This window comes from Pezoporus wallicus, unplaced genomic scaffold, assembly GCF_028554395.1.
Source record: "Pezoporus wallicus isolate ANWC-B61680 ecotype Strahan unplaced genomic scaffold, APGP_CSIRO_Pwel_v1 contig_2871, whole genome shotgun sequence".
Lineage (NCBI taxonomy): Eukaryota > Metazoa > Chordata > Aves > Psittaciformes > Psittacidae > Pezoporus > Pezoporus wallicus.
In genome coordinates this window covers 4,676,364-4,798,259 of record NW_026640775.1, presented here as the reverse complement: position 1 = coordinate 4,798,259, position 121,896 = coordinate 4,676,364, and the positions used below count along the sequence as shown (strand labels likewise).

Here is a 121,896-nt window from a genome sequence, read left to right as displayed (position 1 = left end):
TCTTGGAAAAAATCTCCGTTGTTATTATTTGGCAGTTCCCTAAAAGCACTGCAATGAGGAAAAAGCGAACAATGAAACAAATGAGGAAAAAAGACTCCTCGTTTTTTTTGTTCACCCCCTTTGCTGCTCCTACTCTACTCTAAAAGTAGGCAAAATGGATCCAGATGGTCAAAGGATCATCTTAGTATGCAAAAGCATTCTTTTGCAAAGAGCTGTGGGGAAGTGGAATGGAGAAATCGACACTTAAGACGTTCACTGTGAACAGTTTGGATCTTACTGGGGAGGATTCCCTGTGCCCCTAAGAACTATGCCACAAGATATCAGGCAGGGAGTCAGCTGAACAGTAGAGATCATCTGTTTGAAAGCAAAAAGGATAATCATAATTCTTAGGAGAGTTATCATTTAAAATGGGCCTTACAAGTTTTTTTTGCTGTCGAATTCCTCACAGCAGGGTAATTCAAGAGTACTGGGCTTAAACCACGACATCAAGCTATCACCACTACAAGTGACATAAAGAGTAGGGTTTATTAAACAGCCAATGGCAATCACCTATAAAAAGAACTGTTCATATAAACGTAAAAAATTGCTCCCAGATCCCTTTCTTCTGGCCTGTCCCTTTCAGCACTCAGATGCATGCTCTTTTCAGTAAAAGACTGGTCCCAACTCCAGCATCCAACTACTTGGAATAATACTACAACTTCTGATTCCCCAGATCAGGACAGAAGGCGATAATGAAGCACAGAAAGGGATTTCTAGTGTGCAGGGAACAGTATATCCTCAGAGAGTAGACAGCTTTCAAGTACAAGCCCATACACTAGAACATACAAGAGATTAATAAGCAAAAAGCTTATTACCTAAATCAGAGGATACTCCTATTTACTGTTTCAATGGAGGGTAACATTTATGAAGTCTGATGCAAAAGTCAACTGTCTGCAAAGTGAATGTTTGTTCAAAATTTTCCTTTCCACCCATTTACCTGAAAATGGGAAATACACTGAATGAGAAAATAAACCACTGGTTCAAGGTCATGACACTACCTTTAAAAACTTCTTTTAAAAAGTCCAAATAAAACAGAGTGTTCCGTGCTACATCTATCCTCACCCAAAGACCTGCATTTTAATTTATAGCCATTTAAACTTTTTTTCCTCAAAATGAGTATAAGTATGTGGAGATACATTCTATGCTAAGCTTGTTTATCTCATTTTCTGTATGGCATGGGGTGTCATTTTCATTTTCTGCTTAGTTTCCCTCACAATGAACTAGCCCATGGAACTCCTTTAAAGCAATATCGTATTAACAAAGTTAGACAGTCAAACACAAGGCAGGAATAACCAGAGCTTCCTGTATTAATGCAAACTGTTTTGGAAGCACTAACAAATTTGTAATTTAGCCGTGAACATCAATCTCTGCTCACAGCTGGAGTAAAATGTTGGTGGCAGCAAAAGGGACTGCTGGAGCACTGTGGTTCTCCTCACATCTTCCGCTGAAGCATTTAGTATTGATTTTTACCAGAGCCAGAACTGCAAGACTAAGCAAGCCACAGGCCTGAGCTAATGTGGCAGTTCCTGTTCTGCCTGTAAAGTGGCTGAACGGAGATACCATCACATGGAGGATCAGGGGAATTAATGCTTTGGACACTACTGCAGGCGTTTTGCCTGCGGGCTCAGACAACAGGTTGCCAAGCTTTCTTAACAGCAAGAAAATACACATTCTCTTTTGCAGACAAATCCATTGTAACTCTGTAACCTTCTATCAGCTTTTCAGAGATAAAACTGTACAAAAGCAAGCTTAAGACCATGACGAACTTCAGTTTCTTGGTATGTAACATTATGGAAAGCAACTCAAAGTGCTGACCTTAGTGATGTTCCCTTTTTCCAAGTACAGGCGATAGTTTGTTATGACTATTTCACAGAATGTCAAACTATATGCTTACGCACTGGTGTGCATAACACACACTGGAAAGAAAAATGAGAGAGGATGAGACCCAGCTTGGAAAAAGAACCATCAATTTTCTTTTCAAATATAGCTGAACAGGAGAGTGGAGAGGGAACAGATTAACGATTAAGAATGCAAACTAGGACTTCGGTATAAAGTTATCATCATGTCCAGATGTTCGTTTTGCCTTTGACAGTTGTTGGAACTTTCACTTAAAAAATACGAGATACGCATCTAGTCTTTAGGCACCTACGTGCATTTAAAATGCCTGTGATATATTTAATAAACTGACCTTTATACATGCAGCACTCCAGTTCTCCTGCAAAATGAGGAAGATGGTGATGGGGTAATATAATATAAAAAAAAAAGTTTGCTTAAAGATCAAGTACATAATTTACTAATAGTACATAATAAGTATTAACAGATGCATCCAACAGTTATTCCAGCAACAAGCCAAGGTACTTCTTGTGACTACAGATTGTAATATTGCCCCAGACGATGATTGTAAATCCATGTGAAATTTGGGTGTATTAGATGTGTATGCCTGATATATCTTTATGTATATGGCATCTTTTAAAAGTTCATTACTATTGGAAGCTTTTTAAAAATAAAAGTCACTTAAAAATGGACTTCTTCCTCTGAAAGTATTATGTATATCTGATTACTATGCAGCCAAGTTGAAATACTCCCTCCATCTTCTATTCCAAAACAGATGGCAAATAATGAGCAAGTTGGCATATCCTCTGCTTATAGTATTTAGCTTGCGGTTAAGGACTTTCCAACTTTCTGGGTTAGCACCATCTCACTAGAAAACTGCTGTAGATCAAGGAGGACCAGCACAGCTGACGTAATTCAGTCTCAAACCAACCTTCCCATACTTAATAGCCTCTTGTGTCAGCATGCGCCCTAAACTGAAACATCTTGGATTGAATTTGGCTACAACCTAAGAGTACAAGGATCTGTTTAGCAGATGAGACTGGCAGGAACAGAGGAGCTTAATGTGGTCAGAGGTTCCGAAGGCAGTGAAAGAATTATGGCTGCTGATGTACCCAAGGTAGAAAGTGCATCAGCAGCCATACCCTGGTTCTACTACCCTAGATCCTGACAGTCCAGATGCTTGGATTCCTACTGTGCCACCACTCCAACAGGAGAGGAGACAAAGTGGCAAGGTTTTTCTTAAGGTTTCTGCAACCCTACTAAGACTGCAATAGTCCAAAGTAAACAGCTACCCTGAAAAAAACACACAAGTCTTAAGCAATTCAATTCACCACACTTCCTAATGAAATTGTATTCTATGACATATGTGATTACCAATTAATCATCCCTCATTTTAACATGTGACAGTAGGCCAGAGGCTTTTTCATTCCACATAAAAACACATCTGTAGTGGTGTAAAAGAAAATGGATTTGATGTTTTCCAGACTTGAAATTACTTTATACAAACAGCTTCTTCAAAATGCTAACCAATGGAGTCATACCTCCTTAAATGTGTATTGCTAACCTTGTTTATTTCTTAAAAAAAGAATAAAAATGACTGTGTCTCAAGTCAACTCATTAAAACACGCTACTTCCTTACATAGGTTAAGATAATTTCAAAAGTATCAAATATATGGTCCTCATTTATTCCAGTCTTCCTTAAATTTTCTTGTTAGATGAATGGCTATGGGATGATCAGCTCTCCTCCAGCCAGAGTGCCAACACGGCTTAGATTAAACTCTCTCCTTCAGCTAGCAGACTGATGCAAGTTCAGAATTACTAGTTTTGAATAAACATGAATGGCAAAGACTACAGAAGAATTTTCATTATCTTTTTTAAAACAACATACAGGAATAAAACAGAACCACAACTTTGGTTTACAAAGCATAGCTTTAATTATACAGATTGCTTCAATGAGTTTTCAAATATAATTTTAAAAAGTCACTAGTGTTTTAATACATGTGTTCTGAAATAACATTATAACACTTACTTTTGAAATACTTATTGCTAATGTTAGTATTTGTTGAGTTTTACCAAGCGTCAACTATTGAATATTTTTGTTTAATAACTAATTCATCATTAATATGCCATCTCTGGATGTTCTTTAGTGCATATACACTTTCAAAATGATGCAGGTATTACTCTGATTTACAGGTTAGGAAGACCTTAAGTATGTTTGCCAAACTCTAATGGGAGCCATGCTTAAATTACAGAAAGAAAAAGCAGCTAATCTACTGAAGTGGCATAAATAATTAGAAGATAATGACTCAGTCATGAAAGCTAACAAGTTTACATACTTTGAGCTTCAGTTTTAGTCTTGGTCTTGTAAAGAATGTGAAATACCAGAAAGCAAACAATTGCTTGGCCCACAGCATTCTGGTATAATCACAGTAATCTGGGGAATTCAAATATATCGTGAAGAATTTCATATGGAACAAATTCTGTTAAAGAAGATTCTTTAATGAAATTACATTTTTGACTCATGGAGTAGATGAAGTAATTTGGATGGAAGTCTTCAGGGCCAGTCAGGCGCCAAGTGGTTTTCTTCATATTGCTTCCCAATGCATACCTTAAGGAGTACCAAGGTAGTTTTATTGTCATACAAACTGAATTTTGGCTTTTTGCATGAATTATCAGCAAAGGCACCAACTTGGAGGTAATTTCTTACCATATGAAAACTGCTCAGTCATATAGCTGCTTTTGAGTAAGCCCATCAGCAGTCAGAAAGTGGCTTCCACTGACCCACATGACAGTGAACAAGTAGCAAGAATCTGGCATTCCATTAATAACTTCCCAGGCACTTGCTTTGTTAAGGGTCCTTTTCAAACCAGTCTTGCAATGTTTGTAGCTTTCTATACCACTGAAACCTGAGTTAGATACTCTTCTAGAGAGCAGGAATTTCTTTAGCAACTTTGTACAGACTCTAACGTGACTTCTAACGGCAGTATACACTTTGAAAATAGATTCAAATTGGTTTTCAATATATTTTTCACTTGGATTTTAGGTTTTCAGAATACGGAGTATCACTGATTTGCCATCACTATGAGATAGTTGACTTCTATGTAATTCTTGATGTGTCACTTAGCATATAGTATATTAGAAAAAAAATATGATTCATGAATGAAACAATTTCATTTTGAAAAGTTACTTTATGTGTAACTCATGGCACAGAAAGAAGGCAATTTAAATATGTCACAAAGAAAATCCAATAATGATGAGAATGCAGTCTTAGAGACCTGAAGGTTTAGAGGCATGGACTTTTTATTTACAAAGTGGTATCAGAAGAATTAGAAAGGCATCCGAAATGATGCAGCATAAAAGATGCAAGGATCTCACAATTAACTTTCATGGTGGAAAGGTCCAGGTTGAAACGCGCTGCTTGTTCAAACTTTTTGGGAGAGAACATGAAGGATCTTAGTTCTTAAAAATGCTTTCTGATAAATCATGTTTCCCATGTGACTCACCAAAACCATTGTCTGCTAAAGTTCCAAACATATCAGCATTTAACAGAGGTTTCCAAAGGCCAAAATGAGTCTCTTCAGTCACTAAATGAAGATTCGCTATCAGAACTCTCTTCTGCTTTCCCATCATCTCCCCAGGCAGGCACGGGGGCATCTGGGGTCCTGCAGGCAACAAAAATGTTCTGTGTTGTAAATCTTAGAAGAAGGCTGAGAACACATGCAACTTACCATGCAGTGCTAATGTCCTTCCATCACAACTGCACAGGCTAATAAACATTTAGCACATTAACTGTCTACAGTTTACAAACTCACACCATACTGATATTGCTTCACTTACAACTTAAACAAGGAACCATAAATCACTGGACAACAAAACTCTGTAAACATCAGTTTGAATGCACACCTTTGAAGTTATCAGAAAGAATGACAGATCACTAAGAAGTGGCAAACACGAGTAGAAAGAGCAGAAAGCAGGCAACAGTGATTAATTCTTTTTCTTTTTTTTTTCTGCCTTCAGAGATTCTAGGGCTGAAGGGAACATGCTGTACACCATTAAGCAGTGTAAATAGTACATGAAAAAAAAAGACAGGAAATGAACAATACTGTATCCAACTAAAACTGCAGGGATAATTTAGAGAAGAAAAAAAGAATTACTCAGAGTGGAATTTGGCTAGAACATTGGGTTAAATTTGACATGCAAGAGCAGCCATGGGATTTTTATTGACTATAAATGATCAGACCTCTTGTATTTACTTTTTAAGAGACTATTTAAGATAGATCTAACAACATGTCAAAACATCAGCTCAGTGAATCTACTGGGAAAGGAGGGGAGAGAAGTAAACCATCTAAAGACTAACTAACACTACTGATTGAAGATGCTAGCTCTCCCCAGAGTCTCCCTCCTAACTATATAACGAGTTTGACAATAGAAGCAAGACTGAGCCTGGTAAATTCTGAAACCAGGGTAGAAAACAAAACCACAATTATACTTGGGGAAGGGGAAGAATGATCTTCACAGAAACTAGCTTCCAGGATGACAATTAACTACTCTCTTTTTGATAAAATACTACATTCTAAACTAAGCTGACAATTGCTTATTTGTCCTATTGTTATTTATCTAGGGTCTACCCCTGTGTGTCATGCCATAGAATTCATTTTCCAGCTTTAGTTATGTTTATTATAATTTCTCTGTTGGATATCCCTCAGGTACCTCTGAAGTACTTCTAAACATTTTGGGTGCAAAATAAGAAGTTGAAAGTGTATTAAAGAACTTTAAGAGAGCCTTCTCCCTCATCCCAGCACACCTCTAAAAAAAATTAAGAAAGCATTTGCTTTCTCATGCAAATACCACTTCACAATATTATTCCTTGTTGCTGCAGTAATGACAAAACAGAGGAGCTGTGCGAAGACATGTGATCTGGAGAGACCAGTGCAAAAACCCTCCTCTTGAAGAAGAGGAAGATAGCAATGAATTCCTTTAGTTTGTGAGAGCAGGACAAACTCTCCTGGAACTGTAGACAGGCAAGAGAGGAAGGATAGAAACATAAGTTAAAAATAGGTAAATTGGGAGCTCGATAAAATAAGCAGCTATAAAACTCTAAAATGTTGAGAAAGGAGTGATAACACAAGTAGAACAGCCAAAGGAAGAGAGTATAAATGACTCCATGTTATTAGAATTAGCACCTCTGCAGTCACAAAAAATCCACACTCAGTCACTGGCAAGTAGCTGGGAGAGTCTGCAGAAAGCAACTGAGCATACAGCAATAGGTACATTTTCCTAATTTTCCGTGGGACTCAGTAAGCAGAATTAAGGAATTCAAAGACTCCAAAAATGTGGAGTGAATTGCCAATATAAAGAAGAGTCTGATATTGAGACAAGAAAGCAAGAAAATTAGAAGAATGGTCACCCACTTCTGACTCCTTAAAATAGTATGCATTATGCAACTTCCCAAATAATTAACTTTCTTTAACCAGGCTGACTTCCTACGCAGTTTTTAAACCAGTAACATTTTATAGAAAATCTGCCTAAGCATTACTGTTGCACAGAATCTTTGAAGATGGACTTTGAGACCAAATACCAAACATATTCCATGAGCCCCAACCCACAGGAATAACGTTTCTATCCTAACCCAAAATGGACAATCCAAAAGTAGGTTCTTTTTTTTAAGAAGCTTCTGAATTTTTAACTTATTTTTATCTATTATAAAAATCCATCCCATTATGAAGAAGTATCAGTGGCTACAGAAAGGTATGGACAAGAAATGCACAGTAGAAATTACAGCACATTTAACACACACATAGTAAAACTGTGTTGGACAATCCTGATTCTTATTTGTGTTCTCTTTCTTTTTTCACATCTGATTAGTTAAAATATCAAATGAAGAATAACTACTTTAGGCTTACTTAGACACAAGGAAGTAGCCTGGAGTTTAAGTGACTCGACATATGATGATACTTCAGTTTCCCTATATATTTATTTATTTTATGAAACAAGTTGCTGGTTTCAGAATAAGCCTTTCCAAAATGTAAAAAAATGTCACTAGGAACGAGAAGTGGACTTTCTAATACACTGATGATTCCTGAAGAGGATGCAGAAGTGTTCCAAACAGTTTAGTGGCTATTAATGTAATAATGAAAGTTAGTATTTTCACAGTTTAACAAACTGTGAAACAGTACAGTAAAACTAAATTATATGTCAAATGTAAAATAAGCCTAAAATTCATGCTCATGACCAGATAAGTAACTTTGAAAATGAGTATCTACTCTTAATAGTTTTCACATCAGATTAACTCAATCAGCAGTCACAGTTTCAAACTGCTGACTTCAATTTACATTGTCAATGATCAAGTCAAGTTGTACACTCCATCTGCTGAGGGATTCAGGAAACAACTGTGCTGTCCCTTATGCATCCAGCAATATAAAAGAGAGTTTGTTCTTCTTACTCTACAATGATAACATTTTCTTACTGAAGTGTTCAAAGTATCTGGGAGAAAACCTCATACTCAGCACAGTGAAAATGCTACTGATGTATTATTTGGTTCCTCATCACTAACTGCACATTGTTAAATGTTACCTTGCCACTGCCATATCCTTTTCTTGAACCTCTGTCTTGGAAAAAGTTCTATCATATCCTCGAAGTCTGAATGGTAAAGTTCTGCAACTTTCTGTTTGTGAGGGTGCAGTAGTCACCCATTTATATTCCAGTCTTTGTATTTCCTGGGCCTTGCCTCAGACGAGACAACACTGAAAAGACAGCTCATACTTGAGGTTGCATCTCTCTTCCTTTGGTACTGATGGTCCTCTTCAGACCTATAAATTGCTAAAAATGCCTTTCACAGAAGAATTAGAAACCTGTTTTAATGCTGATAATTTATATTCACAATAGTATAAACAAGCTTTTCTAAGCAGACTTTTTCCCAAGCTTTTCAAGCACATGGTTGCATTCCAGCCCTACTGGAAGTTATAAATTACTTACTCTAGAAGATCTGGATTTAGGCCTTCAGAAATCATTTTGTTTCGTATTGCCATTACAGGAACACCCTGTATAGGGAGGAGGAGTAATGATATGAAATTACTGGACACAACAGGTAAACTAAATTCCAAAGGTTCTTCCAGACTACACATTCATACAAATTTATGGATGTCACTTGCTGAAAAAAAGCGTGGAATGATAATCTCAGTTGCCATCAGTATGAGCCTAGAAGCAAGAAATGACCAAGATCAGAAGCTCTTTTAATCCATCTTATATTTATGTCAGAACATCTAGAGGAAGTTGCAGGGACATTATCAGGAATGGACAGATATATTTGCAATTCATGCAGACAAAACTGAAGGTATGTGTATGGATGAGAATGTGAGGAAAGCATAAAGTAGCACTGAGATAGCAGAGAACAATTGTGCTAGAAAGACAAAGAAGACTTGGACACGCTGAATGTAAGCCAAAAAGGGAGGGAAACCAGGACAGTGGTTACTGCTCTGGACAAGTATCTTAAGACATTGCTAAAAACTGGAGAAGTCTTTAAAAAGCATGTGGAAAAAGGCAAACAGTACACAAGAACAGAAGCATAATTTAAAAGTGATTCCTCTGAATACAACTGCTTGTACAGTCAGGCTTGAATCTTCTATGACTTGTGGACAGATTTAAGCCAACTATGTACGTGTTAAAAAAATTTCATCCTTTCATTGCAAGTCCTTCCACAGCTTCTGCACTTTATTTTATTCAGCAACACCTAAAAATCCCCTCCTCTTGGACCGCAGATGCAAGAACACTTTGACCCACGTCATCTTGCGAGATACATTCCAACAAACTGCTCCTATGTTTCCACTGCAGTTGCTCAAGGACAGCTTGTTGCTTTGCCATATCCCTGTTGCAAACCATCAGAAATACTACCTGGATAACTACATGCCAAGACAGGACGAAAGGAAAAATAACATGGGGGATACAATTTCTGATTTCAGGGGACAAAGCTACTGGTGGTCTAGGAAAGTCACAAGAGGCCTCACAGTCTAAAAGAAAAGGAGTGCAAGATTCTTTTGGCACAGGACAAATATCTTATGTCCAAAGTAAGTAAAACAGTGATAAAATAAAGGGCAGCCACAACTAATGATCCAGAGAAGCATGTGGTACTAGCGACAGCTGCAGTAGCTAACCTGGCAAAGTGAGAGTAAGCTAGCTGTCTTACTGTGCTTTTCTCATGCAGTTTCACAGTAAGAACCACAGTCAAGACTTGTGCATGAAGATTCTGGAATAGCACACAGGTACATGGTTTTAGTAATTTATAGGCATATCATCAAAAATGTGACTCAAACAGTTGCAAGGTATTAGACTGTAATAAAGAATTTCTCAGTAATTCACAACTAATTTACATTACAAAGGGGAACGCACTGCAGTATTTCATGGCAGTTTAAAATTATTCACTTATTTTAGTATAGATTTGGACACCAGAGATTGCATGTATAAACAACATCTTCTACTACCTAATGGTTTTCCCCTTACTTGACTGCTCTTAGGGGTCCTTTCCACAGCTCAGAAGTCACTGATGAAGTATTTATGCATCAATTCAAACCAAGTGAAAACAAGATTGAGTCAAATCAGGCAAAGCAGAATTGGTATTCACTTTCAATGAAAGGGAGCTTGGTATATGAACTTGTAAAAATGGACTGGAAACTGTTATATTTTCACAAATTATACCTGGGAAAGTGTTTTATTCCAAAACTGTGTGCACCAATATATGTAAAAAAGAAACCCATCTTGGTACTCTCATACAGTCACAGATTCACTAAACATATCTAGAGTTTAATCAGAATGTCCTTTAACAGTGCACTTTTTTTTCCTGAATGAAAACAAATAAGATTGTACCTGAATTTGTTTATAATACAATTAGGAGATTATAATTACTTTATCTTTCATACTTTCAGAAGTTTAAATCCAGAAAATCACAGCCTAATACTGCTGTGACCCTAAATCTTACTAAAATAAAACAGACAACTATTTTAAACCTAAACCACAACCACCCTGAGCATACAGGCCCACTGAAATGGCACAGGTGTACTTTTCTAACATAGAAGCCAGTGCTGAATTTCCATCGCATTTGTCTCTGCCCAGATAAGATCTGAAATAATCCAAATCACTACACATTCAACACAATGTATCCCAGCCCTACTCTCAACCTGGTCCTGCAGCTTAGGAGATGCAGAAGCCACAGTGCAAGCAGCAATCTTGTGGCAAAATAGGTTTTGGTTCTCCATAGTGCAGAAGGAGGTCACATATCATCACTGCAGGCAATTCCTGGCGATCATGCACTCTCCATGTTTGTTTTTTATTTCAGTCCTTTAAAGAAAGGATCAATCTATATCAGGCCAGTCTTGGAATCTGTGCAGTCATGTTTGATGTTTGGAATCAAGTAAAAGTATTTGTACTCCAAACATAAGTTCATCTGAAATCACAGATTGCTCCTATCACACTCCCAGTAGAAGTGTTCTGAACATTTGTTGTAGCAAATCTGATACTGTTTTTGTAAGGTTTGCTTGAATATTATTGTTGTGTATTTAAAAAAAATACATGAATTAAATATGCTCATCTGTACTCCATCAAAATGTGTATGTTATTATTTCACAGACAAGCTATATTTAATGTAAAAGAACTATCTCTCCATGGTGCTAATTCTTAAATACTATAAATACTGTAAGAAATAAATAAATGATCAGTTTAAACAAAGCTTCAGCTAGTAACTTAATTTGGGCAAATAAATGAATTGAAATACTTGACTGGACAAAAAGACCAATTTGGCAAATACAAAAGCCCACGTTAGTTTGTAGTATGTTAGTTTGACTTTCCTACCACACTGTTTACAACTGGCAGAGGAGTCACAAGGAACTGCCAGTACAAAGGATAAATTGGGAAGGTGAGATCTGACTCCTCTAGCAGTCACCAATAAAGAAAAGTCAGAGTAATTAGACCATCAAGCATTTTCATATCCACTTTGAAGTCTGGCATTAAATCAATATACTAACATAGTATCTACTCTCTGCTACTACCCCACTGGTAGGTTTTCCAAATGTTTTGTAATAAGCTACCCACAAAGTGCCAATTTGTGATTCAAATGAAGAATAAGGTCTGGAACATCAGCCAAAGTATCAAACACACCAATTGTAATAATTACTCTGAAGAGGGAGTGCAACTGTGAAGTTAGTTTTAACACAAGCAACATCTTACAATGAAGCAGTCATATTGTCTAGAATCTCTATATATATTTTAGAGGAAATATATATTATTTTAGAGCAAATTTTCCATTGACAGCTTGAAAATACAGATTATTTTGTTTCCAAACAAATTTTTAATTTTATGAATGTGAAAAAAAAATCACCAAGAGTCTCCCATTCACTTTTTCTCACCTTTGCTAGTTTTCACGCATGTAAATATTGGGATTAAACACATTTATTTCCTATTTACCTATAGAATAGCTCACAGATAAAGAGACAAACAAAACTTGCATCATGAATAACAGGAAAGTGAAGTGGAATGAAGTAGTGAAGCAATTCTTTTCTCTATTTTGAACCCTACAGAAATATCAAATATTTCTGCTCTGGACTATACTAGCAAACCTGCATTTTGCACCCTACAGCAAAACCAAACTGTAATCATGTCTGTGTATAGGGAATGACACTAATTCTGCCAGAATAACTACACTTTCAGTGGCAACTCCTGTGACTCCAGCTAATATCATTCTGCATTTACACATATTCACACTGTTGACAATTACACTGGCAGAATTCTGTAGAAATATCTTGCGTGAAGCTGGCTGATGGAATGTATCATATCAACTCACTTATTAAAGAAGATGTGCTAGAAATATTGTGATGTCATCATAGCTTAAAGATTACTGTTGCAATATATTTACAGACATTTCCAGACATTTAATGTTTACTTACAGCTGTATGTAAAATATACTCCACCTAAAAATAATGGGAGTACTCAAAGAATGATAAAAGAACTGACTTACCACTTGTACCATTTTAAGATATCTGGCGTATCTTGGATCCTTGGCCACAGTTCTGACATTTTCTGTTACTGCCTCCATTTTCTGTAACCTTTCTTCATGTATATTGTTCTGCTGTACGTAAAAAAGATAACACCTTAATATAGTTAGGTATGCAGACCTGAAGCATGCAGAGATCTCAATCCATGAAATTTGTAATTTAAGGATAAACTGTAACGCTTCTTCATCAAGACTATTCTCATCTACAGTCATTAGTGAAAAACATAGTTCTAGATCTTTACAGCTGACTGATCTCTTCCAATAGACCTGTTTTTTCCACCTATTTCAAATGACACTAGAAACTTGACACAGGGAGGTATATTCCTTCAGTGTTAGTTATGATTTATTACTTACTCCAGATTGAGGTGATACATCTGTCTGTTGATCTGTAGTAGCTTGTGCCATAGGACCATTTGTAACACTGTTCATATTTGCATTGGACACTTCAAATTTCACATCTTCTAGGCCAGGAATAGAGGACAACTGAATGTACAAAACATCATCAAGTAAGCAATAGCATATTGTAAGTCTACACATACAATAAAATCTGCAGTATGCTGCTGATTACATATTCCCCAGGTAGGTTTCACATTAGTAAAAAGGTAACTTTTTATCACTGGTTTTGGTATTCTAACTGGCAAAAAACAACAAAAAAAAAGATTTTTCTATTCAGGTGGCTTCTACAACAAAAAAAACCCAGAAGATGCCATTGGAGCTCTCACTGCTAACACAGAGATGCAGTGCAGGAAAGGCTTCAACCTCTTCCCAGCATTTTGCTCCTCCACTTACCAACCACACCAGAGCTGTGCCATCTTTTCTGCTACTTCATCTACAGTGAAAGACATCATGACAAGAACAGCTCTATTACTTAACAGATCGGTCACTGGTTACAGATTTTGCAATTTTCTACATCTTTCACTCTCTTTTAAGGAATCACTGAGAGTGGATATTAAATATGCCACATATCTATTTGAAGGAACTTCTAATTAGTATGATTATGAAGAATTCTGCTATAATTATTAATAGTGATAATTCCTAAATACTCTGAAATAAACTAGTTAGTAAGCACTGTTTGTACTATTACAGTATTTCATTCACAAAGATCTTAACGAATGGTTTCAAGTTGTCCTACCCCTGCTCCCAGAACAGCCAACCAAAACAAACAAATTGAAAGACAGACTGGTTAAAACTTTACGAGGGGTGTTCTTTTTTAATCTTTCTTTTTTTCTTGTAGCAAATTAAATGACAATATATGACTACAGATTATATCCTTTTCTCATTTTAGCTAAAGAAGATGCATCAGGCATATTTGTGCTAGCTTGGATCCAGTTCAGGTCACATTTCAGTATCAAAATGTTTACAAGGCGTCTCCGTAGTAACTTATACCAGCTGAAATCCTTAGAGTCCAGTAACACTTACAAAGATACTTTAGTTTTGCAAAGGGGGCAAAAATTTCTTATTAGAGTTTGCATGGCAAATGCTATTTCATAATGCAACCCTGCCACATGTTCAATATTTTAATATCAAGAAACTTCTCTCCATTTTAAGACCAAGCACTGCAATAAAATCAAGATAACTAAGCTGCTGCATAGTTCAGCTGCCCTTTCAAGATCGAAGATCTCTTTTCCTGTTCGTTATGTTCATTATACTCATATATTCATATGTACATTATTGAAAACATTTCCACTATGTGCTGCTGGTTCCTTTCTTCCGTATCAACTACATGCCTTGGGTGACATGGTTTAGCATGAGGCGTCCCTGCCCATGGCAGGGGGGCTGGAACTAGATGATCTTCAGGTCTTTCCAACCCTAACTATTCTATGATTCTATATTCGAATGTAACACAATGTAAGCAGCAAGGCACGCAAAGAGAGAGTTTGCTATGTGAGCATTTCATATTAGCACCTTCAAATCAGTATGAAAACTTATTTGCTCAATTCAGACTATGAAAAGGAAGCTAGTTCATGTAGTCTAGGAGGCTGTCACTGTTAGGAAACAAAGTCTGTGTACATACAAACCTTTGCATCCAAAATATTGAGTGTTGTTTCAATTTGTTGGATACGGAGGGAGAGTGCTGACAATTTCTAGAACAGAAAAGAAATAGTACGTGAAAGACTCCCTTAGGCACTTGTACCTATAAACCAGTTCACCTAAATAAAATCACTTGAGTCTCCCACCTGCTGAAGGCAGAGTAGAATGTAAATGAAATAACGTTACGAAATGAGTGCAGCAATGACATCCCTTTTTAGTACAGTAGCTACAGTGATTCAAATTTTAAATTATTTTACTAGGCAGTTAGTTTTGCCAGATAATGACCGACAGATATGAAGACAGACGATGTACAAAAGAAAGCCAAAGTAAATAGGGTATTACTTTGGGCAACTGGAGAATAAAAGTAGACTCTTGCAGTTACCGAAACTGCTTTCTTCCAAGCTTTTTCCAAATGTGGAAGATGAAAAGATATGAAGTGTGTGTACATTACTGAGCAAATGCAAAATAGAAACATCTGATAAAGAATACAGCAGGTGATTCAAAGTCCTATACAGTCAAAACACACAGTGAACCAGTACTAACCAGAAGCTTTAGATGCTCCAGGTGCACCTCAGTCAGATTTTGACTTCTTTTTTTTTTCTTTTTTTTATAAATACAACCTAGGTTTCTCTGAACTATTCTGTAAGAACTGTCACTCTTTTAACTAATCACTACCATACTCCAACAGACCTGTCCAAGTGAAGCTGGCTAGCGTGCTGGCTGGCAGATATATACCACTCTGACAGCTTTCTGGCAAGTTGGCAAGACTCTGCCTGGCTCTGAAGCAGAACTTTAACACCCTAAGAAAATGGCAGTTTCTGCCAACATGCTAGAAAAAGTAAAAAGAGACTGACAGGAGTTAGTCTTTTTGGATAGCACACTGACTTGTTTACAGATGGTTCTTTGTTCGTGAGAGGAGTTAGTTCCTGTTGAAAAGAACTATGTGCTCTACATGTAGCTGGGGAAAGGGGAGGAAAGATGTACAAAAGACAGTTATATAACTTTACAGGTCAGTTTGACTAGACAAGAGCCAAGAAATTTAGAGTTAAGGATGGTGTCAGCCCTAATTTTGAATTTCTTGGCTTCTGTTGATTTACACTGGGCCCTTTCACATTGAAAACACTCCTGTACTCCATAATAAAATACATTCATAGAAATACATTCATAAAAACTCATACAAAAAAAAATTTCAAGAAGTTTATAAAGCAACTAACTCTTTAGTTTTCTTGGGTAAGTACATATTTAGGTTAATTAATAACCATTCTATTAAGCAGACTTCACAGCGTCTCTGTGTGCTCAAGATGGCTTTAAATACACATGTTCTGATTTCCACAGTGCCTATGTAAGAGGTAATATTCAGATCAAGTGATGACTGAGTTTTGGACAACTGACAACAGCATCATCAGGCAGTCACACTGCCCCAGGTATCAAGTTAAAATAAGTTTAAGAATTTAGAAATTACTCTTGTTCCTCTGAAGCTCCATATTTTGATGTGGTAGCAAAATTTCATACTTGTCATCACGGGTCTGGCTCTAAACCTCACTAACAAATAAGAGAAATTCTCAGATTACAGGGTTTAGTCCAATTGCATTTGACAGCTGCCCCAGCCCTGCTGGCTAGGCTGTATAGCAGTCTTTGTGGAATAAAGTAGTGAACAGTTACAAAATAACCACTAGTGATAAAAAAGTTAAGCTTAAAGCCACATTAGAACACACCCTTCCTACAAGGGAGGAATCACTTTTGTCCCCTTCAGTGGACAATTCCAGTCCTGTCAGTCTGCTGTATTTCTATTGACTCTAAAATCACCAAAACCCCTTATTAACACTAAGTATCTTTGGTTTTCTTTTTTACAAGATACTAAAATTAAGTGCTTCATGTTCCGTATGAATCGTTTGCCAAAATTTTTTTTTCTTTTTTTTTTTACAGTCAGAGCTTAGTGTGTCACCTTTTAAAATTAAAGGTGGTAAAATCTGAAAGTGAGTTTTGATGCAATACCCAAGGACTCAGATGAGAGGGATACTGACTGTCAAAATGGATTCAGCACCATGGGAAGATGGCAACCTTCTTCCGAAACAAGATGATATCCACAGATGGAGCTGCTTCAGAACAAATTCCAGGTATCAAAAAGTTCAAAGACCATGCCAAACATAAAAGTCTAAGGAAACAACAGGATTAAGTGTGGTAGAATCAGCAGCTAATGTGGATATCTTGGGGAAAAAAAAATCTTACTTGAGAGAAACCTTGAACAGAAAGCAGACTACATTTTTTTGATTTAAGCTACCAGTATTTCTGCATCAAAAATATTTTTTATTTTTCATTGTATAAAGTGACAGCTGGGAAAATGATAAACATACCTCTTCACAAACAGTAGAAAAGCGGTTGAGAAACTGCACTGTGTGAACCACAAACTGGTTTAGAAATGCTACAGTTCTTTTCTGCTGAATAGCAGGAACCTGCATTAAATAACAAGAAAATTATATCACACACAGACGTCAGTTCTCACATATGGATTCAAAGATCTGTTAAAAATGCACTTTTTAAAAGAAATTATGCTAGAAACCTGCCTCATGTACTTCTCATGAATGATATATAAAAACAATTTTTTAGTATCTGTACGTATACATGCATACAAATGTTATAAGGGCTGTCTCATTTAAGAAAATAATTTTAAATGGAATTGTGAACATTGCTGAAAATCAGTGTTAAAACTTAAAAAAACAAAGAGGAAATCAGAATCTTTCCTTCTAAAGCTTCAAAAGGAAGAGCAAACTTGGTCATCCATACAAATACTCAACAAAGGTGGTTACACCACCACCATAATCAAAAATAAAGAGTACTGAAATTGCCATCTGTCTCTAGTTACTCCCCATACTTTTTCTTATTTACAATCCCAGACCATCCTAAAATTACACTTTATTGTCACTCCTCCAAGTCAGACCAGATGCAGATGTATTTTCAGACTAAAAGATAGAATGTTATGTCGGAAAGAAAAAAAAAGAAAAAAGTCTGGTGCTCATAGTGTAACAGATAGCTTTTTCATTTAAACCTTTATACAAAACTGTAATCAGGAACATTCACACAAATGTTTATATATAATGTTATAGTGCCTCAGGGTTAATTACCTTGGATGACTGTTTAAGTCTTAAACTTTACACAGGAAATTACCCTATGGAATCATAGTTGGTTAAAGTGAAGGACTTACAAAGAAAAATGATTTTCATCCAAGTTGCAGCTGCACTGAACAAGTCTGTGAATAGAGCAACTTTCTGGTCTTCACCTCTTCTTTAGTCTGCCATTTACCATGGGAGACATTCACTACACTTTGATAGTCTTAAGATATCCTGACCTTTTGTGAGCCTTTTGTCGCTGCTATCTCAAGTTTTCAGTCTGTACACCTGCATGGTCGGGTCTGCTAAAGTTTACTTCTGTAGTTCCAAACCTGTCAAGCAGTGCTTGCAAACTTATGACATTTATGAGACAGCACAAAGATGTAAGGATCACTGTTCTATCTTTATGTTCTGTACTTAAGAAACAAATGGTTTTACATCATTAAAGGACACGAATAGGTAGCTTTGCGCCTATTTGCCTCAAAAGAATGTGGCTCACAGTTCTGAGACTGAACAGCTTTGCCTTTGCATGCATGGCTATCGCAAACCAGCAGCAAAACGCCTTTGGAAACCATTAATACCGCGTTCCTGGGGAGACCGCTTAAACCAAGACCCCGCTGCGAGAGCTGTGCCCCTGGTGCAGTGGCAGCAGCGGGGCTGCACGGCGGGGCAGCCCCAGCACACCGTCTAAAGCAGCCCTCATTGCCCGTAACCGCTGAGCGCCCCGGCTGCCCCAGGGTGCCTGGGAGGTCTTCAAGGCCGCGGCCGGGCCGGGCCGGGCCGGGCCAGGCAGCGGAGGCCGGGGAAAGCAGACGAGGCTCGCCCAGCACCAGGGCCAGCGCAGCCGCCGCCAGGGCAGGAAGCAGGACAGCTCCGGACCCCCGGGCGACCGCAGCCCGTACCTTGGTAAGGTCAATGCCGGAGCCCACAATGGGCAGCCCGTCCTCGTCCATCCCCGCGGCCCCGCACTCGCCGACCGCCTCCCGCCGCACCCCGGAACTCCCTAGCGCTCCCAACGCGACCTCTTGAGCTTGGCCCGGAAACAAAAACTCCACTCCAAGGCGCTCCGCATGCGCAGTCTCCTCTCCCACGGCAAGGCATCGCGGGAAGTGTAGTCCGCGGGAGGGAGGCAGCTGGAGGGCGGAGACTCAACTCACCGTGCGACCCGGCCGGGCGGAGCAGGGAGCAGGGCGTTGTGGGCAGGTGCTCCCGGGGTACAAATGCACCGCTTTTACCTAAACTAGGTAAAAGGCCAGTGAATAAACTGTTTCCGTGCGCACGTGCATAATTTGAGTGGTGAATGAAGGGCAATGCTTTCAATACAGGGAATAAAAATAATGAGCATCGAATGACCATGGGATCCAATGAAGAAGAAGCATGCCTGTAATCACGTTAGAAAGGACTCCTGTACCTTATGCAAAATGGGGAAAGAGGTGTATAGCTGTGACCTGTCTAACGTTTCTGTTTTGTTCAGCAGTACCCACCACTGGTTTCACTTGTTTCTTGGTACTTCTGTTTCCAGAAAAGGAACCTCAGAGGTACCAGGCTCCAAGGAAATAAGGACTAGACCTCAGGTTTCCAGATTTTCCTCCGGAAGGATTCTGTAAAATAACCAACCTGTTGGGTGGGATTTTTTTGTATGTTTGTTGGGTTTGGGGTTATTTTTTTTCCTATCTTCAGTGGTTGCTTGTATTATCTTCTCTTTACAACAGGGTCAAAGGACTGATCAGACCATTTAGAAATGGGGCCCAATACAAAGGTTGGGTTGAACCCCTCTAACAGGTTGCATCATCAGAAAGGGTTTCCCATCTCCCTTTCTTGCTCCCCACTGATGGCTTCATGCACTCATTTTACCATGTATCAGTTAAAGCACACAATGATCCCTTCTTTAAGGCATTTCACATTGCCACTTTGGCAGAGAACTAGTGTTGGAGGAGGGTGTTTTCTGCTTGGTTCATGAGTTGAATCAGATCAGCCAAAGTGTACATTGAACACCAGAGTCTGGTGAGCAGGGTTACCTGGCTTTGGCAGGAAAAATACAGGTAACTGCTACCTCATGCAACTTTACTGTGACATTTCAGAACTGTGCCAGAAATATTCTTTTTGGACACGTATCTGTCTGGCTTTGAGCAACTTGATCTAGTCAGAGGTGTCCCTGCCCATGGCAGGGGTTGGAACTAGATGGCCTTTAAGGTCTGTGCCAATCCAAGCCATTCTCTGATTCTGTAATCTAAACACTACTACATTTAATAAAAAAATATGTCTAAAGCTGTTAGAATCTAGCATAGTCTGAGGCTATTGGTAGGAAGCTTCTCATGTGATGAGATGAATAAAGGTGCACTAATTATTTTAATACCTTGAAGATAAGCACCCAAATGTGCTATGCTAATTTTCATTTAAAAGCTAACAAAACTGTTTACTTCCAAATTATTACAGCTAAGTATTCTACACATAGACAGAATCCATGATAACAGTGCTTGAATCTTTTACTTATTTACATAGAATTCTCATTTATGTACTGAAACAGCTTTTCCTTGATTTTATATTTATTACTTTCACAATGTATTTATTACTAACCTGCTGTCATATGCACAACATTATTACTCTCTTGCTGAAATACTATAGCCAGGTCTTTTGCTTATACTGTTTGAATTACTGAACAACCTGTGTTTCATACTGTTTTGGAACAATAACATGTAGTTGGCCGTTTCTCACATCTCCCAAAAGATGGACAGGGGTTAGTCTACCCCTAGTTCAGCAGGTTTAACCTATCTTCTAGTAATTGTACAAATTTTTGTTGGGCAAAGGGGGTGTTTGTTTAAATTATCTAAGTGATTTATATTGCCACCTTAATTACCTCTAAACTTCCTTCCCTAAGTTATATCCGAGAAGAATTCATCCTATTTACCGTAAAATGTCCATAATACAAGTTTTCCAGGCAACACCACAGAAATTTAATGATGTAAAGGCTTAGTCAAATCTTATCTGAATCTAGTGGTCTGTAAAGCTGGACAAGAAATCTCACAAGAGTATGCTCGTCTGTGAACTTTCTGGTACATTCTGCTTTTAATTTGGCCAAAAATACTGCATAGAGAGATGCAACACAGCACTTTTTCTCCCAGCTGGAATTAGGAAATCCAGGGCATGACAAGTGAAAAACAGAGGAAAATGATCTAAATCTTTCCAAAACCCTTAAAAATGTTTTAATTGAACTGGTTAAACTAGAACTATTAATGACTTATACCCCAATGAAAGGATTTATAAAAAAAAATTATTGAGTGATAATATCCAGATTTAATGTGTATCATTTGAAGAAGTATTTTGTACCAGTATCCTGTATACACGTACGGTATGATAAATGTCAAAGTAAGGACATAAATACTGCAGTATGTAACTGCTGGCTGTTCAGTTGAACACTAGTATTTTGAAAATGTTAACCTTTCAGGATGCTGAGGCTAACTTGGAGTGCAAAAGCTAACTGTATTACAGAAAACTGTAAAAATCAAAGCTTTGTCTTCATCATTAGTAAGAAATATTTTGTCTTGTGATTAGTGTACACTAAAAAGTAAACCAACAGCCCAGGTTTCAAAGCACTGCAAGTGATCTACTACATATATTTTTATATTGCACAAAATCAGAGCCTCTAGTCAACTGCAAAAGAAAACTGCACAGGCCGAAATAAACCTGGCAAGTGCTACTGTAGCTTAAAATGTCTATGCATTTTGCATGCTTATATACTGTTACAGGTCCCAAGACATAGTATTCTGTTAGAATCAGTACAGAACTCAAATAGCTATACAACTGAGAGGCAAGTTAAACAGAAACAAGAAGCTGATCCAAAAAATTTCCAGACATGGTGTCACCTGATCCTCCATAGGGGCAACAGTTGTTTTTACTAAGGTGGTCCAATGAACAGCTGAAAAGGTCAGAATGTGGATTAACATTTTTTTGATTTCCCATGGAGTCTTCTAAATCCATGCTTGCAAAGGGTATTCTAGTAAAGCTTTCTATATGAAACTGATACTGCCTCAATGATTCTTCCCTCAACTGAATTAAAAAGTCTATCTCAGTAATCTAAGTATGTCAGAATATGTACAAATTTAGCAAACAGAAGGTTCAAAGAATTACAGTCCTTGACAGTTAAATAGACTGAGCAATAGAAATGTCAGGTGTTATGTGGGTTCTTTTAAAAAATAAAACTGAAATTAAATGATAAATGATTTGCAGTTCTCTGTAAATGGCTCTTCAAGTTTCAGTTTTCCAGGTGCTATGCTAAGGCAACATCAGAGGATTTTGTGCTGCATGGAAGGACATGGGGAACATGCTAAAAACATCATTTTATGTTTTCTGCATTTGTTTTGGTTTTTTTTTCCTCCTTAATACCCATTTTATATTGGAAAGAAGTAATACAAAGAACCTTGAACTTGGCAAGATCATTCCATTCTTGGTAAATAGTTTTAAGTAGTCTTTAAAAACAAGAGTATTAAAAATAAGCATTCTGGCTTCTGAATTAACTACAGAACAAATGAGTTTCTGCCCTCTGCCCCCTTGGTTTTAAGCAATTCTAAATAAAAAGTCTTAGTCGGAATGCGCCTGCATGTACATGACACGTACTGCCCTTGTCCATATGGGTGCTGAGTATACTATATGATATTTTGCATAGCTAGGGACTATGTACAGCTTTGCTCTGAGTGTGGACATTAAAAAATAAGTATGTTTCAGTTTCACTACACATTCAGAAGAATAACAGTGCTCCAGTCCAATCCTTCCTGTCGGACACACAAAGATTTTTAGCTGTGTCTGTGAGCCAATTAAACTTACCATTAAAGCTCTACTATGGTCAAAATATGGACATGAGATGAACTAAGTGCTGCATCTTGAAGCATCCTCCAGTAAGTACACACCAGTCAAGACTGCAACCTATGAGGCACTTTATTCTTCTTTAAGGTAAATTTTGTGGCAGTTGGAAAGGAAAATTTCTCTAGGATATGAAATGATGAGAAATAAAATATGACTTACTTTTTAAAAAGTGACTGTAATCTCACTTTTTGCTGTCCTAATTCTTAATTGGTCCAGCATAAATAGGGACAAACAAGAGAATATTTTGAGATCTATGTACTGCTAGCTAATATCGATGGTGACAGTGGTGTAAGGAGCTGTTACACTAGCTGAACATCTCTGTATCATTTCCCTTGCAGAAGCAAGTAAAAAGGATATTGGAGACAGAAGCTGTATGTCTTTTACTCTTTCCTCTTTTATTTCATTTCTGGGTCTTGTATAGAAGGGATAAGAAAAACATGCCTCTAGAAAGCAGAATGTCTTTGATTTTCTAGTAGAAGGCTGGAAGTAAAAGACTGTAAAGAGAAAAAAACCTACACACCGTTTGGGATACTTAAAAGTAAATCACTTTGTCATCTTAAGAAAAATGATACTTCTTAAAATTATCATTCTGATTATACCATTAGTTTCTTCACTAATGGTACCACGATTATTTAGCAAATACATTCACAGACAGTACATTATAGCATTTCTTTCTTATATGATAGTCATCGTTGGGCAGTTTGATACAGAGACAGGTGTTCTTCCTGTAGGTACTCAGGACAATTTAAAAGAGGTTGAGCTGTGTTACCTGATCAAAACTGCAGACTGAGATTGCTGGATACAAAATCTCTTGAAGCAAAATAGTTTTAAAAAAGTCATTTCACACCAAAAGCCATGTTAAAAAAGTGTACATTTTATTTTAAGGGAAATATCAGATGTATGATAACCGATTTTACAAAAGCTCTTGTATTTGCAAGCTAAAAATCAAACACAAATGTTTCATATTTTACTTGCTCCTTTCTCGTATTCTCCAGGTGGATAAATACCAGTACAAACCGTAAATTCCTTTGTTTCAGTCGAAAAGAGACATGATGCTATAAAGCTTCATACTAAAGGTAAATACTTATTTTACATTTCAGATACCCAGAACAAAATTTTGTGATCTCCTCCGACTGCACATAATGGAAGAGTTCTATGCCATGTCAAACCAGATCCTACAGCTGCAGTGCCAGTAAGAATAGGCTTTAAAAAAGAAGAAAGAGAGAAATATCAATACAGGTTACCATATAAATGATTTCTGTAGTATATAACAAGTTGCACAGACATATATAAACACCACAGATTTAGTACTCCTTAACAAATACAGTTAAAATACAGCAGAAATATAGCTGAAAAATCTGATTATTCACTAATTAGTTCCATTAGCTGTTTACTATATTTAAATAGCATGCAATAAAATATTACTTGGTAAGACATTGTTTCAATTATTTCCATTAACATTATTATTATTGTAAATGCATACTTTCAAACTTAGAAATATTTTTTAGTGAAATTGCTTACTGTTATTTAAGTGTACTCACAGCTAGTATGTTTGGAGGTAATATTTTAACTGTAAGCATTACCAATGTATACTAACACCAGCAAAACCAAACTATTTCCTATGCTTTGTGTTGATTGTCTCTGGATATATTGTTATTAATGATTTGAAGTACTATTAGTTTAAAGCTGTAAAATACACAACCAGCTGGTTTCAGCCTGTTTATAATTAGCAATACAGAAAAATTTATTAAATAACAGGTTAAATCTGGTTTCCTTCCCCTCAGCACTGATGAAGCAAAGCAAAATAGAACTTACAGATCTAGCAGCTTTTAAAATAGCAGGTTAATTGTGGTATGATCTTAAACCATCCTTGGCATGGATGATAAACCAAAATGAAATAGGTAGAGAATTTCTGGATGGTTTGGGCTAGTTTTCAATTGTAGCTTTTAACAATTTATGAGCCTGTTTTGAAGAGAACAGATGCAATTCTAGTCAAAAGCTGAACTCAGAAATTTACCTGGGGATGTCCTAAATGATGAATAAGCAGCTGAGTATTTGTCTTTCCTGGATATCCAGTGGTTGCAAAGAGATTTTCATTAACTCGGGACCACCTATGAAATGAATAGACTTTTCAGATATCCTTATGGGACTATGGAAAGTGCACACAAACTGGAGTTCTCTCCCTTGTGGTTATCTGTGCGAAGCTGTCAGAAACTCCACTGACAGCAGAGAAATTCAGAGAAATGGCTTGTAAATGGTTCAGCACCCGCAGGCCTGAATGCATGTCACTGTAAAACATATACACGTTCACAGATTTCACAAAGTTTATAAACCAGGTCAGACTAAAAGTTACTTAAATAAAACACACCCTGGTTCGTAAACTCACAACTGCTTTGCGCATACATACATTTATATAGACACAAAACAGAGAGTAGAGGCAACACTTATACCTGAATAATCTGGCTCGGTCAACATGGATGGGCCTCTTATCCTGTGGATAACTAAAACAAACATTCAGGGTAAAAAACTGTTCTACAAACAACTACAGCTCATACGGTAAGTATCAAAAGCATGTATCATTTAAACAGTGAAGGAGACATTGTCTACTCTCCCTGAAGAAGCTGAGGGAAAACCAGAACATTCCTGCAGCTTATATCTCAGTTTGAAGTAGGAAAACTGAAGTAGTTATCCAGTTCATTCTGGTTCAGTAATTATATATTTATGATTTAGATTTTAACAAACACATAAAACTTACTTTGAAAGGTAAACAGTATTGAGATGCTGTCTCAAATGGATAAAGACATACAATGGTATTTTTAACAAATAAATACTGATAGATAAAGATGAAACAAAGAAAACCAGTCAATAATCTGTACTGATTTTATAATTCCTAATGAATGCTCATTTATTTACTTAAGAGGTGATACAATACATAGTGTATTTAAGTAATGTATTAGCGAAGTAGCCACATCTCTTCATGTACTGCTTCAGAAGAAAATAAAGAAACCTCTTGTGTAGAAAAATACCTGGAGCGAGTGACATCCCAGATCAGCCAATCACTTCCAGCAACTGCTCCAATTTTAAGATTATTTTTTAAACACCAGTCTGCTGACATTAGTGGCTTTTGTTCACATTCTAGGGAGAGAATGGCCTGCTGTGTAACTAGATCATAGAATCGGATTGTTCCATTCTTCTCTGCTACCATCAGCTGTAAAGAGAAATTAGTACCACGTTGTAAACTTCGTATGTAATGAATCTTAATCTTCTACTCTATAGCAAACCTAGCATACTTTAAAGTAAGTGCTAATAATATTAAAATAGGTACAATTTTTCACTTTGTACCAGAAAACATTCTGAACAGTCTTCCACCGATAAATAAAACCCACTTTGATCTACATGACTGTCACACTGTTATACATAATGATTACACTATTTTATCTATCTTTAATTTTGGTGCTTAGAAGCACCAGGTCTTAATAACTAATGCACTGCGCTTTCAGAACTATAAAGCAAAGTTATTCTTCTAAAAATAAAAAGTTCCCAAGTACAAAGAACTGACAGACAGACAGTGCTGTAACAAGGGAACAACCGTATTTTATCAGTGGAACTGTGAAATCTGGATTCACACTGACTGATTTCACATAACATCTCTTACTTCATCCTATAACAATCTGCAACTGATTTTAGCTAAACTTTTTTTCATTAAAATAAGCAATTTTTTACTAAGTATTATAGAAAGAGCTTCCTGATTAAATGATGAAAGAGATTTTCTCTATGAGATGATGACAGTTCTCAGATAGTCATGAACAATAATTAAGGAAGGCAAAGAACCAGTAAAAACAACACTCTGGTAACATCAAAATTTGTTTGGAAAAAGAGAGCTGTCACCAAAACATGCTCTTCTGCAAGATAAAGGACATGGTGCAGCAAGCATTTTGAAGTGAAATAAGCTTTTCAGCGATCATCAAGTATGTCAAGTTTTACTAGCTTTTTGAAGTTTTTTCTCTTCAAAACATCCCCCTTCCAAACCCTAGTGCCTACTCTTTGATAAAGGCCACAGAAAAGACAAGGTAATATGTAAGATCGGTGTAATTCTGCAATATTTTGAGTCAAATCTCGTAATTCTGTTGTGCTAACAAAGTTGCCCAGTAGCAAACTGTAGCAATCACATTCAACAGTCATACCAGCCAAATCAACAGTTCTCCTAGTTTTCTTAATAAGGACCGGGTGTTAATATTGGTGAAGTGTGATGAGAATAGAGAACTTTCTTCCCTATTGCTATATAAGTATTTTGAAACCTTATTTGACCATTTTCCTCTGGTTTAAGTGTGTGTTTTTGTGGTAATCTGAACAACTATTTCTAGCTGTTTAAGGAAGTTACCGATTGGCACAACAGGAATAATCAATCCAAGACTGCAAGGACTACACTCTTAATGAGTATTTTGGCATATATCAGCTGATTAATCCTCCCCAGTAAAATAAATAGGTAAGTATAAAATCACATTTTATTGATTTGATTTTTCAGCATATACTTCATATATTCCAAGCAAGAACAACAACAAAAAAGATCCCTTGCTAACTTAAAACAGATAATTTTCAAAACTTGGCATGCTTTTTAAGATTCTATGTTACTGATGTTACCATGACTGAGAAAAGCTTGATCTTTACTCTAGTAGCTGTAAATTAATATGCAATCAGCAGAATAGTTATCTATGATTGATGTAGGCAATCAAGGAGTATTTCTGATGGGAGGAGGAGGGACTGAGGGTAAAATGACAAGAATGGGAATAAGAATTCATTTACAGTGACTTCACATAAACAGATCCAACCAATATCCAGTTACAATGTACAATAGCTCCCCAAACTTCAATCTTACTACAGCATCAGAGATTCATAGTTTAGGTAAGTCCACCCTCCTGTTATTTTAAAGGTGGTGAGGGTGAAAAGCTGGAAAACACAACCTTAAAAGGCTCCTCAGGATGCCAGCAAACACTCATTCCAGGAGAACGTAAAACAAAATGGGCCTTCTCATTTCCTTCCAAATCCCAGACCCTAAAGCAAAAAAAAATAAATTATTGCCATTTGTCTGCAAATACATTAACTTTCAGTGCCTCAATACATTCAAAAAGGAGGTGACCAAATGAAACAGTTTGTGTGTTACCACTTCAAGAATTCAGCAAAAGTAGCCAGTGCTGAAGACAATATATTGTAACACTGATGAACTAAGCAGAGCCTCTGTTTAAAAGTGCAATATCCAAATAATTTGACAAGTTTAGTTGTCTAGACATGAAATCTAGATGAGACATTCCTGCTTTATTCATAAGCCCAAACTACAGCCTTTGTATAGGAAGGTCAGTGTTGGTCTAGCTGACAAGAGACCTCAAGTGAAGTACCAAACAACTTCAGTCATCCACATTACCAGGTAAAGGCTAAGACCATGCACTAACTATTTTGCTCATCTATATACGAATTTCAGGTTGTTTTTTTTTTCCTGGCAAGACAAGATTGAGTAACAGAAATGCAAGAAACTAAAAATGAATCTAAGGCAAACAAAAGAATCTACGACAGAGGCAACACAAACTCACTAAGGGTCTTGGCAAGCTTTCAACAAATAAATCCTATGTGCCAGTTTAATATTTTCCTTTAGAAGCACCTACAGTACACATCAAGCAGTTAAGAAAAATAAAAAAAAATCAAAATATTTAGTTAATATGGATTGACAGGGAAGTGTATGTTGAAAACACCAAAACTAGGTCAGGTGATGAGTGACACTTCTTTGAATGCGTTTGATATAGAATCATAGAATGGTAAGGGTTGGAAAGGACCTTAAGGTCATGTAGTTCCAACCCCAGTGAGCCAGGAAGCTACTTCATTTACAAAATGCCACAAAACCAAAACTGAGACTATTTGACCTCACAGGCACTGCTCAACTGCCTCTTTACCTACAAAATCAGTGGCTCAGTTGTAAGACAAAGACATCACAGTTGTGAGCACCAGTCTGAACCACAAGGCTGCATACTATTTGTGTGCATTTGCACACCAAAACATACACATATATCCTTCCTCCCTGAGACACAAAACCTTAGAAACAGCCAATTTTTTAAGTAGTGTTCTGCCCAGTCTTTTGAGTTAGATGAGTAGCTACGTACTATTATTGTTTATTCTAGAGGATTTTTGCTGACTTCCTCCAGACTTTTTCAGTTTATATCTCACCAGGGTGCTTAGAGCCTTATATTTAAGAGATTTCAAAAACCTCTTAAATAATACATCATAAGTCTAGACAAAATATATGGGAATAAAGGAAATGAACGATGTTGTTTTCTTATGCTAAACCACAACAGATCAAATATTTGTTTTCCCTGTAGAAAACACAGGGTCGCTAATCTTGAAGAATCAGTGGCCTTATTAAAAAAAGTCAAAACAAAAACCTGACAACTGTTTAAAAAATGAAATATCTACTTGATTAGGTAATTTAGAAACATACAATACTTTCTTCTACTGCCAAAAAATTTGCCTTGTAGATTTGTCCAAGTCAAATCAACACTTTCCATGTGTATTTACTGTGCAGGGAGAAAATTATGATACAACACAAGTCAGTGAATCGTTCTGGCCAAAGGACCATGCCATCATGTTTCCTTCCCTGAAGTAAGTGAGGTTATTAGGTCTTGAGATAGAAATTTATGCTTTCTACCTCCCTAACTTTGTTATTTATAAAATGCCTAACTGGTATCTCTTATTTTGTAAGAATGGCAAGTTTATTAGTATCAAGCAGTATGGTGGAGTGGGGGTGGATCACAAGTCCTACTCTTATATTTTCCTTTCTCTTTATCAATAACAAAGATGGTATAATTTAGTTCTGGGGAAAAAAACAAACCCAAGCAACAAAACAGACCAGGCAATACATATCAAAATAGATCCTTGTCTGAATGCATCTAGTGCATGCTGGTATGGAAGTTTACAATTACATATGTTTTCAGTTAACTCTTTTCAATATTTGTGACTAAACCAAGTAAAAAAGATGTACAAAGACATAAAATTTAGCCAAACTGAATTTCAGTTAATTACTCCATAATCATAACCAAACCAGCTACAGATGCTGAAAGAAAACCCTCTAGTTTTGTCGACATTCCTATCATGAAAATCAATCTAAAAAGACTGAGCATTTTGTCTCCCATTCAAAGTACTTGAAACTTTACTAATATTACCATGATTTTATACCAAAGCAAACTAATATCTAGTTGTCTCCAAACATTCTTATTTTTTGTAACTCTGCAACATGTCACCATCTTACTTCTCCTCTCCTCTCCACCAACCACTGTTGCATAGACTTGTTATTTGGCTTGTGGTATTTTTCTTATATTTTTAAAAAAAGCTTCCGCAATATATTTAAAGGAGAAAAGTTTGAATAACCCCAGCTGAAACAAGGCTCAAAGTCTGAATAATGGAAAGCCTCAAAAATAATACATAATCTGCTCAGTAAATTAATTATTTTTATATAATTATTAATGAATTTAACTAATACTGCAGAGCTCTCAATTTAAACACAAAATACAGTTGCAAATGCTGCTCAAGAAAATTCTTGAGATATTAGTACATTTCTCATCACTCATATCCTGTGATTAAACAAACAAATGACAACTGTAGTTACCTGAAAGTACAAAGATATTCAAACTATGTTGAAACAACTATACTGTATGTCATATGCATAAATATGGATAATAACATGCTGCATATGTGCCGTAATTTTATCACACAATGGAATTCTATTAAAGTTGGCAAAGTATTAATCAGAACATCTGAAAACCTGTCTTGTGGTAATGGAGATTATCCTTATGTTATACCCTAACTTTATGAATAATTCTAACTAGACAGCAAAACCAAACCTTAACTGAATAAAATTGTTATTTGCAGTAGTGAAAGAACAAAACCATATTGCAGCCTTCAGGCATTTCTCAAATCCCCAGAAGACAGAAGTTAAAGGAAATTCTTTCAACATTAAGATTTCCAACAGTCTCAGTGATTGGGGTGGGGACTAGAACAAACCTTGAAATCTGATACCATTCTCAGCCACAAAGCACGAACAACTATACTTGAACGATTACTCACAAACTACTGATCTACTCTTAAAAATGCCCAACATGTTTTTTGTTTGCTTGTTAATAATATCTAGCTTAAACCCCCTTTGCTGATGGTTCTTTATACCTCCATTAGACATATTCCATGTGTGAGGAAAATCCTATCATCTCTAAAAAGCCTAAAGGACTATGGAGAATTCCTGTTATAGAGCTCAGACAACAAAGGTAAAGAGTGAAGCTGTTTCTCGCTGAGCACAAAAAGTGAAGAAAGAAAGATCTCAAGAAAGGAAAATGGAAGTGCAGAGAATAGTTAACACTGTGAAGAATACAACCACACTGGTGTTGTCTCATGTCTTCTGCCGACTGCATGTGGAAGTGGTTATGAAATATCTGAGGAGGATACTAGGCAGGACATGAAAGAACAGAAAGCTGAAATGGAACTATAGAAATCTTCTCTACCTGTTCAGAATTAAAAAAAAACATACTATTCAAGATAATTTCTAGTAATTTATTTTATTTTTCTGACAAAGAATTAAAGTTTTTATAAATCAGGCCATGCACTGCCCAACTAAAAGTTCACTGCTACGGCATCTGTAGTGGTACTAGGCAGAACTCCCTATTCAGCCACAGAAGTGGTTACATTGGGAGAAAAGAGTAAATCTATTTGTGCTGCCCAGCACCAGTCCACCAGGCACAGCCATCTTCAACTATCCCCTGACTCAGCATACAGGTTTCTAAATTTGTACCTGTACAGCATTTTCTTCAGTTATTTCGGTTCAGATGCCTCTATACAAACGCCTGTAGCATGGGGAACAACAAGAGGAATTAGAGATGTGTGCACATCTACGGGGGTATGATATAATAGGCATCACAGAAACATGGTGGGATGGCTCCTATGACTGGAGTGTTGGAATGGAAGGTTACAGGCTCTTTAGGAAGGACAGGCCTGGCAGGTGGGGAGGGGGAGTTGCCCTTTATGTTAGGGATAGGCTGGAGAGTATGGAACTCTGTCTGGGGACAGGTGAGCAGTTAACAGAGAGTTTGTGGGTCAGGGTTAAAGGGAAAACAGCTATGGGAGACATTACTGTGGGGATCTGTTACAGACCACCTGATCAAGGAGAACCTGAGGATGAAGCACTCCATAGACAGATAGGAACAGCCTCACGCTCACAGGGCCTTGTTCTCATGGGGGACTTCAACCACCCTGACATCTGTTGGAAGGACGGTACGGCCCAGCACAAGCAATCCAGCAGGTTCCTCGATTGTGTAGAAGACAACTTCCTTCTGCAAGTAATAGAGGAGCTGACAAGGAGAGGTGCCATGCTTGACCTCGTGCTCACCAACAGGGAAGGGCTCATTGGAAATGTGACTCTCCAGGGCAGCCTTGGATGCGGTGATCACAAGATGGTCGAATTCGAGACCCTCAGGACAGTGAGAAGAGCATGCAGCAAGCTCACTGCCCTGGACTTCAAAAGAGCAGACTTTGGCCTCTTCAGGAAACTGCTTAGTAAGGTTCCATGGGATATAGCCCTAGAGGGCAGGGGGGCCCCAAGGCTCTTGGTTGATACTCAAGGATCATCTGCTACAAGCTCAGGAGCGTTGTGTCCTGACCAGAAGGAAGTGCAGCAGGAGGGCCAGGAGACCTCCTTGGATGGATAAGGAGCTCCTGATGAAAATTCAAATGAAAAAAGAGGCTTATAAAAAGCGGAAGCAAGGACAGGTGGCATGGGAAGAGTACAGGGATGTTGTCCGGGAAGCTAGGGACCAGGTTAGGAAAGCTAAGGCCCAGTTAGAATTAAACTTGGCTAGGGGTATTAAGGATAACAGGAAGGGATTCTACAAGTACATAGCAAATAAAAAACAGACTAGGGAGAATGTAGGCCCCCTCATGAAGCTCTCAGGAGAACTGGCTACACAGGATTTGGAGAAGGCTGAGGTTCTGAATGACATCTTTGCCTCAGTCTTCACTGCCAAAGGCTCTGACCGCACCACCCAAGTCTTGGAAGGCAGATGCAGGGACTGTGAGAATGAAGACCTTGCACCCACTGTAGGAGAGGAACTGGTTCGAGGCCATCTTAAAAATCTGAATGTGCACAAGTCCATGGGTCCTGAAGGAGCTGGGAAATGAAGTTGCGAAGCTGCTGGCCATCATATTTGAGAAATCATGGCAGTCAGGTGAAGTTCCCAATGACTGGAAAAAGGGAAATATAACCCCCATTTTCAAGAAGGCGAAAATGGATGACCCGGGGAATTACAGACCAGTCAGTCTCACCTCTGTGCCTGGCAAAATCTTGGAGCAGATTCTCCTGGAAGGCATGCTAAGGCACATGAAAATCAACAAGGTGCTTGGTGACAGCCAGCATGGCTTCACTAAGGGGAAATCCTGCCTGACCAACCTGGTGGCCTTCTATCATGGGGCTACAGAACTGATGGACAGGGGTAGAGCAGTTGATGTCATCTACCTGGACTTGTGTAAAGTGTTCGACACTGTCCCACACAACATCCTTGTCTCTAATTGGAGAGACATCAATTTGAGGGATGGACCACTCAGTGGATAAAGAACTGGCTGGATGGCTGCACACAAAGAGTTGTGGTCAATGGCTCAATGTCCGGCTGGAGACCAGTAACGAGTGGTGTCCCTCAGGGATCGGTGTTGGGACCGGTCTTGTTCAACATCTTCGTCGCTGACATGGACAGTGGGATTGAGTGCGCCCTCAGCAAGTTTGCCGATGACACCAAGCTGTGTGGTTCGGTTGATACGCTGGAGGGAAGGAATGCCATCCAGAGGGACCTTGACACGCTTGTGAGGTGGGGTGATGCCAACCTTATGAAGTTTAACCATGACAAGTGCAAGGTTCTACACCTGGGTCGGAGCAATCCCAGGCACAGCTACAGGTTGGGCAGAGAAGAATTCAGAGCAGCCCTGCGGAGAAGGACTTGGGGGTACTGGTTGATGAGAAAATGAACACGAGCAGGCAGTGTGCGCTTGCAGCCCAGAAAGCCAACTGTATCCTGGGCTACATCAAAAGGAGTGTGACCAGCAGGTCAAAGGAGGTGATCCTGCCCCTCTACTCTGCTCTTGTGAGACCTCACCTGGAGTATTGTGTGCAGTTCTGGTGTCCTCAACATAAAAAGGACATGCAACTGTTGGAACAAGTCCAGAGGAGGGCCACGAGGATGATCAGGGGACTGGAGCACCTCCCTTATGAAGATAGGCTGAGAAAGTTGGGGCTGTTCAGCCTGGAGAAGAGAAGGCTGCGTGGAGACCTCATAGCAGCCTCCCAGTATCTGAAGGGGGCCTATAGGGATGCTGGAGAGGGACTTTTCATTAGAGACTGTAGTGATAGGACAAGGGGTAACGGGTTCAAACTCAAACAGGGGAAGTTTAGATTGGATATAAGGAGGAAGTTCTTTACTGTAGGGGTGGTGAGGCACTGGAATGGGTTGCCCAGGGAGGTTGTGAATGCTCCATCCCTGGCAGTGTTCAAGACCAGGTTGGACGAGGCCTTGGGTGATATGGTTTAGTGTGAGGTGTCCCTGCCCACGGCAGGGGGGGTTGGAACTAGAGGATCTTAAGGTCCTTTCCAACCCTAAGTATTCTATGATTCTGATCCATGAAATAGCCTTTTCATACAGGAAATGTGCAAATACTTTTTTAGAAAGTTGACCCACATTCACCATTTTATTTAGGTGGTCAAAGGAAATGCCAATGTTATTAAAAAATTAGTACTGAGAATCATTCAGATTTTGGCATTAAAATCCATTTTATCCATTGCTTCTTGTAGTATCTACTTGGATATGCAAACATTGATCTTTCACTGGTAACTGTGACATGTAATACTTATTATCTCCTGCAATGTTGGTAGAAGTCAGAGAGGCAGGGGAATTGCACATCAGCAAGCATTTCCACTGAGGTTCTTCACTAATACACATTTCAGAACATGCACACTTAGAAATAAATTGAAAAAACGCGCACTACTAGTACTACTACTACTGAAATTCCTTTAAAGTTATCTACAGCAAAGCTAGAGACTAAGCAGTACTTGGGGGGGAGGGAAGAAGGTGCTAGGGGGGAAGCTTCAGTTCTCTCCTTTCAGTCAAGGAAAAATTAGCTGTTAAAGAGTTATCAGCTTATTGTTTCCAACGTAGACATAAAAAATGCTTCTGTGGTACAACTGAGAAATTCAACTACAAATCTGCCAATGACTTTCAAAAATACAAGGTAACTGATAAACAAACCTAATGCAATGATTTCTATTTAAAACAATTTACAGGCTAGACTATATTCTAGGATTGCGTGACCCTAAATGTAACATAATGCTTCCCATGCGAAATTGTTACCATTTCATCCATGCATTTTGAAGACTTCCTAACTAAAGGCTTAGTCATCCACACTTAAGACCAGACTGATAATACTGTTCCAGCCACTTGACTCAGAAAACATTTACTTTTTGTTTATTTTAACCTGACTGGATACTCCAACAGGAGACCAGTCAGTAAACTTGCACAGTGATTGTGAAGTACAACAGAAGTTGTTGGTTAATACTTGCATAGTGGCTGTCAAGTGTTAACTGAAATTTCTTGAGACTACATTTGGGGGACACACAGGGATGCATACAAAATATGTGCAAAGTCAAAGACTAAAGTTAAAAATAATCCAAAACTCTGTGATCTTCATCAATTATAATGTATAACTAGCTTGATAATTATAACCATCATACCCCAGAAAGGATGAATATTTTGGTATGACATTTCTTATATGAAGAAACACAGGGGAATTCTATCAAACAGATTAATTTAGAACAACATGAATTAAGTTTTTTTTTTTTTACAGTTTTGGTAAAAAAACTGTAATTGCATGCACTAGGAATGGGAAGACACAAATAAAATATAATTTTGGAGGCAGGAATAATGAGAATGGCAACTTTTCAATGTAGGCGAAGACTGAAGTATTTCTTGAATTAACAAGATAAGACTCAAGTGCAACAAATGCTGGCAACACATTAAAGAATGTAAGGAAACAAACCCCAAACAGTAGTTACCATTTATTTTCCTTTGTATTGTCTAGAGAAAAACCTACACAAAATAACTAATACATAAGAGTACCATGGTAAATAAATACACTACAGACTAAAAAATCCTTAAAAACTGATTAAACAATACAATAAATTCTGAGACTCTTACAGTTAATTTAGTTTCCACTAATATCAAACCTTTCCCCTGAATGTCTATCCAGCCTTCTGATGGACAAGCATTTGTGGTCCAGAAAGAAGGCAACGGAGAAAGCTGAATTCAACAGCGACTCATAAATAAATTCAGAGCCTTTATGAAGCAACATGTGCCATAGCCTAACTGAACAGAACTTAGGGTAAAGAGCACGTACCTTCACAGATACAGTGGAAGATAAATCAACCATACATTCTTTTCTGTTACACACAGAACCAAAGGAAGATGATGTAGTTGAAGCAATAATGATAATAAAAAGAGAGAGGAAGGGAGAGAGGGATGGATAAGTTCAACTTTTTAAAATACAAGTCAATTCAGCACTTGATGACCGTAAGAAATTGCTGTGCTGCCATTAAGGGCCTGACACTGTCTGTAATTTTTCAGTTCAGTATGAGGATGGAGTATAAGGTGGTTATCTATCACACTAAATTGACCTTTTAACAGTCAGAGGTTAATTTTTAGCATGCGTATGAGACTAGTGAGTTTTACCAGGATGGTATTTTGCATGAAATAATTCAAGAAACATCAGACAGTCTCACCAACTACCAACAGCAGAGGAGTGTCTATTAAGCTCATGCTGTTTTCCAAACATTTCCTGTGTTCTTTCTGCAGTCTTCATTAACTATCCGAACAAACCGATCTGTACATCTCTCATACTGTCTTTGCAATTAATTAAGAAAAAGCCAGCAATAAATTTTGTTGCTTAGCTTTTGTTGTTGGGGTATTTTTGTCTGTTTGGTTGTTTTTAGTTTTTTTTGTTGCTGCTGTTGTTTATTTTAGAGAGTGGTGCCCAGGGAGTTGCATGCATACAGTTCTTGTTTAAAGAATTAAATGAAATCTTCCTTAAAGATGTCATAAAACATTTTTTTTTATTCATTAAGCATGCTCTTAGGATACCATGAAATGGCAAGGAGATTACTTTAATTACATGTAAATATCATATAGAATTTTGAAACTGACATATGAAAGGTAGATCATGAAGGAAAGAAAAACCCTAGATTTGAAGGAAAACAAATTAAATCCAAGAGGTAATTTACTTTTCTGCCATGACAAAGTTTTGCTTTCAGCAGAAATGTATAAAAATCCTAAATTTGATTTTTTAAATGTATATACAAAATACTTTTATTTATTTTTACTTCAATTGGACTCAATGTTAACACATATGACCTAAAAATAAAACTGAGTCTTTATTTAATATAACAGTAGTTATTTTAGCTATTTCCTCTGCCAGTCTTTTACAACTCTTTAGCTTTTTCAAATTTTAAAAATAATGTTATTTTTCTAAAATTGAAAAAAAAATTTAAACCAATTATGAAATATGAAAAAAGTGAAATACAGCAAAATTTTAAAATTACAATATTCTGTGAAAGATATAAATTAACTATATGCCTCTGAACAGCTTCATCCATCTTGGAATATAGCCATCTTTGGGACAGAATGAAGCAAACAGTACACCATATTTAGGACCCAGGATTTGAATTTTTCCATCAACTTTGCACATGTAATTTTCAGCTACAGGAATTTTGATCTTTAATATACATAATGCAAGTAACTACAACACAGTGGGCTTTAAGAGTCTTCCAAGGTGTCTTTCAGAAAAGCAATTCTTTTTAAGGCTATATTAGTTTTGAAATTCTCAGTAGAGGGAAATGTGAGATTATTATTTACATACTTTTTTTTACACATAACACAGATGGCTACTGGGATTATTTTTATAAATAATTCAGTTCTGCTTCACAGCTGGAAAAAAAGTCTTGTGTTGTGAGACCAACAAAGAGTACGTGCAAGAAGTAAGAATTCCTGAATTACATAACAGCCATTTAAATGTAGGAACTTCAAATATATCCAGTATCTGAGGTTTTTTTTGCTGTTTTGTATTCCAACCAAAATGACTGAACCAGCTCTGTCACTGCTGCAGCAGCTTGTGGCTAGATTGTTTAGTGCATGAAAACTGAAAATCTGAGTTCATTAGAGATCTCTACTGAGTGAAAAGCAGGGATGATCTTAACATGTTTGTATATATTCTTACATACCAAGACACTGCATTAAAACTATTAAGACTTAAAAGTGGAGCTCTGACGGAACAATACTCAAACACTCAAAAACTCATGTTCTTGTACTAATTGTTCTAGAACTTTATTCTGAAAGTATTAACAGATGATGTATCCTGAGAACAATTTCAGGATAGAAACTCAGCACAGACAGAAGAATTATCCCTCTTCTGACATTACTGCTGAAGCAAATTACACAGTAAGTAAGGAATGATTTTGGTAAGTCCCAAGGAATGCATTTTCCATTAGTTTTTAAAGTGTAACCTTTAAATTCAATAAAAAAAGTCTTCATGCTCCACATGCATGAATGGAAAAAATAAGAAGTCAAGTAGCCAAAAAAAATCTTACTTATTTCCCATGGCTTTTAACCAAAGACTTTATGGTTTACTGCAAAATGTCTTTCAGAAGTACCAAGTTGAAATCTTGATAGTGTACATTAATTACATAATTTTGATTTCCTTTTATTTTCAATCAGTATCAATTAGACTACTGGTTTTAAAACAGCTCTCTTTCATCTCAGGAACACTGAACATTTCATAATTTAAAAAAAGGCCACACATACAGACAGCTCTTTAAGCCCAATATTAGTTTAGATTTAATGAAGAAATCAAGAATAGGAAATAAATCAGAACAAGCTACAAATAAGTCATACATTTTTACTGTTCATTCCTAATGATTTTGTTGGGAATATGGACAGGGCGACAGGGTGTCTATGGAAAATCTGCTTGCTGGTCAAAATAGCACTTCCGAGTTCCCTAGGGGTGTTAAAACCACAGACTTTTTAGATTTTCTATTTATGTAGCAGAGTAGCTCAACTGAAGCTACTAAACCATGATTTGTACTAGCGGATGATATAAACTTCACAAAATCTTATACACAGAATAATAATTTTAAGAGCTATTCTCTTTCTTAGCATGTAGAAGATGGCTTATGTCAAAAATTACTTCCCCACCCCAAGTACTACCTGGTAATTTATATAGGAATTGATATGGTGGTAACTTTCAAAGAGCAAATATATAGTTTGTAGAATCAAAGAAAAAAATAAAACAGTTGCTTAATCAAGTTTTGAGTTATCACAGCTATTACAAGTAAAAGATGACACTTTCTCAAGTTTCTTGCTGCTACTGCAATGCTACTGCACTGACTTGCAAAGCCTGCACAGCTGCCCTCCTGATCTCTCCAACAGTGAGCTACACTGGAGGGATTAAGAGTAACAGCTTTAAAGATTCATGTGCACTACTAGAAAAGATGAGCGATCTGACAAGGAAAAATGCCTGTACTACAAAACCTTAAGCAGCATTTTTCAAAGTATTTAACCATGTTTTCTTTTACTTCCAGTTACAAATAACTAACACATGGGTTTGAAGCAGCTATAATCATGGCACCATGAGCTGCCAGTACAACTGTATTAATATGGCACTGTCCTTAGGCTATAAAATACTACCTCCTAGCAAGGTTAAGAAATCAACAAGTTCACAAACATATGCTGTTTTTAAACTTGACTCATCTGATGACAGAATGGATAGACAGGGTCTGTAGAGTTCAGTGCTAAGCTGCGCATGTCTTCTCTCTTCTATTCTCATGCCTTTTATTCCTGTCCCAGCAGAGGAAATTATAACATGCATAATTTCAAGACAGAACAGTTTTCTTCACATTGTGTCTAGTTACTTCAAAATATTGCTTTGAAAAAAACCCACCAAAACCCCCAACAACCCACAAGTCACAATGAAAAGCCAGCCCGCAACCTTGTTAGTGAGCTATGAAGCTCCACTAAAAATAAACAAATAAATGCTTATTTATTTAAGCAAGCATATAAAGAATACACGGAGAAAAAGCCGAACACAACTATTCCAATAATGCTTTGAAAATTGCATACCTGCAGGTGTGATCATCACTTACACTTGCAACTTCTTGACCATCTTTAGGAGCAAACACCAGATCATTTATGTAATCTGAGTGGCCATCAAATGTCTGTCAACCAGGAAAAATAAATGTATTTAAGAAACCCACTAAAGGAAAGATGTATAAGTGTTAAGATAAAGCTACCATTTTACATAGAAGGTAAAAAAAAGTACTTATCAGTAACCAGAGATCTTTAAAATACTTAATTCATGTGTAGATTCACAATGTAGGTGAAAAGAACCTCCACTATTCCTTGTAGTTACCACAGAGGTCAGCTTGGTGCTCTTGCTTGACTAAGATCAGTGAATTGCATAAGAACTTTTTATTCTCCATCACTGAATTTTGCAGGTAGAAGACAATAAATCTCAGACAGAAAAAAGAGAAAGAATGGGAAGTAAATGTATGCATGATCTACACAGAATGGTTAGGGCTGGAAAGGACCTTAAGATCACCTAGTTCCTATGCCCCTGCCATGGGCAGGGATGCCTCACACTAGACCACGTCCAACCTGTCATTGAACACTGCCAGGGATGGAGCATCTACCACTTCTTTGGGCAACATGTTCCAGTGCCTCACAACCTTCACAGTAAAGCATTTTTTCCTTATGTCTAACCTTAATCTCCTCTGTTTCAGTTTAAACCCATTACCCCCTGTCCTATCACTACAGTCCCTTATGAAGAGTCCCTCTCTGGCAACCCTGTAGGCCCCCTTCAGATACTGGAAGGCTGCTATGAGGTCTCCACGCAGCCTTCTTTTCCCCAGGCTGAACAGCCCCAACTTTCTCAGCCTGTCTTCATAAGGGAGGTGCTCCAGCCCCCTGATCATCCTTGTGGCCCTCCTCTGGACTTGCTCCAACAGCTCCCTGACCTTCTTATGTTGAGGGCACTAGAACTGCACACAGTACTCCAAGTGATGTCTCACGACAGCAGAGGGGCAAGATCACCTCCCTTAACCTGCTGGTCACACTCATTTTGATGCAGCCCATCACAGAACTGGTTTTCTGGGCTGTGAGTGCACACTGCCGGCTCATGTTCAGTTTCTCATCAACCACATATCTTAAAAGAACTCTGATTACTGGTAAGTAACTCTCATCTCCTGAAGGAGCAATAAAGCAGCCACTTGTCCAAGCAGTCAGCACAAAATTGCATAAGAGGATAATTTCTACCTTTAGAAAAAAAAAAAACAAAACAACCCAAAAAAGCAGTGAAAAAACTCTCAGAGAAAAAGATGAAACAGAAGACAATGCACACTTTGAAGAACAAAAAATGAGGAAAAATGTAAGAGCGAAACGAAGCAAGCCATACAACACCTTAGCAATTAAACATCATTTTTATTCAGCATTTGACAAGAACAGATACAGTGCCTTGTGCTCTTTGCATTATATGCTGTTGTCCTGAAGAGGAAAGAAAATGGGGTATAGTGCATATTCTTACTGTGAATTAACAGATCATCCATTTTCCAACAGCATATGAGCACTTACAGTGTGAATGTACATGTGAACTGTCACTCTAAGGGAAGCATGCACAGTTCTATCAGAGGGTCATTCCAAATGGAACCTTGTAACTGTGTAACTGTTCTCACCTAGAGCTACTTATTCATGACATTTTTATTTCAAAGAACTGATAATAATGTGTAAGAAAAAACAACTTTGCAGCATAGCTTTTCTGAATAAAAGCAAAATCCCCGTTTTAGCAGAAATTAGAAGCTGGATAATTTCTAAGTTTTTCAAAGGCTTTTCAGTTATCTTGGCCATAATAAAGACACCTTTCCTTCCCCTCTCCCCTCACACATTTAGCTTTAAGCAAGCACGCAAAACTTTACATTTAGGGTGCAGTCAAAGTCTGAAGTACTGTCAAAGTCATTCACATAGGAGCTAGGTATGAGTAAGTCACCTCTGGTCTCATTAGAAAATCTGTAGCTAGTTAAAATCTCATTTTGCTCCATCTGAGGATTTACATGTATTTTCTGTCATTAACCACAGCTACTGTCTTTTTACAGAAATCTCACTTAAAATTTTAAGTCAGGCAAACGTCTACGTGTAGATATTGCATCTGTTACTGTTCCATCCTCTTCAGTCCCACTGATTAAGTCTTAAGACATAGCCGCTCTTGTTTTGCTCAGCAAGGTATAAAAAGGAGACAGAAGTATCCTCTGGATAACAGCATGACATAGAGAGATTGCAAAGGAAAACAAGGTCGAATGGAAACAACCAGTTCCACACTCTTCTGAAAGGAAAACACACTCTCTCTTCTCTAAGTGTAGCTATTCTGAGGAACAAATGCAGAACTAATTAAAAAAAAAACTCTCAAGCACACTCAATAACTAAATCCCCCTCTCTAAAAATTTCATGAATGCCTCATCAGTTCAATACAGAGACATTTTCAGCAGCCAACTTAGTTTTTTCCAATAGCTCATAATTTTATTAAAACCTAGTGGATTATACTAGAACTAATACATCCTAAGATGATGCTAAACTATTCAGACAGAAATGCCAAGTCTTTTGAAAATTTTCAGCATTCTGAATTCAAATATCCTGCCTCATTTTACTTCCACAGTCCTGATGAAATATGTTTTTTATTAAATAAAACTTGAAGGAGGAGAAGGAAGCCATGATTCATATCCAAATGAAAACCTCAAAAGAAGAAAATGATTTCACGAAGATCCATCAGTCATATTTTACCTTTTGTTTGTTGTTCTGGGCTTGATCCAAGCCATAAATTTTGGATTAGTCGTGTTGACAAAGTAATGGAAAACTCAGTATGCTTAAAGTTCCTTGTTGGTAATTAGATCAAGACAGTTTTTCCACTGGGAAAACAGAGTATGATTACTCTGTCTATCCCTCCAGAAGCAACACATACTAATTGTTTACTATAAAATATGAAGTGTTCAGCGATTACATTTTGACTGTGATCACATACTTCCTTCAGCTTTGTCTGCACATTCTGTACCCCTCCTGAAAATCCCATGTGTAAAGCATGAATCGTACAATGGATCAGAAGCTTTCATGTGTTCACAGTGATCTCAAACCCAGGTTTATGAAATAGGTTTTCTGAGGTATGAAATAACCGTTAGAAAGAAATCACTGTATCAGATTTTCTTGAAAGCCAGTTCAGCATAGCTCAACATCACAGATTTTGCAAATACTTTAAATCAGATTTAGGTGTTACTTTTTTCTTGACAAGTAGTATATAGAACTGTTTGTCCGGGTATAAGAAATTATGATTACCCAGAGAAAACATTTTCCACACTTTTTGTCAAAAAACCCCCGAAACAACCAAAACTCAGAATATAGTCTCAAACACAACATTTTTACCAATATGAACACACTATTCCACATTCTTCCTTTTTACTGTTGAGTTCCCTACTATTAGGTAAAAATACGTATTTCTAGCTGTTTTCTGCTTATTTTTAACATAAACAAACCGAAAACTTTACTACTGAATTCAAACCAACACTTCTCAGTTGTATTGCATAAGCATTAAAGCATCTTCAGTCTTCAGTGGTGTCAAAAATGAAGAAGCACCCATGATATCTTCAGCTGAAAAAATAAAATCTTATGATCCTTCTATCTGCATTTGACACTGGAGAAGCTTATTCATGTCAACTGGAGCTGAATAAATAAGATTGAAATTACTTGTTCCTTTTGGGGCAAAATAACTTGTATACTTCTCATACTTACAGCTGTGGCTGTTCAGCCTAAATAGCACATTCTGATGTCCAACACCTGTTGTATTAATGCTCTGTCGTCTCTATAATCACTACCTATCACAAGTAATTACTCTGATGTGTTATGCAATGAACATACTTCTGCAGTAGAAGTTTATAACTGCAAGTCAGGACATTTTGTGTAGAAAGAAGTCCTAAGGGTAGATGAATCACTTCTCCAATGAACCTTTTTGTATGAAAAATAATTTCTATGTTAATGGAAATGTAAATGTGGCATTTCAAAATTATTTCTAGGCATCCAGTCAAAGCTACTGTGTAATAAATTCCCCTAAATTAGAAGTGCATGTTTTTAAGTGCAATTTGTGTTGGTCAGATACCAGAAAAAAAAAAATCTTGTCAGAACTGGGAAAACAATAACCCATCACAGAAATTCTATTCTGAAAAAAACAGCACTTAGCAGACTGCTACCGAGTTGCCCCCTTTGTTTCCCTGCTTGTAATGTAGATGATAAATTGATAATAAGTTAGGAAAGAATGATCTCATTTTGTATATTCAAAATTGCTGTTATTTTGAAAGTGTGTTGTTTGTAATCTCATTCTAATCCAGTAATATACAGATTACTAGATTTTTTCATTAGAATAAACTTACTTGAACTTGTATGTTAAAAATTTAAGGTCAAAAAAAGTATCAAAGGTGTGTTTGTGTGAAGTTATACCCATTATTTCTCTGGAACCAATTAGTTTCTAATGAGCAAAATAGCAGATTCCAATGGTAATTCCTAGTGTTAAGTCTGGGAGGTATATTAATGGTATGAATTCCACTTAAATCAAGGGACTTCTAACTGATTTTAGCAGAGAGGCCATCAGGTCCTTTTTTAATCCAAAATGAGTTAAAAGCCTAGAATTTAGATGCTGAATTTAGCTGAACAGAGCCTGTAGTACCAGACTCATCTATATGTTTGATTATTTGCAATTGTTAACCATTCATCTACACTGTCATTAATGATGTCACCAATTCTCTTTCTTCTGTGTGCTCATGAAGTTCTGTAAAAATCTCAAACTGCAATAGACACACACAATTAGTAACTTTACATTCTGTTAAAAAGTTAAAAGATTTAATTTACAACTTAACATTAAAGCCTACTGTCTGTAATATCTGGCAGATATTATGCAGATAACTTTAATTAGTGACAGACATGAACTCACAAGCAACCAGAAATAAGAACTTGTATAAATATTTTATCAGAAGTGCCACCCAAGTTGATTGTAACTATGTTAGTTATCCCCCTCTGCCTGGATGACAAAGCCATGTAAGATGACAAAACATGAAAGAAGGAAATTAATCATAGAATCATAGTCAGTTAGGTTGAAAAAGGCATTAAGATCATTAAATCCAATGGCTACACCAGGACTGCCACTAAAGCATGTCACTAAGGGCCTCATCAACAAATTTTCTGAACACTTCCAGGGACGGTGATTCCACCACTTCCCTGGGCAGCCTGTTCCAATGCCTGACTACACTTTCAGTGAAGAATTTTTCTCCTAATATCCCATCTAAACCTCCCCTAGCACATCTTGAAGCTATCTTGTCCTATCACTTGTTACTTGGGAGAAGAGATCAGCTAGCCTCCGTGCTCCATGCTCTTTTCAGGTAGCTGTACAGAGCGGTAAGGTCCCCCTGAGCCTTCTCTTCTCCAGGCTAAACACCCCCAGGTCCCTCAGCTGCTCCTCATAAGATGTGTGCTCCAGACATTTCACCAGCTTCACTGCCTTTCTCTGGACCCGGCTCCAGCAACTCAAGATCACTGTTGTAACAAGGGGCCCAGAACTGAACACAGTATTCGAGCTGCAGCCTCCCCAGTTACATGCACATATGAAGTAACATAAAAAGTACTTTCTTTAAAGAAAAGATGTTGTGTTTTATAGTAACATCCATCTTTACATCTTATGCTATGCCTTTATCCATTGCATTATCAGTATGGGCATGTTAAGTAACAGTCACTTAGTTTTTGTATGACAAATATTGTCTTACTAATACAAATTACCAAACCACAAATGAAAGTCTGTTATTTTCTCCTTTATACTCAATACACAAGTCTCACCAAAAGTGGCATTATCATATTTCATAGAATCATAGAATAGTTAGGGTTGGAAAGGACCTTAAGATCATCTAGTTCCAACCTGACATGGGCAGGGACACCTCACACTAAACCATCTCACCCAAGGCTTCATCCAACCTGGCCTTGAATACTGCCAGGGACAGAGCATTCACAACCTCCCTGGGCAACCCATTCCAGTGCCTCACCACCCTCACAGGAGAGAATTTCTTCCTTATATCCAATCTAAACTTCCCCTGTTCAAGTTTTAACCCATTACCCCTTGTCCTATCACTACAGTCCCTAACGAAGAGTCCCTCTCCAGCATCCCTATAGGCCCCCTTCAGATACTGGAAGGCTGCTATGAGGTCTCCACGCAGCCTTCTCTTCTCCAGGCTGATCAGCCCCAATTTTCTCAGCCTATCTTCATAAGGGAGGTGCTCCAGTCCCCTGATCATCCTTGTGGTCCTCCTCTGGGCTTGTTCCAACAGTTGCATGTCCTTTTTATGTTGAGGACACCAGAACTGCACACAATACTCCAGGTGTGGTCTCACGAGAGCAGAGTAGAGGGGCAGGATCACCTCCTTCGACCTGCTGGTCATGCTCCTTTTGATGCAGCCCAGGATACAGTTGGCTTTCTGGGCTTTTTTTCCAAAGCACTAAAAAAGAAGGAACCCTCTCCCCTCAACTTTTTAGTATTAATTAACCTTGCTTATTCTTGGATGAGACCTCAACAAAACAAACTCAAACCGGCTAGCACAAACATCTAATACTTGGACTGGGACATTGTTTTAAAGGTAGAATTTTGAAGAGTATGTACACGTTCAAGTAACATAGGAGTTGACACGTCTTGCAATCAAAAGAAGTCTCCAGAAAACCAATCTTCAAATTATAAAATGAGTCAGTATTTAGGCCTGGCTTCTTTTATATTACTAGTTTGTGAACACTACCTTCTACGCTCAAATAAGGGGAAGTGAAATTGTATCTGAAGTAGACATTTCCTTTGTTTCTACCTCAGAAATAAACAAGTGACACCTTATGGGCATGCTTAATGTACTTGTCTGCAGTAATGTACTAAATTCAGTATTCCTTCTTTAAATTTTCTGCTGTTTGAAAGACTTCAATTGAAACTTCCAGCTCCCCATGAAAGATAAATTACTAAATTTGCTTTTCTTATAGATAAGTCCAATAACTAATGCCATGTAAAATTTTATGGGTCTTTATATAAGGGAACCTTATCAAACACGGGACTTGCAATTCATGTGTAGAACGTTCTGTTTATGAGTGTATTTTAGATGATCCATAAGCCTCTACTTGCTTTGCTTTAATGTGGTTACATTGTTACATAAATACTTTTAGATCAAGAGATCATACAGCTGTTCATCAGTTATTTCCACTTTAAAGACAGAAAAGTATATTATACAATGATTTTTCAGACGAAGGATACAGGATCTGTCACAGTTTCATGCTCTATCTCATACAGTACATTAAGCAAAATGGGACAGAAGGGCAGGTAAAAGACTAGACTTCACTAAAGACTAAATATATTAAAAAAAAAAATCAATTTAGCTGCCCTTACCTTAAATTCATTCTTCTCCTGCAGATCTGAAGTATATAGCCTTAACTTCCTATCAGAAGCCGCAGTACAAAACCTACACTCAACAGACAAAGAAAACCCCTTCGGTCAATTAATACTGCAATAATAGACTTTTAATCAGTTTCCCTTCAGTTTCCTTTGGCAACAAATAAGAGTTATAATTGCAACTTATCTATAAAAAATGTGTACAAAATGCCAGGAATACTTAAAACTTTCTACAATGTTAAAGACGTAAAACATTCTACAAAGCTAAATCTGAACCAACTATCAATTACCTGAAATATTTCTCAGGACTCCCATTGAAGCTTCCCTTGGAAGATGTTAAGTGGCAGAGCACAAAAAGTACCCTCATTATCAGTGTTTTAAAATAGCAAAACATAAATTCATAAGCCCATTTCTAACATTTTAAACAAAAGACTGTATGAAAACCTAGCAGTAATAAACCATCAATTTTGCAGAGGCTTACAAGCTATTGAGAACATTTTAAGTGCATATTTAATAGTCAACTACCTTTCTAGATTTTCACCTCAATGGGTCTCACAATAGCATCTGACCCATTCCTAAACACAGCCCTTATTATGCAGACCATTACAAACACCTTTGTAAAGCAGGCCATTACAACAGTCTCATGCTTAGAATTCCTTCTTGACAGATGTACATAGAAAGAGCTACCTACATTTTAGATCCATTAAAATTACAAAGGAAGAAATTACTGCTAGCTTACTGGGGAGAGGGGCAAGGAACACAAGACTACCACCCTCCCACCCCCTCCATTAGTCAGAATTAAAATGTTGTTCTGATGAAGTAAGCATTCAGAGACTTCATCAGTGATTTCTATGGAGTTAGATTTCACCCATAAGCTTTAAACACACTCCAATACTAAGGAATTAGGGAAAACAGATTAGAGACCTGGATTCATTGTACTCATTTATTATAAATACCTTATCCGGGGAGGTAAAGCATCAAGTCTGGTTTCTGGACTCCATGCTATGGCATCAACTCGGATTCCATGATGAAACGTTCTTAGCGTTTTATATTGCATACCTTCCACTTCTGCATCCTCCTCCTATAGAAATACTGTAATTAGCTAATCTGGAACAATACCTTGATGACTTCTAAAAATTCTGATTAATATGGAATTAAAACACTTTAAAAAGTACATGTATCTGGGATCATTTTAGATTGCAACACTATCAAAGTGAAAACCTGGAACACAAAGTATTAACTTACGTAAGTACTAAGCAATACATTAAATGATTGCAGTCTCAAGCCACAGGCCAACACAGAACAGAAAAATCAGAACTGAGCTATAAAGATGCTGAGCATACTTTTTGTGGAAGTAGTATCTTCACAGATGCAACTAATGCCACCTATAACAGCATGGTAAGAACTTTGAAATACTCAGTGACTCTACATGTGGAAAGGAAGGGAGGATATGAAAACTACAGCAAAATGATCTTGTACCACTGGCTATCAAAATGTTAGTTTCTTTTCAAGGCCTACACCAGAAACAAGACAGAAGGCAATATCAGATGACAACAGGTTTTTGTGTTTAGCACTAAATGTTTTTCAGAAAATTTCCAACAGTAAGACTTTGGGGAATAATAATAAGAGCAGTTATACTGTTATTCATATTAGAAGTAGAAAACCAGTACTGTATAATTGAACAGTGAGTTGAAGAAAAAAAAACTTAAAAAATCCTAAACAGCATATACAGTGCACAGCATTTTACATTTTAAAATCTTTCAAATACGATTACTCTAAGTAACTAAAAGGTCACAAAACGTATTTGACTGTTTCTGACACTCTGTGAGGGAGATCCAATGAAAATCATTCAGAAATGAAAAAATGTATTTCTAGAGTCCTTTAAAAGCAGCATCTACCAAATTAACAGACACTAGTTGTAAAGGTGAAAGTAGTTGCAATATTCACTATTTCACAGGCTAGCTGAAAGCTTTAGAAGATAATTTAAATAGCAAATGCACATATAAGAAAATATAACTCTGCAAAGGAGCCAATTACCCTGTGATAATAAAGAAAATACCTATAGCAAATATTAAGTCAGTTATTTCCAAAGGTGCATGCTTAAGTTTTCAGACAGCAGTCACCGATATGGGGCTTGGAGCAACCTGGTCTAGTGGAAGGTGGAACCAGATGGTCTTTAGGGCCCAACATCCCTTCCAAACCAACCCATTCTATTCAAAAGCAACTTTATACCAGCAGTATGGTAATTTACACCAGTGGGTATTTTATATATATATACTTATTTTTTTTTTCAAGAACAAATATCCCAGACTTGTAATAAACAAGTAAAACCCTGCCCTGATTACGTATGAAATGGAGGAAATAGGAAACTGACCAGTGCTTTTGTGCAGTAAGAAGTGCTGGCAAAATAAGTTTCAGGAAGCAACTAAGAAAACCAACAATAACACAAACTAACCTGAAATTTGCAAGTCCCAACAACTACATAATTATTGCCACCATATGCAATGAGGGAACATGCATCTCCACTCTCAAATGGACTGAATTTTACCACATGCACATAATCTTCACAATCCACAGTGTAAGCACTGTTTCTAGTAGAATCTTGCTTCATTTTCAGTGGACTAAGTCAAGGTATCATGGAACTGATGGCTTGTCCAGGATGAAAATCCACATTCCTACAAAGTTTTTAAAAGGATGCATTACTTATTTACATAAAGAAAACTTTAAGAAGTATTTGTGGCACAACAAATCAAAATATCCTGCTTAGGAAATCATATTTATAAACACTAAGTCTGCACTTAAGCTCATTATTTTTAGATGTAGCATGTAGTTTCATCAATCCAAAGATTAGCTATAGTAACATATATTCAAAACTGTCTCTATAGACTTTAGCAATAACTGAAGATTTTGTGCTACTGTTGGCAACCCAACACCAAGCCAAGAAATAACTGTGCATACCAGAAAAATCACATACAGAATTTTTAAAGTTTCAACCAAATGACAAGTGATAAATTACTACCTTCAAATTCTCTTTACTCTTGTTACCTCTTTAAAGACTCTAGTTGAAAGCAGAGTAAATCAAGGCTGCACAATTATAAATGAGAATAGTAATATATAATATTTAAACATGGCTTCATGACTTCAGCCACCCCAACTACTGACAGCGCACCTATACCTCTGGGTACCAAAGAACTTGTACTCTATTTAACCAGCTTTCAAAGATAATCAGGTTCCTACACTAGAACACAAAAGCCCGTGATACACAACTGATTTCAGAATCACTCCTTTTAGTCCCAGTACAGATTTGACACTAGCTTAAGCTTTTTGGGGAGATTCAACCTTTAATTACACACCACGTGGAAAAAAAAAGAGCTTTAAATCTCAAGACCTTTGACAGATTTTGCTGTGTTTAACAATCTGAAACTCTGAACATCCAAGACTTCATATTTTTCTTGTGAGCTACCCAGGTCTTATACAGGCGTCACCAAGATGCAGAGACACTCCATAGCTGCAGTGTTTATTTTTAAACTAACGTGATAGACCACGGCATTAACATAAATACAAATTCAAATTTCAACCCTATCCTTTAACGCTTTCCATCAACACAGGCCACCAGGCTAACTTTAAGTGAAAATACCAAGAATGCTACTAGCTTCAACTATTTAGGAAACGAAATTCAGGCAACTGAGCCGTGTGGGTGCCCCAGCCCCTTCCTCCTTTAACCTCCCAATCCCTCCTTCTCCTTCAGGGCTCAGTTCCCACTCCCAAGCGAGACCGCCAGACACTGTGCCAGTCCCCAGGCATGGCCGAGGGCGCGGACACTTCCGCACAGCGGCTGGGCCGGGCCAGCCCAGCTTCTAAATACAAGCAGCCGAAGCTCCGAGTTCCCCCTCACCCCGGGACGGACGAGACCTCGCTACCCCACCTCACACGCACCTCTGCGGCCCCAAGCTAAACACTGGCGGCGACGCTACCGATCCCGCCTCTCCAGCCAACGACCGGCAGCACCTCCCACCCCATGCGCATCAACACTGTGCTTCCGGGTCAACGGCTCCCAAACTCTAATTGGGCAGCTGGGGAGGGTTTAAATTTAAACCGCCAGGAGAGCGGCTCTGCTCTCTAGACGCGCAGGTAGCAGCGGCAGTAAAGCAGGAGTGTGTTGGTCGGTATTGCGGGACTCTCGTAAGGGCTGTGTTCGTTATCTTCCTTCTCCTGGAGGGAGGGGTTGTGCTCCTGCTTCCCGTGGTACTTTCAGTGGGGGAGCCGTGCAAGGCGAGACTGTGGTGAGGGAGGCACCCTGAGGCGGCCCCAGCCGGAGGAGAGGGACGGCGGTGGGGGTAATGGTGATGTTGGCTCCTCATGTTTAGGGTTTACGGGCTTGTTTCGTAGGGGTTTTGTCTTATTCGTGCTGTTTTTCTGTGAGTGACAGGTCGTGTTGTGTGGAAATCTCAGAGTAGAGGCAGAGGGCGAAACGCCTCAGGAGAGATTTTTACATTTCTGCCCATCTGTTTCATCCCCTTTGGCCTGCATGTTTCATTCATGTCAATGTAGAATACTAAAGTAGATTGTGCCCTTCAAACATTTTGGAGAATAATTGCAGGTGCTGTTATGATCTTGCTTCATGTCTCCTGTTGTTCCTGCCTCTGTCACTTCATCATTTTTCTGGTTATACCAATCACCAAAATACCCTGGCTGTCGACTGTGCCTTAGCAAGGTGAAACGAGGAAAGGCAGGTTTTGTGTTCTGAAAGTAAAAGGTGTAGGTATTGTTCCTCTACTGTCGCTGCAGTGTTTGGGAACTGTGTTTCAGGAAAGAACAAGTTTTAGAACTTTGCTTTCTTTAATAAGCCTTGTGTGCGTGTGTCTTGACAAATGATAGGAAGTGAAAAAGACTAAAGCATGAAGAAGTCAAATTCAGAACTAATACGGAAACTCATTGCTAAAGGAAATGTCGGTGATAATGACTTACGGAATGAGAAAATAAAATAGACTATATAGGCAACAAAAGCATTTAGAAATGTCATTGTTAGTGGCTCTTAAAAATATTAAATGTCCTGCTTCTAGTTTTAAAGCTTACTGATAGATGCTACTTTTGATATATAGTGAATAGGGAAAGTACAGCAGACATTTTACGGCATTCAGACTGGCTGCTTTCAGAGACAAGCTGCCATATTTGTGATAGTGTTTATTCGTTTATATTGGCATGATATTACAAGGAAAGTAAGGAGTCTTCATGAAGAAATGTCACAGATAAGTACTTTTAACCTCTTTTCGTCATAGCTGCCCTGGCATAGTGGCGCTAGTCCCATTAGTCTTCTGGCGTGGTGGGTAGATTTTGTCCTGAGACTTTGATCTGCAAAAAGATGAAACAGGATTTGCACAGCTTATTGAAAGGTGAAGATACACACAGGCCTCTTGCATAGTTATATTTGGTTTTACTTCTCTTAATTATTTCTATCTTCTACTCTAGGCAATGATTACTTTCCAGCAAAAAATTTTAAACTTGATCAAGTGTTTCAGAAGACAATGGCATTTATTTTCAAACTCTGAAAGGACTACTGTATGTGGAGCAGACTGCATGATAATGGCACTACAACTGTCAATGGCTGAAGTCAATAAGCAGGTTAGTGTTCTTTCAGTATCTTCTTGGTACTTAGTACATCTTGAGCTTGGTTCACTTACTGGACTTTTTGCTTAGGTGCCTACTTGAAATGGCCATTTTGGTCACTTTGCTGTTGTTTTAACTAAGGGTTACATGGAGGAAGGCACTAAAAACTAAAATATAGTTATAGTTCACTGTTGAATCAGGGCTTACAAAAAGAGCTGCAACACAGATGTGAGGATGGAAGTGTTTTAAGTGTACATTTAAGTCGTAAATTTTAATGTTAAATATTAGCATGTCAAATGTTTCTTCTGTGCTGTAGATCAGGGTGGGATAACTGGGGCATTTGGAATGCATCTTTTCACTGAGTATTCTGAAAATGCTTGGGAGTTACATGAGAAGAATATAAAACTGATTTGGTATAAGCTACATGAGCTGTACTTACAGCAGTCCATTTTTGGCTGATGTTTTCCTGAGGCTCATCAGATTAAGACCTATCATGTAAATTGTGGGTGTGCACCCACTACAGGTAGGAAATGTATGCCCTTCATTGCATGTGTACAAGAATAGTTTGTCAAATGATAAGTAAGAGATGTGACTCTTAATTGCTTATTTAATAGGCACTGTGGCTGTCACAGCTGGTTGGCTGAGCATTAGCAATGACCTGGAACATACCAAAACCATATTTCAACTGTATCTGTTGCAATATATAGTCAGGTCTTTGCGTGTCTCTCATTGAATAAGAACAATTCCAATAGTCATTTGGATAATCTAAAGGTATCTTTCTTTTTTCACTTTTTTTTTTTAAGTCAGTAAGCCTGATTGATGAAAACAAATGGCTGTTGTTGGAAGACTTACCCAAATGTTGCATAGTAAATTAAACACATAGTATAAAGCTTCAGTTAAAAAAGCCCAAAATGCAAATAAACCAAAACCAAACACCCATAAGCAACAACAAAAACCAAATAAACAGAAAACCTGTTTCCATTCCTACTCTCCCAGTCACAATGTGTTATTAAAATATTGCCATTTGTACTGGAAGAAGCTTATTTATTTGTTGTGGTTTAAGCCCAGCCTGTCACTCAGAAACCACGCAGCTGTTTGCTCATTTCCCCCCCTTCCTCCCCCGGCTCCCGGAGGGATGGGGAGGAGAATCAAAAGAATGTAACTCCCATGGGTTGAGATAAGAACAGTCCAGTAACTAAGGTATAACACAAATCACTACTGCTACCATCAATAATAATAATGGTAAGGGAAATAACAAGGGAAGAGAATACAGCCGCTCACCACTTGCCTACTGATAGCCAACCCGAGCAGTGATTTAGCCCTCCCAGGTAACTGCGCCCAGTTTATATAGTGGGCATGATATGCTGTGGTATGGAATAACTCTTTGGTTAGTTTGAGTCAGGTGTTCTGTCTCTGCTTTTTCCTGGCTTCCCCTCCTTCCTGGCAGAGCGCGAGACTCAGTCCTTGGTTGAACTAAACATTGCTAAGCAGTGACTAAAAACGTTGGTGTTATCAGTGCTGTTCCCAGGCAGAAAGTCGTAAATATAGCACTGCACCAGCTACTAAGAAGGAGAAAAAAAATGACTGCTGCTGCAGTCATAGCATACAAGTCATAGTACTGAATTATCATAACCTATGCACAAATTAGAAAGCAAAAAGTACTCTGAAAGTAACATGTGTGGGCACTGTTTCAGTTTCATATTCACTCCTAGTTCTTAGTCCAGGCAATATCAAAATAATTGATATTTTGATATTGGAATCATATATTCTAACCAGGTCTACTGGGAAAGTTGTGCTATGTATGCTACAACCTGAAGGAGGGATCTCTTGGGCTGGAACAACTCAATTGTTAGAACTGCTCCTGATCTGTTTTTGTATTTAGTTTTGTATTCAGTTGCTGATGGTGTTTGTAGGTAATTTTATCGAGATTAAAGTTGTTTAATGTGAAAATGTAGTGAAATAAACCCTTTAAACTAGACAGGAGTTATCTGCCCTTACTGACATAGAAAAGCAAGGCCTGCTTACTCAGTTGCAGGGCATTTATATCATGTTACATAATGAACTGCATGACTGTAAAAGATGGGGGGGGGGGTTGCTGCCATGTTACTGCGGAAAGCTTTAGATACTGGTAGTATCAACTCTGTTTCTTTGGTGAAAACTGGAAAACTCACTACAATTGCAAAATTACTTGTTGCATGTATTCTGATGTCTAACTCAGAAGGACCTCAGCTGAAAAAGTTTAACAGCTTGAAGTGGGGACTAGATACTGATCAAAGAGCAGGGTGTGGACAAAAATGAGAAGCCTAGTTGTTAAAGAGGAAGTCGCATCTTTCACATGAAAGAGGAAGTGATGAGGGGAAGTTGGATTGGGAGGATGCAGAGTAAAGTAATATGGAGAGATCTGCAATAAACATGGCTATGAGAAAACACACTGTGATGGACACTGGCTAAGAATGTCCGAAAATTTGGGAGCAAGGTGAAAATAGGCAGAGAACATGATAAGGTATGGGTGTGTAGGGAGATCAGCAACTTCTAGCTGGAATTTTGGAAAGCCAGAGAACAGTACAGAAGTCCAGGGTCAGTGGTCAAGAGATGATGAAAAACAGGTTAACAATTAGTGAATAAAGAACCAAATTGTGAATTAGAGGCTAGAAATATGTATGTGAATCTGCAACTCAAACCCTGTGTTTTGTCTCTGTTACCATTAGTTCAGCCTAATTAGTAGCAGAATTCTCTATATTTTCATTTCTATAAGTAGCATTTTAATGCAATTCCTTACTTGTATGCATAGCTTGGTTTACAGGGATTGAAACTGATTTTCTGGCTTTCTCTGTGTTGAGGTCTTTAACCATTGTCAATACATTCATTTCCTTTATTGGCAACCACAAGAAACAGGCTCAGATTTCTTGCAGTTCCTTATACCCCCACACTGAACTGGAAGCTGAACTGGAAAACTTACTTAAAATGTCTGATGCTCAGTGAGCTAATCCACCCCCTGCTACCCCAGCTGTGAATTGCTTGGTTTAAAAAGCAATATTTTACTGAATATAAAAAAGACAATGTGAAGGATTAAACAAGTAGGGTTATGTATTGTACTTAATTTTTTATTTCTTAGAGTGCAGCAATAACTGCTTTCTCCTGTAGCTTCTTATTGACACAACTGGATAGTACCTACCTTGTGATCCTACTTCCTTCAGTAGCACATCACTTGGTTTGTAACTCAAATAATAAGGCTTTGTCAGTTATATGGCTTGTTTTTGAATTTCTGCAGATTTCAGCTCAGCTCTCTGTTCCTATCTGCTGTTACACTTTCACCTTTTTGCCTGTCATTTGTGCCCTGCTGCTTGCATGTATGACCGACTATACTAGGTTTGCTGTTTTGTTTCTTTAGTTAATTCTGCTTCATAAATGAAATTACATGCAACATTATGGATTACATAGAGTATCTGTCATTTTTAGTTTCCCATGTAGAGATAACCTTTAAAGAAAAGTTTATTTTTTTTTTCTTTTAGTTTAGAACTGCACAACAAAACTACAGGCTTACTGTTTTACGATTAATTGTTTACATTTATAAGTGCGTAAGCATGATGACTTAATACACCCCTACATATGAATTTAGTAATAGCAGATGCCCCCATATTGATGTAAGTCCTTTGGAAAAAATATGTGAAACTAATATATAAATCAAACATGGTTTTAGTCATTCTTGTTGATGCATTTTCTGCTTCTGTCCACCAAAGGTCAACAGAGTGCTCCTCTCAAGGGTTAAGGAAGAAAGGGACTTCATAGAATCATATAATATTTAGGGTTGGAAAGGAACTTAAGATCATCTAGTTCCAGCCCCCCTGACATGGGCAGGGGCACCTCACATTAAACCATGCCATCCAAGGCTCTGTCCAGCCTGGCCTTGAAGACTGCCAGGGATGGAGCGTTCATAGCCACCCTGGGCAACCCATTCCAGTGCCTCACCACCCTCACAGTAAGAACTTCCTCCTTATATCCAGTCTAAACTTCCCCCTTTTAAGTTTTAACCTGTTACCCGTTGGCCTGTCACTACAGTCTCTAAGGAGTAGTTCATCCCCAGCATCCCTATAGCCCCCCCTTCAGATACTGGAAGGCTGCTATGAGGTCTCCACGCAGCCTTCTCTTCTCCAGGCTGAACGACCCCAACTTTCTCAGCCCATCATCATACAGGAGGTGCTCCAGTTCCCTGATCATCCTCGTTGTCCTCCTCTGGGCTTGTTTCAACAGTTCCATTGTTTTTAAAACTACATTGAATACAAAACATAATGTTTGCTTTTTTTTCTATTAGCACCACGGAGATTTCACAGTCTCGCTTAGTGATTTATTGGAAACTTGGAAATACTTGTTATATGACAAACTGGGATTATCATATGAAAACATGAAAGAACCTGAAAATTATGCTGACATGAAAAAAGCTTATCATGCCTTCTTAGCAAGAAGCAGTATGCTAGATCTAATAGATATATATCAGAAGTGCTGTGGTCTTGGACTTGTATCTGAAGATGAAAACATAGCTCCTGTAAGTATTTTTGTTTATCTTATTTTTTGGCTGGTGTTTTTTGTTTGTTTTTGATCTATTTTGATTCAAGTTATGGATTTATGACACTTCTAAATATACATAGGATCCCTGAATTATTCACAAGTTACTTTGCTCTTCTACTGCAGAAACAGATGAGTTTAAATTATCAACTCCTTTAAGGAGATCTTAAATTCACTCAAGCTATTTTTCTGTTGTCCTGCTGGATAGGTGAGTCTCACAGCTCTTCTATGAGTGTATCTGCTCTTTGCCAGAAATGGAACTGAAACATGAACTGTAGAGATTTGATAAGGCTGGACCAAAGCTTAGTGATTAACACACGTCATGGAATTTTGATTGTATGTTGATAACCAATAAAAATATTTTTAACGGTTATCTTAAAATACCATGCTCTTTAAAAGCAAAAACTTCCTTATAGTACAAGTAGTTTCATGATGTATTTTTCCAGAAAACACTTCAGCCACTCAGTCAGCAGCTCTCTTGCATGTCAGATGTTCTTATGACACTGTATGTGAGGCCATGCTCTAAGCTAGAGAAGTTCTTGTGTGTGTTCCACTTTTATACTGTAAAAGTAGGAAAAAATAATATGATTAATCTTTTTTTTTTGCTTCAAAATATATATAAGTAGCAATTAATCTTGAAACGCAACCATTCCACATGATTTTATTTGATTTTGTGCTCTCTAGACTTTGGAAAGGCCAAAAGACAATGAATGTTGGATTTAGATTCAGGTATTTCTAGCTTCTAATGCTAGAGAGGAGTTTCTTGTCTGCTTTTACTGTCCACTTGCAGTATTACAGACTTAACAAATTACTGTTTATTTAATCTTCTGAATTTGATGTATGTTTAATTAGATCATCATTTTTATATGAGGGAAGCTATAGCTATCAGTAAATGAATGTTAATTAAACTGAAGTACGCTATGGACATAACATACTACAGAATATGTAATAATATACCATGAATTACTACCTACAGTGTGATTAAAACTGTTCACTTTCTAGCCCTAGTGAGAATGAAAAGATTTCTCCATGTGGTCAAATATTGCAACAGGTTGCTCAGGGAGGATGTAGAATCTCACCTTTGGAGATATGAAAGTCTGGAGTTAGTATTTCACTGAGCAACTTGATAAAACTGATCCTGCTTCAAGCATGGTTTGTGCAAGATGATCTCTATAGGACCCTTTTAACCTAAATTATTGTATGATTCTATGACAAGTATGCTTGTAACCAGCTTGTCTAACTCCTTAAAGGTTCAAAGAACCTATACTCAAACACTGATGTGATCATCAGACACAAAAGGGATTATAAGCAGAACTTCAGTAAAGTCATGGAAACTGATCTTCTTTGTTTTCGGGTTTTGCTTGTTTGTTTGTTTGGTGGTGGTGGTGGTGGTGAGGGGTTTTTTGTTTTTTTTTTTATTGTTACTCCTATTTTCATGGGGAAATTGGAGAACTTTCATGGGTTAATGAGCTCTTCCTGAACAGGAAAAAATATAAGGAAAATAAATGCAAAACATAAGCAGTTGCTTTTAGGGCAAATTTATTGCATAACTTAGAAAATATCTTAAACAGTTATTTTGAATCTTACATCTTTATTAAGTGAATCTTATTTCTCTACTAAAGCAGTTGTACTTTTTAAGACTAAACACAGAAGTACATTCTAAGGGCTGTGTTAACTTCAAAATGATAGCAAATTGGTGGAAACATAGTTTTGCAAGGTTTTAATACTACTTTTACTTTTTAGTTATTTTCATATTTGTTCTAATTTCTTTATTAAAGGTACAACTGTTAGAATTCATTTCTGGCCTAGTGAATGTACAAGAAAACAGTGGTTCTGTTACTTTTACTCCTTCCACACCAGTCAACAGACATGGCCATGAGAATGTAAAGGTAAAAATTATTTGTGTCTCTTGTACTGTTCTGTATATATTAAAAAGATTGAAATATAACATAGTTTTCTTTCTGGCATTAACATGTATTCAAATTATGTATTAATCGAGGATATTGTAGGTGTGTGCATGAGGCTAAGAGTGGAAATCTGTAGTCTGGAAGACAGGGGTTTTTTATGGCAGGCATTTGATGTAATCTACCTTGAAACACAAAGGAATGAGTTCTTCTACAAGTACACCATCACTCAAACATTGTCTTGACTGAGTTAGATAATCATTGTCTTGACTGAGTTAGATAATTTGCCCAATATTACAAGTTGAAGTGGAAGGTAAAGTAAACTTTTTCAATTTCATTTTATTAGTACCTACTCCCTTACATACAGAATAATTCTGAAGAGCAACTGCAGTGGTAACTATAGGAAAGCAAACATTTGTCTGTCCCAGTAGAAGACTTGAGGACTTTCTGGGAATGCCAGATGCTTTGATTTTACCCTTTCAACCCCCAAAACTGCAATCTTTGAATACTGTTACATTGCTTTATTTACAGAAGCTTTAGTCATTTCCAAACATGCTTTCCTTGTGATGACAATTTCAATTCAATAATTAGGTACAACCCAAAATATTGCTGAACAAGAAAACATTTTCTGAACTAGGGTTCTCCCTTAGGTAGCACTTCTGCCATTTACATAAAGGCTTTTTTGCTGCTCCCACTTGTATAGTAAAAATAGTCTTTTCAGACTATCACACACATTTGGTACTTTTAGTGCCTATGATTGTTGTACACATCCCATTGAATAAGAGGAAATTCCACAGTAAATATAGTTTTTTCTCATTATCTTTCCTTTTGTTAATGGCCTTTATTTGGTCTTGTCTTTGCTTCAAAAAAAAACCAAAATTCTTCAGTTCTGGGACTATTGTTCTTACAGGGTCCAGAATAGTGCTGCAATATAAGCAATTACAATCGTTATGTTTTGGTTGTGTGGGTGGACCTGGGTCACAGTTTATGTCCAAATTCAATCAGTGGAATTTCTCTGATTGAAATCCACTGGGAGCCAAGGGAAAAATTACTGAATTTGGTGCAGAGCTGGTAAGTTGTTTAAAATCTTAGTCTGTTGGAAGTTAATGACAAATCCTAATGTGGTTTAATAGTGCTAGTCTTTTGCCTTGGGATAGAGAAGGATTGTATCTGAACAGGTTTCTAAGTAGAAATTGATAGCCAATTTTAATAGCTATAGATTCAACCCTCAAATATTTCGTGAATATTCAAGTACAGTATAAATGATTTTAACATGTTAATCATGCTTGCTTTTCAGTACTTCCAGAATCCCCATACATATCTAATTAACAAATATATATATTTATATATATGTACAAAAGGAATATAACTTAGAGACTAGTTTGTGTGTTGCTTTCTTATGCAGATGACAATCCTGGCAAAGAAGTGTGTTTGCTCATATTTAAGCCTGTTGGTGAATTCTAAGGATGATCTGGCATTGGCTCATATTCTGAATGTTCCTGACAGAGGACTTGATAGAGAAGCTTTCACTAACCTAAAACATGCCTCACAGGAGAAAAAAATGTCGATTTTCCTGGTATGTGTCATGAAACTTGCTGTAGATCAGAAGAAATTGAAAACATCTATGAATATAAATTCTTGCTTTAATCTCATGCAAGACTGATATTGGCAAGGCAAGTCAAATGCCACCATAAACATGATTTCTAGGTTCAAAAGATGCAGCAGAGATTCTATGTGAATAAATTGGGTGGTGCTTGCTTGGTCATAAGATGTAAAGATGCACAGAAGAATAATTGTGTGCATGTGTACCTCAAGCTCTAAAATCTGATATTGTGAAAATGGGCATCAAGACTTCATCCCAAGCAGTGACTGAAATCCTGAAATGTTTCCTGTCTTAAACATAAGGAATGCTTTATTATTGCTTTTAAATTTTTGAAATCTTGGTAAATAGTGTGAAGTGAGATCATGGCTATGCATAACAAAGACAAAGAAAAGATGGCATTAGCCTAGATGTTGCTGCTTACCAACTAGCTATGAAAGCAATTGTGGTGTACTAATGCTCCTCAGGTACATGTCAAAGCTGTACTATCACTCCCCTCCTCAGCTGACAGGGGAAATTAAATAGAATGAAAGGCTTTTGGGTCAAGATAAGGACAGAAAGAGATCATTCAGCAATTAGTTGTGAGTAAAATGGTCTACTTGTGGAAAAGTTGATTTACCAATCAAATCAGAACAGGGTAATAAGAAATAAGCCTCATTCTTAAACCACTATCCTCCTACCCCTCCCTTCTTGCCAGGCTTAACTTCACTCCAGATTTTTCTCTACCTCTTCCCTCCACAGCAGTGCAGGGTCATAGGGAAATAGGGGTTGTGGTCCGTACATCACATGTTGTCACTTCCCCTCCTTGACTTCTCACACTTCCCCTGTTTCAGCATAGAGTCCCTTCCATGGGAAACAGTTCTCCTCAGACTTGAGTTGTATCCTCCCACAGGCTTCAGTTCTTCACAGGCTGCTCCAGTGTAGGTCCCTTCAGTGGGGTGCAGTCCTTCAGGAGCACACTGCTCCAGCGTGGGTCCCCTGTGGAATCACAAATCCTGCTAGCAAACTTGCTGCTCCAGTGTGGGCACCACTCTCCATGGGGCCACAGGTCCTGCCAGGAGCCTGCTCCAGTACAGACTTCCCATGGGGTCACAGCCTCCTTTACCCATCTGCCTGCTCTGGTGTGGGAACCTTCATGGGCTGCAGGTGGATATCTGCTCCATCTGGACCTCCATGGGCTGCAGGAGGACAGTCTGCCTCACTGTGGCTTGCACCACTGCCTGCAGGTAGCTGCTCCAGCACCTGGAGCATCTCTTTCCCTCTTTCACTGACCTTGATGTCTGCAGAGCTGTTTCTCTTACATATTTTCCCTCCCCCTCCAGCTGCCACTGTACAGTTGTTTGGGTTTTTGTTGTTTTGTTGTTGTTGTTGTGTTTTGTTTTTGTTTGTTTTTTCTTTTTTGTCCTCTTCTCAAATATGTTATTTCATAGGTGCTGCCACTGTCACTGATCAGCTTTGGCCAAGTGGCAGGTCCACCTTGGAGCCAGCTCATATTGGCCCTATCAGACACAGGGAAAGCTTCTACAGCTCCTTACGGAAGTCACAGCTACCAAAAGCTTTCCATGCAAACACAATACAGCAATGAGGTTTACTAATTATTGCGAAGCAGTATTAACATTAACAAAACCAATCCACGTATTACAATGCATTTCAGTTTTAAATTTCTGTAAGTATTTTGGTTATACTAGCACAGCATTTTCTGTGCATATGTTAAACTTGAGACATCTGGAGCCTAAAGTATTTCTGTGTGCAAACTGCTTTTCTTAGAGCAACCTTGTCCAGGTCAAAGTCAGGGTTTTATGACACTAGAACAGAGGGCAAAATCTGAAAGGGCAGTGCAGTTTTTTCACCTTTGACTCAGAATTTGGAGAGGCTAATGCTTTCCAGTCATTGGTAAGTCTTGAAATACTCTTCAAGACACGATTGATATGGTACACTCGTGATCTCAAAGGCACAGAATTGGAAAAAACCCCTCAAGACAGTGGTATACTCTTTCCTCAGTGCTCTTGTATAAGAATATAAAAAGCTACAGAATTAAAGTGCAATGGTTACAGAGGCTTGTGAGGTGCATTTATATTTACATTTATAGTCTTCACAGAGCCCTCTCATAAATAGTTGGAATAAGATGAGTAAGAATTCTTTCTCCAAAGAACCACCATAGGCTCTCGTATTAAAAGGAATCAGATTTTGCATGCACAGTGGCCTCAGTGCACACAACAGCAGACCAACGAAAAATGGTATGGGTATGTAGCAGTCACTGAAGCAGCTGCGTTCTCTGATTTTTGTGGTTGAATAAATATGGAATATTTGTGAATTCCAAGTTCCAAAATTCATTATTTTAGCTCTTAATGCTCTGTTAACATTGCATTAAAAAAAAACAAAAAACAACTATGTCTTTGGACTGGATTTATTACCTCTTCCTCACGGTTGCCAGAGGGGAAACTTCTCTACCGTGTAAAGAAATCGTCTTTTCTGGCATCTGTGTATTGTAGAAATCTTGCAAAGCCAGAATATTTTCCATTGGGAAGGCAAGGTCCTATGAACTGTACTTGATCCACAGGAAATCTTTAACACAAAGGCAAGACTATTGGCAGGTTTACTTTCTTTGCTAGAGTAATTCCAGTTGTATTCTTTCCAGTCCAAAGAGCTTTATGATTTAGCTGTATAGTCTGAAATTAAAATTTATATGTAGAATTAATATTACTGCATCTGTGTCAAGCGTATTGGATTGTTATCTTTGCTTTCACCTTCCTGGAGAACTGTGAGACTTTTTATGCTGACTGTTGCCTTAAACTTTGAAGGATTATCATCTAAAGCATACTGTTTTTGGGACATTTCTTGTTTTACTGTCTTTCTAGCATATAAAAATATATAGAAAATTTCAGAACTGTGTACCTGTGATAACTCATAATTTTTCAGAAGCTTTGATTATATATTATTTCTATTTGCACCTTTGAAAATAGATGCACTACTGTGGTCACCTTTTGCGTGCATGTGTTAAAATTGTTCTTGGGTCATAGAGAGCTTTCTGAATAGGAGAATAGTTTATGTGGGATCAGCATGAGCATTTCAACAGCAGCAGCAACAACAAAAAATATCTATACCATGTGTTAATAAAGTTTTTCCTAAGCTGTCAAGAAACCAATGTAAATATCAGTTTAACTGGGTCATTTTTGCTTTGGCTTGTGCTTGTTTTTTTTAATACTGCTGCACTCTAAGTATTGATCTTGCAACTATTCATGGTGAGATATACAAAGCTTGCCAATAAGACATGTTCTATTAAATTCAGTTAAAATTCTTCTATCAACCAGCTGTTGTACACTATTTAAAAATCTGTAGAAGAGGCTTACTTCATCACACATACATTTTGCATATATCTACAGTTTCACATTTCTGAATATTTTTCCTAATAGATGGCAACATCTTTTATCCGAACTGTAGAAATTGGAGGAAGAGGCTATGCATCTTCGTTGTTTGATCCTTTAGAAGTCCATGTAAAGGGACTTTCTAACTTCATTAATTTTATTGATAAACTACAAGAAATTCTTGGTGAAATCTTAAATCCAAGGTAATAGAATTTTCTGTTATATTTTTGTCTTGTCAAGCACCCTTTTTTCTTGTGCACGTGTCTTGAGGAATGAAAGAAAATCTAATTGTTTACTTATTTAATAATTTAGAATAAATGTTTACAACTAGAACCTTAATAGCAAATAGAAATATTTGAAAAACAATTGTTAAGCTTATATATTTTGGAGGTTATTTGTATTACAATTTTATCAAATCAGTGTACATATGGCTATTTGGTTAGTTGCATAGTTGTTGATGAACTTCCAATGATTTCAATCTAGTGGCTCTGGTAAGTACATAGACTGACATGTGCTTTATTTCTTGCTAGTTACCGACTTCCTTTTTGTCATTTCATTGTATATACTGTTATATGAAGGAGTCTTTATTGCTGCTGACAAATGACTCCATTAGTTATTTATATTTAGCCATTTTTTTTTTTTAGTTACGTAAATGAAGTGCAACAATTATTTGTTAGGAAGGTTTTTGTGAAGTCACTGTTTTTAAGACCTGAAGTTAATCTTTTGGGCAGGCTTATAGCTGTGAGATTAATTAGAGAGAAGTGTAATTGTAGCACAGGAATTTGAATTGGTAAGTGCTGGCATTAGTACTTACTAGAGGGAAGAGCAATTTTCTTAAGTAATTTTTTTCATTTATCATCAGTAATTTTTCTATACAAAACTTTAGCAAATAAACTGCTCTTGATACTTCATGATCTTAGTTTGAATCGAGTCTAATCCACACAGTTGAAAACAAACTGCTATAAGTGAGCCATAAACATTTTAATTACTGTTCAGATCGTATTGAAGCTGGAAGTGGGAAGTGTTTCTGAAGCTGTTTTGCAGGTTTTGTTTTATTTTTTGGTTCTACTTCTTTGTTCTTTTATTTCAACATCCTGGATTCCAGAGATGCGCCGTCTGTGCTGTTGATTAAAGGAAAGTTTTGACTCGGCATCTAATGTATGCTTTTTTTTCGTAATTTAAATCTTACCTAGCACTGTACATTGATAAAAATGAGAAATAAAATAACATTTATTTGCATTAACTTTTTAGAGTGGAAAGACTGCTTTTCCAGGTATATACAGGTCAGGAAATTGTAAATAAACATAATGTTACATCTTCTGCTTAAGGCATGTGAGACAGTGGGATAGTTGCTGGAAATTCAGTTTATAATTGGGGTAGTTCTCTGGAGCTTGGAAATTGTTTTCAGTATTCAGGTATGTATTCTGCTGCTTTCTCTGCTGTGCCTCCTGTCCCATTTATTCTGGGATATAAATGTTGTTAATGTGAGATTCTAGCATGTTTATTAGGTTGTATACATACGTGTAGGTGGTGTCAGTTGTATCACTGACCAAGAACAGAAGCTAGCTGTATTGTGGCATTTCTAGTATCTCTTGTACTCCATATGGGCTTTATAACCTCTCAATGTAGAGTACTAGTATTGTTTTTACATATGTATCTATATAGTAGCTCAGTGCTTACAGAAATATACCAGTTAGTTAGCTATCTTTGGAAGAATCTTCATGAGTATGCTGAAGTTCACAAATGTTATAGGACTAGTATACAGCTTAGAAACTGTAAGGGTCACAACCCTGATTAACATGAAAGATATTAGCGTTCTTTAGGGTTGGGAAAGCTATATGAACGAGGACTGTCTATATGCCCTGCCTGTGATATGACAGTTACTATGAATTCCAGAAAATACAGTTCTACATTAGAAGGAGTTCTAAACTAGTTCTGCCACTACTGCAATCTGAAGTTTCAGTTGCTTAGTCTTTAGAAACCTGCTGAGAAATCTAAGAGCAAACTGCACAACCAGTCTGTGGTATTGCCGTTTCTCTGATGTAGAGATTAGCTGAACTGTAAAACCCAGGTCTCAGTATTTGCTATGCCACAAATGGCCAGTATTCTTGGGTTTTTACTTAATGATCAGAAGTCTTTTTTATTTAAGTTTCATTTTGTTACAGTGGGTATCTTATAAAAAATTCAGATAAGAATGTGATCAGTAGATGAGATGAGGGATGGGAAGGTTGTCAGTGGGAAGTCAATTGAACTGTCATGATTTGGTTTAAATATGGCACAGCGTAAGCAGATGTGGTAACAGGAGAAATGGAAAGATATGATGAACTTTGGTTTCAGTGTACTTACCAAGCAGAATAAACATTCTAATGAATCTCTGAAGTTTTGAAATAGTGCAGCTTTTCCTCTCCTCATTCTCTAAATGTCTAAGATTAGTTAAGAATCGGTAGCATGAACATTCCTTAAAGTTCGTGGTCTGTGAAACTTGTAACCCTAAAGCTATTTACACATTCTGTACGAGTAAGACTTGGACAATGTTTATGCAGTAAATAGCTTGAATATTCTACTTTTTGTGTCTTGTTTCTTTGACAAGAAACTTATCAATGTTGTATTTGTCAGTGAAGTGAATGATTATTATATACCTAAGGGTCTAGAAACTGTTTTCTGTTGGTATAAATGAAAAAGTGTAGCACTAATCAATCATCCTGGAAATCCTTCAATTTTAGGACAAACTATAAAACTTCCTGCATCTGGAAAAATCTTGCTTATTTCTAAAATTATTTTTTTTCAAGTACGTAAAAGATGTGTGACTTAAAACTGAATGTTGGAAAAGCAGTTTGCTTACTGCCTGCTGCACTTGTTAGTCCATATAGATGTGTTTGTGTGTATACATATGTATACTTTAAAAGTCCTCACTGATTTTGTATAGAAGAAACGGTAGATGTGTAGTAAATTCAGTTGGGCACTGACTTCGCTGTAATCACTGACCACTAGGTGACACTATTGCACAGCTCACATTAGTAGCTGTTTAAAATTAACTATTATTTCATTCAACACATTTGAGCATCCATGATGCTTTGGAGTGGGTCTACATTTCAGGTCAGTGAGTAGTTTTCTACAGTCAGTTGTTGAAATTATACAGCTTGACTTGATTGTGTACTTGCATTAGTGCACTGAACTTTACCTTGACAGGGAAAATGCTATTTCTTAGGTGTTGCTGTGATTGCATCTGGAGGTGCAATAGTATTTTGGGAGAGAAAGCATATGCAACTTCATCTGGTTTTGTGCCAGATGTTTGAGTTAATTGAATAGTGTCCATGCAGCCCTGGAGTTGTGTTCTAGAGTTGCTGGAAAGTTGTGCAAACATGTGCAAAACATTGCCTTATATGGCTCCTTAAACATAGTTTCCTGGGTTCAGATACATCAGTTACTTTTATCCTTCCAAGTAGCTGGTGGAGTGCTGTGTTTTGACTTTAGTCTAAGAACAGTGCAGATAACGTACCAATGTTTTTAGTTGCAGCTAAGCAATGCTTACCCCAGTCAAGGACTTTTCAGTCTCATCCCCTGCCAGTGAGGAGGGGCACAGGAAGCCTGGAGGAAGCAGAGACAGGACTAGCCAAAGGGGTATTCCATACCACAGCATGTCATGTCCAGGATATAAACTCGGGGGTGTCACCTGGAAGGGACAAATTGCTGCTCGGGTCAGACTGGGTATCAGTTGGTGGGTGGTGAGCAATTGTGCGTCACTGCTGGTTATTGGTTTTGGTTTTGGGTGGGTTTTTTTTCCCCTTTTTAGTTTTATATTCTCTCCCCTTGTTATTTCCCTTATTATTAGTAGTAGTAGTTTTATATTATATTCCAGTTATTGGACTGTTATCTCTACCTGTGGAATTTGCATACTTTAGATTCTTTTCCCTATCCTGCCTGGAGGGAGGAGATAAGGGGTTGGGGCTGGGGGAATGTGAGTGAATGGCTGCGTGATTCTGAGTTATCGGCTGGGCTTAAACCACGATGCTTAGGAGCGCAGAGTAATTCAGGTTGGAAGGAACATAAGGATGTTTTTGGTCCAATATCCTGCTGAGAGCAGGCCCAGTTGCTGGGTCAGCTGAGGTTAATCAGGGCTTTATCCAGTCAAGCTTTGTGCAGTCTTCATCTTTGAGGTTTTCAGTCTCCCTCTTGGCAACCTGTTACACTGCTTGAGTGTCCTCATGATTAAAAGTTTTGGTGACCACGTCCATTGCTTTTGTCCCCTACCCTCTTCCCACATATTGAGTGGGACCTCTCTTGTTTCAGTTTATGCCAGTTGTCTCTTTTCCTTTCATTAACTGCTAATGTGAGAAGCCTGGCTCCATCTTCTTGGTTACCTTTTCATAGATATTAGAAAGCTGTAAGTAGATCCCTCTGAAGTCTTCTCATCTCTAGGCTGAACAAGCTGTTCCCTTAGCTGTTTCTCACAGGGCATGACTCCCAGACCATCTTGGCAGCCTCTGCTGAGCTTGTTCCACTTTATCAGCGTCTTTTCTGGTCTGGGGGGCCCAAAACTGGATGAAGTATTTTAAGTTTGGTCCAAGAAGTGCTGATTAGAGAGGGATAATCACATTCCTCAGACTACTGGCTACGCTACTGCTGAAACGGCCAAGGATACTGTTGGCTGCCTTTATTGCCAAGGCACGCTCCTGGCTCATGGTTAGGTTGCTGAACATGCACCAGGACTCCCAGGTTCTTTTACATGGAGCTGGTCCCCAGCCTGTATCACTGCAGGGGGCTATCCTTTTCCAAGTCTTCATGTACCCTGCTGAATTTCATAGGGTTCCTGTCAGCCGATTACTCCTATCTCTTTAGGTAACTGTATGACAGCTCTGCCCTCAAGTATATTGACTGTTCCATCCAATTTGGTGTCATCTGCAAACTTGATGAGCATGTATTTTTATCACCACATCACTGCCAAAGATATTTAAAGAAAAAAAATCAGGTTTTAGGCTAGGTCCTGGTGGTACTCCCTTTGTTACTGGCCTCCAGATACAGTATAACATATTTATTATCTTCTGAGCTTGATCATCCAACCTGTTTCTACTCAGCTGTCCGTCCATCCATCCAGACTGTAATATCTAAACTTATACGTTGACAGTATTATCTGGCAGTGTTGAAAGCCTTGCTACAATCAAGGTAAATTTTTCCCTGGTCTGCAAAACCAGACTTTTTTTTTATAGGAGGTAAACAGATTAGTTAGGCATAATTTACACTTAATAAATTTATGCTTACACTTACCAGATGCTACCTAATCCTTCACATGCGCAGAAATGTTTTCTTACAGTGTTTTCTCAGGGAACAAAGTGAGGCAGCTGAACCTGTAGTTCCCCAAACTGTTATTTTGCGTTTTGTTGTTTTGTTTTTTTCTTTTTTTGCAAACAGTTGCTTTTCTCCATTTGTTTGGGAGCTCCCCTGATCACTGTGACTTTTCAAAGATGGCATAGAGTGGCCTTATGAGGACATCAGCCAATTCTGTTAGTGCTCTTGTGTGCAGGCAATTTGGTCCTATGGACTTACACTGGATCAGTTCTGTTGAGTAAACTCTGACTTGATCCTTATTCACTGCTGGCATGTCTCTGAAAACTTTCTCTAATCAGAGGCATGGATGAAGACTGAATCAAAAAAGGCATTGAGTTCCCTCAGTTTCATTTGTTCCACTGCTGCAAAATCTCCTAGCTTGCAGCAAAGGTCCCTCTTTGTTCAGCCTCTTAATACAAAAGCAGCAGGTGAAGCTTCAACATTCTCTGCAAGTTTCAACTCCAGCTGAGCTTTGGCTTTCCTGACAGCATCCCTAAATGCCCAGGAAATGTTTCTAGGTTATTCTTTTGTAACCTGTCCCTTCTCCATCCTGTGTAAAGGCTTTTTGCATTGAAGCTCACTGTTTAGTTTACTGCTTAGCAAAGCCAGTCTGCTGATATTTCTAAACGTTTTCCTGAGTATTGTGGTGGACTATTCCTCCTGTGCTTGTAATATGCTGTCTTTAACACATCAGCTTTCTTGAGCTCCTTTGCCTTTTAGGCCTTTCTCACAAGGGATTCCATGGACCTATTCACTGAACAAGGTGAAATGTGCTCTCTTAAAGTCACAGTCTATAATCTGCTACTTGATTTCCTCACTGTCCTGGGATCTTGAACTCCATGATTGCTACAGCCAAGGCTGCTGTTGATGTTTTTTGCTTCTTTCACATCCCTGAGTAATTCTTCTTTAATGATAGCAGACCTGGCTGTGTGTTGCCCATCCAGTATCTCTGTTACCCTCTAGAAATCTTGACTGTTTGTATCCCATTTTGATGCTCTTCCAGCAGACATTAGGGTGGTAGAATTCCCTTTAAGACCTAGAGTCTGTGATACAAGGCCTGCTGAGAGTCACTTTAAGAGTACTTTGCCTATTTCCTCATGTGTGTTGGGCTGTCTAACAAATATTGATCCTGATTCACAAGCTCTCAACAAGCCTTTTGTCTGCTCAAAAGAAGAGCTCCTCCATACCTCTGAGCTGCTTTTGCATACAGAGGGTACCCCCTGACATTGTGCCTCTTGCATTTGATTGTATTAATCCTTTGCAGTACTCCAGCTCCCAGGTTGTCCCACCATGTCTTGGTTATTCCTTCTAATTGTTTTATTGTTTTTTACTGGCTAAATCTCTTTACACTTTTTTAGAATATTTGCAGTGTGCTGTTTCTCAGTAAAATACTGAGAACATAGACACACTAATCTTAGTTTCTCAAGTCATCATCACTGAAATGAATATTGAACATCATTGAAGAATGTCTTGGTGCTAAATATTTACATAAATATACTGATTATGTAGAGTGAGTCAAATTAAGACTATATTACTGTTTTACCATGTTAAATATTGTGCTTGTGTTTTAATTATAAATGTTCTTGCATTTTGAAGAAAATTAAAAGTATTGTAAAGGCTTATATAAGAAAATAATTATAAGCGGAAAAAATGGGCTTAAACCAGACTCTTATATTTCCCTTGAAATGGCTTGCCATTTCAAGGACTAACATGCTTTAACAAAGTTTTGAAGTAAATGATCTGCTTTCCCCACACATTCAACTTTATAATGGAAATACTGATATACCTTAATTTGATTGTCTTCATTTAAACTTCACGTTGAGACTGTTTAAAAGATATATTTAGAAATAGATAATTTTTAAAATAATTGTGGCTTAAATTGGATTTTCAAGAAAGTAATCTGGTAGAAAAAGCTGATCTTTTGAGGGTAAGTCTGACTTAAATCATCACCGTTGAAGTGTGGTATCTCAAGTGCTCCAATTGTGCAATACTGCATTTAATTAAATTGTGATTTTTGTAAGTTGCTGTCCCTTTCCTTAAGTTTCTAATTTAGGTTTGTGCTGGAGAGCAGACTAACTATTGTGTCCTAAATATTCAAGTGTAGTCCCTTAATTAAAATGACGATACGGAGGCTGGGGTTGTGTGACACTTATATCAGTGCTGGATTGAAAAATTTTACTCTTATGTGATCGTAACAGATATTGTTAGTTCTTCTGTTTCTAAGGACTCCCTCTAATCTAGATTTGAGAAGCAGTCTGGCAGCTCCCTGTCAATAATTCAAATCCTGACAATTTTCAGTAAATTGCAGGGAAGTGATTATGCCCAGAGGGAACTGTTAAATTGGAAATGTTATGGAGGAACAATGGAACTGTAGGATGGGAATGCACATGGCTGCTCATCAAGAATCTTATTATGAGAAGTTTATTTAGTTTTATAGTAGCTACGTCACTGGACCTGAGGAGTTATTACTTGGCATGGAGAAAATCCAAAAGTAATCTTTGTGGGAGCAGACACTGACAGAAAGCCAAATTTGTTTTTTTTTTTGCAGTAATTTCTTGGGAAGATACCAGACCTTTTAGATGGTTGCACTTCCTGAGGAAGAGTCATTCTGTTTTCTTCCACCAAGGAAAAAATATAGACATTTTTTGGCAATAGAGCAAAAGCAGCAGCAGCAACATGGAAAAATAGCAACAGGATTCTTTTTTTGCTGTGCTTATTGTTGATTTAATAGACTGCAAAACTGTGAAGGGCCTAAAGTAGGGTCTTCACCTAATATTTAGTTCTGTATGGTTTAAAAAATTAGAGTAATAATGCATATGTCCATTGTTTGAGGTGGAATTTTTGAGTAATAAGTGCTTTGATGTAGTTACTTTTTTATATTCAAAATTTAGATAACTTCACTGATACAATTTTGTTATAGAAAATCTGAAATTAATTAAATATGAACTATTTATTTATAAATTAAATTGTAATTCTCTTCATGTAGCTCTAAATTAAAATTATAAAGGGCAACTTTTTATCAACTTCTAAAACAACTTCCTAAGTACGTGACAAAGAAAAAGGCTGTGATCCCCTCTCACCCCATAACCACTAGGTGTGAGCAATCTGTGTCAAGACATTTGTTCCTGGTACCTAAGTAGCTAGCTATACATTTGTCATCTATTATTTTACCTCTGTTGGAAAAGTTGAAATAAGTAAAAATATTTACCTTATTATAATAGAATTTTCATATATTTTTTCTCTTCTTGGAATAGGCTTCATGAGTCTGTTCTGCTTTTTATCAGGTTTTGAATGTTGTCCATATCCTTAGCTTTTTTTTTTCTTCTGTGTGTTACTTTAGTGTTTTCTACAGAAGATGTATTTCCAGAAAATACATAAAAGTACTTCTGCATCATATTAACTTTGCACACTAAGGGGCCCCAGTTCTGTAAGAAATGCTCTTGCCAATGTCATGTAGATTTTAGGTAGGCAGAGGAACTCGTTTATGTGATAATCTGAATAAGAACAAAATAGGTGAGGAATTCAATCAGTTTATTATAAAGTAGTTGCCTCGACATAAGAAAAGAGGTTTGATAAGGAAAATGTGATAGAAATAGATGGGATTAGGACACAGATGATTTAAGGCAAAAAAGTTCAAATGGGCACAAGATCAGAGAATATTTTTAGTAGAAGCAGCTAGTGACAGAAGATAAGATTTATACAATGCCTTGTTAACAGGTAGTTTTACACTGTGCTACTTTTTTTTTTTTCTTAACTCCCTTTAGAAGCACTGAAGCAAATAAGGAATTTTTAGCATATGATTCATTTTATCTTCATGTAGACATCTGTTTTTCTCTGGCTACGAGACAGGTGAGATAAATCCCACCTGAACTATCTACTCCTCTTGGTGCTGGTTCATACTGAAGATGGTAAGGCATTCCTTCTGTCAGTTGATGTAAAATGTTTGGGAACTTGTTAATTTAAAAAAAGAAAAAAATAAAATTAAATGTTAACTGAACATTGTCTGTAAAACTAAACACTTGGAGGATGCCAGTGAAGTCTTAGTTCGGTTGCCTGAGATGCATGTGTTAATGTAGTCTTTAATTGTGCCATCACATGCTTTCCCATCACCCACCCACTCTCCAGTCCTGGCTTTTGTGTATAGGAAATAAGAGTGTAAATTGAGACTGTGTAATGGTAGATGGTAATGTTTATTGGGCCCTTTCCAACTGCTGAAGCAAATGAATACTGCAGGCCATGAAAGAGAAAGGATACTTGGTTCTAGGTCTCTTCTGCTGTGGACTTACTATGGAATATTGGGCAGATAAGCTGATGGTCACATTTAGACTTTGCAGAGTCCACTCAGTGGAGGATGGCCACTGTACTGTTACATCCAAGTTTTCATGTCTGAACATTCCCTGCTGGATAGTTTCTATAAGCTTGGTTTTTTTCAGTATTTATAATTACACTGTTTTTCCCTGGTTATTTCTGTCACAGATGAAGATAGAAGTGAGTTTTCTAGCTGAGGTTTCTTTCAGTTCATGCCTTTTAAACAAAGAAATATTGTTGCACATGACTATGAGTAGAAGACCTTATTGGCAGTTATTTAAAAAAAAAAAAGCTATTTTACGACATCTGTCACAGTGGTAACTGCTAGATGTTTATTGCTAACTAGAGTTGATGAGTGCTCCTTCAGTATAGTTTAAAAGATCATAGGTGCAAGACTGAAGCACTTCATCCTAGAATGTTTCATATCAGTACCAGCCTATGATAATGAATGACACTCAGAGAAACCTTGCTAGCAGACACCCTGACTGGAAACTGAAGGACAAGGTCTCTTCAGTTCTCTATTGGGTTAGACAAATGGTATTGCTTTGTTTAATGTATCAAGTTCATGCTTGAATTCAGTTAGGTTTCTTGCTCCTTTTTCAGGGTTAAGAACTAAAACTCTTAACTTTTGCTGCTGTAAGAATTATCCAAAGACAGATAATTTTGTCCATGTAATTCCATATTTAAAACAAACCTTTGCTGCCCTTCTAGCTATTAGTAACTCCAAAGTAGGTAATAGTTTTCAACCTTACTCTGTTCATATAAATGCGTTTTTCTAGTACAATGGCAGATACTTCAAAGTTCATTTAAGTTCAACTGATCTTCTACATAATATAAACCTATAAAAAAGTAATATCAGAGCAATCTGGCACAGGGTTTCCTTTTTGTAAAACAACAAACAACAAAAAATCACAAACAAGCAAAACAAAAACAAACAGACCCCCCCCCCAAAAAAACAAAAGGAAACACCACCCCAACCCACCCCCCAAAAAAAAAACAAAACCAGACAAGCCCCCAAAACTCCAAGTTTCATTTTTACCACACTTTTATCTTCATGCTTTTAATTAATCTTTTTAAATTTAACTTGATATGGAATGAAGTCCTACTAGTGGATCTGAAGTAAGTCAGGTAACTAATTTGATTGCTTAAAATAGCATTATTATATGTATTGTTGAATTAATGTATAGTGTCATCTTCAAATTAGTTATTTCTGAAGTTGTTGTGTTTTGGGTTTTTTTGAACCAGTGAATTATCCTTTCTGGGAAAAGGATGATACTCTTTACCACAGAAATGGTTCTATAAACATGGACAGAGCCCTAGCCATCTTCATTTGTGCTTTTGATGGCACAAAGAGATGAAAAGAATGCCTCCCCTACTGAGATGGGCTTGACAGTACTTTTGAAACTTTTAGACGTGGTTAGTTAAGACTTTCTGTAGTAAGCTTTGGAATATTCATGTGATAGCACAAATTACATGGATTCAACATTTTATAAATGTATTCAAGACTAATAAAACAAACCTTACAGTGTAACTTATTTTGTTATATCATATCCTCATGTAAAATGGCATAAGCTGTGGCACAATATTTGAGTACTAATGCACACACATTAGAGCGGCATTTTATGTCTTGTCCTGTTTATATGAATTCTAGTTGAAGAATGAATAAACTTTTCCTTTTCTTTGCTCCAGTTAGTACTGTGTGTATCTGATGGGGGACTGGAACTCTTTCCTGGAAAAGAAAGAGTACGGGGAGAAAAAGAGATTAAATGAGCTCTGCTTCTAATAGCAAATATCCTTAGTTGGCATTGGGTAGTAGAGGCAAAAAAATAAACATAGAAAAAGTTAATATCACAGTTTGGTTTTCTCAGTGGAAAGCTACAAGGTAATAGTCACAGAGCATAGCATTTAAATTAAGCATGTGATTATCTTAATTAATGCCCAATGGTATATGTATAATAATACTTTTTCTTCCTGTAGACATATATGTATACATATGTAAAATGTGTGGAAATTATAGTGATGTAGGTAAGTTCAAGGCATCTATAGACAGAAAGGACTGAACCTGGCTTTCAAAGACCACTCAATCCCTTCATCTGCTGGTTTGCCTTGGAGTTCTAGGCTCAGCACAGTATTTATGGAACAGATACCACTCATTTAATGCAGTGCTGTTCTTGTTTGAGGGTATTATTTCGGAAAGTGTCAGTTTAGGGCTCAGGGAACTAGAGAAGTTTGGCAAGAAGCATCAGAAGGCTTGGCTACGCTTCCTATGTGAATCTCTGAGACAAAACTTTTCTTCAACTGTGTTCTCTTCTTACCTCTTGATAACTTGTACTGGATAATATCCCCCTCCCAGACTTTTCATTCTCTTGTGGTTAGACTAAATTGAGGGGTTTGGAGCAGAGGTACACCAGAATGTTTTATTTATTTATTTATTTATTTATTTTAAGAGCTGGGTGGTTCTTGACCTCTGTGCAGAGAGATTTCACATAGTGACTTTTCTTTTGGCTAAGTGGATACATTGTGCTTAAATTTCTGCAAAGCAGAAGTTTTTCTGTTTAATCAAGCCTGCAAATCTAATGTGAATTGAATAATATTTAATTTGTAAAAGTTAAAGCTGAGAATTGTGTGGAAATATTAGGCTTTGACCTGGAAAAAAAAACAGAGGAAAAAGAAAAGTTTTAAGTTAACTTCAGGTTTTCCGAGTTATTTACAAGACTCTTATTCAGACAGAATAAGCCAAAACAGCAAGGTCTCTGGCCCAGTTACCTCTATGTATTTTGACAAGAAACAATATTAACAAACTAGTTTTCCTGTGACTCAATTCCTATTATTAGCTAGCTTTGCCCACCTATTTTATATTTTGTGTTAATGTAGACATGCAAAGCTTCATTTGATAGATGTTCCCCCAATTAAAATTCTAAAATTCATCTTCAGAATTTAATGTCTATAAAATATACTTTTCTTTCAATTTGTAAGGTTTCCTTTTAGGATAAGTAGGCAGGAGCATGGAGGAAGCTAGTAAGCATTTAGAAAGTTGAAAAATTAGTCATCATCTCACTCTTGGCTATGTCACTTGCAGTAATAATGCCATTGCTATTGCTTTGGGGTTTTGGCAGAGGGATTTACAGCATTATAGATGTACCTAGATATTCTACCACAGGTGCCAATAGCAGCTCAAGAGTTCAGGGTGTGTGAATGAATGTAGAGTTGTTTTATACAGTCCATGTTATAGATAAAGCTACTGGTGTCTGAGCTAAATAGACTGATGTTAGGTTACCCTCAACATGCTATGTTTCTGCTTTGATTTGTACTATAAACGTAACTCTTAGAAAAAAGAAAAAGTGAAACTTCAGTAGCTGTGCTGTTGAAGGCAAGATTTAACAGGCTACATTTTTTCTTCTTTTTTTTTTTTTTGAGTTGTCCATCCTACTCACTTTTTAGATGTTGCAGGAAAGTGGCTAGTGTTTCTTAAAGTTTGGATAAAGAAACTGTAGGTTAATTGGAAAGAGAAGATGAATTATTGCAATAGATTGCAGCCAATCTGCTTCACAAATAAAAAAATTCTTAGAGGAGGAGCTGAGAATGAATGGAATTGCTTTTGCCTGACGTTAACTTTGGCTTTATAAAACTTAAATTAAAAAAAAAGGGGGGGGGGGGAATATCTCCAAACAAACCAACACAAACACCAAAGCTGTCAGGAAGGCATTCTCATAACTGAACTTAGCATCACAGCCATATCTAGCTTCATTGGAATTTTTTGTCAAAAACATTGGGACTAGAAGGCTGGGGGTTTTCTTGCTTGTTTTAATTTTTCGAGTCACTATTGTCACTGCAGAGAATCTACGTACTTTAAGTGGATGAAACCTGATTGTTCAGAAGAAGGGTCCATGAACCCAGGAGATTGCCTCTGACACTGGCAATAAATACATGCCTTGTAAAAATAGAGAATCTTTATGATACTTTTCCTGAGTGCTGTCTTAATCTCCAATTTCAGTTCAGGGTATTTTTGGGACAGAGTTTTAACTGTCATTCCTGGAATTGAGGGGTTTTTAACAGAATGGGTCTTTTGTGCCTCTTGTTATGATTTTATTTCTTCTTTACTCTTACATTGTTGTTACATGTTGTTACCCTAACTATTCTATGATTAGTTGGTATTCAAAGGTGAAAAAACCTCTGTACATAAAAAAGTAAAAGGGGAGGGTATAAGTTATAAAAATTATAAATTATAACCAATTTATAATTTTTTCTAATTGTGAGCAGTGTTGTTCAGGGGAGCACTTTCAACTCCTCCTGAGTGGAAAGATGCATTTATAAATGGCCAGTGAAATGCATTCTTGGAGTTGTAACTGCTTCTTCTCACTTACCAGGTCTGGGTAGATCAAGGTGCACTTTCACAAGAACTTCGTTTTCGGTGGCTAATTTTATTTTTTCTTTTTTGACACAAAATCCTTGGGTTTTCCTGTGAATCTGCAAGAATGAATTTTCTTTTTTTTCCTTTTTTTTTTACATATTCAGAATAATGTAGTCTGCCTGGCAGCCTGCTCTATTTTGATTTTTATATAATATGTGTGGCTTGCAATTCTGAGGGAGCAAGACATGATGTAGTTTTCTCAGTACTGCCTGTTGGAGCTTTATCTGTACTATAAATGTACTGTAAATAATACTGTAAATGCTAATCACTCAAGAGTTCAAATCCAAAAGTGATCCCAAATGGAGTCTATAATACATGCAGTGTGGATGGTTCAAAGTACAGGACCATGAAATGAACAGTCTAAATGTAGTTTAGGTGCCCTCACAGATTCCTTCTTATCCTTCTGTAAGTGTTGAAATAAAGCCACTATATCAATCAGATTCAATCACATTTTTTATGTCAAACTGCATGGACACTTCATAATTAAATTACTAAGTTTTTTCTGTAGCTATTTTTTTTGTAGTTGATGAAAACAGTGTGTGATTTATGGCAAACAGTGATGTTCATCATGTATAATTACTATCTATTTAAATAAACTTGAAAGCAGATTGATATTTTGAAGTACTTTCATGTAGCACAAAAGACTCAAAAATGTGATAGGCTGTTAAATTGGGAGTCATGTTCTAGTGAAACATTTTTTTTTTCCCCACTTAAGAGCTTATGAGCAAAACAGTAACTGGAGGTTTAAAGTACTTGTATGTGAACTTTTATGGAGAAGTTAGTTTTGTGTTGCGGCTCAGAGTATTACTAGATGCTGAATTCATTACCTTTCCTTGTAATATTTTTAAGCAAACTATTATGTTGGACAGTATTTCTACACTGCTGTTTGATTTAAAAGATCAAAGCTGTTCTCTGAAGCATTTTGATTAACTGTGAAGACTGGCTATGTTCAACACTAATAGGTATACTAAAGTGCTGCCAAGATTAATGTGGAGATGACCCTGTGCCTATTTTCAGAATCGCAGGGGGGAGAATTCTGTCAACAGTGAAGATGCATTTGATAAAAGGCCGAAGCAGTGGGGATCCTTTCTGTCAAGCAGTAGAGGAAGTTGTACAAGATTTGGATTTGAAGATTAAAAATATTATAGATTCACAACATGAAGCCTTGACTGCCAGCACTACTGGACTTAGTCCAGCACGGGTAATGGGACTTCTTTTGTTCTTTTTACTATCTAGCTTTAGAAGAAAGCAAATGTCTTTTGCCTGCTTATTTTTATATTTTAAAAGACTTTCTATAGAGTATTAACTTTTGCTAACAGTACAGAGCAGTGTCATTTCCTCTACATTGTGGTTTTAAACTTGTTGAAAGACTTATACTTGAGGATTACAGTGTGGATTTCAAAAAGCTGATTAACTTAAACTAAACTTCTTACCTCAAAATTGTAAATAAAATATTCTTCAAAACTCAATTTGTTGTACAGATGTTATAGATGTAGATACTTATAACCATGATGTTTGCCACTAATTGCAAGCCAACAGAGTTATAGATTTCCAAATAAAAATCCTCATGAAAGGGGAATTTAGATTTCAGAACGTGTATCAGTAATTTTGATTAGAATACACAGGTTTTAATTAGCTCAGCATCAATATTTCCAAGGGTAAGGCATTCAAAACATGGTTAAATAAGAATTCCAAAACATGGGAAAATGTGGAGATGGAGGGGAGTGAAAGTAGACCCCCAACCAACCAATGTCTTTTTCCTCTATTAGTGTTTGAAGACAGCAATGAAACTATTAATGACTTTAGTCTCATAGAAAGAATTAGGATACTCACAGTTCTTTGTCAAGTGTGGAGAACAGAATACAGACTTTCTATTTGTGGGTTTTTTTTTTTGTACTTGAATCTACTCAGGTTTATGTTATGATCTCTTTTGTGATGAAAACATCAACTAGCTTTAATTATTTTATTTTACATTTTTGGTATATAAACTATCCAATTCCATGTATTTTTAGCTAGGAAACTTTTTTAAAACTACAAACACGTTGAATGTACATTATTAGAATGCTTTGTTTTGAGAAATCACTGGAATTACCTCATGGTAACATGAAATTTAAACAAATTTTAATCAGGTTTCCAGTGTGCTTTTTCTTCTGAGTCTTTCATCACTGTATTTCCCTTTTTCCTTATCATATCCTTCTATTTCTTTCTCTTTCCCATCTGAAATATTGATCTCCATCATTAGTTGTGTGTATTTAGCTACTTGTATTACCAATAAAATTTAAGAAAGTTTAGATAGATATAAGTAATGTAAAACTATTTTACTAAAACTTTGCTCTTCAGAGAAATTAATCACAAAATTACTTTTCCAAACTGTTTCATGTTTTTTGTTTTCCGTAGTTCATGTTCGTAGTCTAATGACCGTAGAAACGTTTACCACTATCCTTGTTGAGGCAGAATACAGAAAAGCTGGTTGTATCCTGATGTTGTTAGGAAATGTGGTTAAATACTTAATTCCATTGAAAGCAATGTAAAGTTAATGTTTTTTTCAAAATGGGCACCTGAAGGCAGCTTATGAACTTAATTGTATTACTGAAAGCCTGTGGTTCTATGTTGAAGTTTTTGCCAATTCTTGAGTTTAAGTTGATTGCTGGAACATCCCATCAACTTGTGGAAGAGCAAATTCTACTGGAACATTTCTCAGTGAGGAAATTTGAGTACACAGCAGAGGATGACAGGCTTTAAGCTAATCCTTTTCACCATACCCAGTACAACACATCCATACTTGCCAAAGTATGGATGTAACTGAGAGCCATCAGAGGTAACTGTGGTCTGGATCTGACTGATGTGCTGCTTAGTTTGACAAATCTAGTGCTGTATTGGGTTTACATGGCAAGATTTTGGTACTGGGGGGAGAGCTGTAAGGTCTTGTGTGCAGAAATACCAGAAGCTGGCCCCATGTCAGAGAGAGCAAGCCAGCTCCAGGATGGGACCTGCTGCTCGCCAGGCCAAAACTGAGCCAGTCAGTGCTGGTTGTAGTGCCTCTGTGATAACATATAAGAAAGGGCAAAAAATGCTGCACAACAGCAGCTGGGAGAGAGGAATGAGAATACATAAGAGAAAAAACTGTAGTCACCAACCTCAGTGAAGGAGTGGGAAGAGGTGCTTCAGGCACTGGAGTAGAGATTCCTCTGCAGCCCATGCTGAAGACTGCAGATGCAGGTTGCCTCCCTACAGACCATGGAGATCCATGGTGGAGCAGATAGCCACCCTGCAGCCTATGGAGGACCCAGGTTGGAGTAGGTGGATGTACACTGAAGGAAGTTGTGATCCTGTTGAGAACCCATTCTGGAGCAGGTTTGTAGCGGAAACTATAGCCCGTGCAGAGGAGCCCATGCAGCAGATTTTGTGGCAGGACCTGTGACTTCATAGGGGACCTGTGCTTGGAGCAGTCTGTTCCACCCTGTGGAAAGGACTAACTGTGTAATAGTTCTTGAAGAACTGTAGCCAGTGTGAAGGACCCATGCTGCAGAAGTTTGTGAAGGACTGTATCCTATGAGAGGCACCCCATACAGGAGAAGAGGAAGAAGCAGCAGCAGACATGAAGTGTTAGGAACTGACTGCAACCCTTGTTCTCTGTCCCCCATGCCACTTGAGGGAAGGAAGTAGAAGAGCTGGGAGTGAAGTTGAGTCTGGAAAGAAGGGAAGGGTCCTATTCTGATTCATTGGCAATTAATTACATTAATTACATCAATTTCCTTAAGTCTGTTTTGCCCTTGATGGTAATTGGTAAGTGAACTCCCTGTCCTCATCTTGACCCCCTGAGCTTTTCATCATATTTTCTCTCCCTGTCCTCTTCATGAGGTGGGATAGAGCAGCTTGGTGGGCACCTGACAGCTAGCCACGATCAACCCACCACAGTCCTTTGTTGTACCCAATATGGTGCCTCTTGAATTAGAGATAAAGACATTAACTGGGAGAGGTACTGGGTAAAATGTAAACTGAACACTGTTAGAGAGCAGAGTAAATGTGGGGAATTTTTGTTTCTGTAATTGGTGAAAGGACAAGAGGTTGAGTGTGTGTAAATTGTCCACCTTTGTCAGTGTTGTGAAGCTATTTTGATTTTGGTGTGGAGAATAATTTTTTGTTCATGTAAATGAAGCTTGTGAAGGTTGTGTGCTGAATGATATTGTAATGATAATCTTAAATATGTGATTCACAGAGATGAGGGGTGGAAAAGGAAGCTTAGGCAAATGTTAAGAGACGGATATCAAATCGCATATTTTAGTGGAGCTTGGTTGGAAGAACATTTTACTAATCATATAGAGGGGTAGGTTACTAATTAAAAAATAAAGCAAACAGAACAAAGCAAAACAGATTAAAAAAAACAACAAAAAACAACCTGTAAGTTTTCCAAATGAATTTGAGCTGTATAAAAGAAAATTGGAGCATCTGTATTGTTCCATTAAGATCTTATGACAGCAAAGATGGATGCTCTGTGCTGAATTTCACATACAGTTTGGGTTTTTTTTTGTTTTGTTTTGTTTTTTATTTTATAAGGAAACCTCTAAACCCTGAAGCTATAATTTTTCAGGAAAGAAGTTCTGGTTTTGTTAGGATGTTATGTTTTTTTTTTTTTCATACATAAGAGACTGAATTGAGCTCTTTGAGTGCAAATTTAAAATATGATCCTAACTACAGCACTGAATATTATGCCTCCACTATCTCCTGGGAAGGCTGCTCCCTCATAAAATGTACCTGAAAAGAGTCACTTTGTTAGAAAAATATTTGCTTTTCTCCTGGCAGTGGCACTTTTCTTCCATCATTGCTCAGTTTTCCTGCAAATACCTGTTTTATAAGAAGCCAGAACTCCAGGAAAATATATGACTTTATGCAGCAGGAAGCACTACTTTGTGTTGTAGCCCGCAAGAGTGACTAATAGGAATTATGATTAATTTCTTCCTGAGAAAATTACTACTGTAAATGGAAACTGGCTGGTGTTTCTGGAACTAACCAGAATAGTCTGAAGTAGCTAATGGTCACTACCCTTGAAAGACTGATCAACTATTTCATTGAAAAAGTAATTTAAATAATGAATACAAGCTTCCTAATAAACAAGACTTTTTATGGCAGGGATTGTTGCCTTGCCTGAAGTTCTTATTGTGCCTGGGACAATAGGATTTTGTTCTATGGCTAGTACACCAAGTCACTGTTGTTATAGTACAAGAGATTTCTGAAGGACATCTTCTGGCAGTTAGGAGGTTATATTATACTCTAAAGATTATTTTTTTCCCTTTTGTGTATCATCAGTCAAGATGATGCCAGATTTGTACTTTTCTCATTAAGACAATTTTACCATGACACATATGACATTTTATAAAAATCTGTGATGTGGTGATGGAATGACTGAAGAGGTTCAGAATAAACTTTGAGGAAATTAAATAGTACTGAAATAGGCCAATTCTGTAAAGCCAAGTAACAACCATTTCTGTAATTGCTATTTCTAGCTATTGATTATAACTTATACTAACTGACTGACATGTGTTGCTATGGTTTCTTGAAATCTACATACACTAATTGATGTAATCAAATAGAGAGAGAAATAGAATTTGATCTTTTAAAGTCTGTATTTAAAAGCAGTTAGCTGATTAGATAAATGCAGTTCATTGCTTATCCTGTCCTTCTGAACCAAGTTAGGCTATCCGATGTTTCCATGTATTAGTAAGAACGCCTGTAGTTTTTAAAATCTACTACTGTGTGTTAAGCCCTAAATTTCTTTATGGAACTCTTAATACTTTTAAGGAAAAATACAGCAAACTTGCAATTCTTGCAGTCCCATAGTGGCTATGGAGTTCTACATCTGTACTGCTGACTGTAGCATTGAGCACTTCCAGATGTGGATTGTTATTTTCTTTAAGGAATTCTTTATTCTTGAGGAAAATCGTGAGGAATCTATCCTGTTCTGAACAACAGGAGATTGTGCCAAGTACCTCTGTTGTCAAATCTTGATGAAAATCTCACTTCTAACCAACTGCTTTAGCAGATTCAGTTAGTCAGAGGAGTTGGACTTCACCGGAATGTGTTTGTGTACCCCATAGCACTCAAATTGGTTGTGAGAAAATAATCATGGTTTCATCACAGGTTTGTATATTTATCTGTGTGACTTGCTCATCAGTGTATACCTCCAGCTGGCAGTGATCTAGACTTTACTAATTACTTGGGATGAGCAAGAAACTTTCCCATGGGCAGTTTCCCCATAAATGCTTACTGTGAAAGGGAAGGAGAGTATTCTCACCCCTTGTGCTGATATGGGTTGCTTTTGGAGGTGAGCTATTAGTCTGGCTTGTTGACCTTTCCTGTTGTGTGTTCGTTTTAATTTTTTGCTTTCAGCCAAAATTGCATTCTGTAAATCATGGCACTGCATATTGTGGCAGAGATACTGTAAAGGTCTTACTAGTTCTTCTGGATGAAGAAGCTGTCAATCCTCCCACCCAGAACAAAGCAGAACTATTATATGACAATGAAAACTTAAATTTGTTTGGAATCACCTCTGTTTTGACACTCTTCAGGTGAGTACTAGAAGATTTCTTTTTGTGTTGGCTTTGTTTCTTTATTTTTAAAATCTTCTACTAAGTGGCTAACAAAGCATTGGTATTACTTCTACATAGCAAATGACCAAAATGCAGGCTATTGTGAGGTTAGGTTTCCCTATTTAGGTGTAAAGGGAAAGCATTCTTAGAACAGTCTGAAGTTCTCAAAACTATTCTACTTCCCCATTGCATTTTCTGTATCTTCAGGGTACTTTTGTAATATGGACTTTTTGAGCTAGTAGATTTCTGAGCTGCACAAAACCCACTGCAACAAATTTCCAAGTACTCATCTCTTGATTTTGGACTCTTAAGTTCAAATACTGTCTGTTCAATACCTAATTAGATTACTAGTCAATTTGAAGATGCCTCCTTTGTCTAGCTATGACACCAGGGATTTATTTTTTTTATTATTATATCCTTTGTTTTATCTACATAGTAATTATTTTGTAGAGACAGTGTTAAATAGTTTTTTCTTATCTACCACTCAGGATAGTATTGCACAAAGGATGATGAAACAAAATTACATGCATGAAGATTTATTAATCATGTCTGTAGCTGATGTCATAAATTTGCTTTAATGGTGAAAGATACTTTTGGACAACAATAAAAAGAAGAGGGAGAATAGAGGAAGAAAAAAACCTCTTCCTGATGCCTTGCTGAGTGAGAAGTAAAGCAGCCAGGGTTCAAAGATAAGCATCCTTTGTAGTACAGTGGTTAGTTACCCAAAAGTCCTTTTCTCAAGGTAAATATATTGTCTTCATGAGGACCTGCTGTAGCCCTTTATTGGTTGTCCCTGCTTTTGGTACTTTTAGGAGTGATTGGAGCATCTGTTCATCAGGGCAGGGGCTGTGTGGCCAGTTGCTCATCAAGCTCTGTGCTTGCACAGTTTTGGGGCTCACCAAGATAAAAGATGATTTACACTGGAAAGGGTAGGAACATTGGGGAAGATGAGGGTGTTTCTTACGCTCATGGCAGGTTTTTCCCATGACTGAGCATAACAACACTATTGGGGTGTGGAGATGTAGGGCTGTGAGGATGACAGCAAGGAAAGAGAAAAACAGTGACAGGTCCTAAAACAGAAGATGGAGGATTCTAAAAGTCAAAGAATTCAAAGGTTTCATTAGATTTATCATTCAACATATTTTATGAAACAAAAGGAAGCACATTCTAATAGAACTTAAAATTGGCTTCCCTAGTAAGAATTCCAAATAAACCTGTAGCTTTTAATATAAATGGCTGCTTGTAACAACATGTTGTAGAATATTTCTTTCACTTCTCAAATATCTGTGGATAGCTGTAGTTATACATTTCTGTTTCATTATCTAACAAGCATAAAATAACACTGATTTTAGTCTCTTATTTTTCTATTACTTCAGATTCAGGAAAATTGCTTCATTAATTTAATAAACCTCTCCATGGCTGTATTTTTATCAGAATAAGGAGCTTGATCAGATTTAGGTTAATGCTCTATGTGAATGTAATCGAGGCCCACCTGAATTCTTATGAATTAAACAGTGCTATTATTCAGAGCTAGAAAACTTGATTATTTTTTTTAAGAAATTCTAATTTAAAATGGGTTTAAAACCACTTATTTCTGAATAAGAGTGCCTACTGAGTGCTCTGATTTCATTTACCTAATTTGATTTTTTTAGCTGAATTAATTTTCTTGAATTGAATATTCTTGAAAGGATAAACATTTGGTTTTCAGTGTAGGTGTAAGCAGCTACTGCTGCTTGGGACTCTATATTGTAATCTAGACAATTCTTGTGATTTTTCTTAGTTATTCTTAGTGGTTGATTTGATTTAGATTTTATTTTCCTGTGTGTGTGTGTGTGTGTGTATATATATGTATATTTAATATTAAATGTATGCTTCCATTTAAAAAATTGATTTTGAAGTAATTTAGTCAAAGTATTGAATTTATGATCCTAAATGTTTTGGGAATAAAAAAAGAAACTTGAAAACAACACCTGTTCTCAAATCTGTGTTTTTGCATTTCTCTAACAGCTTTACTGTAAGGTTCTAATTGCTTTATGAATGCTGAACACCTTAATACTACACAAGATATTAGCTAAGGTGTCACTCTGATTTGCAGCAATGTACAGGCATCTCTATGATACAGCACTTTTTTGTTAATGCTTATGTCTCAAATATTTGTCTAGAGTGTTTGCAGACCTTTTGCCAATCTATAGTTAACAGTAAATCTGGAACAGTTTACAGGATAAATGGCACTACTTTTGGCAATAAGCATCACTGCAGTTTTCAGTCTCTTAGTTAATCTGATTCTGTGTATTAGATTGTTGGTCACCTCATATGGTAGTTATTCTTTTATGGGGTTTTATCACATGGTAGTTATTCTTTTGAGGTTTTTTCACAATGCTTTTTGTTATTTCTAGAGATTTCATTCCAGGAGTATCCCAAAATATGTTTACACTTTGTGGGTAGCTTTGTCTGGGTTCTGGTCAGTTGGAGAGACCATTGTCTTCTGGTGAAATCTGAGATTAAATGAGAGCTTCTCTTTCACAAAACTTCAGCATTTCAGGAATTCACCTTGCTTTCTAGATCAGTTGGGTGTGTTTATTTCTCTGCACTGAAATCCTGCAAAAAGCTACTGCTGAGAAGTATCTATTGTGTTGTTCAACTTTTTGTTGGCTTTCTTTAATTAAAAATATTTTCGTTGTAATTTGTGGAATTCATGTGTATTCAGGAACTGAAAACGTGAACCCTGACTATACATCCTTAGTAAACATCCTAACCAAAATGAAGCTTTTCTTATTTAATGCGTCCTTTAGTATATCCATCAAATATTTTCCTTTTGTAAGCAGCTCATTTCAGTTTTCTGGAAAATATTTTTATATAATTAGTGATATTATTTATTTGTAGAGTTAAATTTTGCATGACTATGGAATGAATTGTTTTCATAACCTTTTTCCATAAAGGTTATCTTCCTATCCTATTAAAGCTAAATCCAGTTAATTTCTTTTCTTGCTTTTTAAGTTTCCTTCTTTTTAAGGAATGCCTGTGTTGATCTGGTATGCAGACCAAAGGATCTCTCAAACCCATTTCTGTGGGCACTGAAAAGGAAACTAACCTATCCATGTGCTGGAGAAGCAGTGAAAATTAAATCAGTTGCTTATTCTGAGGAGTCATCAGTTGATAGAAAAATGGGATGCTGAGAATTTAGTCATTACAGGTTACAAAGGCGCATGAACCAGAATACCAGTGTAGACATGGTGAAGCTACATGTTTTTGCAATTTAAATAACAAAAACACTGCAAGGTCCTGTAGAAATTTTGCACCACAGACAAATAGAAATAAACAAAATAGAGTGGGCTAAATTTTTTTTATAATTGAGTAGTATGAACTAAAATGAAATGAGTTATTTTTGAAAAGAAAAAAAATAATGCCCTCATATGCACACTGTCTTGCCATAAGCATAAACAGAGGAAGTAATTATTTACAGATGCACAGATTTGTTCTTATTTCAACCCCAAAACTCCTTTTTACATGCATTGATAATTTTGTTGTGTTATATATATCAAAAAAATTTCATTAATGTATGTAACTATTCACATACTGAAATATAGGAGGATTGAAGCATTTTGTTTGTTTGAGCATTTCTATTGAAAAGTCTGTAAATATGAGGAAAGTTATTCTGGATGTGAACCAGATGCTGTTCAAGGGGATTTAAGTAGGATGGTGACCTGGTAACACAACACCAGCATTGCCAATGATAATGTGGTTGCGGCTCTGTAATATTGTAAACATGCTGCAAAATACCAGAAATTGTAACTGTAAGTTTGATTTCATTTTGCTGTCTTTACTTGTCACAGTACATGTGGTTACCTAAGAAAACAGAAAACAAAGTAAGGCTTGGAGAGCAAAGACACTTCCAGTTCCTGAGGGACTTGGTACGGTAACTGGTTTTCTTAATAATTGCATTTATACATTCTAAATACTTCTTATCTCTTTCTAATATAGGTCTCCAGCACAATCCAATGTATCTTCTCCAAAACCCCTTAGACAGCGTATTCAGGAATCTATGGATGAAAAAAAAATGAAGGTACTGTGTAGAAATTGCTATGTGACTATAGGTGTACTGAAACAATAAGACTAAACTGAAAACAACTACATTTTAGCGTTACATTTTAGTTGAGTATTTGAGAATTTTAACCCATAGATAAAGAAATGTGATTAAACTGTGGTAATTAACCCAACTGCTGTATTGTGAATGGAAATATCTAAAATGTAAGAAGAGAGAGGCTTTAAACTTAAAAGTACTTCCTAATGAAAATCTTGTACTGGAGATATACTGAATTAATCTCTAGCTCTTCATTTAACCATCTATGTGTTTCAGGACTATAGCAATAAGACTGAAGCCGTGTGAAAATAGAGAGAAAATACAGCACAGGCACCTGATTTCAGTTCTGATCATATAGGCATTCCAAAAGCATAATGGTGTCTTTTACATTGCTTGGGGGGGGGGGGGGGAGATTATTTTTATTGGAAACATTCTGATTCCCATAATTCCTGATTCCCATAATTCCCATAAAGATTTTCCTATGGCTTTGAGAACAATAAAATAAAGTTGCCAATGTTTGCTATTTTGTAGATGGAATAAAACGTTGAGAGGGCTGGTGTTGTGAGTGGCGCTAATCAAAAGAACAACTTCAATGTTCCTGAAAATTAAAGTCTTCCAGTGTACTGCATTTTACATAGTCTTTTTTCCTCAAAATTGTCAGACTTGAGCATTGGGACTATGGAAAGAAGCAGAGCTTGTATCTTCTACAGCATTTCAACAGAGAGCTAAATAAAAGTGACCTAATATTTTTTACAACTTTAGTTAGTCCTGACAAGAGGTAAACACAAATGTAGTTAGTATATAAGGAGGAAAACAGGTGTTTTAAGCCATTAGAATCAGTTCCAGAACAACACAATGGAAAATTTCTTTCTGCCATTGGACATGAGAATTTTAGTGTATTACATGCTTGAGAAGTAGAAAGTTATTAAAGGGAGTAAAATGACAAGTGCAGTCAGTATTTTCAGCAGTGTTTTAAATATACTCTAACTTGTTTCTGAATGCTTTTTTTTGGAATGGGGGTGGGGTGGATGATGGTATTTTGGATACATACACTAATTATAATGAAACTTAGCTTAAAACTCATAGGCAAATTAGGAAAGGTTGAAGCTCATAACGATCTTCATTATATTAATTTTATGATGAACAGCATATTTAAATGGCAGCTTTAAGTCATCAAATAGCAAAAATATGATTTGCTGTTTGCATAATACATTGAAATAGTTTTCTTATCTAAATAGAGGTTTTATAATTGGATTCATGAACAGCTGCGTTCAGTACCAAATTGCAAAATTATTATTTAAAAGTAATTACCTGTCACATTTGAGACCTTCACTGCAAATCTTACAAGGTTTTTGGCAGAAACTGTCAAAAGTAGGAGTCTTGAGACTGATTAATGTTATGAAACTATTTTAACTTTTTTGGGGAAGTGCTTCTATGCTAATCAAGAATACCAGATTAGCTACTGTAATTTCTGTGCAAATAGTAGTTCTTTCAGAGGTCTCTGAATAATTGAATGAGTCCTACTTCAGGAGCAGGATATGTATGCCAAAGGCTCATCTTGACACTCTTCTGTGCTGTTTTTGTTGTGCCTGACTCTAGTAAGGGCTCTGTGACTCCTATGATCCTTGGTAATACAAGAATCTGACTTTTCCTGTAGGATTCTTGTCCTAGTCTTGCTTCACCATGATTGACAAAGTAACATAAACCTGCAGCAAAATAGAATGAAACTTCCAATGTTTTTAACCAATATTTTTTGATAACTTTCAGTCAAATTCTAGAACTGATTTTGATGCTCATCAGGTATCTAAGCTAATTGAAAATTTAAATGACTTTTTTTTCTTTTGAAAACCAAAATTCAGAGAGAACAAGCAGCAGGTTTTAAGTCTGTACTTCACACTTGGAAACTTTCTTTGGCATCTTGGAAGACTGCAAACTTGCTTATAGTTTTAGCTTTTTGTATACCAAATCTGTGATGGTGGACTCTCTTTCCCCACTTTAGCAATGTGGATGGTAATGTGTGATTAACTTGGTAAAATGAATGGCTGTTTGGGGCTATACAACTTCTATCTTAGAGCAGCAGTATGGCTGTTGAACTGCCTCTAGTAATCACAGTCAGTCTTCTTTGCGGCTTTCTTTCAGTGCGTCCTATTGTACCAGAAAATCAAAGTACAGGATGAAACTGAGGCCAAATATCTCAAGATGTTTTTCCATTAAAAAAAAACCTTAAAATAAAAATCATGCAGTTCACGGTGTAATTTTTCATCAATTACATATCGGCATAGTCTTCTTATTCAAGATATTTGAGTATTTCACATGATGTTTATAATTCTCTTTTTCTGTGTATCAGCCAAACAATACCATCTAAAATACACTATATTCATGTGAAATCTGGAATTATTCTTCTGGCATTCCTGTGTTCACTTTAGGCTTGTTTCTCCTTCCTTCCAGTCAACTAAAGTTGCTGGTCCCAAACAACTAATGACTTGCAACTAAAACTCGGTTAGTTCTCTGTCATTTATCCTTGATCTCCATCTTCTTACATAAAACCCTGCTTTCTTTCTTGAGTCATCTCTAATTTTGTCTTTTTTTGTTTTTCTTTCTACCTATCAATTTCTACAGATGTTCTTTTGCATGTTTCTACTCCTTCCTTTTCTTCCTTTTTCTATGAAGATTTTATAGGGAGGGCCGTGTCTTTCAGTACATTATTTGTGGATTAATACATTTGCAAATAGAATTTAAGCTATCATCTTTGCATGAACAATTCACAGATCTACACCTGACCTAAGCATTTGCTCTGTAAACACTGACCTCTTTTGTGACTTCTGTACCATTCTGCCAATATGCAGCTGTTGATCTTGAGGTGGTAGGTCTATTTTTCCCGATATATTTAACATTGAGTATGGTATCCTACCTGTTACTTTTTTCAGTACATAGTATCTCCAGAATATATTTTTCTCTATCTGTATGTCCACTCAGCTACAACTTATGAAATGTTCATTTTATGTGTGTTGTTCTTGGACTTGATAGCTGCAACTTTGTCCTGTCTCTCTTCATTTGAGATTGCTGTAAAAATAGTTGTCAAAGTGATTAGATACTAGATGCCATTCTTCTATTTGCATCTTAATCTGTCCCTTTACAGTGTAGTGCATATAAACTACTTGTTTTAACCTATGCTAACCCATTGTTTTTTATTGATTTGCAGTTTAGAGATATCTGTCCTTGCTTACAATCAGCCTGCAGTATCAATCTTCATTGTTCATGTCTTAATTTTCAGACTAGCTATTTCAGCTGCCTGTTTTATACTGTTTCTTCTTGCTTGAAGAGATTTGCTATAGGCATTTGCAAAACTCATTATCCTCCTTTGAAACCTTTTTCAGTACCTCTAAATCAACCTCTCTCCAAAACCTAGCAGTAATGTCTCTTGGTAGAAATAAATCTTCTTCTGTCTTTAGTATGCAGCACATGCCACAATAAATTCCTTGTCCATGACTGTAGCTCTCAAGTGCTGGATTAATATTTATCACCTTCTTATACTAAGTATTAGTCTTCATAATTATTAATACAACCATCTTACAGGTTACTTGTAAAATTCGCAGTTGTAAATTTTGTTACGCATAATGCCCTCATTTAAACAATTGACTCAGAATGGGTACTGTTGGTTTTGTTTTTTTTTTTTAATAAAACAAAAACAAAATTATGTTTCTTCTCAATGTCCCTGATTATTCTGAGAAGTTTCTTATGCAGTGTGTGTGGTGATAGCATTAGTCCTATGAAATTGTCCTAACAACCTTTTTAGCATGCTGCCTCTGACAGGTGGTTAGAGGTTAGGATATAGTGCAGATTTGTGATGTCTCATTAGAACCTGTCCCATAAAAGTCTCATTTTCCATGACATTTGGCAGGGGAAGAAAAACATGGTAGTGATGATTAGTTTGTATGCTTAGTCCCATCAGATGTATGTATTAAATAAAGAAGTTTAGGAAAATCTAGAAAACAAAAGGAGAAACACTTCCCCCCCAGAAAAAGGGAGGGAGGAGAGGGGAGAAAAAATCATTATGCCTTCTCCTTCGTTAAGAGGAACTGATCTCTTAACTCCTGAAGAATTATGTGGAGGAGTGCAGATTGATAATATTTAGACCTAGGGCGCAACATCATGTGTATGTGTTTAGTATCTAAAAATATGGAGACTGGATAAAGTAAATGAGTAGCTATGAAATGAAATTGGTGCTTAAAAATAAAATTAATCTGTGGGTATTTCCATTGTGCCGAAAAAAAAAAATCCTGGCAACAGTGAAAGACAAAAATATTTTTGTCTTTCAATCCTCATTAAATACTGGAAGAGATGCAGAAAGATCACCTAACTATAATGGCATTTGTTAGGCGGAGAAGCTGTAGCTCTTATCCCTTGAGAAGAAAGAAGTCTGGGGAGCTAGCATGTTGCATTTTTTTAATTCCCTCTAGCAGAAGCAGGTAAGAGTAATAATAAGAAAGTCAATCTTCTGTTGAGAGACAGTTTCAAGTTTGTTATCTACGGTTTAAGTGAAGTGTCTTCTGGTGAATGTTGTTTTGTGGAAGGAGTCTTTAACTCAGAAAGGTCTATAGGAAGTCTATTGAATTGTGTCTCTTGTCAGTTGCCCTTATCACTCCTTTCCGCTTTATAAAAATATAAATTTTATATATATTTATAAATACAGGAGAGGTATTTAATGAAGGTTTGTCTAAACTTATGTCTGGTTCTTCAAAGCATACTTGAATTTATATGAAATTGGTAGATACCCTATTGTTTGACACCTTATGTTGTTTATTTCAGCTGGGTTATGCAAGTCCTTTGGGGGGGGGGGGGGGGCGGGGAAGAAGGGCTGGTACAATCACTTGTAATCTTGTTTAGGCTAAAGAGCAACTTAAAACAAAAATGTTGCATAAGATTTTTGTCTGTCTTCTGCATCAGAAAAGATTAATTATAATTTTAAGTTGTATGTACTGTTCCTGAACTAATGGAATTGGATGAAACTGAACTTTAGGAGTTAAGAAGGAAGCAACAAAAACTATTAGGATATGAGCATGCAATATATGAGAGAGTAACAGATATATATATTTTTTTTTTTTAATTTAGGATTATTTTGGCCTTTTGATACATTGTTTTAGAAATCATGCTGCTTTGTTAACACATTTACCCTGAAACAGCTGCAAGGACTTTCAGTAGTTTGGCGTGTGTTTTTCTTCATGTAACTGGAGACAACCTTTCCTATATGAGGCACTATTTCCCTCCAATTGGGAACATAACTGTAGTTTTAGTTTTAAAAAGAATTTATGCCTTAAGAACTCTAACAAATCTTGGCATGCTTGAAGTTCATTGTAATTTTACTGTGTATAGAAATCCTTCCAAGAAAAAAGCTTCACAAAGCAAAAAATCCCTTTCTGCCTTTCCCATGTGACTTGTTCATGCCTATATGAAATGACTTAATATCTAGCTTCATGCACTGCTGTTATTTTTCATTGCTTAGTTCTCCAAATGCTGTTACTTGAGAGAATTGTTTTGCCTATTTGTGAGTCCAATACAAATAAACTGTGACTTGGAAAGCTAATAACAGGAAGTTATCAAGAGGTTTCTGTATGCCCACTGTAATTGTGAACAGAAAACTCATGGTATTAGAGAAAACAATCTTTCTCAGGTGGCAGTCTCATCTATTGTAGCAAAAAATATTTATTTATAAATGGAATATGATTATGGGGAACCCTAAGCTGACTTACAGCTTCAATATGTATGGAGTATGCTAAAAATGAGTGTATGGAGGAAGGTGTAGGAGAGGAAAAAAAGGTTATGTCAGCATAAAATCTGAGGTAAGACTTTTTGTTTCAGTTGATAAACAACACTTGTCTAGAAAATACCGTTTTGTTCCTGCAAGATCCCTAAAATACTTTTCTAGTATCCATAGCTGTGAGTTCTGAATACTTCTGAAACACAATAATGATGTGATTTGAGGCTAAATGTTTTCAAAACAGTTGCAGGTTAATTTGGGATAGCAAAACGCTGGTACAATGTCATGCTAAAAGAAACTGATAGTTTCAGTACAATAAAATCTTCCTATTACCTGAGCTATTCAGGACATTTTTCATGCTTGAATAACATGATGCTTTGGTTTGGCAATGATACTTACCTTTTATTCTTTCTTTTGCATTCCCTTCTTTTTTTTTTTCTTAATTTTCTTTCAAGTTGCCTTTTTTTTTTTTCATCTAAAAGGACAAGGGTAAAGAGAAGATATTTTTTCTTTTTATCTCTTTTCCCCATCCAAATAGCACTCTAATTGTTTGGCTAGAAAATAAAAAACATGTGTTTGTTGTTACTGATGTAGGTTTTCAAATTCTATTATGCCATTCCAGTGTATAAAAACCAAATCTCGACATTCTTGACTAAATATTGGCAGTACTGTCTGTATGCAGATGCTGAAAGGAGATCTGGAACAGATTATCAACTAAATTTTAGAAATAAATAGAGCATGCACCATTAATATTTCACGTAAAAGTGAATGCTTATATCTTGAAAAACAGAAAAGCTTCTCTAGATATAGAAATCAAAGTGAGAGAATGTCCTGCTTCCTTTACTCATTAGGATTACTAATTGACTGCGTGCACTAAAACAGTCTTAAATTCTGCCATACTTTCTTCCTGAATAGCAGCAGTAACAGTGAACCCCTTTTTCTGAAGTGCAGCAGGATTTCTTCTTTTGTACAGGGATAAAAGCAATATCCCGTTTGCTTGTGAAGAAGAGAGGGGATACTAAGTTTATTGCATGCCATTTGTGTGCAACTACTTGATTAGCAAACTGAGCTCCCAATGTATTTTTGCTCTCCCCAAGCTGTAGGTCATTAGGCTGGTGCCCTCAAAGCAGTGGATTTCAGGGAATTTAATGTAAAAGAACTCTGATGTCTAAGAGCTATTTTAGGTTATTTATAGGCTTCGTTATGTGTGCTTCAATAATGTTTTAAGCTGCTTTTTTTTTTCCTTAAAAACATTCCAGTGAAGCACTACTTTTTGATTTAGCACTGGACTTTTGCGCTCTTTTGTTCTGCCTTCAGTCCATTAAAAGTTACTTATTGCTGCCTCATTCGATGTAATGCAGTTGTTTTTACTGGAGAATATCCATTCCTAGACTAGTTGGGTAGTTTGACTGCTTTAACAAATTTAATTTTGCACTCTTGATTTATATATATCCTGTAGATTAGTATTAGCATCAGCTAAAACAGTCATATTGGTAAAGCTTTGTCTACTGTTTTGCGAATGATTAAATGGTATGTGATGCAATATGGAGTGAAGTTTGGAGGCCTATTTCAAGCGTCAGTGAAGTTGAAACAGATGGGTTTGTGCAGCGTTTCAGTGTTTGAGCTTGACTTCTGTCCTTTTACTCTTTTTTTTTTTTTTTTTTTTTTAATCCGTGCAAAATGAATTAGTGAAGCACTAGATGGGTGATGAAAAGAAACCCTAATGTCCCAAAAACTAACTGGATTTATTGCCGGTTATAGAAAGGTAACTGCCAGGCTTTCTTGCACAAGTTTCATGGGTTTTGTGCTGTTTGTTATAGCTTCATCAACTCAACACAAATTTTAGCCTATTTTTGTCTTGCAATATGAATGTGTTAGAACTCTGTGCAAATTATTGCGTATTTTTTGGTGTGTCACATTTGCTGAACAATAAATAAAAATTGAGGGAATTTTAAAGATTGACGTGAAGCGTTTGAGAAACATAGCAAATACAGACAAATATTTTGCATTAATGTTACAGTAACTTTAAGCTTAAAGAATATGTAAACCCTTTATATTCTGAATATTGTAATTACACAATTAAATCCACCGTTCTTTCTCAGTCTGTTATCTGGCATTGATAAATTGTAGTTTGGGAGTGATGAACAACTGGGAAAATTTGGTCTCTAACTCTTGAAGGAAATGCTGAGTTTTAAAGTAAAAATATATATGTACAGTCTTATTAAGTCAGAAAGAACTGTTTCTGTCAACTTACAGGATTCCCCCCCCCCAAAGTCTAGGTGTGTTCATCTGAACAGCTGTGGTTATCACAAAGAGGTACTTGAATTGGATCTCAGTGATAAAAACCTAGAGTCTGTTAGTTTAGCTTATATGCATGAAAACAGTATTGATGAAAGTGGCATAAATTATGGCTGAATTTTGTGGATGAAGGCCGTTGTGAAAGTGTGTTTCTGGGAAAATATTTTTTCTTTCTGTCTAAAACAGATTTTGTGTTGGAGGAAAAATATTTCTATAAGGGTCAAACCCAAACACTAGGATTTTAACATGCTTTTGCTAAGAAGAAAAGTAGACTTGTATAATACAAACTTTTTAATCAGAAGTGGCTTTAAGCCTCTTAATTGACAAATCATTCCAGTTATTTGTGTATGTAATATTTCTTTTGTGAAAGTGTTTCTTGCTACTTCTTTTTCCTGATGTTTGTATTGTACCACCTGTTAAACTAAAATTAATTTTAATTCACCTGTGCTGTTGTAATAGAATTATTAGCCAAAAATCCTAATATAGTGTAATTATCTCCTCTGTGCTGTACTTTTCAACAGATCTTACATAATCCAGTTGACTTTCAAATGGAAGTGAGGGCAGGATTTCCTTGCAGTCTATAGGATTTGTGACAAATTGGCTAGAAATACAAAGCTTGATTGTGAAGTTTTAAGCTGATATGAAGCTGTAGCAAGTGACAACTGAGGAAGTTTGACCTGTAACAGTAAATTCCATTAAATATGGATATATTGAATATAATGAAAAATTTTATTTCATTTTTTTGTAGTTGAGCCAAATATGTTGATTTGCCTGTGCTATGAGACTAGATTTCCTGCTTCCAAAACTAGGAGGTGGAGATGAGCATGAAGAATCAGATGTGACAGTGTTCTTTAATACTGTAGGTGTATGGGAACTTATATTAGATGGTATGTTTTAACAGATGTGGAGTTAGACATTGGTATTCAACAAAGAAATGTCTTTGTTTTGTGAGTAAATGAGAAATCCATAATTTGCCAAAGAAAGATCAGAAATAATACTTTATATTCCAGTTTTTAGGTATAAGTATATTGAAGTTTAGTTTCTATTATCTGTCATTTTCAGTATTTCTGTTATGCTTTCCCCTGTTTGAATTGGTGGTGAAACTCATCCTATACTTGACATTTCTGAACTCAAAGATGATGACCTGTAGAATTATGATAATTGACTGTAGCTGTGCCAGCTGTTCAAAATGGTAGTCTGCAGTCCATCAAAAGAGGGAGCTAACTAATTTTTAAAGATTCAACCTAGCTTTTTTTGTCAATGTGTAACTTTGTATAAGAGATTAAAGAAGTTTTAAAAATTATTTTAGGACTTTAATAGAATAATTTACTATTAGTATTGAAACCCTTTGCGCTTTGTAAGCTAATACTTCACAAATATATTTGATGTGAGCATACTCATTTTTCTGGTTTTTTTTTCCTTTTTTTTTTTTTTACAATCTAAGAGCTTTCATGACAGAAGTATGTGGAAACATTATATTACTGTTCTTGCAGTGCTGTCTTTTACTTTCATAAATAATTAAAGCTAGTACCAAATTGCTATTTGCAGATGAAGCAATCTTCAATAAAATCTCAGTTTGCATCTACATATAAAAATGAGTTCAGTGAAATAAATGGTCAACATTTCCTCAGCATTAGCCAAATTCCAACCTGCACAAATCCTGCACCAAAGCAACAATTAAAAGCTGGATATGTCACAGGTAAGCTGTAGCAGGACTGTATAAGTAAATATGATAGCTAATATTTTAAGTGTTATCAAACAAGGCTTTAGTACAGATCAAGCATAAAAGTTTTCAAGAAAAAAGACTGGCATTACTCTGTGTATGCTATGATCCGTTAAATGTCTTTGTATTAAAATTGTAATGCTAACGCTTTGAAAATATAAATCTGCTTGAAAAATATGTATTCCTATCTTGAGGTAAAAATTGACACATTTTACATACATTGTGTAATGATTTGTCTTATTTTACAAAAGTAATATAAGTGAAATTTGTATTTCTGCCATTAAAAAGTGAAAATTTACTTTTATTCCACTATGAATCAAATCATATATATGATTTATTTCTGGGGCCTTTAAGCATCGTTTTCAGTATCTTAAAGTTATAAATCTATTTTCCTAAGTTAGTTGCTGCTGCACGTTTTTGAGTAGTGTAATTTTAAATGGGCAATGCGCTCACGAACACATAGCAAATGTAACTGCAATAAGCAACATAGTTTTGTTTTACTGATAATGCACTAGTTTTGATTTAAAAAGTATGTGACAGCCCTCTAGAAAAAGGATGAATAATCCCAGGTAACTTTTTATTTCTTCACATATGTTTTTGATATTCTTACATGACAGAAGGTATGAATTCATGTCTTGATGTACCAGTGCTTGGAACTATTTCTGAAAATGTTCACCAGACTAGAAGTTATACAGAAATGGGAAAGCTCAGTTGTCAGCCAAGAAACAAGAACTCCAAGAATGAACAGATGGATTTGAATAATGACAAAGTAATCTGTGATAAGGAAAGTGAACCATCTTTGCAAAAAAATACTAAAAGATCTAAGACTTCAAACAGTCCTCAGAAGGAATTGGACAGCAAAATCCCTGGCAAAAGAAAACACAGCAAAACTGCAACCAAGAATAAACTGATTGCTGGTCAGGCAAAATTAACTCACTTTTTTCGACTGTAAGTTTTTGCTTTCGCATACATGGTGCATTGACTGGCTCAGAAGATGTAAAATTTTGTGAAAATTTGGTGAAATTCACTATTGCTTCCTTTCATACTCAAATAAGTGGGAAGTACCTTGTGTGCAAAATTAAACAAATACTGGTCTAGATTATGCAGAATTTTTTTATTTTTTGATAACAATACATCATTAGTAATTACAACTATGTTCTTTTTTGGTAATGAATTGTTTCCCACTACAATGTGATGGTAATGTATTTTTGGATGCATACATATAGCCACACTGAAACACAGTAACTTCAAATTACATTAAATTCATAATAAAACATTTGATCTTCAAAGGAGGTGCTGTAGATCAGTAGTTTTCAGACTTGCCAACAAGGTCGATAGACTCTTCCCAGCATACACCTGAGCACTATAAGGGTGAAAAAAAAATAGCTGGCAGATTGACTCATGAAAGAACTAGAAATCTTTATGTCCCATGGAAATACTAATTCAATAAATTTAACAAATGCTTCCTCCCTTGTGTGGCAAATCAGAATAGACATGGAGTTTCTAAATGAACCTTTATCAAATTGCTATATAGACGTTGCATTATACTTTACCAGAATGAAATAATTGTTGTGTAAAAATGGAAATATACTTACTGTCAAAATCTCTTCTTCCTATAGGGAATTTAGCTGAATTTTCTTCATCTGCAGTCTCTCTTTCCTGTATCGATTCAATATTTTGAATTTCAGTGTCAGCTGGAAAAGCCATGGTTCTCTTCAGTGCAAGATAAGGTAGTTGTTTTCTACCCAAGTTGATTGACAAAACATGATTTAAGAAATCATGCCTGGAACCTGTGTCCTGTTTTAAGGGAAAACAAGAGTAGCAGTTTATCTTTAAATTGGTTGTGTCCACTTCTTATATTCCAGTTTTTATACTTAGCAGTGCAAGTATTTTATCTTTCAAGTTGATATTTTAAAAGTGATGACCTGCATTGCATCTCTGGCTGAAATGGTTTTATGGTAAAGATCATGATATAATAATGAGTCTTATATTTGGTGAAGTTAAAAACTTGTTGCTGCACATAGAGTCACGCTGAATCGCATAAGTATAGGCTTTTTTCTCCCCATATTTTGGCTACATATAGTTCTTGTAAATACAGGTTTTTTTTCTATTCAGCTGTCCAAGTTACACATTTAAAAATCTTGGAATTAGATACTTACACTTAAAAGTTCATTCTTGATTATAGTATGCTAAACTGATATTTTTGTATATTCATCAGATTATTGCTTTAAATTATTTTTTTAAAGGGCTATAAAGAGAATTTCAATTTTACAATTAACCCAAAACATAAAACTGAAAACTCACCAAAAACTTCATCTTTTTGTCATCCTCTTCATCTAAAACACCTCTGTCTTCAGTCTTATAATGCTTCAGCAACGGTATAGTGCCTCTGCTCACAGTTCTATCTCCATTTCTAAGAGTTTTTTCTAGATTTAATGTGGTTAGCAACATATCTTCATCTGCTTTTTGCAGCGATTTTGAAGCTGAGAGTTGAAAACCTTGAGAAAAAAGAGAAAGACAGAGAATTAGCATGTATGATGAGATACACATTCTTAGTTACTTAACTCTTGCATAGAAGTTAAGCAGTTTCCAAATTTCAAGAAAGCTTTTCCAGTTGTAAATTTATGCTCTCCATCTATGTCCACTTTATATATTGTACAGATTGAATGGAAACTACTTCAATGGATGATGACTTCATTCTTTTAAAAAGACTCTTACTAAGGAATAACCTTTTCTATAATCCTTCTAATCCCATTTGTTGTTTAGAACTACTTAAACATTTCTTTAGCATGGATAATTTGTTTATTTGTATGTTGGAACAGCACAGATTAGTTCCTTTTGATGAATCAGTATAACAAAGTTCACTAAGTGATGTCCGTTTGTATTCTTTATAAAGCCTTACCTCCAGTTAAGGCAATTTAAGAAAAGGAACTAATCTATATAAATCAGCATGGTTGTTGTAAAGGTGTGATCTATCATAGTTTTTGATCAAAACTGATTCACTGAAGAGTTGAAAAGCTTAACATTTAACATCAGCTTAGACTGCTATTATGTTAGAGCTGAAATCATTAACTTGTATTTTGATATCCATTACCTCAGGTTGCATTATTCAGAGCTTATGTCTTGAAATCCTTGTTAATACATAAGTGATTGTATTTGTCTGCATTTTCTTTCTGAAAATGGACCTTTCCCAGATACAAATATAATATAGTCAGATAAGAATGCTTGCTAAGAATGTAGAAAGAAAAGTGAACTTTCTCATTTAAGAAGTCTTTGAAGTCTACCTGTTGCCGTGAGGAAGAAAATGGATGAGTTTCTGCATAATGTTTTTTGGTTGGTGGGTTTAGTGTTTGGTTGATTGTTGTTTGTTGTTTTTTTTCTCACCTTATCTGGAAAGTAAGTAGGGCCAGCTCAAATTTAACTAATTTTTTTATCAGTGGTGCAAAACACCTATTTAGTTGCTGTGTGACTCTTAGCTGGTACCCGTCTCTTAAATTTCTGACAGCAGGAAGAGTACAGGTTCCCCCTTGGTTTTCTTCCTCACACTTTGTTTTACTTTTTCTGCTTTTTGTCTATAGTGCCATACACTAGCAACAAGATTGAAATTTTAATTAGCAAAAGTGATTTTTTACAGTAGCTTTTTTTTTTTGTAATGATTGTCTAATGGTTTCCACTAGTGCATACCACTGATGTGGTGTGAAGGAGAAAGTAAGATTGATATTTAATAGTCTAATCAGGTTAATAACACATCAGTGGCAGTTACAGATAGCAAGTAGACACTTTGATTTTACACCTGTTACAAGAAGTCCAAGGAAGAAATGTGAGTGCTGCTGAAAGGTGTTGCGCAGTCTTAGGGAAATAGGGAAAGAACAATGGCTCCTGCTGAAAACAGGCAATGATACAACACTAATACACAAAGCGAGGATGTTATGTAGAACAACTGACCAGCATTGTTGGAACAGTTGTATTTCTAATCGCTGATGACTGTTAAACTTCCTGGAAAAGCAGACTGCCTTGCCGAAGCAACCCTTCATGGGAAAACATGCCCTGGTGTATGAAGCAGATTTTGACTAAGAGACATTTTGGGTATACCCACTTTTGCCCAAATGAGGAAAATGCATTTAATCCTTTCTGGGCAGACCATCTCTGACAAATAGAGCTATTGCTTCTCATTCCTTTCGTTTCCTTGCTGTAGAGCCTGTACTTGCCTCTGGGCAATTGGAGTGGTTTCTTTTCTTTTACTTTAATTGCTTCACTACAAGGGAGACAAGTCTAAAGTCAATTGTATATGGGTTTATACTTCTCATTCAACCTTCCTTTGTAATTTGTATTCTTCCCTCACATTCAGTATTTGTACAGTCTTGTTAATTAATAAAGCAAAAACCAAATATGCTCTGTAATGGCAGTTTTCATTTAGCTCAGTTGAGGCAAAAAAGGAGCACGTTGGAGCTACCTTTCTTTTTATATGTTGGCATTTGAATTAAGAGTTGGGAAGTAAGTTATCCACTCTGTAATTGTGTATGTGGCAATAGCTTCTGCTTATCAAGCTATAGTACCCACAAGTATTCAGCATGTATTGCATATGGCTTACTTCCAAACGCTTCTCTTTCATTTATTAGAAAGCACAGTTAGAATAAGAATTGACCCGGGTCAATTAGAAAGTCCATCTAAAGTGTCTACTTAGTTGTCTACTGTGTCTATAAGCTGATGTCTACAGAGGGATATAAGATCAGGGCAAACTTATAGTACTTCCCCCAGTATACTCTAAAGCTTCTTGAACTGGCTGTTAATTTTTAAGGATTGTTGAAGGTCTGAGGTAGTTCTAATAATAATTAGTAGAAACTCCTAACTGCTAAGAAATCAATAGCATATGAATGCATAGAATATGAATAGCATTAAATTCAGTGACTTTTCTGCCTGTTTAGAGCAGCAGATAACATCTAGTACACCTGCAGGTTTGTAATGCACTGTGTATGTCTCTTCATAATGCCTTTGTGAATCCCAACAGTCTGTGTGCATCCTTTCCATTTAGTTTTGAAACTTTCAGTGCAAAATTAAGAAGTTTTAATATATCAGTTTCTGTTTTATCATGGTTTATCAAATTGGCTTGTTATCATAAATAATAACACTGCTTACAGAGCAGTAATAATTATTTTGAGAAATTCTTCTTCCACATTGTGTCTTGATACGATAAAATATAAATGTTTAACATCTGAAATCTGATGTGGTATATGTATGAGTAAATAAAATCTAGGTGATAATGTGCCTACAACGTGTCTCATACTCTATTTGAATCCTTCTAGGAATGGGATACAAAACAATTGTAATAATTTTATTTGGTCTTGTAACTACTCCAAGTTGCCATGTACAAGTGTTTGAGCCTAATGCCTAGTATTGACTGAACAATTAAACCCCAATATTTTATTATGTATCTTACATAAAGCCAATTTTTCTTTTTTTACTATTAGCAGAATTGAAAGCTTTGCAGTGCAAGAAAGCATTTAAGCAACTTTAACAAGTAATTGCAATGAATCTTAAAACAGCACAAAAATATGTGGTCAATGTTAATATGCCCAGTAGCATGCTACTTCTGACTTTAAAAGGTGGTGGTTTGTTTTTTGTTTGCTTGTTTTGGTTGTGTTTGTTTCTTTGTTTTATTGGATCTTGTAAATTTCATACAAACAGCTACTTCAGTCTTTATTTCAGTTGGAAGATATTTGTCATTTGAACCAAGAACCACGTGTACTGAGACTTTGGAAGACTGATTTAAACCAAACCCAAGCTCTTTGCAATATTGTTCATTTGTGTGATCCTCTAGTAGCAGAGAATGAAATATAGGCTGTCTGTCTTAAACCTACACATGTCTTTATGTGCATGAGACATGTATTTCCAGGGCACTTAAAACTTTTGGGTAGTTTTGAGTAACAACATAACATTTTCTTATTTTAATAAATTTTAATAAATGACTGTATTAGACTCTTGTATTAGAAAAAAGAATTTTGTGGCATTGAGATCTATTTTGGCAACAGTTAACAGTGTACATTGTACATTGTGTCTGAGACTTGTATGGATCTATTTTAATTTCTGAGGCATAAATATTTTTTTCCTTGATACTTTTTCTTGTAATCTTGCACGGAGTCAAAAAAAAAAAAAAAAAAAAAAACAACAGAGTGATGGTACTGATTTGTGCATTTTTATTTTTAGCAATGATACAAATGGAAGTAAAAAAAAAAAATCCCGAAAGCATTTATTTGCAGAACTGCAGTTCCTTCTTAAGCCTTGAATAGGAAACCTAGATTTTCTATGCTGGCTTTAGGCTAGCCAGTTTTGCTCGAAACTAAAACGTAAACAATATCTAGCAAGCACATTTGACAAGAAGCTGGCTGTAGTCAGTCATTAGGAAGTGATGAGGCTATGAGTTGTATCTGAAATCCCACTCCCTTCTTGGGTATTAGCTGTATCGTTTATCCATACATTTGCTCATTTTGGACCCAGAGCCTCAAACTTTCCTTGAATGTGGACGCTTTCTTTCCGTGACCTTAGCACCTCATTATAGAGACTGTCTATCTGAAAAGCCTGATTGGGTTAGTTCCAAACTAATCCCACAGTCAGGTAGAGATTCACTGTGCTGTTAATGGAAGGAACTTCTGATCAGCAGTTCACAGGACATAACAAAGGTAATTAGTGCACTTCATTATTGACTGTTTGAAATGAAATTAAATGTAATTGATATTCTTGCCTATCATTGATTCACTGTTCCTCCCTGCTGAATTGGTAGTCACCTAGAATAAAGAAGTTGAAGTACTCGCAAGGCTGCTCATAACAGGACAGCTCTGGAGTTGTTCAGGAGCACAACTTTGATTTTGAGAACTTAAAGTAATCTTTTGTTTATGTGGCAGGAGAATGTACAAGTGGGGATGAATCCCTGCAAATAAGGTGACTTTCACTGAATTTCTATGCAAGATCCAGGATAGCCATTTCAGTCCTCTGTTGAAATGTGTATGTATTTATAAAACGAAAAGTTGCATTTGTTTGTTGCAAATAAATTTCACAGTTGGAAAAACTTTAAAATATTTTCTGCAGTTTGTTATTTTGAAATGAATTTCAGAATTTCATTTGGCAAAGCTGCATAGAAATACATATTTCTCATGGAATTCTACAGCAGGACACCTGCATGTATAGTTCCTCCTAACAAAAGATAATGATAGGCATCCGTTCTTTCTTAGGATTCTTCCTGCTGAATAAAATGGTCCGTTCTTGTGGGAGTAACTTGCCAATACAATATGCTTTGAATTAATGGAACTGTTCTTTTCATTGTCTGAAAGCAAAAAAAACCCTGACTGTCTCTCCCCTCCCAATATCTAAGATTCTTATTCCAAGATACCTTTCGCAAAACCATCTACATGAACCTCTGTTAATGGATTTCCAATTAATCAGTAAAGTAGAAAGAGGAAGGAAGATTCCGTAAGCGATATTAGCTTCTTAAGAAAAAAGCAGTGGTGATGGTGAACATGTTGTATAAAAGCTAGGCAAAAAAAAAATAACAATTATAAATATTAATGTATTGCTTACAGCAGATTCAAATAAAACATAGATTAAAGATAAATCTGTAAGCACAGAAGCTTATTAGTATCATAACCCAAGCAATAGCTTTGGACTTCAGAGTACAGATGAAATCCTTATGTCATTTTTTGAGATTCATTAACCTCAGTCTGCCTTTAGAAGGCTTTACTATGTCTCCAAAAATGCCTAGCCTTTGTCTATGTCATCTTAGACAATGTGGTTTCTCTTCAGTCAATTATACCTCATCTAACAAGCTGTATTTTTGTGGTGGGTTGACCCCCGCTGGACATCAGCTGCTTGCCAGAGCTGCTCTCTCACCCCCTTCCTTCTCAGCTAGTAGAAAAGGGAGAGGAAATACAATGAAAAGCTCATGGGTTAAGATAAGGAAAGGAGCGATCATTCAGCAATTACCATAAAGGGCAAAACATTCAAATGGGGAGAAAAATAATTTCATTTATTACCAGTAAGAGTAATGACAAATAAAACCAATTCTTAAAACACCTTCAACCTACCCTTCCCTTCTTGCTGGGCTTAACTTCACTTCTCATTTTCCCTACCTCTTTTCATGCAGTGGCACAGTGTGATGAGGAATGGGGGTTGTGGTCAGTTCATCATGTCTCTGCTCTTTCCTCTTCAGGGGAGGACTCCTCACTCTCTTCCCCTGCTCCAGTGTGGGGCTTCTCCCACAGATGACAGTCACACAGTATCACAGTATGTTAGAGATTGGAAGGGACCTCGAAAGATCATCTAGTCCAATCCCCCTGCCGGAGCAGGAACACCTAGATAATGTTGCACAGGAATGCGTCCAGGCGGGTTTTGAATGTCTCCAGGGAAGGAGACTCCACAACCTCCCTGGGCAGCCTGTTCCAGTGTTCCGTCACCCTCACTGAGAAGAAGTTTCTTCTCAAGTTTAAGTGGAACCTCTTGTGTTCCAGTTTGTACCCATTACCCCTTGTCCTATCATTGTTTGCCACTGAGTAGAGCCTGGCTCCATCCTCGTGACACTCCCCCTTTATATATTTATAGACACTTATAAGGTCACCCCTCAGTCTCCTCTTCTCCAAACTATAGAGACCCAGCTCCCTCAGTCTTTCCTCATAAGGGAGATGCTCCACTCCCCTAATCATCTTCGTTGCCCTGTGCTGGACTCTCTCCAGCAGCTCCCTGTCCTTCTTGAACTGAGGGGCCCAGAACTGGACACAATATTCCAGATGCGGTCTCACCAGGGCAGAGTAGAGGGGAAGGAGGACCTCTCTCGACCTACTAACCACCCCCCTTCTAATACACCCCAGGATGCTATTGGCCTTCTTAGCCACAAGGGCACAGTGTTGGCTCATGGTCATCCTGTTGTCCACTAGGACCCCCAGGTCCCTCTCCCCTACACTGCTCTCTAACAGGTCATTCCCCAACCTATACTGGAACCTGGGGTTGTTCCTGCCCAGATGCAGGACTCTACACTTTCCCTTGTTATATTTCATCAAGTTACTCCCTGCCCAACTCTCCAGCCTGTCCAGGTCTCGCTGGATGGCAGCACAGCCTTCTGGCGTGTCAGCCACTCCTCCCAGCTTAATGTCATCAGCAAACTTGCTGATAGTACACTCAATTCCCTCATCTAAATCATTGATGAATATATTAAATAATACGGGTCCCAGTACTGACCCTTGAGGCACTCCACTAGTTACAGGCCTCCAACTAGACTCAGCCCCATGGACTACAACTCTCTGGCTTCTCTCCTTCAGCCAGTTCGCAGTCCACCTCACTACCTGATCATCCAGTCCACACTTCCTCATTTTAGCCGTGAGGATGCTGTGGGAGACTGTGTCAAATGCTTTGCTGAGGTCAAGGTAGACCACGTCCACCGCTCTGCCATAGACTTCTCAAACATGGGCTGCAGTCCAGAAGACTGCTCCAGCATAGGTTTCCTGACAGCAAACCTGCTCCAGCATGGGCTTCCCATGAGGTCACAGCCTCCTTTGGGCATTCCCCTGCTCTGACAGGGATCCACAGGCTGCTCTGCCATGAACCTTCCTAGGCTGCAGGGGCACAGCCTGTCTCACCATGGTCTGCATCATGGACTGCAGGGGAATTTCTGCTCTGGCGCCTGGTCTCCTTCCTTCCTCACTGACCCTTGTGTCTGCAGGGCTGTCTCTCTTCTATGTTCTCATTCCTTTCGCTGTCTGCAGTTGCTGTTGCACAGGGGATTTTGTCCCCTTCTTAAATACATTATCCCAGAGGTGTTATCACCATTATTCATGATCTCAGCCTTGGCCAGCAGTGGATCCATCTGGGAGCTGGCTGGCACTGAATCCAGACATAGGGGAAGCTTCTAGCAGCTTCTCACAGAAGCCACCCCTGTAGCCCTCTGCTAATAAAACCTTGCCACACTAATCCCATCCAGTTTTATACGTCCATCTTTGCACTTACATTTGTATTTCAGGAAAAAAAAAAGTTTTAATTAGTCTGCTTTTATGTAAAAATTTGCATTTCTGAGAGAAGTTCCTAGAGCACAAAATTATTGTGGATGAGCCACAATTTTTCTGAAACCAACCAACAGCAAGGACTTCTTTATAAGAATAACAAAGAGACTAGGGAAGACCCAGTCCCCTTTCTTTGCAGGCACCTGGGACAATTTCAGCCAATAAAAAATACAGGAAAAAGCAGGAGGTGCAATTGCAATTATTAACTTTATTTGGGCACTTGATATCTGGGAGAGACCATGAGCCTGGCTATCGAGTGCAAGTCTGCTAGAACTCCTGTGATTTCTACTCTTCACAGGTGCTGAGGTGAGTAGTTTGTTTTGCATAGCTAATACTGAGGCAAGAGAATTTCTTTAGAAGCATTGTCTCTTGAAAGTGCTGGGTCAGTGCTACTGGAGCCATTAGTGGATCAAGACCTCTAAGGGCAGTGAATACTACTGCTGGTACACTGTGATGGTAAGACTGACTATGGCTTGCATTTCAGAGGAACAGCAGTTATATTTCCAACTTTAAATGAAAGAAGTCTGGATGAGGTAAAGGAATGTTATTACCAATATTGTCACAGGTATTATCTGTAAATTCTATTGAAGGTATATTTGTCTTCCACATATATGAGTACAGATTCTTTTAGTGAACTAAATCCTCAGAATCTGTTTGCATGATGAGAACTGACTTACAGCTCACATGGGGCTAAATGGTGAATGAATCCAACTCTACCACAATTCTTTTTCACAGACCACGTGTACAGTAAAATGTCACTTTCTAAAAATCTAACCAACTGATTGATTGTTACCTGTTGCTTTTTTTTTTAATCAGTGGTGCTACATTTTGTTTAGTTCTTTTTTATTTTTAATTCCCTTTTAAAAGAATTGCGTTTTCATCTGAGTTTTATCTATTGATGTTTTATGTTCTTATGGTAGAGTATAAACCTCAGATTTTAAGAATCTTATTTCCTGTGAAGCAATAACATCGCACGATGAGTTCAAAAAGTATTTTAAACTGCTTTGGGTGTGAGATACCATCTTGGGACACACTGTACTGTAAGTAATTCTCAAAATGATCACAAAGGTCAGAGGTGTTTCCAGGAAGCCATGATGCCTAAAGAGAACACAGAAATGCTCTAGTATAATTTTTACATGGTAAGCTGAGTCGCATACCTAAAGTGTTGGTCTGGGTTTCTCCTCCTGGGTCCTAGCACAAGGAATCAGGTATCTTTTCATTCTGTATTATGAAGTGAAATTCAAAACCTACAGAGGACCCACCTGGTATTCTCTCTTTCGTCTGCCATTAGGAGTCCCTGATACTGACTGTTCTGTTTGTTTCAGCACCACTGTTTACACTAGCAACCTGCTCTAGTGGAAGGTGTCCCTGCCCATGCCAGGGGGGGTTGGAACCGGATGATCTTTAAGGTCCCTTGCCAGCCAAACCATTCTGTGATTCTACTCCTCCCGTTCGTATTGTATTATCACTATGGTGTACAGAAGCTTGCAATATATGGAATCTCCTAATTACAGTAGTAGGTCATTATTGCAATGCTTATATTTGTTATCCGAGATCTAGGAGTGACATTATGATTTAGTGGCCATTGTATCTTTGCAAAGCTTTTTCTTGACTATCTGTGCCAGAAATCTGGCCAAACTGTACCTGCTTCTGTTACATCAATTACAGTCAGGTCTTTTTCATCCCAAGTATGTGAACTTTGTGCATGAGTGAAACATCTGTCTGACTCTGAGGGAGAGAAGTTGTAGGCTGTTAATCATACAGTTTCTATACTGAATTACCTTTGTCTGCAGATGAGACTGTGCTACCACTGATACTCAAAAGTACAGCCAATACTTATAAATGTTTTCAAGGCTTACTGCAGAGAGTGGCAGTCACACTGGAGATTCCAAAGGAAGCTGTCCAGGAGAAATCACATAAGATTCTGGACATATTATGTACCTCTATGCCAGCATGCCTTGTAATTCTCATAAATGAGGGCCTGTTGGAGTCAGCCAAATTACTCTGGCAGATATCTGCTTCTTAAGCGTTGATAATCCAGATGAGTGGATTGTTGTTACCCAGCGTTTTCGGCAAGTTTTGAACAAGTTTATAAACACTAGCCCTGTGATTGTTAACTGTGGCAGCAGTCCACTGAACAGATAAGCATCAAGGTCTACAAAGATCAATGACACAGGGAATTACAGAAAACTGTAGTTAATTAGAAGCAACACCAACCTGCTTTTAAATGATCTCATTCTAGTTATGAACTATTTTAATCTGCGGTATCTTTCATAGAGCATAGCACTGTTACTGAAATATCAATGATTATTTGCCTTGACATAGAATTATAAAAGTTTTGCCTTAGCCAGAGTTATATTTTGTCGAACTCAGTTAATTTCGCAGAAAAGATATTAAAATGGTTAGCCTGGTATATCCTTGTGCTTAACACTTGTTTGACGTACCTCATATTTTGAGTGTGAAAGGGTCATTTTGCCCAAAGAAAAGCAACATCAGCTATCTTCTTTGAGAAATGTACTGCTGCAGTGACTTATGTCAAACATTATGACTTCAACCTAGTCATTCATTTAGATGCCAATTTTTGGAAGAAAATACTGTTTGCAGCTGAAATTGCTTTGTCTCACCTCTTTAGAGAGTGCTGTCTGCCATTCATAGTTGTATCCACATTGATTCACAATGAAAGAATATTTGTAATATTATTTTTATTATTGAAAATATCAATTTGCTGACATTACATCTGATTCTCTAAGATATTATCAACTCTGCTTTCATTTTTTGGCCCTGTCTGCTATGGATGTTGACTTGTGACTTTTATGGAAGCAAGCGATCCCTACCCTTTATGCTATACATGTGCCTATGAGGCAGCTGAGTACATAGGATATTTATAAGGGAGATCTTCGTTTTTTAAATGGAAGTGGTACGTACACACAAAGAATAGAACCAATTTAGATTACAGCTTCAGCTGGATGACTCACTGCTACTTTGCATGGATTCTTTTTGGATATATAGTGATATGCCAATGCTGTTCTGTTTAGGATCTGAACAATCAGGTTTTAAGATCAGATTTTGTCATAAAATCTATAAATTCCTGCTTGGTTGAAGGACAACACAGCAGGTCACAAGCAGTCCAGGAGATATCTGTAGTGTACTGATGATGATTTCTTGACACAAGTTGACTGATGAGGTTAAGCACTCTGATGGCGCTGGTACCAATAATTAGGAGCTGGATGTGAAGATTTGTGCTGTCTTGGCTGCAGTGACCATGAAATGGTGGAGTTCAGGATCCTGGGATAAGGGCTAAATTAGAAATAGTCAAACTCTAAATTTGGTAAGTATGGTCATTAACTTTACATATTTTTCTGAGAGCTGTAGTGCTTAATGAAAAATTGGTTTTATTATCAAGAGAAGCTTTATAACATTTACTTTCAGTTTTACATAGCATTTCCTTTCAATTTTACACAATAACTTGTTACCTCTTGTAATCATTTAGAGATGAAGCTTGTCAAATCATTAAGGATTTTATCAACCAAACGAGATCACTGAAGTTAAACTTACAATTAGACTTAGACATATACCTGTTTTAGGAAATTGCTGAATTTGACCATTAGGTAATGAAGGAGAATAGTGGAGATGTAGTGAAATAGAGAGCAGGTTGTTTTATATATTAAAAAAAAATTTGTTAGTTATAGTTTTAAATATAAATATAAGAATTTCATGTTGATGATGTATTCTATTTTTCATTAGGGAAAGTATGATATACGTTGAATTAAGCCTGCCTGAGAAAATGCTGTCTTCTGTTACTTGGGTGTACGTGGCTAGATTTACAATCATTTGAAAACACACAGAAATTTTGTGTGTGGGAGGCTGAGGCTTTTTGCTCTCACGAATGTCAAATCCATGACATCTTTAGGTAGTGTCATAGAATACTTTCTGTATATACCATCTGCTATAGAACAATTGTTTAAAGAAATAAAAAGTCTCAGTGCAACTTTCTTGCACTCCTTGATCAAAACAAGCCAGAATATTTAGTTGCCCTTATTCCAAAAGAGCACATAGGTAGAGTAGAATGAATATAAATGCAAAATATTTCTGGTATTGACCAGCAATAGCTTTTCATTAAGGTAAAACTATCTGTGTAAATGTATACATAGATGAAAACATAGAAAAGTTAGTTATCTTTGAGTATTCTGGGACTCAGAAACAGGTCTCATTGTGATTTTTGCCTTGACTTGACATTCCTAGCTTAGCCAGGCAATGAAATATCTGATCTTGCATGTTAAAATGTCATACGTGTAAAAAAACCCTATGTTGTTGACATATGACTGAAAAGAACTCGGCCTACAGCCAGAGTATTTGGTATTTGTTGCAAAATTCACATGGAGAAGTGTAAATGTTTCTCTGACAAGTTATTATTAATACTAATAACAGCAGTTACTAGTATTAGTCATTAGCTTATTGGAATGCCCAAGTGCTAGGCATGTTAGTCTTGGCAAAGGGTGACAAAAGGCAGGTAATGCAGTCAAAGGTCAGTAATAAATTTTGTAATATTACATCACCTTTAAGTGTCTAGCACACTGGATCTTGGAGACAGCTGGCTTTTATAAAAGAAGAGTAAGAAATTAGATATGTATGCAAATATTAATTCTAAGTGTGATCCTAGTTTGCAGAAAACAAAAGCTCGCTACTCTGGGTAGAAGAACATGTGTCCTTGGAGGCTTCCAAAGTGAAAGCCTAGAAGATCACTACTGCCAGCTGGTGAAGATGGAAAGCATTAAGTCAATAGACTGTAAGACTGGTTTGTGATTTAGAGATGCATATAAGTCTTGCTGGTAAAGACAGGTTATGCTGTGAACTAAATGTAACATTTTTTCTTTTCAAACTGATCATATGCTATGTCCTGTTTGTTTGGAGAACAGTGATAATATGTTTTACTTGCTTGAGTAAGAGTAGTTCCTTTAATTACTAAATTTTAATGTTGACTGGTGGCTCTGAATCCTTTTTCGATGTGACCCCCGCATACTGAACAAATGTAAGCTCTCTCTGCTTATTGATAGTACCTTTTACCTGCATGCCTAACGTCATTTTTGCAGCTTAAAATGAAACCATGACTCCTTCCAAAAGTTACCATCCTCCTTCATTTTAGCGTAATATTTTCTCAATAAACATAGCTTGGTTTTAAATTGTGTGTTCTTTCCTAAGATTCATAGTTAGTCTGTAAATTAAAATGAAGTATGTTTATTAGCTCTAGTTTCAATGGAAATGTATCTTGTTTGATGATATTCTGTTTGCAGAACCTATGAAAAGGAATGCACTTTTTGAACCAACACTGAGTCAAAAATGCAAGAAACTGGAAGTTCTTGGACGATGTCTCCATGCTGTTGGAAACTGGTGAGAAATCGGTTCTTTCTTTGATAGATATGTCTCAGTTATATAGATACCTATGAACTTTATGTCCCTTTAAGTTTTTTGATCAGGGTAAGCACTGCTTAGTTACAACTAAAACATCAGCATTGTTCTCAGAATGAACCCAAAACACAGCACTGTTGGGAAGAAAATTAACTCTATCCCAGCTGAAACCAGGACAGTATGTACACTGCATCTGTTTTTAAGTTAGAAGAAACAAAGTTTAATGACATTAATATAATTTTAAAAGAATAAATTATGATAAGATAAAAAGGGAGGATAATTTTGACCAAAAAAAACTAGGAAATTGCAAACACATTTTATTAGTCATTAATTTTTGTTTACCACATAACTTTTTTGCAGTCTTTGAAAATATTCTGTGTTTGTAACAAGATGGAGAATTTGTCCTCCTAAAATAATAAGGAAATGAGTAGTAATCTAACTGTAGGATTTTACCCTATAAATGGAAAAGGTTAAAAGAACTGTTGAAGATGTAGTTAGCTAAGACAATCTTTTAGCTAAATGCTATTACTCCATCGTTTTAATAATACACATAATATGTATGGTGACTTGGGATCTGGGTGAGATAAATAACATAGTTAGGTTTTGTGTGCTTTATTCATAGGGTTCATTTGCTACTTCCATAAGTGAAATGTGTTAGTTAAGCACTTAATAAGACAGTCAAAATTGGGCCTGTCTGAAACATTCACAGATATACAATTATCGCAGTTTAACTAGAACACTTGTTATAGTGTGACCTTTCATGTAAAATACATATACACAGCCATAAAAATACTTTTTTGTTAAGAATTTATTCTGCAGAAGTATATTTGTACAAAGTGCCTATGAAAGTGAGAAACTACTGTAGCAGGAATACTATTTGTGGAAGGGTGACAAAGAACTGCTTCAAATAAGATGGTAAATAATCGCATTTGCTTCATCATGTTTACAGAATAAAAAGAAAAGTGGATTTATATCAACAAAGTACATAACCCCACTTTTAACTTATGCATGTCAATAGTATAATCAGCTGTTAACTTGGGCAACTCTTGCACTTTGCAGCACTGGTCTTGTGTTACTGCCCTGTCTATTGCTATCAAAATTCCTAAAATGGTTTTTAATGTCATTGTATATCTGTTCAACTGCTGTTGCTTAACTGGGATAGCTATGTATATGTGTGTGTGTGTATATATATATATATATGTAACATAACAACTCTTTCCCAGTTCCAGTTTGGTGACTCCATGTTAAATTAGGAAAATTTGGTACAATGATGGTGAATATTAGTTCTTGTCACTGGCATTTAATTTTACTCTCAAATGATAAAAACTACATTATTGTAATTCAACTATAATATAACCCTACACTGAATTTGAAAAAAATATTCCTTAGCATAACGCTGGGGAACAAATACTTCTCTCTGACATACACCATCCCACTGAGATCTTAGTTTTGTATCTGTCTGGTTCCAGAAACTGAAATAAGATCATTTGCACTGCATAATTCACATAGATCTAGGTAATTTATTCACCTGTAGATTATTCACTGAGAAATGTACTTGTGGTTTAACATTGTATCTGATTAGAAGCTGAATTTATCAACTAACGTTTCCTGATCTGAAAATAGGAGGAAAATTTAACAAAATTATCATGATGCTATTCTCCTTCTACCCATTGCCCGGTGGTCAGGCAATTTGTACACTGTTTTCGATGGAATATCTTTTACTTTTCACTGAGTGAAAACAGTACAGCTGATTATGGCTTCTGTGAGCATTCTTTCCTATTCTCCCCTTAAGATCATCATTCAACGCTGAGATTAACAAAGAAACCCCAATAAACTTGGGGTTGATTGAGCACAAGAAGTTCAATGTTCTATAACAGAAGAAGGAATGTTAAAAATTCTGACATATACCAGGTGATTTTTAGCCTGACTCCTTAAAGAAATGAGATTTAGGCCATCACACTGTGTGTAGATTTTGGATTATATTGTCAGATTTTATCTCTGCCAATTTCAATCAAATTTATTTGGAGGGTGCAGGAAAGGCATTTATCTTGAAGATAAATAACTTCTGATCAGTTTAATGAAAATAAGTGGATAGAAGAAGAGAAACCCATTAAGTTTCCCAACTGAAAGGCAAACTTCTGTCTGGGTCCATGTTTTCTTAGACTCTGAGGAATGAATGTAGATGAGAGTTACAACTGCAGCAAAAGGGTCAATTGAAACTCATAATAATGAGTTTGAAGCAAGCTAAGCTTCATTAGTTTCAGTACCCATAGAAGTGTTTGTTTAGGTTGAAACTGAGTACCCCTAGGTCCTTTGCTGCCAAGCTGCTTTCCAGACACTTGAACCACAGTGAGGAGTGTGTTGCTTCCCAGATATAGGACTTTGCACTTTACTTTGTTGAGCTCCATTAGATTCTGTTTGGCTCATTTCTGCAGCCTACTGAGGTCCCTTTTAATGGCAGCACAACCTTCTGGTTATGTTAGACATTCCTATCACGAGCAGACTTGCTGAGGATATACTCTGCCCCATCATCCAGGTCATTAACGAAGATGTTAACAGGATTTTACCTAGTACTGAACCTGGTTTACACCCTGGAGTGCATGGTTGTTGCTAGCCTTTAACTCAACTTTGTACCACTGATTACCACTCTCTGGGCCTTCCCATTCATCCAGTTTTCAATCCACCTTACTGTCTGCTCATCTAGCCCATATTTAACCATCTTCTCTATGAGGATCTTACAGGAGACAGTAATGAAGGCCTTACTAAAGTCTAAGTACACATTATGCCCTCATCTACTAAGCCAGTTGTTTCATCATAGAATGTTATCAGGTTGGTCAAATGTGTGTTCCCTTTTGTGAATCCATAGTGAATATTCCCGATGACTTATCCTTCATGTGCCTGGAAATGATTTCCAGGATTAGTTTCATCGCCTTCCCAGGGACAGAGGCAAGGTTGACAAGCCGGTAGCTCCCTGGGTCCTACTTCTTGCCATTTTTGAAGACAGGAATGACATTTGATTTCCTACAGTCCTCAGCCACTTCCCCCATTTGCCATGATAATTCAAAAAATATTGAGTGGCTTCAAAATGTTGTGAGGCCACTCCCTCAGCACTATGGTACATACCCATGAGGGCTCAGGGGCTTTCATATGTAGCACTTACATAAGTATTACCTAAAGCTACTGTAGTTCATACATAACCTCACGGATAGAACTTCACTTACTGATTTATATGCCAGACACGTCTGTAAACAACCTTGTGAAAGTCCTTAAATATCACCTGTGTCCTTGTTGGAAGATTTAAATTAAAGGAGAAGCCATACTCTGGCTCCTTACTTCTCATATGTATGTATTTAATTTCTGATCATTAGTTTCAATGTCTTTCTTGAGTAGCTAGCCAGGAAAAAAGTCCTACTATTAAAACCTTTATCTTGCTATACCAGAAAATAACTAAGTCACCTATTAAGTTTTGTTAGACTGTATGGCTTGGGTTTCTACAGTTCAGTGTCTAATGTAACATCTTGATTTAACTGTGAAACAGCAGTTGAACTTCTTTGCTCTAAGTAGTGAAGTTTAAACTTCAAAACCTCACACAAAAATACATATTGAAATTATGAACTCCAAGAATTCTTATAATGGTATAATTCATTGTTATTCTGTTATTATGATTTAATAGCATGCATAGGCTTAATATACCTGATATTTTGAACCTGAAAAGTGAAATATTGTTCTTGCTGTTGCTCTCAATAAGGCAAATATTTTAGAACAGTAGAGCCATGAAAATAGAAAATGTATTAAAAAGAGGGAAAGCATTGGTTTTGTTTGTTTATACCCGTTAAAATATATAAAAGGTATGTTAACTCTGTGAAGCAGTGTACTTTATGCAAGAATGCCACTGTTTTCCAAATATTACATCATATCTATTCAGTATGACAGTGGATTTAAGTATGAAATAAAACTTTGATTGCCATTATTTCGAACTTATTTGGAAAGATGTTTATGGTACTGCTGGAAATACTGCATTGAACTGTTCTTATTTCCTAGATTTATATTGGGCTGAAAGAAGTCATTAGCAACTTGCATTTTGAGAGCATTGTTGGTACAATATGGTGGTGTGAGTCACCAAAAGCTTAGTGACATAAAGAATTACAGCCTGAAGGAAAAAAAGAAACAGTTTGCTCAAAGTGCAGCATCTGCTTTAGTATATTATGATCAGAGATTTGAATTGCCTTTTTATATCTTGTTTTTCAAAATATGAATTTAGTATTGGTAACAGGTACTGACTCAGATTCCTCTGTGTCCTTGAACAGACATAGCATAGGCAGCAGAATTGTGATTTTTTTTGTTTTTTCCCCACACAATTCAACTATATGCCTTGAATATGACTTTAGAGCAGTGATGGCAAGCTTCTGGGTTGCATGTCAAAATTGCCATGTGTTTCCATTGTCAACAGAACACAGAGGTGCCTTTACTCCTTCTGTGCCAGAGTTCACTTTTCCGTTGTCTGTTGCTTTAATGAACTAGGAAGTGCATGAAATGGACTGGCATGATGACAATGGCAATATTAGGAGGTGATTAAAAACCAGTCAGTCATCATTTAACCCTTAGTTTCTGTAAGACGCAAGGTAACCCTTTAGGGAGACTGGGCATATCTCCGTTTCTGCCTTACTGTTTTCTCCTTAGGGGGCCTTAACTGGGAATATAAGAAGTGTAACCTCCAATGCTTTCTGAAATACACTGTTCTTTCTTCAGAATTCACTATGTATATTGAATATTTGAAAGGAAAAAAGTAAGCACTTTTAAAGTAGACCATCATAAGCAAAAATCTGTCTTTGATAGTTTTTGGTTTAGGGTTACTGTGTAGAACTTTGTCAGGATCCGAAGTAGTTCTTTTCTTTATTGCTGTTGAGTATCACCTAGGTTCCGCCCTGTGATCTGGTTGTGACTGGCAGCACGGCGACTAGGGTTTGCAGGTGGAGGATGAGTTCTGCACTCATACTATATTTGAGAAAGAATCCCATGGAAAAGTTAATTAATATCAGAAAGCAGGTAAAGGGTTTAAAAACCAGGGTTCATTTTTTAATCAGCTATTTTACTTTTAGAATTTAGGAAATAGCCCACCTGTGAAGAAGGGAAGTCAGCAAGATGGAGCTTGTGCTTTGAAATCCTTCAGCTGGTGATTCAGCTGGAATTTTCCTGGGTCACTGAAGTTTTATTGCATCTCTTAAATTATCAGCAGATGGAAGAAAGACTGTCAGGAAAAGAGGAACATAAGGTCAAGTGAGCCGTATCAAAGACCATCTAGGGCAATATGATGGCCAAGGTTAGTCTTTACAATTCAGAGGTAGAATGAAGTTGTAAGACCTTAAAGCAAGGCTCAGCTTCTGCTTGCACCTGTATATGTAAGGCTTTGTATAAAGTCTGGCAGTACTTTTGGCCTCAGTAACAGTTGAAAGAGACCTTCAGCCTCACTAAAACAGATCTTATTTTGGGAGGCTCATATATAATATAACCAGGCACAGATAACGCAGAGAGGTGATAGATGTCTCTGTAGTTGCCTCTCATTTCAGCACAGAGGGTCTCTGACACCTTTACCTGTTGTGAATTAAGTGTTAAAAGATTGAAACTGCAGGAGCAGTGAGGTAATCCAGTGACAACAAAGTTGAAAGAGTTTTTTCTTGATCTGGCATTCAACTACTAATGAGAACTGTATCTCAGACTCTAACAAGCTTTAAAGGCTATCTGTTTTCGGGTTTGTCAGTAATCTCAAAACTGGTTTTTGGCAGAAACTGTTGCTCTTCCTTTTTTACCTGCTTGTTTCTCCTTAAAAAGTTTAGAATCAGTGATGATATTGCTCAGCTGTGCAGTTCATCCCATGAGTTTTGAGTAATATAAACTTGGTTAAACATACATTCAGGAATTCTAATCATAGTTTATATCAGAATTCTAAGAGCCTAGGTGATAAGCAGATATTTACATGCTTTTTGGTGACATGATTTTGTTCTTGATGATTCAACTTTGTCTTAACTATATGTTCATTTATTTCTACTTTTTACCCTCCCTTATTGTTATTAAATGTGTTTCTCTCCAGTTTAGCCAGTAGTCCTTGACGATTCAAATAGAGGTGGTCCAAACTCTCTCACCGAGGAATGTGAACTTCTTTTCTCTAACACTATTTACAAAACTATGTACCTACCCAGTGATTTGCTTCTGAAACTTTTTCTTTCTATAGAATATAAGATCTATGGTGGGAAACATTTCATCATTCCCAGTTTATAAGTTATAGATTTATTCAGAGAACTGTCACATAAAGCAGCAGTTGTAATAACTGCACATCTACATTCCTTGTATGAATGTGATAAATTTTGAGAGACTCCACAAAGGATTTTAGTTCGGTATAACGGATGTTTTTCTTAAAAGAAGGTGTTACTATCAATGTCAGTATTTGCATATGCATAAAATTTGTCAATGAGATTCAATTACTTCTTTCTTCTAAGATGTCTCAGCATCCTATATTTCCTCCAAGGTAAGTATGATTTCATTCTGTACCATGTCAAATTATGTTTCTAATCTAGGCCAACAAACTGTGTAAGAATACCTTTTTTCTGCTAATGGAGAAATGAAATCTTTACTAATTCTTGACTAGAAATTATTTTGCTTTTACTTGAATTTTTTAGTTGGTTGTTTTTTTGTTTGTTTTTAGTGTTGACATTTTCTGTGCAGCAGGAAATCTCCAGTTCTCAATCAAACATACTTGCATGCTCTAACAGCAATTGGTAGCTCTTTCAGAACTAAGGAAGTTAGCTTTGTTTAAAAGCAAGATCTGTAGCTGTCAGTGGAAATTATTCTCCAGCAGCAGAAGTTAAGGAAAATGAAATAACTGTAGTAAATTAACTCAAATTTAAGAAATCTGTACTTGGATGTTGTCTGATTGCAATTCCTTTTTCCTACGAGCTAACTGAAATCTTTATGTAATTGCCACTAACACAGGAGTCTCAACTCATATTGTTTGGCTCTTAGCTGCATGTCTTCTAATTTCTTTTCAATTCTAGTCAGAAACCCTGTTGGCATTTTAAGAGATTTGCAGCCTCTAGCAGTCATATTATACAGAACAAGAGGAAGAGTCTGTGCTTGGTCTTCTGTTTAGCAGGAAGGCTGTCTTCAACAGAAGTGCTCCACTGCTATTGCTTTGGCAACATATCATTACAATCAGTATCATTTGTTCCATGCTTTTTCAGCATCTGTGAAGCAGCAGCTGGTTACTGCTTTCTTCATCATCAAAGTGCTTTCAAGGACATTGGACTAGAAACTTCTAGGAGAATTTTATTAGTTTACAAACACAAGAATATCAGTATTTTAATGTTGGTTTCAAGTGTAGGTCAAGTAAAATGTTAAGAAATATCGGGAAAGGCTCATCC

The 121,896-nt window shown here is 36.9% G+C and overlaps 4 protein-coding genes across 10 annotated transcripts; 1 reads left to right on the top strand and 3 right to left on the bottom strand.

Moving 5' to 3' along the window:
- Positions 1-4,185: 4,185 nt before the first annotated feature.
- On the bottom strand, positions 4,186-19,080 carry WASHC3 (WASH complex subunit 3). Of its 2 annotated transcripts, XM_057420542.1 has the most exons (7): positions 18,951-19,080; positions 17,296-17,394; positions 14,929-14,994; positions 13,265-13,393; positions 12,875-12,985; positions 8,848-8,912; positions 4,186-5,534 (listed from the first exon to the last, which is right to left on the bottom strand). In XM_057420542.1, exons 1-7 carry the CDS (start codon positions 18,999-19,001, stop codon positions 5,450-5,452), a joined length of 606 nt encoding a protein of 201 aa, XP_057276525.1. In that variant the 5' UTR covers positions 19,002-19,080; the 3' UTR covers positions 4,186-5,449. The 2 variants fall into 2 exon arrangements, with proteins under 2 accessions (XP_057276525.1, XP_057276526.1); XM_057420543.1 differs by lacking the exon at positions 8,848-8,912 and having other exon boundaries at positions 18,951-19,062.
- Positions 19,081-23,761: 4,681 nt separating this feature from the next.
- NUP37 (nucleoporin 37) lies at positions 23,762-51,559 on the bottom strand. Of its 3 annotated transcripts, none has more exons than XM_057420533.1 (10): positions 51,442-51,559; positions 49,961-50,180; positions 48,462-48,586; positions 47,503-47,575; positions 40,137-40,231; positions 27,870-27,960; positions 25,935-26,116; positions 25,359-25,409; positions 24,926-25,019; positions 23,762-24,111 (listed from the first exon to the last, which is right to left on the bottom strand). In XM_057420533.1, the coding sequence occupies exons 2-10, from the start codon at positions 50,114-50,116 to the stop codon at positions 23,998-24,000; spliced, it is 981 nt and encodes a 326-aa protein (XP_057276516.1). In that variant the 5' UTR covers positions 50,117-50,180; positions 51,442-51,559; the 3' UTR covers positions 23,762-23,997. The 3 variants fall into 3 exon arrangements, with proteins under 3 accessions (XP_057276516.1, XP_057276517.1, XP_057276518.1); XM_057420534.1 differs by having other exon boundaries at positions 51,401-51,488; XM_057420535.1 differs by having other exon boundaries at positions 50,054-50,180; positions 51,401-51,488.
- Positions 51,545-100,087, top strand: PARPBP (PARP1 binding protein). 4 transcript variants are annotated; one of them, XM_057420530.1, is made up of 11 exons: positions 51,545-51,636; positions 52,975-53,127; positions 57,425-57,655; positions 59,454-59,564; positions 60,985-61,155; positions 64,593-64,747; positions 79,606-79,789; positions 84,976-85,154; positions 89,157-89,233; positions 98,859-99,011; positions 99,683-100,087. In XM_057420530.1, exons 2-11 carry the CDS (start codon positions 52,978-52,980, stop codon positions 99,985-99,987), a joined length of 1,716 nt encoding a protein of 571 aa, XP_057276513.1. In that variant the 5' UTR covers positions 51,545-51,636; positions 52,975-52,977; the 3' UTR covers positions 99,988-100,087. The 4 variants fall into 4 exon arrangements, with proteins under 4 accessions (XP_057276513.1, XP_057276512.1, XP_057276511.1 ...); XM_057420529.1 differs by having other exon boundaries at positions 99,656-100,087; XM_057420528.1 differs by having other exon boundaries at positions 99,653-100,087.
- A 490-nt stretch (positions 100,088-100,577) lies between these two features.
- PMCH (pro-melanin concentrating hormone) lies at positions 100,578-101,602 on the bottom strand. The gene is made up of 2 exons (XM_057420482.1): positions 101,340-101,602; positions 100,578-100,832 (listed from the first exon to the last, which is right to left on the bottom strand). The coding sequence occupies exons 1-2, from the start codon at positions 101,583-101,585 to the stop codon at positions 100,578-100,580; spliced, it is 501 nt and encodes a 166-aa protein (XP_057276465.1). The 5' UTR covers positions 101,586-101,602.
- Positions 101,603-121,896: the final 20,294 nt, after the last annotated feature.

What these genes read in the sequence shown, in the direction of transcription:
- WASHC3 (XM_057420542.1), bottom strand. Translation starts at nt 19,001, where the DNA reads ATGGACGAGGACGGGCTGCCCATTGTGGGCTCCGGCATTGACCTTACC. An exon ending in ATCTTAAAATGGTACAAGTG is followed by an intron (nt 8,913 to 12,874) that starts GTAAGTCAGTTC and finishes CTCCCTATACAG; the next exon opens with GGTGTTCCTGTAATGGCAAT. An exon ending in CTAAATCCAGATCTTCTAGA is followed by an intron (nt 5,535 to 8,847) that starts GTAAGTAATTTA and finishes TGTTGCCTGCAG; the next exon opens with GACCCCAGATGCCCCCGTGC.
- NUP37 (XM_057420533.1), bottom strand. Translation starts at nt 50,116, where the DNA reads ATGAAGCAAGATTCTACTAGAAACAGTGCTTACACTGTGGATTGTGAA. An exon ending in GCTTTACCTCCCCGGATAAG is followed by an intron (nt 47,576 to 48,461) that starts GTATTTATAATA and finishes TGTTGAGTGTAG; the next exon opens with GTTTTGTACTGCGGCTTCTG. An exon ending in AGGAGAAGAATGAATTTAAG is followed by an intron (nt 40,232 to 47,502) that starts GTAAGGGCAGCT and finishes CCTGGTTGACAG; the next exon opens with ACATTTGATGGCCACTCAGA.
- PARPBP (XM_057420528.1), top strand. Translation starts at nt 52,978, where the DNA reads ATGATTACTTTCCAGCAAAAAATTTTAAACTTGATCAAGTGTTTCAGA. An exon ending in AAAAAATGTCGATTTTCCTG is followed by an intron (nt 61,156 to 64,592) that starts GTATGTGTCATG and finishes TTTTCCTAATAG; the next exon opens with ATGGCAACATCTTTTATCCG. An exon ending in AAAAGCTGGATATGTCACAG is followed by an intron (nt 99,012 to 99,652) that starts GTAAGCTGTAGC and finishes CTTACATGACAG; the next exon opens with AAGGTATGAATTCATGTCTT.
- PMCH (XM_057420482.1), bottom strand. Translation starts at nt 101,585, where the DNA reads ATGTGTATCTCATCATACATGCTAATTCTCTGTCTTTCTCTTTTTTCT. An exon ending in ACAAAAAGATGAAGTTTTTG is followed by an intron (nt 100,833 to 101,339) that starts GTGAGTTTTCAG and finishes CCCTTAAAACAG; the next exon opens with GACACAGGTTCCAGGCATGA.